The sequence below is a fragment of the Lycium ferocissimum genome, chromosome 2 (genome assembly GCF_029784015.1).
Source record: "Lycium ferocissimum isolate CSIRO_LF1 chromosome 2, AGI_CSIRO_Lferr_CH_V1, whole genome shotgun sequence".
Classification (NCBI taxonomy): Eukaryota; Viridiplantae; Streptophyta; class Magnoliopsida; order Solanales; family Solanaceae; genus Lycium; species Lycium ferocissimum.
This window is the reverse complement of record NC_081343.1, coordinates 60,464,535-60,604,253: the sequence shown is the minus strand read 5'-3', so window position 1 is coordinate 60,604,253 and position 139,719 is coordinate 60,464,535. Positions and strand designations below refer to the sequence as shown.

The window sequence follows — 139,719 nt, the reverse complement described above, 5'->3', positions numbered from 1 at the left end:
GTGCTAAACATGTAAACCCCAAAAAATGCGGGGATAGGCTCAAGGTTAAAACCCTTTACCGGAGGCAAACTAGAGTTTCTAACATTATGAGGCAATTTTTTTTTTTGAAAACCTTCGTTCCTTACTAACGTATGAACTGCCTCCGTTCCCTTAACAACACACAACCAATAAAGTAGAGGAAATGGGACTCATTAAGTTAGAAAAATGCGGCATCAGTTGTTGAACCCGACAGCAACGCATCGGTGGCTCAATAACTCCATTCAATTCAAAGAGACTCAACAAATTTTATCAACAAGCTGGTTAAAAGAAGCAGCGTAGTTTGATCAAAACACTTTCACAATGCAATATCTAATTTTTAGCGAATATGGCAACCCTTAGCGACACGCAAGAATAAGAAGTAACAATCGTAACAGCCGCAAGGAGGCATTAAGGCATCCAGGAGACAACAGTTATGTTCATCAATATGTGGTCATGAACTGACCCGATAAGAAGAAGATTGAATTTTAGAACTAAAGGCCTACTTAAAAATGCAACAAGCAGCCCTCGAACGTAACAACAAATGATAAGACACAACAGGGAATCAACCAAACGAATAGAGTAATTAAACCATATCAAATATAGCTGCCGAATGCCGCAACATTTCAAATGAAGAGCATGAACATAATTCATGAAGTAGTTGATTCGTTTAGCTAGAGATTTGTCTAAATTTTATCCAAAACTTAAGGCTGGAGCATGATTAGAAGTGAAAGTGGAATGTACTTACTAATTTAAAAGCAACGGAAGAGGGAGTTATCGAAACGAGAAATTTGAACGGAGTAACAACTCTTTGATGCTCGAAAATAAGTCTAGATCGGCATACTCGAAACAAATGAGGCATTTGGCCATATTTATAGGCCTAGGATATCCCGAGAACTTCCAAAAGAAAACCAATAATACTCTTGCCCGGTATGTAGCGGATTCTTAACAATATAAGCTGGAATCGATATGTGTTAGAGTGAAAACGGAAATTTGGACATTTTCAAGATCATTTGATACTTTAATTTGGAACCGATCCAATAATCCCGAAAGCTAACTATGTCTTGATTCTTTTCCTACTTTAGTCTAACAAGCTCATTATATAATTTTTAACATGTTTAAGGATATTAGTGATGTTAAACATATTTTAGGCGATGATGAAAACAAGAGAAAGGACACAATGGTTTAAAGACCTCTTCCTATCCAAAGTAAACGAACGGTAGATCTTTGACACCGATGTACATTCCACAAACACAAACTTATGACTTCAATTAAGATAGTAAAACAACATTCTTATTCAATTCGGAGGGCATATACGATTCTGGACAAATATATTTTAACGAAGAATCAAACGGATCTTCCGCTCTTAAGTTAGGCATACGGTCGTTCATGTTTGAACAAAGGACGACTCAAATTACTTAAACATATAAGCTACATATTTACGGTAGTAGCAATGACTCCTCAACGTACATTCTTCATCTCAACAATTCGACAATATGAGCCCGCTCCGATGCCACTTATACTAACAAACAAGGTACTGTTTGATCATATAATCAAAAAATGTTTTCATCAATTTCTTCTCTATCAACTTTAGCCTAATCGTGTTGTAATCAAAGACACTGGATTGGTATCATAAACCGAATAGCGTCGATCGTACCAAATCAAACTACTAGATACAAATCCATATTTTATATCTAAACGTCATCAACAAACAGACAACAAACATTCAAAATTCATGGAACTTAACACGTAAAAATCTGAAGAGAGTCCGACAACTCGAACACATAATAGGCGCGAATACATCGAAACTTAGATCCAAAATAAAGAGAATGCAGCGACCTTTGTTGGTGGGTGGAAGCGTCAAACCTCGAATCTACGCTCGAATACGACCCAACGATTCGAACCTCGAGGTCGAGACGAACCGAATAAAACGCAATTTTTTTTTTTGCAGAGACAATCGATATTTGTTTATCTAGTTGTAAAAAAAAATATTTAGAAGGGTTTAAGGCGGCTGAAGGAACTGTCTTTGTGGGTCAAGAAAGTGAGTATTTATAGTAGATTCTTTAGGGTTTTCTTGGCTCGAACGAGCGGGATCTTTGGTATAGGATTCAAATTTAGTCAAATATACCGTTCAAATCTGAACGTTGAAAGCGTTTTTGAGCAGATAGTCATGTGATTCGGCTTCAATATATCCGAAAATGATTCGATTCTCTGTCAAATGACAGAGCTCAGGTAAAGCAAACGTATGGACAACTTGTATATGAAAATAGGTAGACAGAAATCTGCCATGGTTGAAAGAGGGTCAAGGTTTTGCTAAAATGGGGTGAGAGAAGAGAGAGCGTAGGGAGAGAGAGAGACGAAAATAGAATAAGGGCTGCGGCTGAGAAAGAAAAATGAGGGATTAGGTTTTGTTAAATATAGTGGGCCGGGTCGGGTGAGTTTGGTTGGGTAATGGGTATGGGTTGTCACGAATTGGGCTGGTCTTGTTAATTAAAGTATGGGCTGGTTGAATTAACGAATATTGTGCTAGTATTTTGGGCCATTAATTTGGCTGAAATTCCTCTTCCATATTAATTATCTTTTGGGCTTCTAATTTAATAACTAGTATAATATATACTATGTAAAGGCGATTAATAATTAGTATGTAGAAAGTAAAGAATTTAATAAAGTAAAATTAATTTAACAAGTACACATCCTGAAATGAGATGACGACGAACCATTTTTGAAAGTTGTGATAAAGTAATGCTAATAATATTAATAGTAGAATGGTGAAAATTAATAATAGTGAAAATAAAGTGTTTAGCTCGTCAATAAATTTAGAAGTTCGAGGAAATAAATTGGAATGAAGGAGGGACAAAATTGGGTGTCAACAGTGTAGTTGTGGTTATAGTATTGTTTTGCGATGAAGTTGGCTTGGATTCAAAGCAAATATTAAAGATCTTGCGGATCTAGTGAGAATAAGGTATGAATCTCTCCTTATTAATATTAATTTCGGTTTATTTGCGGAGGTAAAGTTATTAAATAGTCGTATTACAAGTTGGCTAGTTGAGAAATTTGAAAAACATCGTGTGGGATATTTTAGGGAATATATTGGTATTGATAATGATGTTGTTGATGTTGGTATTGGTATTGTTGTTGTTGGTTATTGATATTATGATTTCGGGCTAGGCAGATAAACAGGGGAGATACTGCCCGAATTTTGGCAGATTCTAAATGAATTTAAATTGAAAGCTTAAGATAAGCACGTGACAATGAGCGTAACAATAGTATGAATGGTTTATATGTAGATTTACGAGTTTGAAAGGATAAACGTTAAGTAGTTAAGGAGACCAAAAGGTATGTAAGGCTAATCCCTTTCTTTCTAAAGGCATGATTCTCTTCTTTCGAACCCATGCATGAATTCCATAAAATCCTCATTTCCAAGAACCTTAAAAGTTTATGATTCTCCAAGTTTTTATGATGCTAAAGACGAATGTTTTCTATAATGACCATGATGATGATTATGATGATCCCATTTCTGGAGATTCCAAAGTTATGGTTTTAATGTCATTATGAGATTACTAAGCTGGTTTCAAGATTATTGATTATATTTATTGATGTTGATCTCATCTTATGATTTTGTTCTTTCAAGGTAAGATATATGCATGATGATAATTCCATAATGAACACAGGAGGCTACCGACCTTATGTCACTCCGATGTATTTATAGCTTTTATTTGGCTCTGTATGCTATATATATATATATGTATGTATATATATATATCATATATATATATATATATATATATATATATATATATATATATATATATATATATATGTAATGTATGTACCTCACACGATTGGTATACACCCGAGTCCGGAAAGGGCCGGGTACGTTACACATCGAGTCCCGAAAGGGCCGGGTACGTTACACACCGAGTCTTGAAAAGGTCGGGTACGTTATGATGATGATATTATATATATGTATGTATGAAAAAGTTTTTTTTAAAAGCTAAGCATGCATGACATCCACCTTATAAGACATCCAGATGTACAAGTTATCTCTCTTATTCCATGTTACCTTTCATATCTATATTATATTGTTATTCATGCCTTACATACTCAGTACATTACTTGTACTGACGTCCTTTTGTTATGGACGTTGCGTTCATGCCTGCAGGTTCAGGTAGTCAGGCCAACAGCCCAGCGCAGTAGGATATCCACTCAACTGCAGTCAGTGCGCTCCACTTGGTTCGGAGGTGCAGTTTCTTTTGGTATGCTATTTGATTTGTACATATGAGTATGACGAGGCCTTGTCCCGTCTCCTCTACAGTTTATGTTCCATAGAGGTCTGTAGACAGTTGTACGTAGTTAGGAAGTTATGTAGTCTTGTCGGCTCTTACTTTTGTCATACGAAGATATGTAGCGGCTAGTCGGCGTGCATTGTTATCTTTTGCACAAATATATATATATATATATATATATATATATATATATATATATATGTTGGTTATGAGTTCTTGGCGCATAGTCGATTATATTATTAGTACAGAAGTGTATAATTCAGTTAAAAGTCATATATGGGCCACCATAATGTTCAGTGAGTTTCAGGTACGAAGGTAGGAGTGCTTGATCAGAAGAGGTCGGGCACTCATCACGACTCCTCAGTTTGGGGCGTGACACTAGGCTCACCAACTTCGTGCCTGGTGCCGAAGGCCAGATATCGGGACAGAGTCGGGTTCAGATTAGTGCACTCTGCACTTATTTGGAGGGTCTGGATCCTGTTGAGGACGGCACCCGGCGGACATCGTTGATCGTCATACCCGATTTGTACTCGCTAATATATTCGGGGGCATCTTGTTCCCAAACTCATCGGGTGCCTTTGTCAGTTTACGATATTTGGTCTTCTTGGAGCATCTGGACCGCTTGGGAGACTACAGCTGGGGCGGTGTTGTTTTGGCGTACCTTTACAAATGCCTATGCCGAGCGTCAATTGGTGCTTTCAACGATGTATGTTGATTTTTTGCTCTTCTCCAGGTAATATGTTAAGTATGTGTCCCTTTAATGTAAACAAACCTCTTGAAACGACGACTAAAAAATCGTATTTTCTAATATGGCTTATAGTTATGAGCGTGGGAGAGGATGCTGCCTTTTCAGCCCGTACCTAGGTATCACCTCGATATTGACATGCCTTATGCGAGGAGGTGGACTGTGGGTTTTGACCGGGATGTGGATATACACCACAGTGTTCTTCCATTTCGGGACCAGCTCGATCACATGACGGACGATGCGGTAAAACTATTTAACTTTACGTTATTAATTTAATTAAACGTCTTTTCTACTTGGTGATCACTGATTTGTATTTATATGTTATGCAGCTATTTATATGGACATCGTATGCTACTATATTAGATGGGTTGTCGGCCTTTTGCAGGGCAGGTCAGGGGGTTTGGAGGTCGCCGTGTCCATTGATACACCTGGACATCGTTGAGGACTACATGCCCGAGCGCGCGTCTACGAGAGTTTAGGCATACACGGAGTATACCTCCTGACGTTCGTCATGAGCTCCGACACTATCAGCGAGATGATCGGGCCGCCGTTGATGGTGAATTTCTATCATTCATAACTGTCCAGCTCCATCGTTGGGAGAACAAATTGGGCACTTTAGCGGTGGTCGGCCATTTGACTCCCATTGTAGATTACATGCGCTGGTATCATTAGATCACACGTCGATTGATCGGCAACCCAGCTTTGCATCCCGCAAGGGATGTAGGATACTTAGCACTCGCGGGGCAGTACGAGGCATTGGTAAGTTTATCGTATTTAGATTTATTTAATTGTATTAATTGTTACGTTTTAAAAAAAAAACTTTTTTTTGACTGTTGAACACAAATGCAGCTGGTGGACGTTCAGCGATTACGCATGTTGGGGTTAGAGCATATGCCTTACCCCGGGCTTGCGGGGCTTGCGGCGGAGATGGTACGGTTATTCGAGGATGGTATCCGGTAGGTAGGAGAGTTTAGGCGCATAGAGAAGCCTGTTCCAGAGGCTGAATATCAGTCAGCGCCAGGAGGAGGACCTGGTGCTGCCAGAGGAGGAGGCCTTGCTGCCAGAAGACGCCGTGTTGCCAGAGGAGGCGGTGCGCGTAGAGGACGCGATGCTGCTACTAGAAGACCTGGTGGTGGAGGACACCATCTGATAGATGAGGCAGATGAGGCCGCTCCCATTCCAGAGGACGTTCCCGTTCTAGTCCATCCGTAGCCATTCAAGACGGGGGCATCTCACCAGACGTACACCCACGTTCTACGCCTGCTCCTGCCTTCCGAGATACTTGGGTCTTCAACACAGTCGAGCCAGAATGCATACATAGAGGAGCGTGATAACGTCGATTGGGCGGCGTTACGCGTTTCATTAGCTGGTGAGCGGCCTGTGAGAAATTTAGAGGGACCAGGATTCTTGACTTCGATGAATTTTTAATCCCGATTAGTATTTAAAATACTTATTTGTTCATTTAAATTACTTATTTTAAATATATATGTTACTCACTATTTAGTAATATTTTATATTTTAGGATTCGGCGCTAGCGGGTCCGCCAGAGCGACCCACTCAGGCGTTTTCTCATGGGCCTGCCGAGCCAGCGATGTTTCCCATTTGACATTCGAGCCACAAGTAAGCTTTTTATTAAAATTAACTTTGTTTAATATAAGGTTAATATTTAAAATACATATTTGATTATTTAAAGTACTTATTTTAAATATATATGTTACTTATTATTTCATTTTTTTCATATTTTAGGATTCGGCGCCAGTGGGTCCACAAGAGCGACCCATTCAGGAGCCTATCCATGAGTCTGCCGAGCCAGAGGTGTCTTCTCATGAGACTATCGAGCCACAGGTAAGCTTTTTACTTAAAATCAATTTTATTCAATATAAGGTGAATATTTATTTAATTTTTATAACCTTTATTTGGACTTCGAACAGCATCTCGTCCAGGAGACTACCTCATATTCTGCACCAGACCCATCTTAGGAGCCTACAGACCCATCTCAGGAGCCTACTCAGGCACCTGTTGATACATAAGTTTGATTATTCAACAAATGTTAATGTATTCAATATAAATAAGAAATGGTACTAATTATTATATATTTTTTAGGTTCATCCTTCGGCGCCCGCGGTGGCAACTCCTGAAGAGGAAGAGGTCGAGTTTCCAGACCCAGCTCAGCCTGAGGTTCTGAGCGTGCTAGCAAGACTAGATCCCAAAAAGAAGCACGTTTTAGTTAAGGGCGCAAGGGCTAGGGGAAGAGGAGATGATCATGACTTAGAGCGCCCGGTTATTAAGAGAAAAAAGGGGGATCGAGACGATGGCGAGGGCGGTGGGGATGGTATGAGCCTTAGGCCTAAGAATAGTCTCAGACATACTACATATGGGACCCATCCACGATAGTGTATATATAGTGTTATATGCTTTATCGTAAATATTATATATTTTTTGCATATCTATTTATATTTATAAATATTATCTTAGTCTTTATTATTGTTTATAGTGTCACATTCGAAATAAAGTTAAGCATTAATTTAAAAATAACACGAAATCCTACAACATAAATAACGTAAAGCTAATGACTACAACTCTTCAAATAAAAATGGACTTCGAGCACTTTTCAACCACTAAAACGACAATCCGAACTTTTGCGTATCCTTGATGTATTAAGCCTACCTTATTAATCGTACAAAAATAAGTAGGGTTCTACATAAAATATTGAAGTTTCGGAATCTATTAATATGCGGCTAAAGTACGTAAAAAGGTGTGAAAATGTGTTTTGGGAAAATAGGAAGTCCTATAGCGCAGCATTTTACTGCGCTATAGGGGAGAGAGAAATATTGTTTAGCGCAGTATAAAGGTACTTTTGTATCAAAAATTTTTTAGGGGGTATTTTGATTTACTTGGATTTTTATTGGGTCATTTTGATTCCGGACTCTTTTCAGAACTACTACAAATTGTTAAGATGCTATTCAAATTATTATTTTTCAACACGATACTATTCCAATTATGATAACTGTGACTAATAAAATACGGAACCTCGCCGAACCTGTGACAAGTATCTCTACCAGTACATACAATTGTTAAAATACTCATTAGGAACCCCCACCCCACACCAGTCATTCTAATTTTTGTTACATTGGAATAGTATCTAATGATATATTTGCATATCGCCAGTTGCACCTAGGATTCGTGAGACGTACTTGGATCCATAGTAGGCGTGTGACCATGGGATTTTGGACTTTTAATTTAAAATCAACGTTTCTTTATGAAATTCGTGCCAAACTTCGACTTCACTCAGACTAGGACTGTGCCCAAATCGGTTCAATTCGAATTTTCGAATCTATTCGAAACAATTCGGATAATTCAACTTAGATAATACAATTCAATTTCGATTTACAAATGCAGTTGTAAAATATTATAGTTTAACGGTTCGGATACGGTTTGCTTCAATTATCAACCGAACCGATTCGAACAAACCGAATTTATATGCCACTAGTGACTAACATGACTAATTTGGTATATGTAATGTGGTGTTGGCGGATTTGTATGCTTGCACAAGTTGTCAAGCTCTTGTTTTGCTATTTATATGCTATTATGCTGGCAAGTTTATGGTTTTTTCTTGGTTAATGTCTTGGTTATAAGGCTATAAGTTTAAGATCTCATTATTTTTTGTTATGTTTACTCTAAAACTGAAATGAAATAGTTGCTTCTTTAAATTTCGAATAAACCGAACAAATCAATTTGTGTAACCAAACCGAAATAATAAAAAACGAATCAAATTGAACCTAGAATGGATCGAGTTTGGTTGAGAATTTAGAAAGTCGATTTTCGAAATTTCAACTCGATGATGGCCAAAATCGAACCGAACCGATTCGTGCACAGGCCTAACTCAAACCTCTAAACTCCAAAAAGTAGGGTTTCAAATTTCAAAGTTGTAATTTTAATTATTTTTTTAATGTAAAACTTACCTCATAGTTTATATTTTGTAAAAAAAAAAAAAAAAAAAAAAAAAAAAAAAAACTCATCATTTTGAATTTTACAAATAAAGAGTCATGCTCGACATAAAAAAAATTGTTCATATCGTGTGGGGATTATATTAAAAAATAGCTAGTTACTATTATTGTTGATTTTTTGGACAAGTGGATCTTCATAAAAAATTGTATATTTGAAAATTTGTAATAGCATGTAATTTTAAGCATTTATTTATAAAAAGAACATGGAGATTTGTGATTTATTAATGTGGTGTCATAGGATATTTCAATAACTTATTCAAGTTTATGAGAAAAAATTCAACATAAGAAATTCAAATTGCATGTTCTAACAAATCTCAACTCCAAATCAAACTGATTTGGAGAATCTTAGTAGCTAGTTGATTGGCTATTTGAACTTTCAACTTATTGGTGAGGGTTCGATTCCCCACCTTGTAATCTCTCCTCCGTTTTCCCTTCCCTACCCCTATGTAATTTAAAAAAAAAAAAAAAAACTTATTTCAAATCACTAATTTGAAATCATGTCTGAATAGGCATATGCATATCAAGCGAGAAGCAAAAATGGTCCTGATTGTTTAAAGTGATCTCTTAAAAATGTTTTTGAGCAGTTTTGATCCATTAAGTGCATGAAAATGAGCATTTTGGACTAGGTCACATATAAAAAACAAATTTTGGTTGTGAGATTTAATAGGAATTGCGATTTTTTTTTTAACATTAACTCACTTTCGGTTATGTAATTTTACAGTTTCTTCTATATTTGGTCTATTTATGAGTTTGGGGTAGTTTTTGTTACCTTTTATCTATGTTTTTGTCTTGAGTAGATTTTGATGTTGCAGTTTAAGAGATTTCATGGGATTTTCCTGACGTTTCTGGTTAAAAAAATTCAGTGATTTTCATAAAACCTAATCTTCAGAATCTAGTTAAAATGATACTGGCTCTCTCCTGATTTATGTGGCATCAGTCTAAAAAGTATTACGGTGTGCTCAAACCATCTACATCTTAGTACCTCTTAATTTTTAGAAATTACAAGTCATTTACATAGTTCTAGTTCTAATTAATTGTGTTTTTTTGTGTATAACCATTTATCCATTTCGTTGATCCAAATAATTCAGATTTGTGTCATATATATTTTTCATAAATGGGAGAAATACTTTTAATATTAAATTTATTCATTCTTAGGCTTGAACACGAGATCTCTAATTAAAAAAAAGGGAATCTTTTGAAATCAACGTTTGGCCATAACCCCTTTGGCCATGAGAATTTTTCATTTTTTTTTAAATCAACATTTGGCCATAATTTGAAATTTGGAAACACCTAAAGCCCTATTTTCACTTTTAATACATTCAAAAAATCAAATATTTCTTTCAAAAACTATAACCAAACACAACTTCATCTTCAACTCCGACATCAAAATTCCAAAAAGTGAAAAATATTTAATTTTCATGGCGAAACATTAATATCCTTCTCTTGACTCTCATGCGCTTTCTCCAATCTTTTGTCTTTTCTTATATATTTGATTGATGATGACTTCATTGGAGTCCCTCTTTGGCTCGTCTTGTTGTGACCCATTGATATCTTGCTTCTTCCCATGTCCATTCCTCGTTTTCTTTGTCGACCATAGACTTTTCTTATTCATTCCACTAATAATATTATCAGCCTAGCTATCTAATACTCCTTCCGTTCAGTTTTACTTGTCTATTTTTAATTTTGCACGTCTTTTAAGAATTAATAAATAAAATTTATATTTTACCATAATATACATATTAATTGGTGTATTGTCTCATTGGATTTGGAGAATGATTTGGAATTGGGTAATTAATATTAAGGGTAAAATAAGAAAAAAATGTCTTTCCTTGATACGCTAAAGCGGATAAGTAAATAAGAAAATTTACTTTTAATATAGTAGAGAAGTAAAAGTAAACAGAGGGAATTGGTTGAAAATACTATGGTATGCGAAAACTTAATTGACTTGACTTTTTGAATGGTAATTAAGGATGTCGTGTAAAATAGAACTAACATGGTATTTGTTTTTTTTTAACAAGAAATGAGAATTTGTCTTAAAATGTTGGGCACCGCCCAAGTTAAACAATAATTTGGGATTATTAACTGATGATTAATGAAGACTAAAATATAATATTCTATTTTTTAAAGTTGGTTAGTATTATTTGTTTAACGAGAGTCATAACAAATACTCTTTATTTTATAATGTTTTGTCACTTTTAAATGAGAGAAAAATAATGTCAGTAGTAGTTTTAGGGTAATTTCTGAATATTTAAATTTATTTTCTTGAAAAGCAGTATATATTTGATTTAGTTTAAAAAACTGATTATATTGACCTCGATACATGAGAAATGACGACAAAAAAAAAAAAGAAAAAGGAATGGATCGGTGTAATGAACAATATATATTTCTGAGCTTATTTATATATAGGAGTAATAATTTGCAGAGTAAGATTAAAGATTTTAGCTAGACCCATCGATCATGTAATAGTTAAATGGTTTAGACGCAATTATCATGTTTACAATTTTTTGCTTAAAATTTTCAAAACGAATAAAAGGTTTAATCTATACAATTTGCTTTTTATTTAATTTATACAGTTCTCAAATAAGTGTGGACGTCTGGAATTAATTCACTCTTAGTAGCCATGTGTAAGGTAGTAGTTAGTTGCTGCATAGGAGAGAATCTAAGAGAAATTGGGTCAGCTTTTGCCATGTGATTCTCAACCCAAAGGATTCTAAGACTCGATCTTAGGTTTAGGTAAAATTATTGTTAGTGCAACTAATTGTATTAAATGATTCCGAATAAGGATATGGTTCCTTTTAATCAGTTGGGACAACTTTATATTATTTTTTTCCGTGCCTCTTTAGAAAAAATTATTGTATGGAATTTTCATGCTTGGTGCCAACTTTCAATCCTTTTAAACGATTTGGGCCCTTTCTTTATTTTCAGTAGGTCATTGTTATTTCATCCAAGCTAGAGTATTATTGGTTATCCCCAAATATAAAACAAAAGAGTAGCCTTTATAATAGATTGCTACTTGCCAACATTATACGTTAAATAGTGGGTGCGTCTGCAAATTAACTGTCAATAATAATTATAACATAATAAAGGACCGATTCTAAACAAGATCGAAAAGGAAAAAGATTTTTTTTTAAATATGGATGCAAAGGAGATGACAACGACTGTTTATTTGTACATACAATTTTCTTTTTTATAAACGTGTTGTGTGCGTATAACTATTCTATTCTTGGTAGATGATACATGACGAAACTTTTCGCCAAATAAGGTACCACTTTGAGGAAGGTTATAATGAAAAGAGACAACATTTTTTGTGGATGTAGTGTTTTAAGAGAAAAAAGAAGATCTCAACATTAAATAAAAAACTACTACTACTTCATATCTTTTGAGTTTGAGAAGTGAACGGACAATATTAGCCTTTTCTTTCCCTTAATAAGTATAGCCTTTTGGGACATAGGGGAGAACTTCCTCGTATTATTTGCGTAGGATCACTTCCATCCCCGTGTACGTATAGCATTGAACACGTTTAATCTACACTAGGAATTGGGAGGAAAGGTTTAGCCCTCCTCTTATGTAAATAATTTTCGGATGATAACACTTAAGGTAGGGGTAGATGTCAAACCTCCTAGAATCACAGGTCAATATAATTAGAGTGAATGACATTAATAACGGACAATATTATGTTGTTCAATGTAACAAACGTTTTATTCCTCACGTACTTCATTTGTCCGACTCCGGACTAACCAAATGTTTACTCTATAATGGAAACAAACAAATGGAAAAATAAATATCTAAAAAACTAGGTTCACGAGTGTAGCAACTTTTAAGGATGAATTACCGTGGCGGCGTGGAGTATGAAGAAACTTTTTTACCGTAAAGTGAACATGCTACTCAATAGGGGTCTCCATTTTAATGATAATATTTTTAACCAAAGGCTCGTGGTTTAATCTATTAAACATCAACTTCGCCATCAACCCCCCTCCTTTCTAACTTTTCGTAAACCCCCGTATTCGTATTAAAAAATTAATAAATATAGATAATATTTACTTGCGAACCCCCATACATAAGCAAGCAAACGGTTCAGTGGCCTAATTCGAACCCCGTACTCGAAATCATACGCGAACTCCGCCTCCGAACACATATCCCGTGTAATGGCACGTCTGTTAAATAATGTTGCATTAATGAACATGGGCATTTGATCAGACCGACATTAAGATGAAGTACTCGCCTCCTCCTTTCTAACTTGTTTGTGTGAGCCATAAAGATGGATTCGACGTCTGATTATGGATTCATTCATTCTCAAGAGGAAAATTTCGGATGTGACATTCTACCTTCTCACTTTTAATTTGTTAGTTTTGAACTTTAAAAAGGTAAACGGAGTAGCAGCCCCCCACCCTGCTGTGTCACATTCCTAAACAATGAACTCATTATAGTTTAAAAGTCGGTGAATTTAGACTTCGGAAATTAGTATAATTAATTCAAACCATTCTTAACTTCGAAATTTGAGAAATATATTTATAATAGGGAATACATACGCGAACCCGCCTCACTCTGCTCCATTCAAAGGCGAATTCAGAATTTAAAGCCATTGATTCAAAATTACTGCTGCACTATTTTACTTTTGTTTGTATACACTTTAAATTAACTTTTGTTGCGTTGTATATATAATTCAAATAAAATATAATGAATCATTTGAACCCAAAGAATTCGTCCTAGGTTCGTCTTTGCCTCCGACTTCATTTCCACACCACTTCGTGTATAAACCTTGGACTTGATATAATCTGAAAGTGAAACAAAAAGATTTCCAGGACCATCCTCCTCCACAAAGTCGTCCCTAAAACAATAGCCCTTTAGTCTGTAGCTATCGAAAGTTCTAAAACTCTGACTACATTTTTCTTGCCGATCTCCCAATAAAAAAGTTTGAAAGCTATAGATCTCTTAAGTTCTTGAAAGAGAAACTAATATGGTGAAGGCTCAATGCAATAAAACGTCCCATCACGAACTTTTTTTGAGGTAGTTATCAAACTTTTTAGATTTGAATTGTAACTAGAACCCACAAAACTTATTGTTCGTTACTTTTGCGCTGCTTTCTCAATCTTAGTCAATTAGAGCCACAAATCCGTGGACCATTATCAAATAAGTAGCATTGACTAAAAACAATCCAGGTTTGGAGATCGAAGGTCAAACTCCCTCAAGTCTTCTTATTGTGTGGGTATGTAAACCCTAATATATTGTCCATAAATTATTTTGTGGACCTTTTTTCCTTTGTGCGCGAAAATCAGCTATAGTGGTAAACTAGATGAATTTAGCAAATGTTACTAGCAGTGATACAGAAAAGTGATAATTTTGATAGACAAATTTGAGCAAGTAAAAGGGCTTAAACTCAACCTAATGATAGAATTTCTCTATTTTTCAGAGTTGAAAGGCAAATAACTTATACTCCCTCCGGCTAAAAAAAAGTGTTTACTTAGCTATTTACACACCCCTTAAAAAAAAATAACTTCTACAAAAAAAATAGATAATTTAATCAAACTGCTCCTAATTAAATATGTATTGAGATTTGATCAAAAGAAGACTTTTATATAGGAGGCAAATCTAAAAAAATAAGATTAATTAATCTTTTCGATTTCTGAAGTGGTGTCACTATTCTTTATCAAAAAATTAAGTGAACACTCTTTTTTATTCAAAGGAAGTAATAAAAGACGTATTTAGAATTAAATTCAAATGGATGGAACAATTATTCTATTTCTCGTAGTTAAGAAAGATTTTTTCGCTTTTCCTTAAAATAAATATCAAACAGTTAAGAAATATTTTTGACACCTTTTCTTTAAGTAAATAACTAAATATCAAACAGTATCGAGGAATAAAAATATTGATGGAGGAAAGAAAGCTGAGGCGCGAGTCCCAATAATTTGGGTACGTTTTGGTGTTTGGCATTTCTCGAGCCGTGTGCGTATTTGTTTCCTCTCGGGTTCGCAACATCTTTTCTTCTCCAGCTTGTTTCACTCTCTCCTTTTTCTTTTCACCTCATTAATGGAGTCTATTTTTTTTGTACTCTACGGTAATCCCTATTTTTTTTTGATCCATCGGAATTCAGGCTCTGAAACTATTTGGAGCAATAATCTAACTTAAGTAGTACTCTCAAATTCTGTCTCAAAATAAGTGTCATTATAACAAAAAATATGCTCAAATTAATTAATACAATATAAATTTTACTAAACTATCTTATTTATTAGATTTTTAAAAAAAAAATTAAACAATATTAAAGAGGATTAATTCTTTAATACGAAACGCATAATTAGAAATAGTTGCAAATTTTTGTCTTGAATTCCTAATATGATACTTATTTTGATATAATTCATTTTTGTAAAAGTGACACTTATTTTAAAACGGAGAGAGTACTTTTTCTTTTTTCTTTTTAATGACAGTATTACAATTAAGTAAACTTTTTCCATTGATATTTTTTAGTATTAATTGCTACGTCCTAATTTATATAGCACTCTTTTTTAGAGCCTGTTTGGATTGACTTATTTTAGGTATTTTTTTTTTAGCCAAAATAGCTTTTAAGCGCTTGTTTTTAAGCCAAAATAATAAAATAAGCCAAACGTAATAAGCTAGAATTCTCAACTTATAACTTTTGAATTATAAGTCAAAAGCCATAAGCCCATCCAAACATGCTCTTAGTCAATCCAAAAAATAATGACATATTTCTATTTAGTACTCCCTCCGTTCATTTTTACTTTTCCTATTTTTACTCACTCCGTCAATTTTTACTTATCCTGCATACTAAAAATAGTTGTCCATTTTTACTTATCTGATTTGGAAACCCAAGAGATAATTTATCATTTCATATCTATTTTACCCTTATTATTTATTATTGGATTGGAAAGTTTAAAGAATTCTTAGTGGTTGCAATGACTTAGTAATTATTAGGTGATATAGTAAAATTGTCATTCTTGTTTACCCTAAAAATGGATAACAATTAAATTTGTACGCGGTGCAAAGGATATGCGATTTGATTTAACACGATTGAGTATTATGCGATAAACAATGAAGTAAATGTGAATAAAAAAGATCTAACCATAGTAAGTTATGGCCAGCCTCGGGTTCTGGGAACCGAGATCGAGCTATAATGGTTGTGTAGTGAACAATGAACAGTAATGGAATACTTAGAAAGATGAATTAACACTTGCTAACAATTGTATTGCTTTTCGGATTTGTGCGTCTGAAAATAACTACCCAAAACAAAGTAGGAGTTCCTCATGAAATTATTTTCTTTATATAGTAGGAGTCCATAACCCTACTACAAATCTAAATAAGGCACATAATCTTTCGAAATGTTCATAGGCGGGTCAGTGCCAAAATATCCGGCTAGTGACGGATATTTCAGTCTTCCCATATGGTGATTAACTGCCTTCTCATCGTACCTCGGTCTGGTCCCAACCGAACTCAATTCCCGTGTCGAGAAACCGAGGATATCCTTATCCTCGGTTTTACTCGTATACACTTCTATTTATAGCTCCTCAAGGGGTGTGTGCCAGCTCAATACATGATAAGTAAGAATGGACAGAGGGAGTAACTTTAAACTTCCATTTACTCTTAATGAGATGATTATAACCACACAAATATTTATGGTGCATTCTCAGAGCACATATTTAAAGTCTTCCTTTTATTTTATACTTTGTGCTTGGTCAAATACATTCACATAAACTGAGACAGATGGAGTAGTATTTATCATTTAGTCTTACATAAACGTATTATTTTTAAATGGCTAAGGAATTAATCTTTGAATTAACATCAAATATTTGATTTTCACACTCATCTCGTCATTCAACTTGTGATTGAGTAATTTCTCGGCCGAATAAGGAGCATCGGTGGCAAATTCTGTTCCGTTTTCTACATGAAGTACCACATAACAGAATTCGAGTTGACAAATTTCTAGTTCCCAATAAGGCATTAGCATATGAACAGTTAAATACTGTCACATGAGACATTGCATGCCACATATGTTATATGGAAAATACTAAAAAAACAAATAGACACAGCCAAGACTAAAGAATGTTAATTATACGTTCGAGATTGAAATTCTATCACTCATTTTATTTATAGGGTTTGAATTCAATTATTTGTATTTATTTTGTGAATTTTTAACAAATCTATGAAATTCGATCCAAAATTAATAATTCAGATGAACCCATAAGTCCTTAACTACGTTCGGACGCATAGGAAAAGAAAAATCCTTGGGCTGAAGCAATTAGCCAAAGTAATTCAAGCAAAATTGTTTCTGTTGAAGGGGGTATAAGTCAGTGTCAGGCACCATTAAGAGGACTTTGATGTTGATTTGCATGTGAAAGGGGTTAAGTTAGTAAACTTAATTACGTAAGGTGGTCTCCAGGCTAGCTAAAAATAACGCATGCACATCAATCAAATTAAAGGGGCTAAAATTTCAAATTCATGGAAACTTATGATCAGATTCAATTAAAACAAAAACTAAAAATTCAATTGTGTATGTAGCTAAGTCACATGCGAGGTTCATAATGGACCCACCAAATCCTACGTTATTTTCTTAGATTTTAATAAATGTCTTAAATTATAATGTCTGCTTGCTGGCATATAGTAGTAGTGAAGTAGTACAACCTGGCATAATCATAACAAAGTGTATACTGTAGTTTTTTTTTTTTTACGTATAATAAGTAATAAAAAAAGTAGCAGCGGCAGTTTTAATTCAATTTGGTACAATATATGTTTTGGTACCACATCAACGAACTTTTCTGGCTTTACAGAGCAGATTCTTCACATCCCTTGTGGGTCTGGAACTTTTTTAACCCAAAAAAAAAAAAAAATTTGGAACCAAACTAACCCGTTAAAAAAAAAAAAAAAAGTAGGCTTCATCCACAGAATCTGTGCTTGAAAGGGCCAAAGTGTACATTTACACTTTGGTCGTTTCACGCACAGATTTTGTGCGTGAAACCCTCTTCCCCCCCGACCCCAGCCTTTATTCTTTGGAAATCAAACTCAAAATTAAGCTTTTTTCGTACTTTGACCGTAGATTAGTCACGTTTCAAAACACCGGAATATAAATATTTTATACAGAACTTTATATTTTTTTTAGTGTACAATAATATCGTCATTACATCAGGTATACATATACATTTGGATCGTCATTTTAGGGGTTGTAAAGTGCTCCGAAGTAAGTTTGAAAACTTGTTATATTTAAGTTTTTTTTCGTACATTGACCGAAGATTAGTCACGTTTCAAAACGTCGGAATACAAATAGAGTTTAATATTTTTTTTAGAGTACAATAATGTCGTTTCATTACATCATGTATACATATATGTTTGGATCATCGTTTTAGGGGTTGTAAAGTGCTCCGAAGTAAGTTTAATTGTCATATTTTATAGGGTTCTAATTAATATAGGACATTACACGAGTTATTATTAATCGACAATATATACTAAAATAACTAATTATCATTAAAAAAATAATACTCAAAAATATATATAATATTAACATAAAATGTATATTTTATTTACAAATACACAATCTCCCAAGGCCTAAGGATCCTCCTAACCCCACCACCCGCACTATTATCACGATCCTCTCTCCTTCTCTTAATGACAGGATGATTTATGCCATGATCATCCTTTCTTCCCTTCTTCAGGGTGAAAATATGCTTCCTGTGGGAGACGGCGGCGATCGAAACCTGAGTAGCCTCATTAAATGCCTCAGGAGATGACTCAATCGAAGGAGACTGGACCACAGGAGCAGAAGAATGAACCTGAAATAACATATAAACAATTTAATTTAGATTTATCATAAACTAAACATGAAATAATATACAAACAATTATTTAATAAATTATTTCATTGTAAAAAAACAAATTTGTGAGTCGACGGCCTCCTGAGATGGCCGGGTTAGGGGCTCCACCGTTCCTCAACAAGCTCCCGAGCGCTACCCGAGTCAGAATGGAGTGCGGAGACGGGTCAATCAACAAGAGGAGACGGGTCCACAAGCGCAGAAGAATGAACCTATAATACATGTAAATAATTTAGTTTAGATTAATAAAATAATTAATTAATACATTATTTTATTGTAAAAAAACAAACTTGTGTGTCGACGAGCTCTTGAGCGGCCCGCGGAGCCGGAGATGCAGATGGTGCCGTAGGCCTGGCTGTAGGATGAAGAAAGTACTTATTGAAAATAATCCCCAAGTCTAAGTCCTCATGTCCGTCTCCCATATGTAGATCACTAACTGGCACCTGTGGAAATGATGACCAATGATCATAATGTGCGAACATCTCTGGCGTATATCCAGGTCTTTGTGAAGTCGATGGCCTGGAAGAAGAAGTTGACGGGATATCTGTAGCTGACGGAGCCTGACGAGCTATATCGTCATGCTCATCTACTAACCTCTCTGGGGCCCGACCACCTCCCGCCGACCGACCGCCTCCCCATCGTCCGACCATCTCTATCAGCCCTACCACCCTCGGGAACACCCTCTGGTACCGGCTCTGGAACATCCTTATCGATACTCGATGCCACTCATGTGCCCGTGTCATACCAGTGTCGGTAAGCTGAACTATCCGTGCTGCATATGCCGCTATCCCGGGCTCAGGGGACACCGTAAGGAGAATGCTCTCATGGAGTATCATTAGAGTCATCCGTAGCTGCATATATTTGCAAATTTTAAGAATTGAATAAATTCGTAAAGTAATACATAATAAGACGATGGATTAAGTTTAACACTAATAAAACTTATCAGCCCCTCATACGCTCCTAAGAGTGATGTATATCCTCGGCCATCAGGACGATGCGTCAAGGGGTTGACAATCAAGGTGTGAGTGATCTGCATGTACCACGTCATGTACTCATGGACCGGAGTGTCATGTCCGACTGCCGCTAGAGTCGTCATCCTCGCGTTTCATGCATCGACTTACTGGTGTATGCGCTCCCGCCATGCCGCATTGTCGATCGAACGCTCGTCCCTGGTATAATGGCCGTGCTCCCAACGGGTAGCCTCGGGTATGTTCTGCACATGCCCAAACTGCCGTAACACGCGGTCGGGCGCGTGATACTCAACGATGTCCATATAGATCAATGGACACCGTGCCATCCATATGTGCTCACCAGCCCTACAAAACGCTGGCAGCGGACCCAAAATATGATCATACGATGGCTGCGGAGGCTCCACTCTATTCAATGCCTGTCCATCAATCTGTAGACCATAAATCACCTCGACATCCTGAAGGATGATGGTAGCCTCGCCAGGGCGGAGATGAAATGTATGGGTCTCCGGTCACCAGCGCTCAATCATAGCCGTCACTAGAGCCCTATCGTGCACAAGCTGACCAATCTCGATGCACCGATAGATACCGCCCCGACGTAGTATATCTATGACATAAGGATGTGGGGGAATAGTCTCTAGAATATCCCATGTTGACTCCCCCGAACAGGTAGACCACTTTACTATAGGATACCGGTGCATCCCATACATACTGGGACCTATGCTCATGTTGTAGATAAAGTACCCCTCTGTTGTCGAAGGGCCCCGGCTCCATGGAGGTGTCCTATCTATTTTAGGCATTTTAAATTAATCATTAATACATGAAGTAAGGATTAAAGTGGTATATTTTTACGCATTTTAAATTAATCATTATTTTTTTAATTAATCTATAATACGTAGTATTAGTTATGTAATCTTTTATCGAGAAATTATACAAACGATTGAATCCTAAACTAAAGATTTTCAATTTCTAATTAGCAAATAAATAAATTAACAATTAAAGATATAAAGATTAATAATTAACAAATCAAAAAATTAACAATTAGCACATAATTAATAAATAAACAATTAACTAACTAATCAAACAATTAACAAATTATTAGCATATAATTAATAAATAAACAATTAACTAACTAATCAAATAATTAACAAATAAACAATTGGCTTAAAAAAAATTAAATAAATAATTAGCTAGTCTAACAATTGAAATGACTAATCTAACAATTAACAAATACTAAATAAACAATTAACAAATTAACAACAAAATAAACAAATAAAAAAAAAATTAAACAGCCCCATTTTGCGCACTAAAAAAGTGCGTAAAAGTTTTTTTTTTTTTTTTTGTCAATATCCGCAAATAATACACAATAATAATGCTTAGGTTAATAATGTAACAGAAAAATCGTAGTAAAATACCTAGATTTAAGCTTTGATTTTGAGTTTTTGAATTGAATTATACGCCGCTTTATTGCGAAGAACTTGTTCCTAGACTTCAATATACCAAAAATATTGACTTTCGGGTTGGAAATCAACAAGAAAATGATGTTTTTGATCGTGTGGGACCTCAGAACGCACCTTCAATGACTGAGTTTCTTTTTCTTTTTTTGATCGAGGGGGACCAGGGGTGGAGAAGATGGAGCTCGGGATATTTAACGGCTTTTACGCACAAAATCTGTGCGTAAAAGAACTTAAGTGTAAATGTACACTTTGGTCCTTTTACGCACAGATTCTGTGCGTAAAGCCTATTTTGGTTCTTTTTATTTTTTATTTTTAATGGGTTATTTTGGTTTCAAAAATTTATTTTTGGGTTACAAAAGTCTTGGGCTCCATCCCCTATCAACTGTCCTGCTGAAATTCACAGCGGACAATTATATTGAATGCCATCGCAGAAACATTAATAAAACTCTGTAAGATTTATGAAGAGCCGCTTTGGAATTTTAGGTGTGGAGAGTCTTTTCACTTTTACACTACCACATTTGGCAGTAATTCCACACCATTTTATATCTGAATAAGGAAATTAAGATGAGAATGTTTAAGTAGATAGGAGAGGACTCTCTTCACTGTTTAAACGAATTGCTATATAATTGCATTGTGGTACACTGTAATAGATTAAAAAAATATATATATATAGATATTCAGTCTAAATCAACTTCAAAAGCTAATTGTGAGATGAGAATTTTTCAAGATGTTATACGAAGATAACAAAACGTTCTTCCGTTGACGTGACTTGTATTGATAAGAAGATATATACATACCGAAAGCAAAGACTATTTTATCAAATACATGGCAAGAATAAAAAGGGCTACAATCAACTATTGATTCAGTCAATGCCCGTCAGATCAAAGACGTGTTTGACCATTATATGCAAGAATCAGCACTTGGACCGGCCTTATTCGCATTGGACAAAGAGAGGTCACAACGATCTATCCTAAATTAAAGGTTCAGAGTGCCCGGACAGAAGATAACACAGAGAACAGTCAAATTTCAAGATATTCGGGATTCATTTAATGTCTTGAAACATGTGAAAATCACGAAAGCAGTTACCAATAGCTTTTCTTATAAATTCCCCCACTTTCCTAAAATTGTAATCATCTGAATTCACCTGAATGCTCATACTACGTCAACAACTATTGTGATATGAGGATTTTTCTAAGATGGTATAAGAAGAACAACATATTCCTTCTATCACTGTAGGACATTTAATATCCTCATGCGTCAAAGACCGGACGTTTTTGTATAGCTGATATGACTTAGGGGCCCAAAATTGGATGGTCCAAAAATATAAAAGGACCTAACTCTAAATAATGTAAAGAAAATCAACTTTCGGCCAAATTTTACAAAATTTGAACCTCAAAAGTTAGCTCCCAATCTGACGATTCAAAATCAGAAGAGATTTTACGCGATATAACAGTTCAAAAAAACCTACAGCAAAAAAAATCCTTAATTTTTTTTTTTTACATAGTTAAGATAATCACTATATAATCTATTTATTATTAGTGTGATATACATTATACATTTATTATTGCATTGAGCATATATTGACAAGATTAAACGGATTACGTCTAGGCGAGTAAATTTGTTTTAACTGTCCGGCAATAATATTAAAATCCCAAATCATATAAGGAGATAAGAACCCATTCGCTTATCCCAAATACAAGAAATGTAATAATAGTAATTTGTGCCTTCTTTCTACGCTTCTTTAATTTTTTCAGTTAATTTGTTTTTCTTTTTTAAGTTTCTGCGGGCAGGGGAAGGGTTGTGTCAAGAAAGATTGGGGTTGTTATCCATGACATTTTATGAGAGTGATACTTCTGTCACACATCATGTTTAGCAGTATGTTGATTTATTTTCAATCTCCACATTAAGGTGATACAGCTTTGTGCCTAATTTTCGCAACATCTCCATTAAAATGAAGTGCCTAATTAATTAATTAAATTATGAAGAGATCTGTTGTACACCGAATAATTAAATTAGGCAAGGGCCAGTACAGATTATTGTTTGTCAACTTTTAGCTATAGTAGGATATTGATAAAATCACACAAGCACATGTCACTTAACATGTAGGATTTAGTTTCGGATGGGATAGTTCGAATGGTTATGAGACTAGCCACAAATAGGTAATTTTAATTGTTTCAAAACTCTTTTAAGAGGGACTTCTGAAAATCAATTGAAACCATGCTCTGCTGCAAAAATGAATAAACGACATTTTAATGGTAATTTTGTAAATTACTTAATAAATATTAACTTGGCTAATTACTTAATAAATATTAACTTGGCTATGTTCAAAACGCAGACTTATTATTATTATTATTATTATTATTATTATTATTATTGTTGTTGTTGTTGTTGTTGTTGTTGTTTTTGTCGTTATCGTCGTATTATTATTATTATTATTATTATTATTATTGTTATTATTATTATTATTATTATTATTATTATTGTTTTGTTTTTGTATTTTGTGTCTGCTGCTATTTTTTGTAACTTGACCGTAAGAAACAATTTTGACCTCACATAAAAACAAATTATCAAAATCTCTTAGTCCCCGTGTTATTATTGGAGGGAGTAACTATCCTGCCCAAATATCATAGGACACCCATACAACAAAGAATGCTATACTAGTTTATTAAAGGAAAAAAAAAAAAAAAAGGAATCTCATTACTGTAATATTTTAGGTAGGTCAAGCAAACTGTAAAAGTTCTACCAAAATTGTGACCTATGTAATGAAAATGAAAGAAAATATAATTATGGAAACCAAAACTGTATGCACATTTCTCATGATTCTAAACCAGAAAGCAATAAATAGAAAATAAAGAGCCTACTATACTTGTGTTGTGATGTTTGATTTTGCATTAAAAACATCCCTAGTAACGAATGCAATAGGCTCTTATTTTCCTTCAAAATCAAGCTTTCGAAAGAATGTCCTTAAATAGTGAGAGAGATTTTATAAATAAATTAAATAAATTTTACTTTAAATTATGGGCCGCAGTGAAATATGATTATGCTCTGATACCTTGTACTATTATCATCTCATCTAAATACTTAAGTATTTAATTAGAAATACATTTTTGTTTACTTACTTCAACCGTCTGATACTATATGTCTGAATCAAGTTTTTAATGCTGCGTACTCATGTCAAATAAAGAAATAAATTCGTCATTAATTTATCAATCTTTAACAATTACCATTGTTGGAATAAATGTTTTCCATACATTTGAAATAATGTATTTGATGACTTATAAATGTGAAATGAATTTGAAAAACATTCATAAGTTTCATTCTACATTTACTAAATATGTTTTTGTATATCGACATATATATATATATATATCTTAATTTCAAGAATTACGAACTTATTCATAAAAAACTTATTTTTCAGAAATTATTAAGCCTATAATAGTAGTACATATTTTTATCTGAAAAGGCAAGCAACGAACAAACTATTTTCTTGAAAATATTTGAGAGACACTGATCAAAAGGTAAAATCACCGATTCAAGAATAGAAGAGCAATGTTCTTGAATGCAATTTGTTATGTGACTTAGTTGAATCTTGAAGATAGAATTGTTATTTATTCTTCTATTTGCTTGTGGGAGAAACACTAACTGTCTTCGTAAAATGTTTTGACGTGCGTCTAAGCTAAGCAAATTTTATTTTGGGTCTCTCATATTATTATCATATGTGTGCTAACAATGATAAGCTATATATTCCACAATTTTTTCCTCCTACCTTTAGCGTAATTTCCTGCCAAAAGTACAAATTAAATTAATAATCTATCATTTTTAGGTCAACATTTCATTAATGAACATCGTGTCGTTATCAAAGCAACAGACAATTCAAAGGCCCTAATTAACTTATTTCAACATTTAAAAATTGACTTTGTTAATCATAATATGACTAGATACTATGTGAATAAGGTCTTTAAAGATTTAATGGATAGATAGATTATGCTATTGCACTACAAGTCTCTCATATATATATATATATATATATATATATATATATATATATATATTTTTTTTTTTTTTTTTTTTTGCATTTTAAGTATTAATAGTAGCAACTGACTTGCTTTTAGAAGGATCATAAGATGCACACTGGCTTTATACTTTGGCTACTTGACCCTTCATAACTATCTTTTAGGCAATAATAATAATTGACTTGTTTACATGGAAAATTGGTTTAGTTGAATTTGTATACGTGGTCAAGGACACGTGGATCAATATGACCGAAATAATGAGAAAAATAACAATAGAACGTAAATATGAATTAAATGTAATCGAAAATAAGAAGTTAGAATAGCCTGAGCCTTGAAGAAGCCTTTGAGCTAGAGTCTCTGGACAAGCGAACAATCAATACTTTGCTTAATTGAACAAGAGCAGTTAGGAACTTAACAGCAAAATAAGAGCAAGGCACCTCTTCTATATATTTTCAGATGTCTTACAATAGTATGAGTACCTCTATTTATACTAGAACTATGGGGTACAAATTCCATGAATCGTGCCCCCTTAATCACCAATATTAATGTTGCAATAAAAGGTAATAATGCCTAATAAAGGCTAGAGGAAACTTGAGGTCATTTGTAACGTTTTTGTAACAGTAACATCATAAATGATGTTTGACCGATGAGTTGGCATGCTTTTCCGAGCCTCTTGTAGTTTCTGCCTCCGAAAGCGGGTTAACAAATTACTTATCCGGAGCTTCGTATGATTTCCGGAGCCCCTTGCTTGCTGACTCGAATCTGACTTGTCACTATCGCCACGTGTCATCTTTTAATACGTCTACTTGGTGTCTACAGACTGTGCCCTATACATAACTCTTTAATACATGGTAATTTTTTGAACTTCCATTAATTTTTGTTAAAGAAACACGTATTTCTTGAAGGGTATTTAAGGGTCGTTTGGTTCGAGGAACTAGATGGGTTATTCCTAGATAAATTTTGAGATTAAATTTATCACGTATTTGATTAGAGATATTAGCGAAAATCAGTATTATTTTCATACCAAAATTCCAGGATTATGATGTTGGAAACTTAGAATATTCTGATGTTGAACCAAATGACCCATCCATTTTCTATGGGATAAGTTATGAACCATCGAGATTATCGAGAGCTTGAGCAGAATAAGGTTGGAGGCTCGATATAGTTATCTTGAAGATCTAGGAATAAAAAACACAAATATAGTTCAAATAACTGTTTGTGAACTTCCTCTGCACTTGAATTAGAAATTGAATAAATACTAAGCATAAGTGGACAAATTGTTTTATACTCCACCTGTGTCTAACACTGGTCGATATCTTTTCTCTGATTTTTCAGACAAAAGTCAAAAACTAAATGATTACTTTGGTCTTGTGTCTTTTATAACATAAAAAAGTCATAACTACTCATCCTATAGAAGAAATTATCAAACTGGTAAACACTTTCGTTTCTTTTGAGCAATTGATCCACTTTTTTTTCTTTCTTTGCTGTGTGACCCATTTAGACTGTGCAGTGGGACATGTTTATGGGGTCAAATTTTAAGGAAAAAGCTGCCTAATGCAACTAAAATATGAACTACAAAACCGGAGACAATAATGTTTTCAACACAACAATGATGATGGCTTTGACGTATTTTATTAAAAGAAGAAGCTTCTATAGGATTTTAATTAAAGTCTTTATCCTATTTATACATTTTTCAGATTCGTAAGATGTTCTCACTTTCGGTCTCAAAGAAACACTTTTCAACACAATGTCCCATTACATTTTGGTTTTATCAAATTGCACTTTCGTAAGAGAATTTCGGATTGTCTATTCATAATCTTTCAATCTACATCAAACAACTGGCTATCACTCCGAAAGGGAAAAATAAAAAAAAATATGTATATAAAACAAGAAAGCGCATATATACACAGTGTCTTTACGTCAAATCTAATAATATAATTTTATGAACTAAACTAAAATAAAAATAATATCCTTCAATTAGAGTATATAATCAAGTGATAAATCACACATAGCTTATATTTATTGGTAGAAGCAAACAATAGCTACGAAATAAGTTTTTTCCCAAGCACATTCATGTTTAATTTATACTGAACATGCCCCATTTGTCTGTTGTGATAGATTTCTAATTTTAATTGAATTTGAATTATGCCTTCTTTTTATTTTTCCCATTCTTGGCCGAAAGCTCGAACTGAATCGATTGATAATTCAACGCGATACAAATCCCTAAGCATAGCATTAACATATTTGTCTTCTTTATTATGTACTGATCACACTAGTTTTAGTTCTAGGAGTAATTAACTCATTCATATAAGGAAGTTGCATCGACAAGTGATTACTGTTGGTCAAAAAATCGAAATCATGGATCTGCAAATATCTATGAGTAATTAATGTAAACATGAGAAATGATATAGGAAGCAAGTTGGTTGGAATTTGGGAGAGCAGTTAGAGACAAAGATTGATGATAAATCCTCAGCCATGTGTCTTGACAAAAAGAACCGACCACGCCATTGGATCAGATCCTTATAAAATATCATACTTCTAGCTAAATCATCATCATATATGATATATTTGCAAAAATGGGACTATGGGAGTACATATTTATTGTAGCTGTCCAAATCATATGTTAGTAAGTAATACTTTTAATTAATTAGGGACCCATGAAAATGTAACATTCTGCTGTCACCTTCTTTTTCATGTGGCGGGGCCTCCGTATTTTCTTTTGTTTGTTTGCCATTATTATTTGTTTTGTATATTTCATTTTAGAAGCCAATCAGTACTACTACTTCAAGAAGTATATATCAGAACCTCATTAGGGTTTTCCACTTTAGAAAGCTATCTCATTATTCTTCTGGTAGTTAGCTGACAGTCTTCTCATTTTGGAATTATTCACGTGAGAGCCCCCCAACCCCAAAAAAATATTGTAGAACTTTTCATCATTCCTCCTTGTTAAACCAACCATTTAATTAAACTTATATTATTGCTCTAATTTGCTTACTTTATAATGTAGTCGTCATGAGAGACAGTGGGCATTACGAACGCGCAGCACACTATTATAATTTTAATCTTTTTTCTATTTTGTATAACAGTAATCAAGTATGGGCTTTTCCAATAAACGAACAATATTTGGGTATATGTTACTTACTTATATTTACTTTGGTTAATATATTATATCATTACGAATAAATGGTGAAAGAACAAGGGTGACTACAAAAAGTATAGGTCCCGTTTGGCCATAAGAATTATTCACTTTTTTTCGGAATCAGCGTTTGGCCATGAAAATTCCAAATACAACTTGAAATTGTATGAATTTGAAAAATAAGAAAAACTTGTTTTTCAAATTTTTCACTTTTTCACAACCAAAACAACTACATTTCAATAAAAATTACAATTTCAAAAACTATGACCAAACACAACTCCGACTACAAAATTCCAAAAAAAGTAAAAAAAAATTTGGTTTCTATAGCCAAACGCCTACTAAGTTACTCCAGCAGCTAATTTCTCTTTGGAAGTGCATAAGAAAGTCAAAAAGAATTAGGCAGCTAAGAGTAATCCATATGAGTGACGCAGTGGGAAGTACTGACTGATCAGTCTCTCTCTTTTTTCATCCATCTTTTTTTCTTCTAAATGACAGGCCTGATTGGTGCATCCGTTAATCCTCAATTGACTTTAAAAGGGAATTTTTTTTTTAAATGAAGATGAAACAGAAGTGGAAGTACGTACGTGTGTTAATTTCACAGGACAGATTCTCTCTGTGTTGCTCAATTTGATGTTCAAACAAGTACAGATCAGACTTATCGAGACCAAATATATTTCAGGAATTATGGATTAGACACATTGGAGGACTGTTCAGTGCTGGGACACGGCATTGTTGGATTTTTAGGTTTTTAACTTTATGCATGTAAGTCACATGCGTTGGATTGACAGAAGAAATATCGCTACATTTTCAATGGTTTCAAGTATTAAGTCAGCAAACGAAGACTTGAATTTTTCACGAGAATTTTTAAAGACTCTTTCAAAACAAAACAAAATAGATGTTGAATAACATTACGCCACTTCTCTTTGGTGACAATAAGTGTGTGAAAATTCTAAATATTTTACACACATGTAATTCGAGCCAAACGGACGGTCCCTCATCCAATCACTCTATGGTTATGTCAAAGGTGAAACACAAGAATGATAAATGAAAAAGATAGAGAACTAGCTAATAGAGAACTTTATAAAATTTATGAAATAAAATGATATAGGACAAACAAAGATCCAGCAGATGAGCGGAATTATTGGATCTGGCCCAGTCATTTCCATCACAATAACATCTTTTTGTCTTACCATTTTTGGGCCTGTTGCTCCCACAATAAGTGAGAGAGGGACCTGCTTCAAAATAATTATAACCAGTTTGGGAAGATGATTGAACCAAAAAGATGGGCAATAAGAACAATCGATCAGAGATCTACCTTTTCTGCCATGAGAAACAGAGATCTGCTTCTTTTTTGTTCCAGATACTGTAATTATTAAAAAACAAAAGGGTAAGAGAAATAGGTTACCTTTATATTTTCCACCGAAACAAAATTTAAACCAGTCAACTCAATAAAGAAATCTCCTGTCAATGCTTTACATTGTTTTCTTCTTCTTTTTCTTATAATTTAAGTCATACAAACTACGGTGTAAAGAGTTTTTATACTATTAGCATAATTTTAACCGGTCATAACATGTTACTACTATTTTCCAGGATACTACATCATGTTTGATATGGAGAGTGGCCAGTTATTGTGGTAAACTTAAACTATAAATAAAAATCCAATTTTTTTATCTCAATCATATATTTTTTTTAAAAATACAGTAATGAATACATTAAAATTAATTAGATAATAGAAAATTATAATAAGCCAAATTGACAATACATAATTACAACAGCACGACTCAACAATCTTGGGACTGAATAATGGTGTGCTTTTAGGCCAAGCTATAGAACAGCAAATCGACAGTACCCTCATCTATTTACCATCTTAGTTTCGTCTTATTTAGGTCTTTATCTCAAGGCGATGAATTAAGGTGTTGAATGAACACTTTGTTTAACTGAACGTGTGTTTGGACCTTTTGAATTCTCTTATTTGGACGGCAATGATGGGCCACACTAGACTCTCCATTCAATTTTTTGCGCGGATTGTCCTTCAAAGGCACTAGTCTTTAATTTTTGTCCCTCAAATTGCTGGTCTTTAGTTTTTATCCTTCGCTTAAGGCATAACTAAAAGTCTACCATATTCAACAGACTTTTAGTTATGCCTTAAGGCAAAGTCTACTGCATAAGGCAGATTTTTTGCGAAGTCTTGCCTTGCAGATTTATTTTTATTTTTACGACTAAGGCGAGATTCGAACATAGAACCTCGGGATATTTTAGTCGAAGGGCAAAAACTAGAGACCAACAATTTGAGGGGCAGACTACCCCCAAAGATGGACAATCGTGCAAATTGGCCCACTCTATTTACAACCTGATCACTCACCTAACCCGACTTTCTATAAATTCTCCTTAGTTTAAATTTTATTATTACAGTTTAAAAGGTATTTGAATTTAAGTTATTACATGAAGTGAGAGTGTAAGAACTTCTTACCATAATCGTGTAATTTAACTGGTTATAACAAATTATTTTATCTTCTAAGTTATCATATCAATTTGCTATGACGAGTCACTTGTTAGTTGTTAATATCGGTCTATTTAATTTGATAGTGTAAAAATATATATGTTTTCAATCAAATTCAAATGTTTATATAATTGTTTGCTTTATCAATAGATAACAACAGAGTGTAAGAACTTCTTACTATAATTGTGTAATTTAACTGGTTATAACAACTTATTTTATCTTCTAAGTTATCATATCAATTTGCTATGACGAGTCACTTGTTAGTTGTTATTATCGGTCTATTTAATTTGACAGTGTAAAAATATATATGTTGTCAATCAAATTCAAATGTTTATATAATTGTTTTCTTTATCAATAGATAACAACAACACCACCAACAACAACAACATACCTAGTGTAATCCCATAAGTCGGGTCTAAAAAGGATAGAGTGTACGCAGACCTTACCCCTACCTTGAGAGGTAGAAGTTGTTTCCGATAGACCCTTGGCTCAAAATAAAGCAATAACAAAATAGGTTGCTTTATCAATAGATAAAAGTTAAAATTCATTTTTTTCTAGATTTTAATGAACGGGCAATTTGCAGGATTGCCCTTCGCTGGGGGTGGCCTTTAATTTTTGTCCCTCAAATTGGTGGTCTTTAACTTTTTCCCTTTGCTAAAAATCTCTTGGTTTGGGTTCGAACCCCCAATCAGTCAAAATTTTTTAAAAAGTTTCTCAAGGTCTTAAGGCAGCATTTGCATTAGCAGAATTTTGTAAAATTCTACCTTGCAATTTTTTTTTTTTTTTTTTTTTCGAAATTAATTCGAATCCACAATTTCGGGATATTAGGCGAATGGCAAAACTTAAAGACCACCAAGGAAAAAATTAAAGACCGCCCCAAATGAAGGGAATCCTCGCAAAAAAATGTTAGTGAATAAGCTTCTTTTTCATTTCGTCCTAGTTGGGCCTTCATCCGGAGTAAATGGAGCTGAACGAGCACTCTGGTCATCTGGAATTGGGCTTGGAGTTTGAGTTATTTGGATGGCAATCTTGGGCCATACTAGATCCTCCATTTACAACTCGATTGTTCACAGGCGGAAGTGCTCCGATACCCAATCCATTTTAAGCTATACTTGTAGTGAGTAAAATGAAAGTGATTGCCCTTCAAACATATTACTCTTTAATTTTTGTCCTTGCTGCTCATTTAAAGAAAATATTCAGATCTGCTTCACTCAACATAAGTTCTCAGAACATTTATCTTCGAAAACTAAATTGTTGCCTCGCTCAACACAAGCTCTATACGTATTGAGTTATGCGGCATAAGTTGTATAGTATTTTTCAGATTATTTTGAGCGTTGAAAGTTATGCCAAGCGAAATGTAAATTTTACTGAGCAAAATTCAAATTATGCCGCGCAAAAAATGTTGAATAGAAAAGATTAAAGACCACAAATTTGAGGGACAAAAATTAAAGACCACCCTGAAGCAGGGGCATTTGTGCAAATGACTCGAGAAAAATTTGGAAATCTCTCACTACGGAATAACTTCAGACATATGGTGTCTGAAGTTTCATATTACTGAAGTTCAAGCACATATGAATAAAGGTTATTTATTTTTGGATGAGCTTCAAGCACATGCGACTCAAGTTTAGCTATTTTTACCTAAACTTCAGCCATATGGCTGAATTCAGTCATTTTTGTCTACACTTCAGCCATATGAAACTTCAAACGCCACATGTTTAAAGTTGTTTCGAAGTAGGTAGACATACAAAAAAAATTTAAAAACGCGATACAAGTAAAATAGTGATGTCCAAATCGGACACCTGTCAAATTTTTACATTGTTCACGTGGCAATAGCGGTGTTAAAACAAAAAAAACCGACAGCCGGCACTAAGTCGATAAACCGAATCAAACCACAAAAAAAATCATCTAATGATTAGGTTTGATTTGGTATTGAATAAAAAAAAAAAACTCAACCATAAATGTAACTAATACCAAACCTATATGTAACTAACTCAAATATAGCCCAAATAATACCAAACCTATATGTAACTAATATGTACATTGTAGTTTAATAAGTTTGTTGAAGAATTATAATCCATAAATGTCTAGGAACTCAAATATAGCCCAAATAATATTATGTTCATTTTCATTATCTGTTAATAATTCTTGTCTTATGGGTTGGCGACACTATATTTTAGCATAATGTCATGGCTCATCTCTCATTGGATTATTTTCTTGGAAAGCACCATCTAATTGTTGGATCTTACTGGAACAAGAAAAATTTAGAAGCATTAGTTATTTGATTTGTGTTGAGACCTTAGCAGGAGAAATCGAAAAAACCAAATCAAACTGAAAAAATCGAGACCTAAAAAAAATTGAATTTTCTTGGTTTGATTTGATTTATGAATTTAAACAAACCTATATAATTGACTTCGTTTGGTAAATAAAAAAATCGAACCAAACCACGTATGTACACATTTACCTGTCAACATGCTGAGTACAACTTAAGTACAGACGTCTCCTTATTTATTCTTTTTCAATTAAAAAAGTTCCTCCCACCCCTATCCAAGGAGTTAATGAGGAATTCTTAACCAAAATAATAAGTTTTAAATAAAATTAATACAAATTTTTAAAAGTAACCAAAACAGTTTTTTTTGTCGTTGGAGCAGTAAATGAGTATAACACGTTGCTGCTGCCAACGCCGAAGAATATAATTTTGGTTGCTTTAAAAATTTGAATTAGATCTGCTAATTTGCTTAACAAATACATTATTTTGGTTAAAAGTTATTAAATGAGTGTAACACGTTGTTTCCTTTCCCTACTCTATTGGATCAATGATAATCCAAGTTGGACTATTTCTCTCTTTATATGGCTTTCATTTCCCTCCACAAAACAAACTGAATCCTCTCATCTCATTTCCCACTTCTTGCTTTCATTTCTTTTAACCAACCTCAACATAAAGTCTATTATTGCATAACCAAAGGGGCATAACCAAAGGAGCTAAAGCCACAACAATTGAATGTAATCCAAATAAACCAAAAAAAATGCCAACAACAAGAGCTCGTTTGGGCAGAAGACCATCCTCTTCTTCGTACTCATCAACTATTACTACTATCATCTTTGTTTCACTATGTGTGTTGGGAGTATGGCTTCTCACCTCCACCTCTGTTGTTCCTCCCAAATCCACCACTCGAACGTCGACCGATTCTACCTCTTCTGCATCTTCTTCTTTTGCTTCCACCATTATGAATGCCCACAAGACCATTTCTAATAGTGCTAAAACACCTCCTGTTTTCAAAGACACACAAGGAGACCTTCCTGATGATGCCCTTAAAACTGGTGATGCTAACCGGCCTCAGGATACTAACGAAATTGACAAGCTCCAAACAGATGTCTCAACAGATATTACAAAGGATTCTGGAGGTGGAGATAGTTTCAATGGGAATGGTGAAAATGGAAAACCGGAGGATGAGAAGAAAAATGGAAATCTAGCTGTGGCAGAGAACTCTCAGGGATTGCGTGGAACCGAATCAATTGAAGAGCAAGAGAAGCAGAAACAATTGGAGACACAAACTTCCGAGGAAAGTTCCATCACTCACAGGCAAGAAGCTGAGCAAATAACTGCAGGAGTCGGAAAGGCAACAACCGGAAAAGAAAAGGCTGAAGAGGATGTCTCTTTGGATTCAGGAAATGATGCCCATGGAGTTTCAACAGATAACGCCAAGAACATATTGTCAGATCACGAGCAACAAAAACGACTTGAGCAGCATCAACAACAGGAAGATGACCAAATGCAACAGCAACAGAAACAATTAGAAGAACATACTCAAGGGGTAACGAGTAAAGATCAAATCAAACATGACGAAGCACCTAATATATTAAAAGATGTTAAGGTTCAAAATGATCATAAGGCTCCTGTAAACTTAACTAATAACCTACCTGTTCCGAAGAATGAAAATCACAAGACAGAAACCATTGTACCAAAAGAGTCTAAAGAATCAAAGAAGGCCTGGTCGACACAAGCCGATCAGTCAGTGAACCAGAAAGAAAGACGAACAGTCGGAACAAATAATCAAGACAGCAGCGTTCCGGAACAGAATTGGCAGCTGTGCAAGGCGGAAGCTGGTGCAGACTACATACCATGTTTAGACAATGAAGAAGCAATAAAGAAGCTAAAAACCACAAAGCATTATGAACATCGTGAAAGACATTGTCCTCAGGAACCTCCTACCTGTCTAGTCTCCTTGCCTCAGGGATACAAGAGGCCAATTGAGTGGCCCAAAAGCAGAGATAAGGTAGTTAGTTGTCTATTTTAACTACTACTTTTTTACTTAATATGGACCAGGACAATGTTAATCTTTTGAGTATTTCTGCCTTTTATCCAGATATGGTACCATAATGTGCCTCATACATTGTTAGCAGAGGTGAAGGGGCACCAAAACTGGGTGAAGGTTTCTGGTGAATTCCTAACTTTCCCAGGTGGAGGTACTCAGTTTATCCATGGAGCATTGCATTACCTTGATTTTGTACAAGAGGTATGTTATCCATCACCAAGGACTACAAAAACAACAATACAGCTATGATGAAACACTAATATCAGGATAGTGAACAAAGATGTTCGCTATGGCCTCTACTACTCAACATCATAGGATGATCAACCAAAAAAGTAAAAGAACATTTTAAAACTAATTACTACTCCTAGAAGATACTAAATTTGACATTTCATTGATGCTGTAATTTATGTCAATCAACTGGTGGTTGTAGGCAGTTCCGGATATAGCATGGGGAAAGCGCACTAGAGTAGTGTTAGATGTTGGCTGTGGAGTAGCTAGTTTTGGTGGTTATCTTTTCGAGAGAGACGTTCTTGCAATGTCTTTCGCACCTAAAGATGAACATGAGGCACAAGTTCAATTCGCACTGGAAAGGGGAATACCTGCAATATCTGCCGTGATGGGTACTCAGAGGTTGCCATTTCCAAGTGGAGTTTTTGACCTTGTGCATTGTGCACGCTGCAGAGTCCCTTGGCATGAGGAAGGTGTTTCCTAGACAATATTATTATCTAGAGCTATTTGAACAGTCAAGTCCCCATTTGGACTTTGCCTTTGAGTTGCGCATATGAATTCCTTAATAAAGTTTAAATTTGCAATGAAGGTGGTGCTCTTCTCCTGGAATTGAATCGTGTCCTTCGCCCCGGAGGTTACTTTGCCTGGTCTGCAACTCCTGTCTACCAAACTCTTGAAGAAGATGTCGAGATATGGAAGGGTAAAATCCTAATCATCTCTTTCCCTTAATGCCATTAGAGAGTTAAATTGACGCGTTTATTTTTTCCTTCCCCTTCTTGGGCTCTCTATTACCAGAAATGTCTAGCTTGACGGTGGCCATGTGCTGGGAGCTTGTAACCATAAAGAAGGACAAACTAAACTCTGTTGGTGTTGCCATCTACCACAAACCAGACACAAATGAATGCTACGATCAAAGAAAACAAAACAAACCTCCAATGTGTAAACCAGAAGATGATCCTAATGCTGCCTGGTAAGCTCAGTGTAACAATAGACTAAGAAATTTTCTTCCGACAAAATTTTGTTTATTCGGTGAAATCTCCCTGCCAATACTATTTATGATATCTACGAAGAATTAGACTGTAATTTCCATATATATGAGAAATGCTTACCAACTTTTAATGAGATTGGATTACACATGTTTCAGGTATGTCCCCTTCCATTCATGTATGCATAAGGTGCCAAGTAAAGAAAAGGAAAGAGGATATAGGTGGCCTGTAGAGTGGCCGGAGCGACTGAAGACGCCTCCATACTGGCTAAACAAATCACAAGTTGGAATTTATGGAAAACCAGCGCCAGATGACTTTGCAGCAGATTTAGAACATTGGAAACGTTTGGTAAGCAAGGTGTATATGAACGGATTGGGAATTAGCTGGTCAAATGTGAGAAACGCCATGGACATGAGAGCAGTATACGGAGGGTAACTGACTTCTTTCTTCTTACTTTTGTCCAATATGCACGAAAAAGAGTACCGATAAAAGGCTCCTATAATTATAACAGGTTTGCTGCGGCACTTAGAGATCTGAAAATGTGGGTGTTGAATGTGGTGAATGTCAATGCTCCAGATACACTTCCAATAATATATGAGCGTGGTCTTTTTGGAATTTATCATGATTGGTGTGAATCATTTAGTACATACCCAAGGACATACGATCTTCTACATGCTGATCATCTTTTCTCCCAGTTGAAGAAGAGGTAATAGTAGTTAATGGAGTAGAAACATAGTCCTCTTCTACAGTGGACTAATGACTTTCATGTGGCATTTTGTAGGTGCAAAATTGTTGCTGTAATGGCAGAGGTTGACAGAATAGTTAGACCAGGAGGTAAATTGATTGTCCGTGACGACTCTGCCACAACTAAGGAAGTAGAAAACTTACTCAAGTCTCTGCATTGGGAAATCCGGAAGACCATCTCCCAGAACCAAGTTGGAATACTAAGTGCAGAGAAGACATTTTGGCGGCCAAACGCTTCTGCTGCACCCACCTGACTAGAGTCAGGAGAGTATCAAATCATTTAAATCTGTGGTTCGCAGTTCGCACTCTGTAGCAATCACAACAAGCAATTCCTATTTTGTAGCCTAAAGGTCTTCATATACTGCTGCGAGCAGGCAAACAGCTGCTGCCGTAGCTTTTGTTATTTATTTTTCATTTCTATTTTTTTTAGTTGTTTATTTATAGTTTGATAGATAAAGAAGGCAAAGTGCTGCAGGCCAAATGCCGTAGCTGTTGTTATTGATTAATTACAAGGTTAATGTTTACACTTAGCATACAAATACATAATTACAGTGACAAAGAACTGAAGTTCCCTATCTTTGAATCTCTTCTTCAAACATGAATCCTAACCCTTATCATTTTTCTTTTCTCTTCTTTGTCACTTTTCCTTTTTTCTGTGCGGATTGTTTGTATTTTTTTCGACTCACCAACTTCATTTTTGTCCAAGACAACTACCATCAAAAGGACAACAAAGAGAACAAACTGCTTTTTGGAGTGAGTGCTTGATCGCTGAGTTTTGATGCCTATATCTTTTGGAGCGAACTCAGAGTGAATTTGAAGCGAATGTTTTTTTGTTTTTGTTTTTGTTTTTTTTGTTTTTTCTTGGTTTTTTGAGAAAGGTAACAATTTGAAGCGCATGGATAAAAGTTATGCTTTTAACTAAGAGACAGTTCCATAAAAAAATTATAAATAATGCAACTATTAATCCCACAGAGCGTTTGATAATGCTAACAGCATGCTTAACGCATCCAAATCGGACAAACATAGGTTTCCTCAACCAATTCAGTTGGCCAGCTATAAGATTGGTTTAATAGTTTGTCATGCGTTGCTTTGACAAAGATAGATTAAAAGTCAGACAGAACAAAAAATTTCTTTAACAAGAATAGATTCAAAATCAGACAGCATTGAGTTACCTTTGACAAAGATAAATTAGAAGTCAGACAAATTTGATTTGACTTGGCATGACACCTTCAATGGATCATACAGTGTTATGAAAGGCGCTCGCCTTACGCCAAGGTCGTGGCAAGCGAGCCTGCCTCGCCATAGCCAGCTAAGGCGTGGCAGTTTCGAAAGGCAGGCAAACGAGCATGGCGAGGCGAATGCGTATGGCGAGCAAGGCGTCGCCTTTTGTTTTTTTTTTAAAAAGAGCTGTCTTTTAAATACATATATTGAGAATAAAGAGTAAATATTATTTCTAGGGTTTTATACTTTTATTTCGTCACTTTTCCATAGCAGCTGCGTCTCCTCTTCTTCTTTGGTTTCTTCTTCTTATTCCAACTTCCACCAGCTGACCAGCAGCAGCAGAGCCACCTTCAGCTTCCGCCACTTTCAGGTAAGCTGCTTCTTCTTTTTCCTTCTTCTTCTTCTTCTTTTTCCTTCTTTCTTTTATTTCTTCTTTCTTTCCGTTGGCTTTTCCGGCAGCAGATTAGCCTTTTCCAGGCAGATCTGACTTTCCGGCAGCCGGCCCACGTGACCCAATTCCGTTTTTTTTTTTTTCATTTTTCATTAATTTTTGCCTTCTATTGTTATATAAACAGATTTCAATAATGACATCCCATTCCGATGGCAGAGATATAGGGTGGAATTTTGGTAGAAAAGGTCCAACTCAACATGAAGTTATATGTAATTTTTGTGAAAAAAGTAGCAAGGGTGGAATAACCCGGCACAAACAACATTTACTTGGTGTCGGAACAAATTCTAAAGCTTGTAAAAAATGTCCGGAATCAGTTAAGACGGAAATAAGAGCTTATATGGAACAAAAGAATGTGGCAAAAACCCAAATGAATTTCGATACATGTGTGGCTGATCATATGGATGATAGTGATGATGATATGGATGAAGTTAATGAAATGATGCCTCCTCATCAAAAAAGGAAGACCGGGACGAAAGGTCCTATGAATCTTTATTATCCACAGAAGCCAAAGGAAGGGGCAGGTGACAGTTCGAGTAATGAAAGATACCGGAAGATTTTAAGGGATCGTGCTGTAGGTGCTTTTGCAAGATGGGTCTACGATGCAGGGCTCCCTTTTAATTGTGTCAATGCCAAAAGTTTTAAAAAAGTCATTGACTACATAGGAGAATATGGCCCTAATATGAAGCCTCCAACCTATCACGAAGTTAGAGTTACTTGTCTAAAAAAAGAGGTGGAGAAAGTTGACGAGATTGTGGAGGAACATAAAGTGCAATGGAGCAAGTTTGGATGTTCCATTATGATGGATAAATGGACAGCCCGGAATGGAAAAATGGTCATCAATGTTTTGGTAAACTCTCCAAAAGGTAGTTTGTTTCTTGGATCATATGATGCTAGCCACTCTTCTACGGATTCCACTAAAATGTACAGCTTGTTTGAGAGGACTATTGAGTCAATTGGAAAGGATAATGTTGTACAAGTGGTTACCGATAATGCTAGTGAGAATGTAAAAGGTTTCAAATGATGCATGGCACATTCCCACATATTTATTGGACTCCATGTGCTGCCCATTGTATCAATTTGATATTTGGTGACATTTTCAAGATCAACCCGTATGCTTCAGGTAACTTTAATATAGTTTTGACTTGTGCACTTGTGCTATAGCATCAAAGTGTTACATTTTACAATTTATACTTAATAACTATTTGGTATTTCTTTTGTAGTTTTTAGCAAGGCTACTAAGATGTATGCTTACATCAGTCAAAGGCCATTGCTATTAAACTTGATGAGAAGTTTACAAATGAAAGAAATTTGGTGAGACCGGGCAAGACTAGATTTGCAACAGCTTTCTTGACTTTGCATAGTTTTTACATGCAAAAGAAAAACTTAAAAGCCTAGTCACTTCAAATGAATGGAAACAAAGCAAACATGCAAAGGAAATTGCAGGGAAAGAGGTTGCGAGGAACATTATTTCTCCATCATTTTGGAATGATGTTTGTAAGGCACTTAAAGTTGGTGGTCCTTTGATTATCGTACTTCGTTTGGTGGATGGGGAGAAAACCACCAATGGGCTATATTTATGAAGCTATGGATCTTTGCAAAGAATCTATTGCAAAGGCATTTGGGGATGAGAGGAAGTATGAAAAAGTTTTTAAGATCATTGATAAAAGATGGTCGGATCAACTTCATCGACCTTTGCATGCGAGCGGGACATATTCTGAACCCGGGGTTATATTATAAGAAATGCAGCTGCTGAAACTTTAGATGGAGAAGTATGGGATGACTACATTTCATGTCTTGAGAAGTTGGTCCCTGATCACAATTTGAGAGATAAAATGTCGGTTGAGCTTGGTAAGTATAGACAAGCAGATGGGACATTTGGTAAGGAATCTGCCATTAGAGCTAGAGACCGTTTGTCACCAGGTAAGTTAGTTGTTTTAGTTGTTTTTATAACTTATTTGATTTCTTTATACTTAATACCTTTTGAAATATTTTTTCCGTAGTCGAATGGTGGATGCAATATGGTAACCATGTTCCAGCCTTGTAAAAGTTTGCTATCAAAGTACTAAGCAACTTGTAGTGCATCCGGATGTGAAAGAAATTGGAGCGTCTATGAACATGTGAGAGAGAAGAAGATTTATTCTATCAGTTATATTACATAATTACATTATCCTTATTTTATTAGCATTCTTTAATTACTCTCTACAACTTATACACAGATTCACTCCAAGAAGAGAATAGACTTGAGCTAAAACGTCTCAATGATCTAGTGTACATTAAGTACAATAGAACATTGAAGCGTCGTTATAAAGCTCGCGACACCATTGATCCAATTAGGTTGGAGAATATTGAGGAGGTAAATGAATGGGTAACTGGAGCACCCGAAGACCTTGCAGAGGAAGAGTTAGAAGATGATGGTCACTTGGGGTGTTGTTGCTTCGGCAAGTGGATGTGAGGAGAGTATCTATGGTCTTAGGGCGAGTTGTTCAAGTTCAATGAACAAGGATAAAAGGGTGGCTTCTTCAAGTCGAGCCCTCTTTGATGAAGACTCTGAGGAAGAAGAAGATGACAGCCAATATAATGCTAACACTCTTGTGGTTGAAGAATTTTTAGATCTTGAAGAAGAATAGATGTTGCTTCATAATAATTTGGTTAATGCTAACACTTAGGGACCTTATGACTTATTAACTATCTAGTTGGAGACTTTTAGACTTTAGTATCAACTATCAACTATCTACTTTTAGTTTTTCAATTGAAATATATGCTAGTATTTTGTTGAATATTTGAGTTTTTGGGTATTTATATATGCATATTTAATATTTTAATTTTTTGTGTTAATTCTCGCCTCGCTCCTAAAAGGCGCTCGCCACGCCACGCCTCGCCATGAGGCGTGAGGCGAGCCCTTGTCGCCACGCCTCGCCTTTCGCCATCCTAAACACTGGGATCATAGCACTTAATCTACCCTCACCAAATCATTCTATTGAAATGTGAATGGATCAGCAGAGCTCATGAAAAATGGCACTTAGCGGTACTTATCAAATTTAACTAATTAGGCCCACTGGGTATTTCTCTAGATGAATTAAAAGACGTTGAGTTAACAGGTCTCGTTATGTGCCAATCATGGCATCTCGTCGTTCTTATGTCTCTATACACAATTTGGATCTTCAAGTTTTTCATCATGCCATTTGCTCAGAAGATTATCCACTGGTTCTAGAACCTAGATGCCCATAAAATTGCATACCAAATTTTGAAATTTGAACGACATAATTGGAATAGGAGCAAAATCTGTATTAGACAATTTCTCTAGTTCCACGGTTATGTGTTATCCCATTCCGTTTTACTTTTGTTCATTTGTAAACAACCTACTAGCACTGCACGCTGAAAGTTATAGACAGTGAAGGATATAAGCTCTGGAATTAAGTTCAAATCCCTTGTCTTTTGTCCAAATACCACAAATTCAGCATAAGAAACAAAACGAACAGCATATCAACATACAAATTTCTAGCTTAGATTTGGACCTACTGAACTTAACTGAGCTCTCCAAGAGTACATTGCAGCTTCAGGACTTCAGAAAGCTTGAATCTCTCGGCTTTTAGTACTTTACTCTTTCTTAAGAAGATTTTGCAAATGCCCACTTTTGACAGCATTTTGGAGATCTATTAAGAAGCCAACAAACAAATGAAAACAATCAAAAACAAGAAGAATCAAATGTTACAAGCTGATAAATATCAGGTCAGGAGAGCAGGAATCGGACAACTGAAATCACAAAACCTACCATCTGAACCACCAATATGCTTCCCATTCACAAAAACTTGTGGGACTGTCCTGCGGCCCACCAGATCCAGAAGGACATCTTGAATACGACCGCCATCATCTGAACGGATATATCGTACGTTTGAAACAAATCCATAAATTTCCATCACAAGATGTGACAATCAATCTAGACTAATTAAAGTTCTTAGGAGGAGGAAGCACAAATAGGCAATGAATAGTCAATGAAAACTGTGTTTTCTTCCATGAATAGTTTTCAAGTATTTTACTTTATTTTCATTTCTTTTGACAGGTTTCAGGGGAGGGGTATTGACAAATTACCTCGAAGATCAAGCTCCACCACAAATGGTTGTTCTTGAAGTTCATTGAAGATTCGTTTGGCACGCTTGCAGTACCTATTTCGAAAGATAACACAAATTAAACCAATAGCATGAGAAGGAACAACCTTCAAAACATTAAAAACACTTAGAAAGCTATTTCAATTCTCAGACACAAGGTACTTTATGATTCTTCTTTCTTTTTATGGTCAAGATAAATGTGTGATCCAGCAGAGAATCAAATAAAAGAAGGCATAGCCTCAAAATGTGATGGGATACAGAGCACCACTACAGCCTATGATGCCTCAAATCCATTATCTACATTATATAAGTACATTATATCTTAGCCTTATATAATGTTTACTCCAAGCAGCACAGAGAACATCATAAATCACATGCTCAGCTATTAAATCGGTCGGTCTCTCACTAGCTTCCTTCTTTGCCAAAATGAAAGGTCTGGTTTTAAGACCCTTTAGAGCTCATAACTACAATCAAAGGAAGATGGCAATGATGTAAAAGTAAACTTATACTTGTGTAGTGTGCTCTTCATATATGCATAGCAATTATTTTCAAATTTCAATATGGAAGAGGAATAAAAGGCACTAGATGTCTAGAAAATTTGTCAACAGCTACAAACACTTGATGTGACATAACAAATGATGGCGGAAACAATATAAAATCGAACAATTGAATAAAGAAAGCAATGTTATCAGTCACCCTCTATAGGCAAAAAATAGAAATATACAGATTACCTCCTACTTAAAACCAAGATGAAACCAATGTTATCAGTCACCCTCAAGTGAAAATCAATCAAGAAGCAAGCCACAGCTAATTCAAATGCAACCGAATGGTGTCAATCCTCATAAGAGTTCCAGTAAATAACTAACAACTTACAAAGAGCTAATCCCATGTAAATGACTAATAAATCGGCCAAAGTCTAAACGTAGTAAAATCAGGTCTATCTGTGATCACAGCTATTCTTCAGAAAATTTCTCAGTGATGCTTTTAATAATTAACATGAAAGAAGATAAAACAGAGAGCAGATCAATCCAGTTAACAAGCAAAGTAGAATAGAAACCCTAGAAACAATTTTCTAATCAATCCTCAGTTTTAATCAAACAGAGAGATACTTACGGGCAATAAGATTTGGAAAAGATGGCGATCTTGTTAGAGTAGATTACATTTTGGACAAAAGCAGAAGGAGAGCTAGAAGCTAGGGCTTCAACTGGACCTTTCACTATCGCCATTACTCCAAACACAGTAAGCATCACAAGAAGATTACGCTTGAAGCAACCATTAACCGCCATTTTTTCTTTTTCTATTTCACCAACAGTTGACCCTTCAAAAAACTGTTGAGTTTTGGACAAAAATGAGAGGAAATGGGGTTTATGAGTTTTCGACAAAAAGACAGTTTTTTCCAGGCGGTTGTAAAACTGTTGTATTTTGGGAGTGGGGAACGGGAAACCGGGTTTAGTGGGAAGATTGTGATATTGTCTGAAGCACCGGTTTTCTATTTTGGTTAAATGAACCGCCGGGTTGATCTGGATCATGACGGAGGAGTTGACTACTGTAAAGACCGGAAACCCGACAATGACGGAAGGTTAGCTTTTGGGCTTTTTTGGACCTACAACGTCCAGATTTTACGCTCACCAATTTATTTCATTTTTTTGCGCGGATTGCCCTTCGTTTGGGGTGGTCTTTAAATTTTGCCCCTCAAATTTGTGGTCTTTAAATTTTTGCCTTCATTTGTGGTCTTTAAGTTTTGCCCTCTTTCTTGGAAAGGTGGAAGAATATATGAAGTTACGGTTCGAATCCCCGCTCGAGGCATAAAATAAAAAAAATAATTTCGCAGCGGGGTTGGGGGAGTGTATGCGAATCCAAAGACAATCTTTAAGGAAAAGTTAAAGTTATGCGGATCAGATCGCATAACTAAACATAACTAAAAGTCGCCCCCTCACAGACTTTTTTATTAAACACAACTAAAGTCTCATTGATCCCAAGATAACTAAACATAACTAAAAGTCTCGCCCTCCAAAGATATTCACTTGCATTTCTAAGAAAGTATCTTTCGGATCGAAACTTGCATTTTAATCTTCTTATGCGGATATTGTTCCAACTCACATGCTTAATCTCGGTTCACAAATTAACAACAATTAACATAAGTATGAATTCGAACAGACGAGTGAACCCAAGCGATATGTCCAACTTAACGGAATATAGAGTACTAGATTTTTTCGAATGCGAGCTATTAAATTTAAAGTAACCATAAAACTTTGCGTCCATGACGGTGAGTTTGTGGTAATTAAGTTATATCCCAAAGAAATTAACAAATCAATATTCTGCATTGTGGGATCCTCGTATATATACTTCAAAACCTAACAATAAATTGTTCGAATTAAGGGAATAGTAGTTAGTATCTCACGTTAATGACAATGGGTTCGTGCCTCCGTGGTGTTTAACAATTAACATACTATTTATACAATGCAACCCATAATTAGTTTGGAATGACAAATACATATATATGCTTCAAGGCAAAGTCTCACGCCCTTATAAGCGTAAGTATGCCCCATCATAAGTTTGATAATTCGTTAACAAATTTATGCCGATGGGGCATACTTTTAATGGGCAAACTTGTACGTCTTGGATCCGGCATAAATTTGTGAAGGAATTACCAAAGTTATGCGAACCCATACTTATGCCAAGTCGCCTTACGAGGCATAAGTATGCGTGTCCAAGATAACTTTGGTAATTCCTTCATAAGTGTATCTTGTAAGGGCATAGCGAAAATTTAAACTCGCATTTTGCGAATTTTTTTTAAAATTTTGACTGTGTGGGGGTTCGAACCTCGGAACTATGGGGTTTATGCGAAGGTAAAAATTTAAAGATTTCAAATATGAAAAAAAATTTAAAGACCAATTTAAAAGAAGGTAATTAATGCGAATTGCCCAATTTATTTCTTTACTTTATAGTGATTGTACCTTTCGATGAATGAGCCCATTCAGTACATTTAGTGGGTGGGATCAAGACAAAAAATTATATTGTATATATGAGGTAGTTTTTATGTACATATATTAATTTTTAAATATTTTGAACAAATGTAAAAGGCTAACTCAAACCCTTCAGAATGTTCAAAATTATCTCTAAAAGATCCTAGGTTCGATTCCTTGAAACAATATTATTTTTTATATTTAGCTTTTATTATTTTTTCTAATTTCTATACAAGTTCTGGTATCTAGTATTAGTGACTCTTTCTGAAAGTAGTAAATTATTATTTAGTAAACACCGGACATATCACGTTGTGTATAATTCGCGACAAAACATTAAATTGTTTGAATATATATAATGATAATGAATAATGATAAAGTACTGCATTTTTTGCAATAAAATGTGCACTATGAAAAAGAACAAACTAAAGAAGAGGGTCCCTTGTTAGAAAGATCCACAAAAGTAGCGTGAAACTCATCCAGGAAAAAGTAAATAAATGCAAGTAGTAGTGGTACTGAACGATGAGACCCCCAAATGTGACTAATAAGAATCTTTGACTAATATGTGCAATTTTCGAAACAAAATCTCTTAGGTGTATTAGCTTTGGGAGAATTCCAAGAATGTTTAAAATGAATAGGAGTTAATATGACTTTTAGCAATGATATTGATATATAGTAATAGAAGCTAACGCGCAGAGTAAATGGGAACCGTGAAGTGAAGATCACAATACACAAAACTTTAATGTACTTTGTAATTTCAGCAGGTTAAATGAATTGATAATGTGACTTAATCGTAGTATACACAAGATCTTTTACACTTAATCTTTGCCTTGGCTTTTGTTATACTACATCAAATTCTAATCTGTAAATTTCAAGACTATTTATAATTTCGAGTTGCTTTCATATCATGCTTACAGTATTTGCCAAAACTAGTTTTCAAACAAAGCCATAAATTCAGGAAATTAGAGTAGAAAAAGAACAACTTGGTCAAGAGTACAAAGGTGAAGTTTACAAAGTTCTCACTTCGTCTACAACATGTCCCTGCTTGTAAATAAACAATTTAATGAATACAGCAAACAACAATTCATATGAACCGAGATGAATATATATTCCCCAAACAAATCTAAGAAGGCTTAACATCTGGATTACTCTTGTAAAGCTGATTGTATTCCTCAAGTTCTTCATAATACATGTCCCACACGCATCTAACACATCCACTCCCACAACAATCCCCTGGCAACGGCTTTTCCGGCGGTGGTGGAATCGTAACCGTTGATTTCTCCTGATTCTTCTCCGTTTCCGTTTTGTTATTCGTTGTTGACTCTACGGTGCTCTTGTTATCCATCGTTGACTCTATGGTGCTTTTGTTATTTTCTTTATCGGCCATCGGGGTTTTGAGTGCAGCGAAATTAGGGCCAGATAGAGATTTAGGGTGATTGAATCGGATCAAATTGACGGTAGGGATTCGCCTAAGAGTGAGATCTGTTATAGGCATGAGAAATGTATAGGCGCGTTGGACATTTTCCGATGGCCGATGAGGAAGATTGGTTATCAAAGGTGTCGTTTTGGACAAGGAGAGGCCAAAAAGGGCCATTCCTCATATAACCAATCACCGTGCACCTTCTGAGAATTACGTGTTGACTAATGTGTAGTATGATTTTTTATTTTATTTTTGGTCCAATTTTTAAATTCAAACGTCTGGCTGCGACGGCTCTATTCGCCTACAAACGTATGTGCTCAAGTTGACAACATTATTCTCTGAGCCAAATTGCAGTGAACATGTTTATTTTTGTTTCAATAAAAGAATCTGATACCCCTTCCGTCCAAAAATTAGTGTCATCTTAGCAAAAAAAATTATCCCAAAGTAAATATCACCTTAAGAGTTTAAGACAAAAATTGACAGATGTTTTCAACTGTTGGGTGTGCGAATAAAGTACCACATTGGTAGATGAAAAGGAAAAAGAGCTACTTATAAGTGTGAGGTTTTTTGGGGAAAACCATGCAGGTTTGACCTAAAGTGGATAATATCATATCATGTTAAGAGTATCTTTGGACAATGATAATCTTATTAAAAAAAGATTGTCAATGATGCCGTTAGGACAAAAACAGGGATAAACGAGAGTCCGGAACCAAAATGCCCTCAAAAAAATCATTTTGAACCAAAATACCCCAACAAAAAAAATGTTACAAAAATACCTTTAGCGCAGTAAAACACTGCGCTAAAACAGTTCATGGAGACGAAGTCGTTAACTGATTTAGCGCTATATTTTACTGAGCCAAAGAATTTTTTTTTTTTTTTTTTGCATAGCGCGATGATTTACGCGCTATAGCTAGACTAAAAAAAATTTGGTTAACTTTTCTTTTTGCAACACTTAGTGTTTTTTTCATACTTTGACCAACGATTAGTCGTGTGTTAAGACTCCGAAACGTCAATATTTTATATAGAACCTGATATTTTTTTCTGCGTACAATAATGTAGGCTCAATACATCAAGGATACGTAGACGTTCGGATCTTCATTTTAGGGGTTGAAACGGTGCCCGAAGTAAGTTTTGTTTGAAAAAACTTAGTGTTTTTTCCGTACTTTGACCAACGATTAGTCGTGTGTCAAGACTCCAAAACGTCAATATTTTATATAGAACCTGATATTTTTTTCTACGTATAATAATGTAGGCTCAATACATCAAGGATACGTAGACGTTCGGATCGTCATTTTAGAAGTTGAAACGGTGCCCCAAGTAAATTTTGTTTGAAAAAATTTAGTATTTTTTCCGTACTTTGACCAACGATTAGTCGTGTGTCAAGACTCAAACGTCAATATTTTATATAGAACTCGATATTTTTTTTTCTCGCTTACAATAATGTAGGCCCAATACATCAAGGATACGTAAACGTTCGGATAGTCATTTTAGGGGTTGAAAAGGTGTACGAAGTAAGTTTTATTTGAAAAAACTTAGTGTTTTTTTCATACTTTGACCAACGATTAGTCGTGTGTCAGGACTCCGAAACGTCAATATTTTATATAGAGCCTGATATTTTTTCTGCGTACAATAATGTAGGCTCAATATATCAAGGATACGTAGACGTTCGGATAGTCATTTTAGGGGTTGAAAAGGTACCCGAAGTAAGTTTTGTTTGAAAACTTTAGGGTGTTTTATTTTTTAAGATTTTGATTTAAGCGTGTTATTTTTTAATCAAGACATAACTTTATTTTGAATATAAATATAATTCTAAAAAATATAGGGAGAAAAACTAGTTGTAAAGTGGTCAAACTTTAGATGGTCATAACTTTGCTCTCGGACGTCCGTTTTAAGCGTTGTTTTTTTTTAACTTGCGGACAAACCGCCGTGAGGAGGTTTGGCCGAGCCGATTTTTAAAAAAACACCTTTTATCCCATTCAATTTCAATTTTCCCCCAAGTTGACGTGAAATTTTCAATTTTATTTACTTATAATATGATGATACGCAATAGATTTCAACGTAAAAATCCCGGGGTAATGTAGCTGTAAATGTCAATTTCACTTCTGTGGTTTCAATTTTTGAAAATAAAGCTAACTAATTTTCTCGACATATAAAGTTGACTAAAATAACCTTACAGTCAAACACTAAGTTTTTTCAAACAAAACTTACTTCGAGCATCGTTTCAACCCCTAAAATGGCAATTCAAACGTCTACGTATCCTTGATGTATTGAGCCTACATTATTGTACGCAGAAAAAAATATCAGGTTCTATATAAAATATTGATGTTTTGGAGTCTTGACACATGACTAATCGTTGGTCAAAGTATGGAAAAACACACTAAGTGTTGCAAAAAAAAAAAAAAAGTTTACCAAAATTTTTTTTTTTTTAGTGCTCGCTATAGCACAGTATTTTACCGCGCTATGCAAAAAAAAAAAATTCTTTAGCGCAGTAAAATACTGCGCTAAAGTAGTTAACGGCTCCGTCTCCGTGAACTGCTTTAGCGCAGTATTTTACTGCGCTAAAGGTAGTTTTGTAACTTTTTTTTTATTGGGGTATTTTGATTTACTTGATTTTTTATTGAGTCATTTTAGTTCCGAACTTGATAAACGAGCTCCCGCATAGTTAAAGATTGTCATGGGTAAAAGCAAACTATTTGGGGGATCTTTACGTATTTATGATTAAAAAACACGGATTGTCATGTCCTTAAAATATTGAGGTGTGTTCATTAGATTGTCAAGAGACAATGAGAGCAAAACCTGTACTGCAAACCCTACAAGAGTGAAAAAGAATAAGGAAAGCTCTATAAGAATAACATCATATTGTCTTTTTACATATTAGTTTATAGCGGAATAAGAATGCTTACTTAGACAGCAGTAATCAGAAAGCGTGTGGGATCAAAACTAGCCATTACATTTTAAGTTATCACCTCTTCTCGAAACCACCACGTAATATTGATGCCTCCTCATCTTTTCATGTTTAAGTTGGACTTGTAATTTAGGTTAGGCAAGTATGTTAATTCAAAACGTGCAGGTAAGTGGCAACTTCGCTTTAACTTACTGTATTACTTTGTCTATTCTTCTATTAGAATTGAACAAAATCCTAATTCCAAATCCCCGCTAGCAGTCTGTTATCAAACATATTTCTTTTATTTTGTTTATAATAATATACTTGATAGGCAAGTAGAGAGACAGATAAAACTACTTCAGTGGATTTCTGGATACAAATGACGATTCTAAATTAGTTTCACACCCAAAACTTCCCACAGGAGCAAGGGAGTGACAACATTTAGCTTTCTTGGTGATCGGTAAGGCACTTTTGTTTGATGGATTTACCCTTATTTGACTGAGAAGAGTTCATCTTCTACTGCCTTCGATTTGTTCTGAATATTCCTCTCAACCCCAGCAAGAGCAGTACAAGACCAATGTAGTCATAGTTGTAAGCCAATCTGACAAACTCCATCTTGAAATTATTCCATGGAGGATACCTTGGTTCCAACTCAATTAAGAAGCTCCTATGTAGAACTGCTTTTTCATGACTGAACGTGTCAAAAGAGAACTTCCCATGGTAACGTCCGAAACCACTCTGACCAACGCCTCCGAATGGTAATGTGTCACATAGAAACTGAAATTGCAATATTATGACAAGTAAATCAAACATCTCCATTTCTACATATATTTTTAACTGAGGGGCTGAGGATACAATTGAAAGAGGAGGCGAAGCCTCATACCTGAATTACAGCATCATTGAAAGTCAAACTTCCGGAAGATGTTTCCTGCAAGATCTTCTCCTTCAACGAATCATTCTTGGTAAATGCATATATTGCAAGAGGTTTTTCCCTCGAGTTTATGAACTGAATGCTTTCTTCAATATTATTCAGCTGTTAAAAAAACCACTTTCCGGTCAGACATTCACTTGAAGAGATCTTTTATAAAGTGAATCGAGAGTAAAGTCCTTTTACTCTAGTTGAAAGCAGAGATTAACATTTCATTAAGTAATACATAGAACAGTATTGCTTGAGAATCTGTTCGGGCTTACTGTGATGATTGGAAGCAATGGGCCAAATATTTCTTCAGTCATGATATCAGTGTCAAGAGGCGGATTCAACAAGATTGTTGGCTCAATAACCCTGAAAAATTCATCAAGTAAAATGAGGAACAGTGTATGTGAACAATAGTAGAAGGGGATACAGACTACAGAGGGTTACATGTTTTCCTCATCTACTGAGCCTCCATAAACAACGGATGCTGCAACTTTCGGATCTTTGAGAAGATTGTGTACTCTATCAAAGTGGTGCTTGTTCACGATTCTGGCGAGATTTTCCAAAGTTTTCAGGTTTTCACCATAAAATTTCTTGATGAACTTCTTCAATAGTTCGATCTGGAAAACGAGAAACTACAATAATAAACAGGTGGCTACACTATCTGCCTCAAAAAGACAATAACATATAAAACTTTTAATGAGAAAGAGATAGGAAGGACAGATAAATATAACAGCTCATGCTGCCATTAATACCAGAACTGAAGCAAATTGTGTTTCCACGAGCACATAGTCGATTCCTATGCATGCTTGTCCATTGCATGCTCCCCACTTTCCACCTGCTATCCTCTTGACAGCCACCTTAAAACCAACCTTATACTGTGAGCAAAATATGACTACAGTATGAACAAATTATACACTCTACTTCCCACCATAACGCAACCCAAAATTTTGGTGCAATGACCTATCACAAAAATATCCAATTGCACTCCAAATTTATGTCAGTTTCCTTTCATTTGCAACAAAAAAAGTTGTCCCGTATGGGAGATGCTTTGATCCCTAAAAATTTGTAGCTTAACTTTCTCTTTAGATGAAACATGAGGTAACCATTAGTACTTTAGGGATATTTAACCATTGGGAACCTGTAAATCAGAGGAATTAGATAGTGTGTCAAAGATGGCAGGACATTTTCCACCCAGCTCTAGAGTTACAGGTGTTAAGTGCTTCGCAGCTGCTGACATTATAATGCGCCCAACTTGTGGACTACCTGCAAAACAGGAAACCATAATTACATTATCAACAACTAACAAATCTTTCTTCTAGGTCACTTCTTAATTATTCTTAAATGCTGAATGTCCTTCTGCAAAACGTTCCTCCCAAACATGAGAAAGATCACAGGAAATTAGATGGGTAAGGCTATACCTGTAAAAAATATCTTATCCCATTTGAGCTGCAATAGTTGTTCTGCTACGACTTTTCCCCCTTCAACAACTCTAATAGCTTCTGGATCCATGTAAAGAGGTATTGTATTGGCTAGAAAAGAGGAGCATTTTGGTGCTAGTTCTGAAGGTTTGAGGACAATTGCGTTTCCAGCAGAAATTGCTCCAATCACCGGATCTAAAGCCAGGGCTGCAGATAAAATAATAGACTAATAAATACAAGGCAACGGTTGGGGGAAAACCAGCTAATAGACCATATTAGATGTCAATTGAATAATGGAAGAGTATAAAATCCATATTATTTTGGTTCCTAAGTCATATTGATACAGAGTTCAAGGAATTTGTTTGATTGTACAATGGCAAATGTTTCTCCGCGTCAAGCAAAAAAAAAAAAAGCAGGATAGTTACAGTAGTAGTCAAAAAGATTTTACTCACAGATGGGAAAATTCCAGGATGCAAATATGAGCACCACTCCCAGTGGCTCTGATACTACTGCCCCTCTTGCAGGAAAGAAAGCTAATGGTATTCGGCCCTGCTCATATAATATCATCAGTGTCTGCTCAACATCTTAGTTTATAGATTATAGATAATACAAATAGTTTCCAAATGACTCAGCAACATGGATAAAAGAACAATCTTAACATTCACTTGCTGGTTAGTGACCAAGAAGCAAGTAAACATAAGAGATAATTGACAGCTTCCACGCACAAAGAGTAATGGCATCCTGCAGTAAGAGCACTTTGACGTCTCATGTCTCAATAAGCTCATAGTATCACAAGGATTACTTCATTGTTACTTCTGGATTGATTGTTTCTTCACAATTCATTTGAAACTGCAGATTGTTCATTATACTAGTATGTTATTGCAACACTTTTTGGACTATGTGATGCAGCTCCTGTTGCTGCTACTTCACAGACTAATTAGTAACAGTGTAACACAACAGAACAATTGTATATCTGTTTCGTGCGAGGTCTTTTTTGTACTTTTCGAAGTTTTTCTGGCCTGCTTGTATCTGTAGATTGTTTTGAACAGCAAAACCACTTAGACTATTCTCCACTAAGATAAGTGCCTAAGGGCATATCGGTTGAAGTAGATTCTTCTTTTGATCAATCAAAACCCCTTCCCAAATTGTACAAGCTTCTTCCAAAGCATACGGCTTTCTGGATGTAGATGATGATATCTATACAGATGGATCTATATTTAGAATAATAAAGAGAATCTATTCAAATTCATATTCGAAAATGGGAAACTCAACTATACTTGACTGGGGCTGGGTCAACTATTCAATCAAATGATATTGAGCATGTTTCCCATCTCTTCTCGAGAAACAAGTGGGCTATTTCATTTAGTAATCTACGCAAGGGCGGTTGTAAAAATGTCCGTACCTGTTTCTAGAACAGCTAACATACTTATTCAAGACAGAAAGGAAGAGGAGTTGTTACAGCCAACATTAGGAACCTGTTACTCCATTAAGGACAATTTCTTCGAAGATGTTTGTCAAAAATTGATCTAACAGTTAAGGATAATTTTATTTGTTTAGCAGGGGGAAACAGAGGAGGGGCTGAATTACAAACCTTTTGAGGGGCCATCCACTTCTCAAAACAGCGCAAAGCAAGGGTAGCTGATTTCTTCGCCACACCAACCTGAAATGAGTGGAAAACAAAACTTTAGTCATGCGATGAATCCCTAAATATACCAATTTTTATTGTTTAATTCTCTTTGATCATATATGAATTTCAAGTGTATGTCATTTCTCTGGCATGATAGGTTGACTGCTGTAGTGGTAAATGTTTGTCCTACTCCTGAGGTGGGATGAGCCAGCTCAACATGTGCAAATCGGAAGACAGACAAAGTCCAGGGATGCCTGACCTGCGTGTCTTCCATTTATCAGGCACTTCCCGCCTAATTACACTTGTCTGCTCCACATCTTCCACTTTTGATTAACTCCAACACAGCCGTTACTGCTCCACATTTCTCAATGGATTTTGAGATTCTTGCAACCATCCCCCACAAATCAAGACGTCATTTCCTACTGATCAGAGACCCTTTTTAAACCCTAGCTAGCTAGCTATTACACCCTCCGACTCCTCTAACAAAAGGGCACTCCGTCAACATCTGGACTCATCAGATTCTTACCCAGCTACACCTATACTGAACTCTACCACTCACTTACACTTTTTCTCTTAGCTCAGCTCTTGCTGCCACTTTTATCAACGCCTCCAGGCTCAACTTGTTTGGAAGCTTACAAAACGATCATCACTAAGATCCTTCCAGCTTTCATCCTCTACGTTATCTATATTTTTTCAGATCAACTTTCTATTCGAGCTGCTAGTGTTCCTGTTTCTTCGTGGTTGTTGGATTTTTAGCATCCACATATAACATCCAACAAATACAACTTCCCGTTTCAGGAAACAGTGGATCATACAGATGTTAACTTCAGTGAAGCAAAAATTTGCATTACTAATATGGTTATGAGCTCATGAACTAAAGCACCAGGTGCATAAACCAGTTGAAAAGGAAAAAAAAAAAAAGAGAGAGAGAGAAACCAGGTACCCACTTCATCACGATAAGCTTCAACAGGGTGTTTTCCAACATCTTGTTTAAGTGCTTCAAAGATCTCATCTTCTTTTTCAGTAAGGAGCTTAAGAAGGGCTTGAAGTTGTGCTTTTCTCCATGCAACACCTCTTGTTCTTCCACTCCTGAATGTTTTTCTCACTTCACCTAACATATCTTCATGAACTCCATTCATTGCTTCAATTTTACTCTAACAAGACTCTTCTTCCCCAATTCAATTTTAAATAGTATTAACCCCTTACACATGCAGCATGTGTCCTTTCTCTCACTAATTTTGCTTTGCTGTTGCATTCAAGTGTTTTGCAAGCATTAAATGTTGCCCAACAGATTAATCCACGTGGCGATTGATCAATCCTTTGCTTTTATGGATTAAGTGTGCGACTCCTTTGAGGTATATTTCACCCTGCTTTAGGATCAGAGACGGATCTAGAATTTAAAGGTGATGGATGTCATAATTTTTTTTAATGTATATTTTATTAAGAATGTGTATCTGGATCGAATCCATCTCTTTTTAGTTTATTCGAGTTAACTTAATAAGCTTTTTGTTTTTAAGGAATAACTAACTAGATTAGCAGCTCATATTTGTATTAAACTGAAAATAGCCGTATTCCTTTTTGACTACTCACTTTAACCAATTAACATCCCTACTTTATTAATTTTAGCCAACCCTAAATCGGAGAGCAACTTTTGAAGAGCCGCCACACCTCTCTTATTTTTAGACTCCTATTTTTGAAGTTTTGGGTTGACTTTCGGTTTTATGATTTCATAATAAGTTTTCTTCCAAACTTGAATTTGTGGAAATTTTGTACTTGAAGACTCTGGATCTTTTTGAAATTTTATGTATTTCTAAAAAAAAAAAACCACTACCATATTTATTCAATCTGCCCAATTTTTCATACAAAGTCGAAGCATTTTCTTTCTCAAAACTGACTGTTGTTTCGTGAGCGAATAGAAAAAGTTGAAAAAAAATGGAAAATAATATCCAATCGGAAGTGATGAGAGGATAGATACGGAGATGATGACACTTTTTGAGCTATCAACAAAAAAGCACGCGGACATCAAATACTTAGTCTCGTATAATTACTGCATGCCCGATGTAAAATTGATGTATACCTGATGTATAATCGTTGTATATGCAATGCATAAATGATGGATAATGAGTGTTAAATGTTTATACATTCGATATACATCAATTATACATCGATTATAAAGAGTATACATTGTGTTTTATCTTAGGTATGCACTGTAAATCCAATGTATAATCATTGTTACACCAATTATACATGAAACTCAGTATATATCTCTTTTTTAATTATTTTTGATTTTTGTTGGAGGAGGGTAGATATGGATTTCAGCGGGGAACTTTGAATAAATTGGAAAGATTTGTAGAAAATATTATCCATATAAAATTCTTCCCCTGTTAGATCTGAAATCATTTTTGATAGGTCGCTTTCCTTTTTGGAAAGAAATTTTATGGAGATGTAAAGGAATCACATTTTTTTTTGCTGGGTTCAACTCATAGCTATTAGTTTTGCCAGGTTAAAAACTTTATGGCTAATTTTAGTTTAAGGCTAGCGGAAGAAATTTGATGGTTATCACCGGCCGTTTGTGTTTTTATCCCATTTAATTTGCAAATATGAAAATTACATCTCAAAAATTAAGAAACGAACATAATTAGCATCTTAAATAAGGAATCACACTCATTAACACCCATTAACAACAAAAGTAAAATTAACATTTTCACCAAGGGACTTGCATCTCTTATGCATATTAAAAAAATTAATTTGCACAAGTAAAATAACATCTTTAATAAGGGAATTACACCAATCAAAAGAAGAAAAATAATAGAAAAACTCTTCAATAGGTAAATACACCCCATAAATAAATGTAGAATTAGATAAACTACAAGTTCTCAAAAATAAATCATAAATTTCATGTTTTTTCTAAGCGGTTTTGAAATTTCCATTACAATTTAAGTAGTAAAGTAATTTAAATTGAATTTAACAATTATAGAATAGCACAAATTTTTATAATACACTCCCTCCGTCCATTTTTATTTGTCTATTATACTAAAAATATATGTCCACTTTTACTTGTAAGTTATAAAGTTTGAAAAACAAAGACATAATTTACCATTTTACAGCTATTTTACCCTTATTATTAAGTACTCCAATTCACTTCTCATTTTATTGCTTGCTTATTAAGAGTGTACAAGTCAAATATAGATAAGTAAACATGGACGGAGGAATTTTGAAGTTTCTATTTGTGCGTTCTCGCTAGAGATTACAGATAAAATAATAGAAAAGAGAAAAGGCAATATGAATAATAAAAAGATAAATAGAAAAGTGGGAGAACCGAAAAGGGAATTACTGGTACAAAGGAAGTAAAAAGCACAAAGAATAACGGGAGTCGGAAAATGTTCAAGATAGATTCAACTTGTGTCTACCAAATTGGCACCTTTGTCTAATTTACGACTGGGGGTGGTAGGATTAAATATTTAACCTAATTTAAGCAAAGTACAACATAAGTATATAAAAAAATTATTAATCGAGGGGGTGCCATGCCACCCCCACCCTAAAGGGTGGATCCGCCCCTGTTTAGGATGATGTAGGATGCTAGTGTATGAAGACGGAGTATAAACGACAAGTTTTCGAAAATTTATGACACAACTATATTGTGGATACGCTTGTGGAAAATAGCGACAAAGTTGAAGATATTGTATTGTTTTCTATTACTCCACCACTTTTACTTGTCTTTTTATACGTTTCTTTGAGAAAACATCAACTAAATGAGTAATTGGGCTAAATTATTCTTATTTATTCTTTGATCTCAATTAATACAACTTTCTTTTTCACCATATTAATCTCTTACCACATTTTATTGAGTAAGGATAAAGATGTAAACTAATGATTAATTATATCTTGATTTTATAAAATGATAATTATTTTGAACCATTTATTTCTAGTAAAGACAACAAGTAAAGCGGACCTAACACAGGAGGGGGTAACAAGACACTACAGCTAAGAACCCCCAACAAAAGAAAAGATACTTCAATTGCCAATAGCCGACGAATTTTATTTTTCTTTTTTCCCTTAGTACTGGTACTTAACTAGATGATTGCATTCGTTCCAATTATTTTATATGCATTTATTTGATTGTATACTAAATTTTTTAAATTTATGATCTTAAATATATCATAATTATTTTCAGATTTAGAAAGAAACGGAGTATTATTTTTAATAAGTTTTAAAAAGATAGAATAACTAAAATTGAGACAGAAAATATAGTAAGTCGAAAAGCTTATAATTTGGCGTGATTTTAATTTAGACGTTTTGATTTGATGACACCTCCCACAGAAACTTAGAAATAAAGAAATAGTTAAGTCTTTATTTTGACTATTTAAGACTACAGAACTTGATGGACCACTTCAACCCGTATCAAACTTGACAAGCGACTCACTAGCCATGGTAGTCAAAAATGAGTAAAGTATAAGGAGAATATGAAGAGAATTGGATTTTAGTTGTGCACTTTTTTTACAGTTTCAGTAGGATGGTGTTTTAGAGTAAGGTACATTTTTAGGGACTAGGGTCAAATATACCCGGACGTTAACAAAGTTTTCAAAATTTAACCCAAAACCTAACAGATTCTCCCAATTCTTAATTTAATTGCCCGATTTTACTTCATTAACTCATACCTAGTAAACCATTTAACCCAATTCTAAATTAATTACTTCATTTCACTTCATTAAGCCACGACCTATAATCCATTTATCACAGTTCTCAATTCAGTTATCCGATTTCACTCCACTTTATATTTGGTAGATTTCATTTTCTCCTTTAAAGTAAACTGAACAAAAAACCTGAATATGTTTTATGTATAAGTTTTCAGTCTGGAATTATAAACATCCACAAACAAAAAGATCTCCAAAATATATTTGATATAGTTAATGAATTAGACAAGGTTACGCAGAGAGCGGGTAAGCATTAATAGCAAGACGCATCAACTGACGACAACGTAACTTCGACGCTTCTTCTCAATCTCACAGGGGCCCTCCGTCAATAAATATTTAGGAATTCAAGACAAAAAATAATACTCCTTCCGTTTCAAAATAAGTGTCGTATTAGCTCATTTTACGCTATTAAAAGAAATGCAAAATATAGTTTATCAAGTTATCTCTATTTATTAGATGATTCTTAAGAATTGAACAATATTAATAAGAAATAGTTCTTTAATATAAGAATATAATTGGAAACAATTACTATTTTATCTATATTTCTAAAGCAAAAGTTATTCTAGGATAACTTTTTTCCGTTAAAGCAACACTTATTTTGAAAATTTAGCAGTAAAATATACCTTATATTTTTTTTTTAAATTTTTTGAAATAAGCTAAACTACACTTATTTTGAGACGAAGGAAGTAGATTAATTTATCCACTTTGATTCAAGAGTGAATCAAATGTCTTAAACTAACTTGTTTTGTCGAATTTATAGCTCTCATAGCTGTAATTAATACTACAGCTGAAGAAAGTAACTTTTGGTCGAATTTAAAACTCTCACATTGAATGTTCTTTTTGCTTTTTACTAGTAAATTTTTTAGAGGATATAGGTCATGTTTGTTTTTATTGAAATTCAAATGTTTGTATTTGAAATATATATTTAATTATGTGTTTTACTAATTTAATTGAGCACGAAATGTAAGAATAAATAAAGATTCTTTTTAAAATTTTACTGTCTTGAGCTAAATATATATACTCCCTTCGTTCCTTTTTACTTGTCTCTTATTGACTTGTCACTCCTCTTAATAAACTGCTCTTTCCGGTTCAAATTATTTAATGTTTTAGGTTTGAACACATGAATTAAGAAATTCACTCACTCCTAAAAATTAAGAGAGATTTTGACAAAATTACCTTTAATTATGATTTACTTTTTCTTTTTAGCTAGGTTGACATAATTAGGAATATGTCAAGGATAAATTTGAAGAAAAAAAATTAAAGAGCTTCTTAATTTTGTGAGACATCGATTATTTTGGACGGAAGGAAATATTTATTAGGGATTTGTTATTACCTTTTATTAATTATTTTTCGGAAATCTAAATTTGACTACTATTACTTTGTGTGATTCTTAATGATAAGAGTAGTATTGGAAGTAAATAACAAATTTTTCTTGATGTGCTAAAATGGACAATTAAAAGAAAATTTTATTTTTAATATAGAAGACACGTAAAAAGGAGCTGAAGGATCAAAATACTCCCTCTGGTCCATTCTAAGTGTCTTTTTACCCTTTTTAAGTTTGCTCCATAAAAAATTTCAATTTAAGAAATCAAGATAGCATTAAAAAATGACCCTTGTTGTCTTAAATATGCCAGGCATTTTTATAGGGGGTGTCACTAAGTAGGCATTTGACCATGCGATTTGGAATCATGATTCCATATTTTTCAAATAAGCGATTATTTATGAAATTTGTACAAAATTTCAACTTCAACTTCATATCATGATTTTAAATCCCAAATACTCCAAAAAGTAGAATTTGGGTTCCAAATCATGATTTCAATTTTTTAAAATGTAAAACTTGACCCATAAATTTATATTTTGTAAAAAGGATCCATCATTTAAATTTTGCAAAAAGAAAGACCCATATTCGATGTGAAAAATTTGTCCACACCATGTGGAAGGATTATACTAAAGAATAGCTAGTTGCTATTATTGTTGCTTTTTTTAATCAATGAATCTTTGTCAAATTATGTGTATTCAAAAATTTGTAATAGCATGTAATTGCAAGAATTTATTTATAAGAGGAATGGAGATATGAGATTTAGTAATGCGACGCAGCGCCTTAGGATATTCCGATACGTTGTTAATGAACTATGATTTGCTCATTTGGTAAGATTATATAAAAGTTGGAGAAGTTTTGATAATTTTCATAAATTGTTGGGTTTTCATGTTACGATTATGAGAAAAATTACAATAAAAAAAATTCCAAATTACATGTCCAAACAAATTTTCAACTTCAAATTAGCATAATTTCAGGTCATGAAATCATGTCCAAACGGGCATTAGAGAGTAAAATGGAAGTATTGAATTTAAGGATGTATACTAAATGCATATATAAAATGTTTTTTTTTTATTTAAAACAGACCAAAAAGGAGAGTAAGACTTGCAAATTAAGACCAACGGTGATTAATCAAAATGTTATATCAATGAAATATTACAGATCGAAAATCTTAATTTATATGGTATTATAAAAAATATTTGTTCAATGAAGAACACTCGAAAAGCTAGCGAGCAGTTTGAAACTGAGAGGGGCACTGGTGGCACGTAATTGTGGTTAGTGGAGGTGTCTAGTAACGGTGATTGTGCAATGATAGCTAAGGCCTGACGAAAGTGGTGGCTGCATCCGATAGGGGTGATCGTATTTATTCGTTGGTGACTCTGATTGTGCTCTGAAGTTAGAGACTGATTGTAGTGGTATAAAATAGTGGGTAAGAAGTTACCTTTACATGAATGTTTAATTAAACAACGCCTTAATAATATTAAGATATGATAGAAGATCTAAATGATTCGGACCTATTAATGATAAATACGAGTAATTATAAAAAATATATATACTCGATAAGTTGAAATCTGAATAATTCAATTTCGGACCTGCAATAAATGGAAACAAATCGGACATACTGAATATTTCCACTGTGCACGTTTTCCATGCTATAACTTATTCATATGTGCCTGACAATCTGAGTTGTAGACGTAGTGACTAGTGAGTTTGCATGTCATTGTTGTGGTTGTGAAGTGTGAACTGATCGAATTGTGTCAATTAAGTGGCATTATTTCTTGTATTGAAGATTGATATGTCTTGAATTAACTACACAACTGCAAATGGGTCTCTCTCTTAAATATAGCTGTCCTTCTTTAGGATAGCAAAAAAAAAAATGTTCATAGTTGAAATGTGAGTCCATCTTTCGCTTTCCAGTAATTAACTTTGTGGTTCGTTGTTGAGGACTTGAAGTACCTGCCTTGGCTGCCTAGCCACTGTTGTAATGACCACTATACAGTATTGAAGCACAAGATCAAGTAGGCGTTTGGACATTCATGAGTTGAAATCAGCGTTTAGACATGAGATTTCATCTTTGATTTCATCTCATGCTATGAAATTTCAAATCATTCAAAAAGGCATGATTTGGGATTTAAATTCATAATTTCAAAAAATATAAATGTAAAATTTGACCCATACGTTTATATTTTGTAAAAAAAGACCCATAATGATATTGACCAACAACCGACTCAAAGTAACAATGTTTGTTCGTCTTCTAGGTCATCTGATCGGGAAATGCATGCTCTGCGTGAAGAGATTGTTCGTACCATGTGGGAGGATTATATTAAAGAGTAATTACATTACTATTTATGTTAAATTTTCCTTTTTATTGAACTAAAGTTTGATCAATTGATGTTGTATTTTTTAGAAAGGCCTTTTAGTAGCGTATTAATTTTATTATGAACTATTATTTACTCATTTGGTAAGATTGTATAAGAATTGGGAAAATTTTGATGGTTTTATAACTTGTGGGATTTTTATGTTTTAAAAAAAAACTGCAACTTAAGAAATTCAAACTGCATGTCCAAACATGATTTCATCTCATGAGATGAAATCATTTCCAAGCGGCTCCCTAGATATGTGCAGAAAGTTGTCAAGAGCTCACCTTCATTCACAAGAGTAATAATTTCCTTTTGAAGAATGCAAAAAATTGAGGAAGTAAATAGAAGAATTAACACAGAAAAAGAAATTGCAAATAATGTGTGAGTTTACAGTAGTGAGCTGCTACCACAACAAAACAACAACATACTGGCGTCATTTCACTAGTGAGGCTTAAACCAAACTGGACCAAATCGACAACAACCAAACCGGTGGATATGTATTATATTTGGTTTAGTTTGGTTTTAATAATTAAAAAATCAATTAAATTGATTTGGTCTTATCCAAAAACCGACCTATGAACACCCTAGTTGGTGCACATGAACCATGGTCTCTATGCAAAAATAGGTATTTTATGTACATATTTTTTAAAATTAGTATAATATTAGCTGCTGACACCCCTACTACAAGAAGATTGAATGGTGCACTTCGTTAAATTTTGTGTTATTTACCTAGAGAAATAAAGATCAATTCCCACTTTACTTAATACATTCTTTCCTCTTCTTTTAGTGATGCACCCATATTCTAGAAATTCTGAATCCGTCTTTGTTCACAAATATCACAAGTGCCTCCATCAACAAATACGATGTCACTAAACAATTTAATTGTATCATTATTTCATTCGCAAATTATCTAAGTATTACCTTTTTGTTAGTATTTTATCTACAGATTTACGTTGGTAATGGTGGTTTCCTTTTCACTAGTGACCCAGACCCAAAAATCACGAAATCTATATGGGAACCGGTACATACCGTCACTTTGTAAGAATTGCGTGCTGCAGGGCGATAAATCAACAAGGCATGAAGTTTATGTAATTCAAGAGTTCAAGGCTAGCGGTTATAATATTCTGCTGTTATGTATTGCGCAAGACTTCAACTAATTTTATAGGTTTTTTTTTTACTTTCTACTGACAGAAATACCTAATAATTCTGTCCATCAAAATTTTGAATCATCATGAGAAGAAATCAATCACCTACTAGTATTTTTACCAATGCTGGTTAATCATGACTTTACTGTGATTGTGGGCTAATTCGTTGAATTAAAAGCAACATTCATGGTTCTGTAGCACTTCTAAAGCATCAAGTACTAAATATTGGAGTACGTGTCTACTGAAGGTAAACCTGTAACTAGTAGTACTCCAGCGACAAAAAAAATTACTTAATATTTCAAATCTTCCGGTGTTGATGGTTCGCATGAAGCATTTGATCAGCGAATCTTGCTAATTACATAAGGATTAAGTAAAATCTGTCGTTAAATTAAGATTATTTGATTTCCTCTCTAATTAGAGCATTTAGAATGATTGAAAGATCTGAAAAAAGAAGTTCGAAAATACTAAGAAAAAGTTGGCTCGTTTTTTTTTTTTTCCGTTTCTAAACAGATTCAAATAAACACCTTTTTATAAAAATTATAATTTAGAAAACCGAATTTACAGCCTTAAATTGTTTTTAAACTTGAAACCAAACGCCTTAGGTAATGCTGAAACAGTGACTTGTCATGGTCAAAGAACCCGACATCACACGTTAAACAGTAATGATCATGAGAGCCAGAAAGACTTTCACAAAATTGGCAAAAGCTTGAAGTAGTGCAGTTACTAAACTTTAACCTTCTTTTTCCCGATATAGTTTCTCTACTAACTCCCTCTCTTCACTTTTTCCCTTTAACTACATCACTTGACAGTACACATGATGCTGCTTTCATCATCAGCTCCATTACAGATTCCTCCATGTTTCATTAAAAAGAAGACAAGAGAGAGATCTCTAGTACTACGTACGAAGAAGAAGAATGGGTCGTGGAAAAATTGAGATCAAGAAGATTGAAAACTCGACAAACAGACAGGTCACTTACTCCAAGAGAAGAAATGGTATTTTCAAGAAAGCTAAAGAACTTACTGTTCTTTGTGATGCAAAGATCTCTCTCATTATGCTCTCTAGCACCAGGAAATTCCATGAGTACACCAGCCCTAACACTACGTATGTCTTAATTAAACGTAATTTTTTTATAAAAAAAAAAGCTCTGATTTTATTTTATTTTAGTTTCTTTCCAACTTCTTGCGTGTGATAATCATCAGGACAAAAAAGATGATAGATCAATATCAGAGTACACTTGGAGTTGATATTTGGAGCACTCACTACGAGGTAATTTCTTAAACTTTCCCTGTTGTGGTTTAACGTTAGTATACTCTTACCTAGAAATTAAAATCAGTTTGTACTTTCAATGTGTGTGCAGAAAATGCAAGAGAACTTGAAGAGATTGAAAGAGATCAATAACAAGCTAAGAAGAGAGATAAGGTAATAGCAGTATCATTAACACCGGTTATGTACAGTTTGGATTAGCATGTTCGATCTTTTTTTATTGTTTTATTATTTTTATTTTATTTTCGTGTAATTAAGCAATGGTAATGAAATGGTTGATGTTGGTGTCTGTTGATAGGCAGAGAACAGGGGAAGACATGAGCGGGCTCAATTTGCAGGAACTTTGCCACTTGCAGGAGAGCATCACTGAATCTGTAGCTGAGATACGTGAAAGAAAGGTAATACTTACCTTACTCTTACATTTTGGGGGTTGTGCCATTAATCTTATGTTCATCAAGAATAAAGTTGATCTATTTCTGTAGCTAAATGGACCTAAATTAAACTTTAGATACTCAGGAATAGGATATCTCCTAAATTTAGGCAAAGCTCAATTTATTTTGAGTCTAGAGAAGAGAAAAGCGTTCAAAATCTGTTTGAAGTAAAGGCAACGAGTCTTTTCAGCTTGAACCAATTTAATTTAAACATTAGTGAATAGAACATTTGCCCCATTTTAATGGATCTTGAAGCTGGTATTGAGTCTCTTTGGTCTAATTGCGAAAAATGCCAAACATTTTGGGACAGGTGCAGATTTGAGCATTCAACTACAGAAAACAAAATAATCAAACCACTTAAAGAATATATTAATTATGGGTTGACAATCCAAATAGCTGGTGAATAACTAATAGTATAAGTAATATAATAATATTTTACACCGTCATCTTTACTTGTTGTAGCATGTAGTATATCTTACTTTTAATATTTCAACTCTCACATTTTAATGAGACTTACCTGTAGATATCACAATTATATTATACTTTAGACATTTTATATGAAATTAGACTTTTCCAAATCTAACTTCAGACGTAGTATATCTTACTTTTATATCAACCCCTTGATCGGCAGCAGCAGTAGTGTCCACAACAATTTTTGGAACCTCTCCAACATCATAATCACAACATTCTTCAAACACCTTTTCCATATCTTCCCATGTAGCTGGTTTATGCCACGCACTGGATCTTTCAAACTTAGTCCACTGCTCAACCCTCAATCTCCACAAGCCCAAATCATTGGGCTTACACTCAACAATAACAACTCATGCACCAAAACATTCACCAAGCTTAACAAGCCTTTTAAACCGGGCCCAACGAGAGAGTGGGGACACAACAACTACATTGAGGCCCAATTCGAGATGTGTGGAGGCAGCATGCCACATTGCATCATAAGAAAGTTCATTTAGAAGGTTAATGGCTGTGTTAGGCGATGATACCATTAGGGCCTGTTGAAGAGACTTAGTGCAATCTCGAAAATGGTCTTTGTCTATAAGTGGGCATTTGAGGATTTTAGCTATAGAGTGAGCTAATGTGCTTTTTCCTGTACCTGGATGGCCTTTCATTGCTATAATTGTTTGTCTTGCTACAAAATTTTGCTCCCCCATTTTGAATCACTTGGTAGAGAAATCAGTATTGCTACAATTTAATACTAGTGAATACTAGTCAAAAAGTTCTAGTGAATACTAATGACATGTGTTTTCTGGATAAGACTAAAAGCATGTGACGAGTAGCATTGTGTTGGCAGTTGCAGTTGAATGCCAGCACCACTATTTTCCTATGATATTGATGTGATCGACAGGATAAAATTGCACCTTACGCAGAGGATCCTTACGTGCTTCTCTTTTCACGGTCCAATTAATAGAGTAATTAAATGTTTGATCGGTTTTATCAATTTTGGATTGCGGATTGGGTAATTTGTCTTTTCGGTTACATAGAAAAATATTATATAGAAAAAATTACACTCATATAGGTACATCAACTCAAGCTTATAAGCATAATTGCTACTATAACATAATTATTTTTTTTAATTAGCGTGAACCAAGACTAAGCATACCCTTTTCTTTTTACATTTTGTTAAACCATTTAAATAAAATAAAATAGCTTGTAAAATTAAATAAGAAACTATGACGGAAGATTTTAGTAAAAATTGACAAAAAGAGATGAGAAGATAGAAAGAGTTTTTATGGAAGAAGAAAACTAGAAAACTATTTACTGTCTTGAAAACAAGGAAGAGAAATTAAAGATAGATAAAAACTTGTTCATTTGTTAAGTATATTACCATATTCAAAAAGAAAAAAGGAAGAAAAAGAAGTTTAGTGTTGGAACAAATTAACGGTGGAAAATCAAGCGCCTAACCATTGGCACCATAGCCTTCATTCTTATTCCGGGTGGCACTAGGATCTTTTATAAATTATCTTACACATATACAGATACATATACATAGTATCAACTGAGGCGTGGGGGTGGCGTGGCACTCCCACGCCACTACATAGATCCGCCCCTGAGTCCTTACGTGCTTCTCTTTTTCTCCCTGTTGAAGTGCCAAGTAGACCTTATCCTTTTTATACTCCCATCGTTTCAATTTAACTGCATGTCCTAACTTGATTAGCCACAAAACTACCTAAAATAAATTCCTTGTTTAAATCTTGTGATTCTGATTTAGAAATGTATTCAGAAGTCTAAAAATATCTGAAATTAAAAAGTTATTGGATATAAAAAAAATTGTTTGTGTTGGAACAAATTAACGAGGAAAGTAAAATACGTAAATTGAAATGGAAATTTACCCGCAAGAGTGGCTCTCAGTTGGTTGAGCATGGGACTTTCATAATAGAGGTCTCGTTAAAACCCGCCGCCTACGACGATTTGCCCAGGTCGGGTCGTCGCGCGGCTTCACACACGACTGGTTATCTCTCCTATGTGGTTTGCTGGCTACTACACAAGAACGGGATTTATCTCTCCTGTGTGGCTGCGAGTTCCCTTGTCATAAAAAAAATGGTAATTTTTTTGTGACTCATTCGCGTATCCAAATGATATGAGTCAACCAAATTACATTTTAGTGTTTTTTTCCTTTTCCTTTGTCAGCAAATAAATTTAGAATTGTTTCCACATGTATTATTTACATATGGCGGATCCAGAAATTTTATATCACGGGTGTTCAACCATTTTTAGTTTGGATTGCTACATAAAGTGGGTGCTCAGTTAATATATTTAAATTAATTACTAAATTTTATATATAAATAATAGTGTTCGTCACAAAAAGCAATGGGTGCATAAGCACCGATGATAAAATAACATGGGTCCGCCATTTAACGTATCTATGAATTACATACAGTACCACGTGATCAAGAATCAAACAGACACCTGCAAGAAGAGGGTTAGTTTTCCTTTTAACTCTACTTGTTAATCTTTAATGTGAATTCCTTTTGATTTCGCCTGGAACATATTAACAAAGTTCAATGGGTTCTTCTATATGAAAAAAATAGGTGAGGAACTTCGAAGAGCGACATGGAAACCTCGTACTTGACTTGGTAGGTATCTTTTTAATTCAGAGATGTGCTGATTTTTGTGGGTTGATTTATGGGATTATTTATTAACACAAAAAGTTACTCTATTGCTTTATCAAAGGAAGCAAAATGTGAAGATCCAAAGTATGGTGTAGTGGAGAATGAGGAACACTACAACTCTGCTGTGGCATTTGCCAATGGTGTACACAACCTTTATGCGTTTCGCCTACAATCGGTTCACCCCAATCTTCAAAATGATGGTGGATTTGGTTCTCGTGATCTAAGTCTCTCTTGAAGGCAGCAATTACTAATTGGAACCAACTTCTCAAATTATATGTTATTAATGGAAAAAAAAAAAAAAGTTTAACTACTGCAAGCTGGATACACTACTATATCCAATTAGGTTTTGCGCTGAGTCATGGATCTGATTCCTCTCCTAAAGCACTATATTATTCTAAGAGTTTCGACTCCTATATATGAATGATGCCAAGGAAGATTTATGTTCAATTATGCGTAGACATTATTTATTGCAAGTCTAATTCTTAGTAATATTTTGTTGATGGATATCAATTAGGAGTTGTAAACTTAATTTAAGATCTATATCACTTCTTATATCATTCTACTTTATCTAAAATGTTTGGGTCAATTCACTACTTTACGGTGTTAAAGTCAGGTATTTGATAGTCTCGTCCAACTGTAACGATGCACTTATAAGCTTTCTTCGTATATTATCAAGAGTTATTCTATAATTATATAACGGAAATGTGCTTTGGGCTGATAAAAATGGCGGCAGTCTTTGTGTAGCCTGCTTGTGGCATATATTTTTTCCATGGGTTATGGCTGATGGCTGAAGTTTGAGCGTCATCCACATTTTTCGTAAGGGAAAAATCTAAGGAGGATTTTGTAGTGATGAAGGTATCAACAGTGCAGCTTTCATAGTAAAATAATTCCCCGAATATGCTTTTGCTTAGATCCGTTGGACATGGATGCTATTAGCTAATACTCTAGTTATAGAGACATAATTTTCGCCACGGGATTTATCATCTATTAAATGGAGTATATATAACGAACATTTTTAATTTTACATATTTAACTATAATCTTCCGATCAAACGTATTCAAATGAACTCTTTCTGCCCCGCTGGCTCCCCGCCCTTGTTAGGAAATTGGCAAATAATCAGGAAATTGCGTTCTTTGAATTTTGTTATAGAAGAATTAATTTCAGAAAACAATTATGTTCGAAAGTTGTTTGCTTTTTAAAATTTATGAGTTGTAATTTAAAGGTGCAAATATATCCCTCAACTTTGCGATATAGAGTAAATATAACCCCATTATAAAAGTGGTTTAAATATACCCCTGCTGTTACAAAATGGTGCAAATATACTCTTTTTGCTGACGATTTTTTTTTAATCATTTAGTTTATTTTTTAATTAAAAAAATACCACGTGGCTTTAATTTTTTATTTTTTTTAGTAGATATATTTTTCTAAAGCCACATGATAATTTTTTTTCCTGGTGTTTTTTTTCCTGGTGGGTCGGGTCTGGTTCATTTTAAAAATGGGTAGTCTTATTTTTTTTAAAGCCACAGAGATATTTTTTAAACGAAGCACACCCGACTCACCAGAAAAAATTTATCATGTGGCTTTAGAAAAATATGTCTACACATTTTTTTAAAGCCACATGGCATTTTCTTAAATTAAAAAATTTGCTAAATGATTTAAAAAAAATTACGTTAATGAAAAGGGTATATTTGCATTATTTGTGTAAGGACAGAGATATATTTGCACCATTTTTAACGTCAAAGGTATATATATACTACTTTTTTAACGGAAGGTTTATCTACTCTAAATAGCAAAATTAAGGGATATATTTGCATCTTTGCCGTTTTAAAAAATTTAAGTGCTTTTATCCCATTAAGAAAATAGTAACATATTGATGGGAAGTCTTTATTTTGGGAAATTCAAGCTAAACGTCGATGGACTGATGGTTTTTGGAAAACCCAGGCCTGGGAGGGTTGGGTACAGAAGCGAATTTAAGTATGTTCATATAGTTTGAAGATGTTTAAGATGGAGAAAGTCAAATTAACTTTGAATCCTGTTGAAGAGAAACTGAAGCTGATCAAAGATGGCACCCGCAAATTTATCGATGCTACATATGTCAGGAAATTGTTCTCGAGTCTAAGGGAGTTGACTTCTACAAGATATGATATTGTTGATGGCACGCTCAAGTTTAAAAATCTTGATTTAAGGGAGACTATATTGAAATTAAATTAAGATTAGTAATCCAAAGTTATTTAGAATTTGATATTTTGTATTTATTTAATTCATAAATCTAAGGAGGATTTTGTAGTGATAAAGGTATCAACAGTGGAGCTTTCGTTTGAACTGGCATAGTGAAATAATTCCCCGAATATGCTTTTGCTTAGATCCGTTGGACATCGATGCTATTATCTAATACTCTTAGGGGCCCTTTGGTAGAAGGTATAAGCTGGGATATCCCAGCACTAATTTTTATATCATATTTAGTAGAAAGTATAAATTTATTTTGGGATAAATTTATACCTTATACTAAATATATTTAGTAGAAAGTATAAATTTATTTTGGGATAAATTTATACCTTATACTAAATATGGTACAAAAATTAGTGTTGGGATATCCCAGCTTATACCTTCTTATCCCACTTATGTTGGGATTATTTTATACCATCTAAAAGATGATAAAATAATCTCAAGATAAGTGGGATAAGAAGAGACATCCCATCTCTTGGGATGGGATGCGTTTATACCTTTGTTTGGTAAAGTATAAATTTATTCGGGATAAATTTATGTCTTCTACTAAACATGGTACAAAAAATTAGTGCTGGGATATCCCAACTTATACCATGCACCAAACATGGTATAAGGGGTCGTTTGGTGCATGGTATAAGTTGCGATATCCCAACACTAATTTTTTGTACCATGTTTGGTAGAAGGCATAAATTTATCCCGGGATAAATTTATACCTTGTACCAAACAAGGTATAAAATGCATCCCATCCCAAGAGATGGGATATCCCTTCTTATCCCACTTATACTGGGATTATTTTATACCATCTAAAAGATGGTATAAAATAATCCCAATAAATAAATTAATTAAAATTATAATCCCAAGATAATTTTGACTACCTACCAAACGACCCCTAAGTTATGGAGACATAATTTTCGCCACGGGATTTATCATCTATTAAATGGAGTATATAAAAAGAACAATTTTAATTTTACATATTTAACCATAATCTTCAGATCAAACGCATTCAAATGAACTCCTTCTGCCTCGCTCTCTCCGCGCCCTTGTTAGGAAGTTGATAAATAATCCGGAAATTGCGTTTTCTGAATTTTTTTTAGAAGAATTAATTTCAGAAAATAATTATGTTCGAAAGTTGTTTACTTTTTAAAATTTATGAGTTGTAATTTTCATTCATTTATATATATATATATATATTAGTACTATATATAAACAAAGATCCTAAAAATTTGTCGTCCTCACAAAGCATTGAAATACTATCATGATGCTACACGTGGCTGGCTTTTCTTTGCCTATGATTTCCTGATGCTACACGTTGCTGCATCTTTCTTTCCCTAATTTTATTTTGGCACTCATTTTTTGTTCAAAGTTCATTTCTATGTGGACCTCTATAAATGGTGTATATTCCATTTTTTTGCGCGGAGTGCCCTTCTTTTGGGGTGGTGTTTTAAATTTTTCATATTTCATATTGTAGTCTTTAAATTATGTCCTCATATTTGGTCTCTTAATTTTGCCCTTCGTATTTGCAACTTTGAGCTTTCGCGCGAAATAATGAGGTTCGAGTTCGAACCCTCGCTCAAGCATAAATTAAAAAAAAAATCGCAAGACAAGGTTTGGGTCGCGTGTATGCGGACCCGCATACTTTTGTTAAGGAATTACACATTTTATGCCGACCGATACTACGCCTTATTGGCAGATTAGGCTGGTATCTGGTCCGATAACTTTGATAATTCCTTCACAAAGTTATGCTTAGGTGGGGGCATACTTTTAATGGGCAAACTTTTATGCCGGATCCGCATAAACTTTTGAATGAATTATCAAAGTTATGGACGGACAACGCATACTTATGCCAAGTTCGCCCGTTGATAATAAGTACGTATGCCGGTCCGCATAACTTTGATAATTCCTTCACAAGTGTATGTCGTTGGGGGCATAGCGAAATTTAAACTTGCCTTGTGAATTTTTTTTTTAAAATTTTGACTCGCGCGTGGGTTCGAACCCGGAACCTACGGGTTTTAGCCCAAGGAGCAAAATTTAAAGATTTCAAATATGTGGGGCAAAATTTAAAGACCACCCCAAACGAAGGGCCCTGTATATTCCGTCTCAAATTATTTATTGTGATTAGTAAAAATAACTGTCTCAAATTATTTATCGTTTTCAAATTTCAAGCATAATTAATTATATTTTCTCTCTCATTTTATCCTTAGTAAAATTTTGTCATTAATGAGTTAGACACATGAATAGCGTAAATATTTAATGGAGAGAGATTGTATCTTAGACATAAATAAGGGTAAAATAGTCAAATACTCTTTATAATTAATATTTCTTAAGAAGCGTGTAAAACAAAAACAAAAAAATGACAAATAATTTGAGACGGTCTTAAGGAGTGTGCCCAAGCTAAAAACACCATATAATATGAATTTGATGGAGTATTAGATTACTCTTTACATTATTTGTCATTAAACATTTTGGTAAAAAAAAAAAAAAATGGGGTTTCCCACCCGGTGCTCGGTACCTGCATTGGAGCCTGATTATATTCGGATTCGCGCCGCGTAGGGCCCCATTCAGGAGGAAGCGCTCCCTACCAAGGTTATTTCCACACCCAGGGCTCGAATCCGAGACCTCTGGTTAAGGGATGAGCAGCCCCATCCACTGCACCACATCTTTTGGTGGTATTTTGGTAAAATTTAGGCAACTTTGGAGCCATATTTTTGTTTTGAATAGGACATTTATTAGATCTTACTAATTACTCCCCTCTGTTTTAAATTATGTGCCACTTTTCATTTTTTAAAGTTATTTTGACTAAACTTTGAAGCTATATTAAATAAGATTAACTTAGTAATTTAAATTAAAATGTAAATACTTAAAAGTTATGCAAAAAATATTGGACATTGTAATTTTAACTGAGAATATTTTTAATTATTACCATATATAAAAAACTAAATTGATTTTTGAGGTTCATGTAATGAATTTATTTTTTTCTTAATTTTGTCTAAAACAAAGCTTAAATTGCCACAGTTGACTAGCATGTACTCTTGCCACATAAAATATCCTAATGAATTAAAACTTAACATATTACAAAATGATCTGTTTATTTATGAATAAGGAAATGTTATGCTAACAAATTCATAACGCCAATATTTTGCAATTTATTATTTTCACCGAAGTTGTTATTTTATACTATAATTTACTTTACATAATGTCAAATCACTTGTATCCCTTTGGTATTTGCTAATTCTCCAGCAAATCTTTTTCCTCATAAATAAAAAAAAATATTTAATAATTATAAAAAGTTACCAACAATAGATGTTTAATGTGCCACTAAATTATATTAATTATAAGGAAAGGAAATATGACACAAATAATACTTTTTAATTAAAATATTACGATTTTTATATATTAAATTTGGGCCGGGCTTAGCACGGGCCTCATGTACTAGTATATATATATACACACCAAAGTTTTAAAAAATTTAGATGCTTTCATCCCATTAAGAGAATAGTAACATATTGATGGGACGTCTTTATTTGGGAGATTCAAGCTAAACGTGGATGCACTGATGGTTTCTGAAAAACCGAGGCCTGGTAGGCTTGGGTAGAGCTAGAGGTGTGAAAATGGGCTGGTTCAGTCTAATCCAATCCTGCCTTAAAGGGTCAAAGAATTAAATCGGCTAAGACGGGTTGACCCTTTTAGTTGAAGGGTCTGCAAAATGGCAGCTCAACCCAGCCCTAAGCGGGCTACAGGCTAGGAAGGGTCAGCCCTTTAAGTTTTTTCGTCTTTCGAAATAACAATTTTTAAGTGATTTTTGATACAATTTGAACATGAAACTTTTGCAATATGAAATAGAATCTTCTACTACCTATTCTTGCGCAAATTCATATCATAGAAGCAAAAAATTCAAGAGAACAAATATAAATTATTATTTTTGATCACTAATTCAGATCACGTTCAAAAGAAATTTAACATAATATAAATTCTAAGACTAAAAAGTATTACTCTAGTTTCTAATTTACTACTTAGTAGCAAGTACATTTTTTTTTTCAATACTTTTTATCTTTTTGTTTAATTTACTTATACTTTTTAAAAATTAATTAATTTATTATTCTTTTCTGGCCTCAAGGGATTGCCATCACTCAAATTAACTCTTGATATGCGGCGGCCAAGAAAAATTCTTCTGGACTTTTGGAAATTTACTTCTATATGGGCCAAAAAAATTCTAACCTAACTCTATTTAAATAAAGGATTGGATTGGACTAATCTTGCGGGCTAAACTCATATTGACAGCTCCAGCTCTAGGTAGAGTCAATGAATCCCTCGTACAGCTAACAATCTTGCCGAATTGTTATCATTTTTGTAGAGACCGCAAATTATTAATGATTACAACCAATGCTGCTAGAATAGCAATTGATTCAATTGAGATAGTAAATATGATTGCACGTGGACATCTATCTTATAACTCAATTATCTGCAGGTCACTAATGTAGAAGTTGACAGAGCTAGAGCTAAGGAAGGGGCTAGGATTCAGCTTTTTGAAAAGAAAAGAAAAAAAAAAGGGAAAATGGCTATTTTGGTCCCGTATTACTGTATTATTCCTGTTTTAATCCTTATGATATCTGACAAAACACATTTGACCTTCAATTAAGTAATGCGTGTGTTTTTAGTCCTTTTACTAACGGAACCAAAATAGAATAACGGATTGTTAACTCTATGAAGGGCAATTCGGTATTTTCAAGCTAAAAACTTCCAAGACCTACCGTTTTGATTAGATTATCCGCCATACAATGAATCCCTTTTTCTTCCTTTGCCGCAGAGTTCTTCTATTGAAGACCAAATTTTTTTTGAGGTTCACTAGTAACTTATCATTGTGATTGTGTTCCATTTACTTTACAATTGGATACGAACTTAAATCTTCTTTTTCTCGTTAAGTGCCACCATAGCCTTCTTAATCATCTGCACTTTCTCCATTCCAATTTTAGATACACTAAAATTGCAAGTTACAAAATCTAGCTACAGTGAAGTTGGAAGCATTTGCAGCGGCTGCTCGAGGTTATGGTTCTCGACTTCTGCGACATCTTCTATATTTTCACAATCCTCACAAATTACCATCAAATCGTAACTGACTTATAACTTGTTTTGATTATTACGAATCTGACACAATTATATTTAAGGAATGAACAGGTTTCACATTAATGAAGAAGTATCAAAAGATAAATCCAAGAAAAAATATGTTGGACTCAAAAAAAGGCTTAAATTGAATAAAAAAAATTGAGAATAGACTTCGAATATACAGAAAATCGGAGCAAAATACACCCAATCTAGCCATGAACTGCGTCGTGATTTTATATTATGAAAATATGCATGATTTGATCATATATAAGCTTCGACAATAACAAATTCAAGACGAACGAATCTTCTGTTTTGTCTTGGAAGGTTTTAGCTTGAAAATACCGAATTGCCCTTCGTAGATTTAAACAGTCTGTTATTCTAGTTTGGTTCCGTTAGTAAAAGGACTACAACCACACGCATTACTTAATTGAAGGTTAAATGTGCTTAGTCAGATATCACAGGAACTAAAATAGGACTAGCACAAGGACTAAAATAGCCATTTCCAAAAAAAAAAAATAGAATTTTAATAGCTCCCCTAGTTTTTGCATATGAGATTGTTTGGGCAGATACTTTAGGAACAATTTTTACTAAGGAGCCGTTTGGATATAATTTAAAATATTGAGATAAAATCATGATGATTTGAAGTTGAAGTCTGGTTTGGACATGCAATTTGGATTTCTTAAGTTGTATTTTTTTATAGACATAAAAACCTCACAAGTTGTGAAAATCATCAAAACTTTCCTAATTCGTATACAGTCTTACCAAATGAACAAGTCATAGTCCATAACAAAATTAATACGTTACTAAAAGGCCTTTATAAAAAAATACAACATCAATTGATCAAACTTTAGTTCAATAAAATGAAAAATTGAACATGAATTGTAGTGTAACCACTCTTTAATAGAATCCTCTCACATGGTTGGTAAGAATAAATTTGTTATAAATATATTACCAACTTGTAGATCTTTTAATATTTGATATTAATGGTTGGTAAATATGATTGGTAAATATATATACACACACCAACTTATGGATCTATTTTTACAAAATATAAAATTATGCGTCAGCTTTTACATTTGAAATCATGATTTGGAATCCCAAATCATATTTTTTTGAATGATTTGGGATGAGATCGCATGTCCAAACGCTGATTTCTTCTCATGAGATGAAATCGCATCTCCAAACGCCTACTAAGACTATCCCAAATAGTGGGCAATTACACCCACAAACAACATATTTTGTTAATATTATACTCCCATATGTTTCAATTTATGTGAATCTATTTGACTGGGCACGGAGTTTAAGAAAGAAAGTAGACTTTTAAACTTGTGGTGTTGAATGAGTCACATATATTTTGCGTGGCTATAAATCATTGCATAAAGGAAAATTGTTTCCAAATCTAGAAAGAGATCATTCTTTTTGGCACGAACTAATAAGAAAATAGGTTCACATAAATTGAAACGGAGGGATTATAATGTTACATGCAATTAACGAAATAAAAAATAAAAAAAATTCAATCAACTGACTTACTTAACCATCAAAGGAATGTGCTGCAGCGGATGAGGTTGCTCCTCCCTTAACTAGAAGTCTCGGGTTTGAGCCTTGGATATGAAAAAATCTTGGTAGGGAGCGCTTCCCACAATGGGCCCTATGCTGCATGAAATCCGGATTAGTCACGCTTCAATGCGGGCACCGAACACCGGATAGGAAACCAAAAAAGAAAAAAAAACTGAGCAGAATGGATTCCCTTGCTTTCTCGGGGTTACTTTGGACCCGACCACTCTTTTAATTTACTATCGATAAATTAAATGGCAAAATACATCAAAACCCCCCTGAACTATACACGAAAAGTCGATATCACACCTAAACTATACGGACGACCTATTACACACCTGAAATATAAAAAAGTGATATTATTTACCCCCTACGACATTTAACCGAAAATCATGTGAAAAGGTGTTTCAAGATACACGCGCGCGACACGTCGACAACACGTTATTTGCTTTTTTCTCTTTACTTATTTATTTGTGGGCCCCACGTTTTAAAAAACTTTTTCCCTTTTCATTGTGTCTTCTTCATTGCCTTCCCTGTTTGTTTCTTCACTTCATCTCCCCATGGAGATGAAGTTTTTTAAAAAGTTTTCCCTTTTCACTTCATCTCCATTAGCACGACCCCCCCCCTTCTTTTCATCTTCATTTCCTCCACTCCCATTCCACCACCACCACCACGACTTCTTCTCCTCTAACGCCACTCCACAGCCCTAAAATCCTTCATCTTCTTTTTTCTCCATTTCACCTTGACCAATTGAACAAATCCGAAGTATTTTCGTCCCACTTACACTCAAATTTATCCAAGATTAAGAAACAATGCGTAACTACAATGAAGAAATTGCACGAATTGCCCTTCAAATGAACTTTTAACAACAATGAAGATATTGCACTGACGCCCTTCAAATGGGAAATTTTCATTGCACGCTTTCTTCAAATGGAAAATTTTCTTCATTGTTTATTTTTTTGTGACAACAATGAAGAAATTTCCAATTTTGACGAATCGCCTTCAAATGGGTGAAGAAGGGTTGCACGAACTACCCTTCCAAGAATTTCGAAAAAAAAAAAAACACCACAATAGGGCGGCGGCGTGGTGGCATGAACGGAGGAGAGAGAATAAAAAAAAAAAAAAAAACAGGGGATGAAGAGAAGGGGGAGGGGCATGAAGATGGAGTGGGGGTTGGCGGGTTGGGTTGGGGGATGAAGAAGAGAGGGTGGCATAGGTTGGGGATGAAGAAGAAGAGGGTTGGGTCGGGTGGAAGGGTGGGGATAGGGTGGGTGGGGATTATAAAAATATATATTTTGTAATTAAAAAAGAAAATAATAAATAAATTTTAATTAAAACGCGCTTATTTTTCAATTATTTTTATAATTTGTGCCACGTGACTGTCGGGTGGTATTAATATCACTTTTTAAATGTTCGGTGTGTAATAGGTCGCCGTATAGTTTAGGTGTGATATCGACTTTTCGGGTATAGTTCAGGGGGGTTTTGATGTATTTTGCCTAAATTAAATACACCAGTTGTTCCAAAGGATTAAAACGGCCAGTTATTAATGGAAGTCCTTGTCGGTTGTTGTAGACCAAATATGAGAGCTCAACCCAAAAGACTAGTCTGATAGGTGGGAGAGTCCATTTAACCTATAAACCAATTAATATTTCTTTCTTTAACCGATGAGAGATAACTGGCAAATAACAATCGCCCGCTTGACAAGTAACGACCTTATTGGTCACGACTGACACTCCTCTTAACTCCAGGTCACCAATCCCGACACACAGGCTAGCACTCTGAATCGCGGCCCTATGTGTGAATCGATTATCTCTGATACCAATGATACGATCTCAAGAAATTAAAGAAAAAGAATCGAAACATCCTAAGGAAAAGGGTTTTTCCTGAACATATATCCGTGAGAGAAAATACAGAAGAAGAAAGAGATTTCCTTTACTGCATAATAATTCAAAGACGATTACAAATGATTCAGTTCGATCCCTCCTAAGGGATTTTTGGGGGAAAATCGGTTACTAACTAACTTTCGAAAAATTCAGAGACTTGACATGTGACTTCTAACAACTTCGTAACCAACTTTAACTAACTTCCGGAAAATTCAGAGACTTGACACGTGACTTCTAACAACTTCGTAACCGACTTTAACTAATTAATACTTAACTAATCAGCTCAATTAAACGGCTAATAACAACTGTAACTTGAATAAATTAAAACAAGGAAACGATTCAAATAAAATCTAACTTGTAACATCGACTCTCTGTAAAAAAAAAAAAAAAAAACTTGTTTGGCCGAGAATTTTTAAAGATAATACTAGTTTTTTCTCTCAAGTGTCTTGATATTAGATCCGCTCTTTTATTAACATAAAATCTGAGCATTACAATATGAGGCCTAATGGAAAAGATATCATAATTGGAGTAATAACATCAAGTTGAAATTACAATGATCTTATTAGATCTTTCTTATGATCCCTAAGTCCATATTATCTTATTTTCACAAGGAAACAACGAAAATCATACCGTACAAGTAAAGATTTAAATGTTTCAAAAATCGAGTAAAGAAAAAGGGATGTTAAAGTAAAATACGGTAACGGAGAAAGTTAAAAAATCAGGATTCCGTGACGAACGTTACCCGCGTCGTGACAACGCTCTCCAGGCAAAAAGCTATAAAAACATTTCCCGAATCTCTCTGTCACTCTCTCACCCAAAGTACCAATTCCACACCATCACCGTGAAGTACTTCAATATTCCACAATCCACTTCCGAAAATCAGTTTTATCGCTCCATCGAATCAGAATTGAGAATGATATAGCTTTTATAGTACTGGAATCAACCTGAATTCTAGGGTTTACAAAGTGGAGATGGAAACTGCTGTTCCAGTTCCCGTTTCATGGATTCCCGAAGATGACCTCTTGTTGAAGAACGCTGTCGAGGTAACAATTTATATTTGCAAGTGGACGTTATTTGTTTCGCATAATTTTTTTTTTTTCCGCTCGTTGTATTTCCAGCCTATTGTTTTTCATTTTGCATGTGTGCTCTAATTTTTCTTAAAAATTGCAGAGCTTAAATCTAACACTTGAAATTAACTTGATAGTGATGATATAGAAATGCTAAGGGATGACGAGTGTTTAAGGTAGCTAATTCGCCGGAAATGCAAGCCACACTTAAAAAATTGTTGTAGGCTTAAAGAGGAGAATACTGGGTATAGTATGCTAGAAATTCCGTGAATTTTAGGTGTTTGTTGTTCTAGTAGTGGCTTATAACATGATGGGAAGTTTTTGCTCCGAGCAGATTGGGAGTGTGAGATGTGCTTAGAATAAGATGATCTAGAGGCGAAGCTAGGATTTGACGTTTGTGGGTTCGGAATTTTAGTTTTTTAAAGTTAATGGGTTCTAAAAATAATTTGTATATATTCAATGAATTTTTAATACAATATGAGGTTTGGACCAAAGCTACCGGGTTCGACCGAACCCGCACCCGATGAGCTAGGTCCACCCTTGGATCTAGTTATCATGTGATTCTCGACACTTTTATGTCATTATTGTTTAAAAAATGTCCCCATTCGGTGACTTTCGCGGTCGCCCTCACTAAACCAACTTGAATCTGAATAACGATTCAGATCAAGTCTTACTGAAATAGGATTTCCTTTTCGTGCCACATGCGCTTAGACTTTACTTTTTCCGAAGACACTTACGCGTCATTTGTTGCTAATAGCTAAACAGTGATTGCTGTTTTTCGAGACAAGGTCTATCAAAAGCAGCCTCTCTATCCACAAAGGTCGGGGTAAGGTCTGCGTACATCCTACCCTCACCACTTACACTGGGTATGTCGCTGTTGTTGTTGAGGAAGACCGTACTCCTACCCTCCCCACTTGTGGGATTACACTGGGTATGTCGCTGTTGTTGAGGTTACAGTTTATTTACCTTCGCGTAAATTTGTGATCAATCCGTGTTTTTCGCTTTATTGTATTTCCGGCCCAATTGTTTTTCATTTTGCATGTGTGCGCTAATTAATCAGCTCTCTATCTTAACATATGAAATTAACTTGATAGTGATGATATAGAAATGCTAAGGGATGAAGAGCGTTTAAGGTAGCTAATTTGCCGGAAATGCAAGGCACATAAGACTGATAAAAAACTCACTCTCTTTAAAAAAAGGTTGTAAATTGGGGTTAAAGAGGAGAAGACCGAGTTTTAACAAAATGATGTTAGAGATTCCGTGAATTTTAGGTGTTTATTGTTCTAGTAATTGCTTATTACGTGATGGGACGTTTTAGCTCCGAGTAGAGGCGGATCCAGGATTTAAACTCTATGGGTTTAATCTTAAGATGCATTGCGTTGAACCAATTATATTTTTAAAGTTACGGGTTCATCTACTACTTATTATAATTTTAGTAAGTTTTTACACATAAATTTATGCTCCTTGTCGAAACTTATGTAAGTTATGTGTTCAATTGAGCCCGTACGGTCGTACCTATAATGCTAGCTACACCTCTGGCTCCGAGCAGATTGGGAGTGTGAGATGTGTTTAGAATAAGATAATCTATTTTTTGTATATTTATGGATCATGTCATTGTAGACACTTTTATGCCATTATTGTTTAAAGAATGTCCCAAAAGACGCTTATGCGTCCAATTCCAATGAACAAGAACTGATAATTGGTAACGTAAGTAAATATATATTACACGTAATCCCACAGAAGGATTTCTTTTTATGAATTGTTCTGTTTAAATAAGTTGTATCTTGCTCGGAGCAATAATGTAGATGTGAATATTTGTCCTCTAAAAAAGGAAATGTTGAATGAATTGATCGTAAATTATGAGATTTGAAAATCTTTTTGCCTTCGAAAGAAGATATTAATTTGTTGCTAATAGCTTAACAGTGATTGCTTTAGCTACTGGTACTCCAGTTCTTCTATTTGACGATTATCTCTGAGCCTCATTGTGCCTCTTTACTGTTTTACTTGGAACTAGCAGTTTTTCAATTTGTCCGCTAAGGCTAGCTGTGGAATTTAGTTGTCTCTCCGTGAACCGGATCTGCTTTCTATATTTTTTTATTTCCATCTAGCCATAATTAATATGTTTCTATCTTTACCTTGGCTCACATATAAAAAAAAGAAAAAGAAAATGGCTGTCTGCTGGTTGGCTAGTTGATAGAAATACTTAAGTTATTTAATTTGAAGTAACGTCTGTCTCTATCTTTTCACCGACTACTGTTGTCTTGGAGATGATTACTCCACATCTAATTTCTTTATCAGCACTCTAAGTGTAATTGTTACTCATAGCCTAGTCTTATCAGCAAGACTGAATAAATACACTGCCAGTTTAGTTAACATAAGAAGAGTGAAATAGAGGTGAGATTAGACGGGATTGGAGTGCCCAAGGCCTCATTTGTTTGCACTTAATGAGGGTCTGAATCTGAATGATTAAGAGCCCAGCCCATTAATTGCATTTGCTTTTATTAAGATTTACCCACTTAATACATCTGAATAGAGCTGATTCGTTCAGATCTGGGACAAAGTCTGAAAATCATTCAGACCCTTTCCTTGCTCTTTTATTTTTTAAATGTTATTTTCTCAATTATTACGGAATAAACTTCTCGTCTTCTCCGTTGTTATCTCCCTGTAGATTTATATCATCCATGGCTAACAATACCTTCATCTCTCCTCTCTCCTCCATTGTCGAACAATCATCTAAAACATAGGAAGCTAGAAACTATTTATCGGACAAATGAAAATGGCTACAACGATCCGTCCCCAATTTCTACTATTAACTTATCTTTATTCCTAAAGAACTCAATTACAAATCTCTTCTGCCAGCAATCATCTCAAAGATTGAAACTTACAACCTCTAAAACATAACCTGAAGAACAAAGGAATAAAACATGAAGCGTAACCAGAAGAACAAAGAAAAAACATGAACCCTAATCACTAAAGGTCTTCTCTGCAGCAAAATTCTAAAGAATCACTTTCTTCTTTGAAAGTTTTGGAGGTTAGAAAAGGATTTCACTGGAGATTTGAAAGTTCAAATATGATGGTGGGTGTCAAGGGTTATGGAAGTGGTGGATATCACTGTGTTTGAGCCTAGGGGTCAAAGTTGAAATTCTTTTTTTTTTTCCGCTTTGATTAATTTTGAGATAAAAGATTATTCTCGTTCAGGGTTACTAGAGAACAAAATGTTTTTTTTTTTCCAAATAATAATTTTATTTTATTAAATTTATATCTTTTTAATATTTACTTACTTTTTATTTAAATTGTATATTTATTGTGTTTAACAAATAAATAAATAAATTGTGCACATTAAGATGTTGAAAAACAAACAGTCTTAATCATTCAGTGTTCAGATCTAGAATCAACATATTAATGATTCAGATGTGCATTCAGATTCAGACTTCTTAATTTTAAACAAATGAGGCCTAAGTGCAAACAGTTTAGTATTCAGGTCGTCGTTCCAAGAAAATGAAATGATGACTAATATGTTACACATAGAATCAAAATCGGAAGGTTCGGCCTAGGTGTTACACGATAGAGGATGCCTACCAAAGTGAAAAATAGGTTCTATAGAACAGTTATAAGACCAACAATGTTATATGGGAGGGAATGTTGAGCTGTTGGAAGTCCAGAAAGTCCAATAAAATGGCGCAGAGATGCAGATGCTAAGATGGATGTGTGATTATACAAGCCGAGACAATATTTGAAATGACCACATTTGTGAGAAAATAGCAGCACACATCGAGTAAATTATAAAATGAGAGGTCACTAGAGATGGTTTGGTCATGCCTTGCGTCGACCTGAAGAGGTACCATTCCATTAGGTGTGAAACCATGGTGTGTGAAGGTGTTAAAAGGGGAAAAGATAGATTTAAAATCACCGGGAAGGAAGTTGTCAATCTCTTGAGATTTATGCACATTTAGCGAAATATATGGCACAATGGAAGAAAAAAATCTATATAGGCAATACCTATTAGTTGAGAATATGTTTTAGTCATGTTAGCACTTTACTTTACGCCCTATGCTTTTCTAGGAGTTATTTAGTAGTCCAAACATTTATACGTCAAGAAAAATATAACGAACTTCTAGTACTTTTTATCTTATTATTTTGTATAATATTTGCCTGAGATGAGTTTATATGGAGTAACATGGTGTGAGGATTTATACAGTCGACCCAGCTTGCTTGGGATTGAGGCATAATTGTTGTTGTTATTGTTTTTCAAAATAAACTTTCTTGGTTTTCCTTGTTTGCTTGCAGGCTGGTGCATCTTTAGAAGCACTTGCCAAAGGAGCAGTACGATTTTCCCGCAGATTCACGTTGCAAGAACTAAAGGATCGTTGGGATTCTCTTCTGTATGACTCTGATGTTGCAGCTTTAGCTTCTGCTCGCATGGTTGAGCTTGAACATTCAGGGATCAATCCAGTGTCAAAGTTTAACAAATCTGAAAATCTTAAAGGAAGCAAAGATGTTGTTCGAAAGAGGAAAGTGGACAGCATTCGTAGACAATACTATACGATGCGGAAGAAATTTCGAAGTGAATTTTTCAACTCCACTGATATAGGCTTTCTAGATGAGCCAAATCTACATGATTGCAATGGACATGGAACTGATTTTAGGCAGCATGTCAGAATTGATGCTCAGGCTCGTGATGGGAATTGTATCTCAGATGACCTTGGGCTTCAAGAATCAGATCTGGATATCTTGCGCAATGCTTTCCCAGAAGCACTTGCAGATATGCCTGTCACCTCTGCCATGGCTGATTCTCATATAGCCTATAATAATAGGTGTTCAATTTCAGTAGACGATAATAGTTCAGATGCAATTCTAAGAGACAGAAGGTTTGCGGAGGACCTTTCCAATTCATTAAGAGAAGAGGGGAGGAATTTTTTTCAGCCTGATATGGAAGACAGAGAAATTCCTGATGTTTTTAAAGACAACTCCATTGACTATGAAAGTTGCTCAGCTGTTAAGAGGCCTCGCTTATCACAGTTATCTCCTGAGAGAAAGATCTTCAGTATTCCTGAAGGAAAACAGTTGTCCACTTTTCATTCAAGGAGTGACAACCGTCAAAATATATGTAGTGGTCCTTGTGGATTTAGAAGTGGACAGCATTCTCACTCCCCAAAGTCAGGTGAGAACTCTTCATTTCATACAGTGGAATTTCCATCTGTTCAGTCTATTCTCCCTCTTTGGAATACAATGGAAAATGTAGCAGTATGTGTCTTGGAGATATGAAATAAGCCATTAACAAGGTCATATACTAATGATAGCAATAGTAATGATAAGCGTTCATGTGTGTATGATGTTGTCATTGCAGGAGCTATGTTGGGAGCCAGGACTGGTAGCACTGATTTTATTGATTCATCAGCTACCTCAGATGGTGAATTCATGGATCTCCCAGATTCCCTCTTAAACCTTTCAAATGAGGATGATATCCTTTTGGAGGTGGATGCGAAGGATTCAGCGGACAACTTGTGTAAAGCGAATCTTAAGCTCCTCCCAGATTCTCCTAGTGATATTCCAGAAGGAGTTTCAGACGACCATGAATCTGAAGTAGTCAAAGAATCAAACACAAATATTACAGTTCCTGATGATTTGCATCCTTTGGGATCAGAAGCGGAAAATTCTTCTCTACATGGTCAAGGTGTCAGATCTAATTGTGAAGTTAATGTGCCATCCACATCAGCATCAAGTACTGATATAAAACAGCCTGTTGATGGGAGTATGCTCTGTACCCTTAACACCGAGGACACAGAGATTCCTTGTAACGATGATATCTTCTTGCTTATCCACCCTTCCACATCATTTGCTTCTACCGCGACTCAACCAGTTGGTCAAAGTTCCATGGACCTGTCATCGGCTTGTAATAAAAGTGAACAAAGAGTTAGCTCCTTCACTCGTGAAAAAGATTCTGGCAAGTCTTTTGCATGGACTAATAAGGTTGGACCAAACATCCTTGGAGAAACACGGCCAGTGCAGCCAGCCGCTGGTAGTACAGCCCATTTAAAGGTGTCTGGTACTATTGTTTTACCGGTCCTTCCTGGTGCTGCTAACAAGGGTGTTGGAGTCGCAGGTCAAAGCAAATCATTGCCTGTAAACCCAGAAGTATATAAAAATGATGTGCGAGAGGAGAATATTGCTAGAGTTAGAGGGGTAACAAAACATGAAATATTATATATACTTTCTTCCGTGAGTTACTTACCTTCTTTGTATGAAACATTCAAATCTGCTTATTGGTTGACGGCAGGTGGGGGACACCCCAGCTACTTTCATCGAGGCACAACAATGTGGTGAATCAACTTCTGTCAGGGTAGCTATTACAGAGCCAACAATTAACCCTTCAACATCAGAAGTGGAAGATCCTCAGAGCGATGATGACGTACCTTATTTTTCTGATGTTGAAGCTATGGTAATTCTTGAAGCTTTTTCTTTAAGCTAATCTCATCTGTAGGGTTACCGAAGTAGAGATAATATTCTTTTGATTTTGCGATTTCGCTTGTCAGATACTAGAGATGGACTTAGATCCACATGATCAAGACTCATATGCAACTAGGCAAGGTAAATTCTTTGAAATTGAATGGAGTTTATTCATTTATAGCTTTTAGTGGAGATAAATCATGTACAGTACCAAGTGTGTAAAACTTGATGTTCCTTCTCTGTGGTATCACTCTCACATCTGTTTGCTCTTCTTCTCATGATTGATGTGCCAATCTTGTACAAAGATTACATCCATATTTAGTCATCCATACATTTACAGGGGTGTGACTCTCTAATGTTGTAATTGACATAGCAAAAAAAATCCTGATTACTTAAGTAGCCATGGGTGTGTTATATGGTGAAGCTACTTAAAGTGAAAAAGAAAATGCATATTATTATGCTACATGGAGTAGATTTTGTAAGCTTGAACTGTTGGTTATGTGGTATTCAGAGTCAAAGTATCAGTCTGAAGACTTTAGAAGGACAACCATAAGGTTGGAACAGTGTGTTCGTTCTGGTTTGCGAAGAGACATGACGCCTCGAGGAGCCTTTGCCATCCTATATGGCCGTCATCTGAGGCATTACATCCGGAAGACTGAGGTAAATATCGCAGATTGTGACCTGCATCTTTTGTTATTCAATTGATTGATTATATTGAAGCTTTCTCCTTCAGCGTAGCTCCTCCCCTCCTCCCCCTATCTATTTATTTGTCTTCTTTCTGCTGGGGAATTGCTCTTCCACACTATGATTTCTATTTTCCACGTCGCTGTTCCTTTGAGGTTTTAGTTTTAATAGTGTAGTTGATTTTCCGATATTTTCATGTGGCTATGTAATTGCTCCCTCTTGGGACAATCTTCTTGCTCCTTTTAATACAATGAGCACGAAAAAGTCCTCCCCCCCCCCCCCGGTCGCATATGCACCAAAGAAGCTACATAAGCTTCATTGAGAGATCAAATTTTTTCCACCATTAAGCTGAAAGATACATATAATTTATATGGATGAATCTCTTCTTCCTATGAAGGTACCTCGTGTAACTTGACCTCAAAGACTATTAGGAAACTTGGCTGGAGAGTTTGCTGACTGGATTTCGGGGAAAAATTATTACAAAATAGAAAATTGCTAAAATACCTTATACTGAATTCAGAACTAGGTGAAGTCCTTCTATGAGAAACTTTTGGTTAGGGAGGAGTTTGACTTCCCATGTAATTCGTGGTGGAGTTCAACACTATATGGTTTTGCAGATTTTGTAGGGGAAATCAGGCCCTGATAATTGCAATTCTTATCCATTTTGCCTGTGTATTTGTAGGTCATACTTGGAAGATCCACTGATGATGTTGAGGTTGACATTGATTTACGAAAAGAAGGCCGTGCTAACAAAATATCTCGGCGTCAGGTAGAATATTTTGTTATCATCTTCTATGTTATGCTATTATGACTTTTTTAAGAACGATGTTAGAGTACTTGAAACATAGTTCTGTGTGAATGTACTCTATGTAAAGGAGGCATGTCAAACAATATGTGGCATTGTGTTGTGACTTTGTTTTAAGTGCCTTTTGACGCTACAACTTGATGTTAACACTCAAGTGAAGGATTTTCTTCGGGCTTTTTCATTCTTTCAATGTAATAATGTACGAGCATAGAAGTGATGTCGCTAAAAACACACAAAGGCTATTCAGGTTTCTTACTTAATAACTTATGCTGTGTTATTAAGCACAGGAAGTCACAGTGTTTGGCTGATGATGTCTTAAACAAAATTGTGGTTACGCTTAAGGATAAACCAGGTAATAGCACTTGGTGGTGAAAAGACACGGTGATGAAATTAATCCTATGTGGCATAGTCTCTTAGACATATTATGAAACAGTCAGTTCTAAACAATATCTCTTTTTCATTGAAATCATTTTGGTGGAGTTAGATATTTCAAAGCTCCTTTAGATAAGAATGCCTTCTATGCCAGCTTATGAATTTCCTTGGAAAATACAGTTATATGTTATGCCATCTTATAGTTTTGCATTTGATGGAAGGCCTTTTTTTGGTCATTTCTCCATGTTTTCGTACTTAGGCAAGCATCAAGATGGAATCGGATGGATCCTTCAGTCTGAAGAATCTTGGGAGGTGCGCAATAGCAGTGAATGGCAAATCTGTTGATAGTGGGCAGTATCTGACCCTTAGCTGTAGTTGTGTGATAGAGGTATGTTCACTCTCCTTACCTTAAAGGGACAAATTTTCTTGCATATTACCTACATTTAGGTCTTGGAAGTTCTGCTTTGCGGTTAATAACACTTTCTTCCTATGATCTTGTTCCTTATTATTTAATTGCCTGAGATCTTCTGTATAAGCAAATATTACACATTGCTTTTCATGTCAATGAAATAAGGATGTTCAAACTATCCAAGGTATTTCCAGACTATGAGTTGAGGTATGATAAATTAAAATTACAAAGCATTTGCTGAAAGTTAATGTATAAAACACATTCTTGATCACATTACGACAATAAAGAATGGTAAATTAAATGGTTTTTGCACATCCTACATGATAGACTGAGATAACGAACTGAATAATTGGTTGTTAGCTAGTAGGATTTTTGAATCCAACATTTGGCTAGTAGTATTATAGATCTTTTATTTCCAACGTGACCTTGGGCAGAGCTTATCTTTTATCCACTGCCTTAATATGATAAGAGAAGTCTCTTTGGAAACAACAAAACCTTAAAATTGTTATATTTACTGTTGACAACAAACTGGGCAACTGGAAAGATGTTTTTTGAAAGGGCAACTGAAAAGAAATCGAACTCTTAGACCTTCTCTTCAGAGCAGACTAAACAAAATTTCCTGTTAGTTTGATAAATATTTGGGACCTCTAGCCGTACTAGGGTGGTGTTTCAATCAATCAATCAACAACCGTTAATCCCCAAATTAAGTGTCGTTAGTTATATCAATTCTATGCATCAATCTTTTTCTTAGATGGTGTTTATTTGTATAGTAAGTTGACCAACACGCTCCTCACTCCTTTGCTTTGACCAACAACCACGACTCCATGCATTGGGATCTCCGTTTCGCTATCACAAAGACAAAGGAGGTCTATCTTATGGATAAAGTATTAGGTGTTTATAAATAAGTAAATTTAATTAGTTTTAGTTCGATAACCCCAATTAATTGAAATATATACTTTTTGTTTGTTGTAATATACATTTATCGGTTGTACGCGAGCACCCGTATCCGCACGTGGATCCATACCTTGGAATCCTAAGATTTATCTGATGAAGAATCCGACATCTAGATCTGCACCCCTATCGGATGCCCCCACCTGAGTCCGAGCAACAGTCTATGGGGCGAGGAAGGGATACCTAATAACAAAATGACACCTCAATCACTGGAGTCGGCTAAAAAAGTTGCCTAACACTGGATAAATTTTATTTGGACTAACCTGGTCGCGAATTTTATCCCAAACAATAAATAAAAGATACACTTTTGTAGATTTCCTGTCATGCAATGATCTTTCCTTTTATTTCAGTTTCTTCTTACGTCTATGACTTGTTCCCCCTCCCTGATCGGGGGAGGGGGGGATATTGGGGGTGGTCAAGAGTATAATTGGTGAGTGCATTATATAGTCAAGACAATGAAGAGAAAATCCATCTAAGCTACTTGCATATATCTAAGATGGTCTGTAGCATCTTCGTTTCATATTACCCCTCTGTAATATATTGGAAATGGTCAAAATCTTGAAATGTTCTCTATTATGACATTCCTTGGCTGGAGAGGTCTTATAATTTATTAATTTATGGAACATACTGAACTTTTACAGATACGGGAAATGAGTTTTGTGTTCGAGATGAACCCTAAGTATGTCAAGCAGTACATATACAGCATTGCCCAGAATAAAGGAACACATAGCAAATTTGAATGGTCACCTGAAAGGAAACCATGATGGAACACCTTTAAGGTACCTTTGTTATCCTTGTTCTGTTTTGTAAATTAACCTTATGTTGAATGAATATCCTTGGTTTGAGGATCAGTTCCCTCTGTTCATTAATGGATGTGTAAGGCGTAAATATCTCTTTATGTTCCCGTTTAAAGGTCATCTAAGCTGCCCAAGATCCCCTTACTACCTTGTTTCTTTGCTACATCTCTACTTGTGTAGTTTCACTGGGACTTTTATTTTTTCTCTTCTGGAATTATTTTAGTAAATACTTTTGGGAGAGAATTTATGACTGCGTTGCTTTTTTTTTTTTTTTAAAATTAAATGGAAAAGAAAAGTTGTGCATTTCATTTACAAATATTTTCTTCCAGAGTAAACGACTCAAATGTAAATGCTGCGAGTAGAAGTTCGATAAAAATGTCAAAACTTATTGTAGATAATTTTGTAACATCTAAGTCTTTTAATCTTGGATTTCAGAGGTTGGGTTATATATGCAGATTGCCTCCTTTCTTTCTTCTTTCTGAAGGGAGATATACGGATAATTGCCCACGTATTCTATAATTTATATCATTAGATTCCTTCTCGCCTCTTCATTCTCTCCCCGGGAGATCTTAAATTTTTTCTCAATTTCCTCTATCTTATACCGCTTAGAATTATGTATTAAAGCACCAGTAACTTGTTCATATCCATTGAAGTGAGTTGAGAATCATGAGGTCACATGTTCAAGTACAAATGGAGAAAAAAATACTGGGTTATTTCTTCTCCTCTGTCTAAGCCTAGGTGGACAGAGCTACCTGGTACTTGTGTTGGTGGGAGGTAGCAGGTACCTCGTGGAATTAGTCAAGGTGCGCGCAACTGGCCGGACACCGCGCTAATCAATCTTTTTTTTTTTTTGTTCATATCCATATCTGTTAGGGTTTGTACATTCTCTAAAACTACTATTAAAGATCCTATCAATTAGTGTTTTTGAGCTTTGACTTCTGATGCACTGTCTCATCTTGTCGTTGATGCTGCATCATAACTAGTCCTAAATCCGGGTGTCTACCAATAGTGTCTTTGTCATTTAAATTTTAAAGTGCTACCAAGCTTCTTTCGATTGTTGAAGTTCAGATTGTTCATCTGTTATTCCCTTCTGCTTCTTTTGTCAAAGCGGGTTAAGAGACTATTCCTCAATCTTCTATACAAACTGGAACATCGTGGTACAATCCTAAATAAATAATGGATGAGAGATTATTCCCCAAATTACAAAATTGTTCCCTGTCCTTCAAAAGCTTTCTTTCTTCTCTTTTTATACAATTCCCATGAGTGCTAGTGGAACATCCCACACCTTTCTTCGCCTCCTCTGTCTTATAAAGGTCCAATTGGATAGCGCCTCTTACATGGTGCATGACATCAATCGTTGTTGCCCGAAACAACTAAAAGTTTCCCATCACAAGCAAGATGTCTCCTGACAAGGTAAAATAAGACCATTCACCTCTTTTTGGATTGCTCGTATTTGACTCTTTAATTATATAGAAGTTCATTTAACAATTTCATAGATTGCTTGAAGGCAATGCAAACATGAGGATCTATGCAATAATTTAGATAATAAAAAGTGGATATAGTAGCAATGCATGTAACTAGAGCAAGGCTATGTTACTAAGAGCTTGTAGTAAGAAGCTAAAAATGATATTTATGCATATTTCAATAGTTTACTTGCTTTTAAGCCAGACCACGCGAAAAGCCCACTCCGTCCTTGGGACAATCTCTAAACGAGACTAGCTTGACCAAGAAGCAGGTGTTGTTGTAAGAGTAAAAACTCTTGCTCTTGAGTTATAACTTTAGAAGTTTGTTCTGGAGAAAAAAGAACTCTTGACTCTATTTTTTAACTCCATTAGATACAAAAAGTTTGTGATGATTTTGGTGTCTCTTCTCCTGAACAAGGAAGTCATTAGGTACCTAAAATGAGCGATGAGACGGCACCGCGCATGCTTTCATACTTTAGCGCGGAGTACACTAATCTGCCGCATAGCGGATGGGAGTACTGAACGTTGAGTTTAAGTGTTCGACATGAGGCTGACAAAAATTGCAATCATGAGACGTCATATAATGCACGCAGATTTGGCAATCTGAGGGACTAGAATACCAACTTGGCAGCTGTAATGACGTCTAATAACGAACATCATAGCGAGCAATTCTCCTATGTTTAATCAGATAAGACATTAATACTGACAATAGTGAATCATGACGCATTTTTCTCCGATTTGGTAGAGAGATGAGCTAGCGACTGTGATTTGGTAGAGAGAGCCTTTATTTTATTGTTCCACCTGTTTTATAAAACAAAAAACATGCATTTAAGAGGTTTGGGACCCTAACGTCTCCCTGTGTGATTTGGTAGAGAGTTCCCTTATTTTATTGTTTCACTTCTTTTATATGTGGTCTTTAATAATGCACTTAAGATGTTTGGGACCCTAACGTCTCTTTGAAGATGCCATGCCAGACCAATGAGGCTTATAACAGATGAATAAGAATTTCTAAACAGCACATCGATATTCTTCCATCGTGACCAACCAAATATTCGTTAAACATTTTCTAGTTGTAAGTAATCCTTGATATACTCTAAAAAAACAAAACAGAAAGTATCCAAAGAGCATTGATGCTAATTATACGTTTTCCTTTTTGTGAGTTGAACAACTTGAACTTATAAATTATAATGTCTTATATTTGGAAGTATTAGTGGTATCAAATGGATAAGCTTGGTCAAATTTGAACGAGTTAAAATAGGTTAAGTCAATAAACAGGTCATTCACAACATGGCCGAGGGATTGGCCGCCCATAAAACATAGAACCCGTATTTTTTTTTTTTTTCCAAATTTAAAATTTAGCCTCACATTGCATCCAATTCAGGTTTGACCTGTTAAAATGGAGTCATACATTATTAGTCTACGGGACAAGCTTTTAGGAGATTAAAGTGCTTATCTTTTAATTTTGTTAAAAAAGTGCTTATTTAAGGAAAAATAAGTACTTTGAAATAGGCGAAGGCCTTTTTTTTTTTTTTTTGTTGTCAGGAAAGAAGAAGAAGAAAGTAATTTTTTCTTAGAGGCAAAAGCTGGAATTGTTTTTAATTTCTGTGGGATAGAAGTTTCCTATAAAAAAAATTATATTTACCAAACTATTAGGGGACAATATAACCTCATGCATTATCGACAATACATTTATGATCAAAATCTCATAAACATTCTCTCTCCATATTTTGTGATTTTATTTTTTCATTTTAATTAAATAAAATTGAAAAACTTAATTACAGTCTCTAATAATAGATATCTCAGATCATTTATCTGTTTAAATAAACCAACTGTATAGTTTATTTTTGTATATCTTTTTTATGCTTTAAGGTACTTTTGGAAAGATTAGCCAAAGCAAACAACTTTAGTACCTACAAAAGCATTTATCGAATCATTTTGCTCCTCAGTGCAGCATGATAATTATTCGTCTTAAGAAGTTTTGCCCAAAATCAGTTGGCTGAAAATAGGTTTAACCACGGGTAATTATTCCACCTTTCTAACTCATGTTTGGACACATTAGTCTTAAGTCTTAACATTTGTTGGTCGAAATAGAATTTTCCTGCAGATTAATTTCTAGTCTCAGTAGCTTAGGTTGGCCGCTTTACAAATAATTTTACTTTTTTAAAAAATTGGACAACTTAATCTGGACAATATCTCGAAGCAAAATTGGTCCAACGAATCGGAAAATTCAAACTATGTTCAGTAGAATAACACCTTCCTAATTTCGAAAATACAGAGAGAAACAATTAGCAATCAACCAATTGAAATGACACCTATAGTGAAACGCAAAGGCAAATATTGGTACTAACTTTTTCGAGAGTATCAGAAGGTGGCTCTCTTTAACAGGTCGAAGCAAAGTGGTTAATACTCAATTAAAAGTAGGTGCCTCTCAATCAGTGCAAACGCAATTTGCTGCTGAAATAAGGTACTAGTATTCATCATTTCCTCTACTTGCCCCCTTTGTTTAGTAATTTTGATACTTAATTTTGTTAGTTATAAAGATCAATATTGAAAGAACAGACTATCAATTGGCTGGAGAACATTGGAATTTAGAAAAAGATATCGTGAAAGAAGAAAATAGGAACCAAAGATGAATGTTGTGGACTGAGCTACTAACCAACCACAAATTGGGACCCTTGTCCCTAGCCTATAAAACATTTAATTAATGGGAGTGTCACAGAGAGCTATCATTTTCCCTTTACTTCAATAAGCAAATACATGCAAATTTAGATGAACAGTAGACTCCACTGACATTTTACCCGTGACCCCACTCACCAAAAGATATATATATATATATATATGTGTGTGCCAAATTTACCGTACTTTTTGTCTTGAATTGTATGTCTTGTTTCCTATCTAAATTGTTCCAAATTATATCTACCTTCTAAAATAATTTCTTAAAATATTTTCCAGTATCTTATAATTGTAGATATTTTTTTATTTTATTAAACTTTACTTTTTATTTACACATAATAAATTTCACATTTTTTCTTCTTTACAGTACTGTTGAGATAGCAGTGTAATGGAAAAAAGACAAATACTCCTTTAAACTCCTCCTTGACAAGTGTTCTATTCTGCCTTTCTCGCCTTTTTATTACCCTTCTTTGTTTGCTCCCTTCATTAGCCACATCGAATATATGCTGATGAAACCCATTTAAAAACCAATCTTGAAGGTGCTTCTTCTTCAATTCTCATTACGAAAAAAAAAAAAAATTACCAAAGAAAATGGGTCGTTTTTCAACTTCAACTATCCTGTTCCTTACAGTTCTGCATGTTCTATTCTTACATGCACATTCAACTACACACTGGCAAGATATTGAAGTCTTGAAACAGCTCAAAAACAGCGTCGACCCAAACTCAATGACACCTGGTTCATGCCTCATTTCTTGGGATTTCTCTGTAGACCCTTGTGATAATCTCTTAGGTGAAAAATTCACTTGTGGTCTTCGTTGTGACATAGTTATTTCCAATGTTAGCCGAGTCACTGAACTCGCTCTTGACCAAGCAAATTACTCTGGCACACTCACTTCTGTTTCTTGGAATTTACCTTATCTCCAAAGCTTAGACTTAACAAATAATGTCTTCACTGGATCAGTACCTGAGTCACTATCAAATCTAACCCGTGTACAAAGACTAGGGTTATCAGGTAACTCTCTATCCGGGTCAATTCCTAGTTCACTTGGTTCACTTTCAAATCTTGAAGAACTTTACCTTGACAACAATTTCCTCGAGGGAACAATTCCGTTAAGTTTCAACGGTCTCAAGAGTTTAAAAAGACTCGAACTTCAAAACAACAAGCTTAATGGTGAGTTTCCTGAGTTGGGTCAGTTAAATAACTTGACTTTCATTGATGCTAGTGATAATTCCATCTCCGGTCAACTTCCGGCGAGTTTTCCGGCATCTCTTATTGAGATTGTTATGAGAAATAACACTATAGAAGGTAACATTCCGGTGAGTTTAACGGGACTTAATTACCTACAAGTTATTGATCTGAGTTATAATAAACTCAGTGGGTGGATCCCAGCGAGTTTGTTCACTCACACTTCACTCGAACAGGTCACATTTTCGGGTAACCAATTCGGGTCGGTTCAAGAACCGGGTAGCTCATTTCAGAGCAGTCAGTTGATTGCATTAGACTTGAGTAATAATGAGATCCATGGATTATTACCCGGGTTTCTTGGTTTAATGCCTAGATTATCATCATTATCATTAGAGAATAACAAGTTATCAGGTATGATACCAACCCAATATGCATTGAAAATGGTGTTTCCTGATCAAGGGGTGTCACAATTTGAGAGGTTATTGTTAGGTGGAAATTATTTATTCGGACCTATACCGGGTCCATTGTTGGATCTGAAACCGGGTTCGGTAACAGTGAGATTAGGAGATAATTGTTTGTATCGGTGTCCGTTGAGATTATTTTTATGTGAAGGTGGGGAACAGAAATCATTATCGGAGTGTCAGGCTTTTGGTCCCATCATTCCTTGAGTAGTGTGACAATGTCGTAACTTCGAGGTCTTCATTTTTTTTCTTTTGTATTAAGTATTTTTATTGTTTATTGTATAAATATATTTTTGTATTTTTCTCTCTGGATTTTTCTCCAACCTTACCCCTTCACATGGGGTTTTAGATATGGTCTATAGATGGATCTATGGTATTTCTCTAGGTTGTAGCTTATGGATGTTCTTATTTTTGTGAAGAGTGACTGAGTGAGAAAGAAATAAAGATTTCGTGCATGAGAAATATGTTCTGTAGTGACTCGTGAAGTAGTAATAGTGGGACAACTGAGGAAATTCTATTTGCCAATAAAGGCAGATTCTGAATTTAAGTTATGGTTGTTAAGTTCACTGCTATTACTATATTGCTGAGGTTGTCAAGTTACTGCAATTATTGTTGAAATTTATATATTAGAAATTTATTTCATTCAGTCACCACATCACACTAATATGTTATAGTTAAGTCCCAAATTAATGGGAGAATGTGTATTGAATAATTATTGTTCAGTGATAAACGTATATTTCAAGACATATGCCAATTGTCACGTAGTTATTGAGTTGATTAAGCGTAGTGCAAGTAAATGTTACCATGAAGGAATTTGCGTGTCTTGACTCTTGAGCATGGAAAGAAGCAAGAGATAAAGATAATAGGATGGACTATAAAACAATATCTCTAGGGTCAGTCGAATCTTTTCAATTTCAATTACTTAATGACGCTAGGGAAATTGTTTTGGCTTGTACTGTATGGATACGAAAAGGAGGAAGACTAGATTTCCTAGTCCAAAGATGACGAAATGTGACATTCAAGACTTCACATGTTTGTCATGAATGATAATGCTCCTTTTACCCACAATTTACTCATATGTACCAGCCATAGCTACATCATTCATTGTACGCGCTCTAACTTTCCATTTAACCTATGGCTCTTTTAACGGAAGGAGAACTATCTTTTTTTTGGTGGGTGGTAAGACTGGAAACAAAAAGAGAGAGTAGAACCTAGGGAAGTGGTACTGTGGTTGCATCAGCAAGGAGCAGAAGCTGCATTAGCTGTTCCGCTGCTTGACCTCTCTAAAATATCTGCTTCCCTTGACACCCACATAGTGATGATCAATAAAGGAGTTACAAACATTGAAATTCACATTTTAAATTTCAAAGAAACAGAAAGTATTGTTTGACGAAATCTTTTTTCTTGAAAGATATTTTTGGTAAACATCCTAGTTCTTTATCTACCTAGACTTTAGTAGACAAATTATCAAGTATTTGTATTTGTGAAAGATAGTATATACTACCTGATAGTACTATTTATCTAAAAGTTTAAATACGTGGAAAACAAAGGAACCGAAAAAACAAGAGGTGCAAATGCTGAATTGATATTTACAAATTTTGAGATTTAGTAAAATGACGACATTTTGGTGCACAAACCATTATATTCACGCAGGAAACACCAAGGAGGTTTATGTAAGAAGTGTCAAGGAGGGGTGATGTAGGTAGCTACTTTGATGCAAATATCAATGTCTAATTCCACGAATTGAATACATTTAGGGCTTGTTTGGCCATGAATAGTTTTCACTTTTTTGGAATATTATTTCAGAAAACTGTTTGGAGATAGCATTTTTACAATAGAATTTTTACAATTTTCCGAGATACAACTTGAAGTTGAATTCCAGAATTTTTCAGAATTCGGAAAACTCCAAAAAACTGTTTTCACAATTTTCACTCAAATCACTAACAAAAATAACTCCAATTTGTATTTTCGTCCATACACAACTCTAATTTCCAAATACCAATTTTCAACTTGAAAAATAAATACTGCTTTTTTTCAAATTTCTCATTTCTTTTGTTCAAACGCCCACTTATAGACGCATGTACGTACATAAAGTATTTCTGTTGAAACTCAAAACTTCATATGACCATCGACGAAAGCGACTGTGGCAAATAATGACTTTATATCCGAAATATTAAAACATTGTTTGATGGGCATAACAAGAACAAAGGTTATAGAATAATGACATAGCTGCAAGTTTGCAACCTACATGTGCCTACAACCTACAAGTCTACAACTTACAAGTGTTTGGCTTATTATTTGGCATTAATTTTTTATTGAAAAAAAGTGTACGGGTCCCACTTTTATGACCCTCCCTCGTTACTAGTGCTATTTCTCTCTTCAACCTCACCTTTCATTCATCATCAGCCCTATAACTCTCATTTTCTAAATTAGTTTTCTAGTCATTTTTTTTTACCCAATCCATGCTTGGTACGTGTAAATATATCTGAGTTATTCGGGTTTTTTATTTATTAAATCAAATCAATTGTGTCGATTTTTTTATATCTATAAAATAAAATTAAATCTATAAAATCGAGTTTTCATTGGTCTTGATTTTTTTTGAATTATTTGATTTTTTTTTCTTGGTTCGATGTGAAACATTTTATAACAAAATTAATTTGCTTTTTGTTGTCAAGGCCAAATATGGTGTTAAAATGTTAAGAAACAAAAACTATGACAAAGTTAAGAACAAATATTTACAAAGGGATTATAATTTTAAGAAATTGAATATATATAATGTTTATTTTCCTCAAAATCATAATATTTTTTTCCTCTAAATCATTTTTTTCTTTCATTCTAATTTATCATAGGTTACGATTTCCTTTATATACCCCTACTTAGTATAATGACATTTTTTTGCGCACAAAATAACGGAAAATTACTTTATATACCGTCTACTTTGCCAGGTGAAAGATGCTTTTTTATTATTTGGTCTTTTAGTATGAGCAATAACAACACATCCACACACTGTCCACCCAAAGGAAAGATAGCTAGGATCTTAGCACCAATATAAATATATTCCAAGGCCAGTTCAGTTGATTAAGTTATTCAAAAATTGAATTTAAGACACTGAAAAACAAAAAGAATTAAAATATGTTTATCCATGTTAGGAAGCATGAGATGATTTAATAAAATCGAATTATACATTTTTTCTAAAAAGTAACTTTTATGTATGTATAAATCTATATAGCAAAGAAAAAATGCAAACAAAATGAAAATAAATAATTTAGTGTTTTTTTCTTTGCGATTCTGAAATATTAGCAAAAAGGAAATTGTGAGATAGGGTTTGGTTAGTATATGGTGGAACACGGCTGGGGTTTTTGCTGCGTAGGGGGTGGTTTTTAGGTGAAGGAATAGCTACAGAGAAAGAGAGAATAATAGTTCAGGTGGGTCATGGGTGAATAATTTTTGGCCACTTTTGGGGCCCACACTTCACATATTAGTCCTCACACAGGTATTACGTGGCATACCTCACGCATAATAAAATTTCTCTGTTTGGCTTTGGATTTTAGTTGGGCAAGTATAAACCAAAAGTCCACAATGTAGGAATGATGGGCCTTGATGAATTTGGTCAATGAGTTGGCCCTGCAAATAAGTTTATTAATGAAAGCCATTACATTGTTTATTTTCCTCAACCATAATATTTAGCACTATCATTCTAGTGTCATAGGTAACACCATAAGGTGAAAGATGCTTAACCAAGTATGAGCAATAACAACACATCCAAGGCTTGTCCACCCAAAGGAAAGATAGGGGATCAAATTTATATGGCCAGTTCAGTTGATTAGTCACTTTATAGCCTATTTTAGCTGCTTTCTTAAATTAAGCCTTATTTTAAAAAGTATTTTTGGTGAAAAGCCAGTTTGCTTATTAATTTTAAGACTTTGGAAAAGACTTTTGAGCTTTATCAACAAACTTTTAAAAAGTGCTTCTAAACACCTTTTTCTCAAAAGTACTTTTAAAAAGTTTAAGCCTATTTTTTAGAAAAAATAAGACTTATTTTCTCCTGAAACTTGGCCAAAAACTTTTTTTAAAAATAAAAAAATAGAAGATGCGCGCGAAAAATAATGTTTCTGCCAAACAGACTATTAGTCTGTATTTAGAAGTAGAGAAAGTAGAGAGGCATGTAACATAGAGTGCAAAGTGAAAGCCAATAGGCACATGCTCTGTCCAGTGTCTTACTCTGAATCTGCAAAATTTCAAGAGTCCTTTTATGAGATCTTAGATTGTGGATTTCTTAAAATCCCCCGTGGGCTGTCTTTTTGTTATTATGGTCGCAGTTGCGGTCATATGGATCATCTCCATACCCTTGAAACAAAACAGATTCAAATGATTGTATGTCTACACAGCCGGCTAGCTTGTGCACGCCCCAGTTATAACTTGTAAGATATTATAAGGTTCATATATAAAGAATATCGGACATTTATCATTAATTTCGTACAAGATGTAGGTCTCACGTCCTTTACAGAACTTCTCAAAAACAACGTCTATGATGGGTGGGGTTGCAATTGATTAGAAAACATTCTCTATTTCTCAGTCTCAAAAAGTAATTTTTTTTAATCATTCCAAAAAATGGTACTATTCACTTTCATTAAAAGCAAAGTGCGGATGTACATTTTTCTTATCTTACTTTATGAGACTAATCCTTCTTTACCCAATGCCATTTTCCCCTTTATTTTGTACCCCAAAAGCACAAAGTCAACATTGTGCTCTGCTCCCACATGTTCTTCGAACAAATTAGTACTCTATTTAAACTTGTATTGATCAACTATTCTATTAACAAGCGAGTCCAAAAAGATTATATATTAGGAATTAATGGAGTAATGAGTACAACGTTCCTTAGGAATTAATTAATGTTTGCTTTTTATTGCTCTATGGGAGGGAGCTAAATCTATTTAGTTTTCAGGACAGAAATTGGGATCTTCTTAAGTGAAAACGTAGGACTTAAGCTAAACATACTAGAGTAGCTTTCTTGTAATGGACTACTTTGAATTTTCACCCTTATGAAACTTACTACTATTAGTTTATATCACGGGTTCGAACTGTCAAGCCTCCGATCTTGAATAGTTGAATAGATACAGAAGACAAAACTATGCATTTCCACACCGTCAACATTTATTATCAAAGGCAACTGCAATTCTAATATAGTACTACAAAACTCTTTAAATCCTTCACGAGAAGTAACGTTTGCTTATTAATTATTGCACTACGGGAGAGAACTAAATCTATTTCCAGAACAGAAACAGGGAATCTTTTAAAACGAAAACGTAGAATCTAAGCTCATAATCTTGTAATGGGACTAGTTGAATATTTCATACTTCAAATAAAACTTTCTTGTTTATATCATGGGTTCGAACAGTCAAGCCTCCAATCTTGAAATTACGCTGCGTTATATAATACTCCTACAAAACAATACATTATTACACCGTTGACATTTATTTTCAAATGCAACTGCATTTCTTGTAATGGAAAACTCTTAACAGCCTTCTCGAGAAGAGGTCCTTGAATCAAGGAGTGATTTTCCAGTCACCTCTTTCTGTCAAGTTGCTAAATTCAAGCTAAGGCAACTACTCCACTATAACCAATTATAATCATATAACCTGAAATGTTCTAGTTCCAGTCAATAACATTATCTAGATGGGAGTAATAATCACTCATTATAATCATGGATGCCCTTTTTTTCCGCAACTGGTGGTCCATGCTATCTGTTCCCTTAATTAAAATGATAGTTTTCTTTTAGCATATGCTTTGCAAATCATATGGTAACATTGAATTGATTTAGTAGTTGAAGAGTGTAAGTACATATCGGAGTAATTAGCAGTGGAGACACTTTTCTGCAAGGGGTGTCATTTGACATTGCTTCACTAAAAAAATTCACGAATATATACATGGATAGACAATGAAAATAATGCAAAGTAAATATCAATCTAGGACAAGAATTAAAGCCTTAGAACCTCTGCATCCTCACATCCAAAAACTAAATATAAGCATAAGTTGTAGTAATAGGCCGATACCATTTAAGCAAAAGTCTGCTTATATCACGGGTTGAAAGCTCATGATTTGCACCATTTTCCATGCCCCCACCCCAATCTTACAAGCATCTTGATAAATCATTTCGGGCAAAATGAGTCATCTCCCACTTGTTTCAAGACCCAATAACGCTCCCATACATTACTTATGTAGATGAGTTACATAACAAGTAGAAGATCTAATCCATCGTTGCACACACGAGTAAACGCTAAAAGTATATTATTAACATTTGTGATTTTCAAGATTTGCTATAGGCTGGTCTTGTTTGTAATTTGGACTTTTGTAAGGAGAAGCATTTGTTTTAACTGGATTCTTTTTCCATTGGCTAGTTAACAGACTCGTCTAGTTGGAGGATACTACTCGTACTTAGATTCCACTAGAAGCACCGGACAAAATGCAGGAAAAGAACAGAAAAAAAAAAAAGGTGGATGGGGCAGGAAAGAAGATCTCAAAGTAAACTTCTCTACTGTTTCATTGTCTAGCCAGTAATTTCGGATTAATTTCACGTATAGTCGCAACCACTTATTTTAATGTGACCAAGAATAGTTCTATAAATTTATTGGTATAATTGATTGATTCCGTGACCAATCATGAAATTAATCTAATAGTTCCGAGCGGTACAACAAATGTAACAACTAAGCCTAAGTCCTAAACAAGTTGAGATCAGTTATATGAATCTCCACCGATCATGTCCTCATTTAAAGTCATCTCATGCCAACTAAGCGGGAGAAAAATCAATTGAACAATAGGAGCAACATGCTCTTATAGTCTTATTAAGTGCATGACCTATCTAATATATTCTACCAGTGTAATCTACTTAAACCGCATGAGGCAACTGTTTACAGCTACCCTGTATTCAATACACCTCCAACTTCCTAATCTCAATCATTTCTACATTATTTTCATATCCACTAATCTACACTATGGGAATATGCGGTAGGAAAAAATCTTCATTGATCATCTTCTTTTACATCCTCATCTCTGTCTTTGTTCCATGGCCAATAGAATCTTGTCATCCAGTAGATAAAACAGCACTGTTAGACTTCAAGAAGAGAGTTACTTCTGATCCTTCAAACTTATTGCAAACATGGACACTTACAACTGATTGCTGCAAATCTTGGGAAGGTATTGCTTGTGAATCCAATGGCAGAGTTGTCAATGTCTCTCGTCCTGGCCTCTCTTCAGGGGACGATTTCATTATCGATACTTCAATTTCTGGGACTCTTTCTCCTTCTCTTTCTAAACTCTCTTTTCTTGAATTGCTTGATCTTAGTAATCTAAAGGACTTAACAGGACCAATTCCACCTGAATTTGGCAATTTATCACGTTTGATTTACCTAATTCTTGATACTAACAAGCTCTCCGGATCTATACCTGTTACATTTAAAAATCTTGACCAGCTGAAGAAGCTTTATCTCAGTGATAATACTCTTTCTGGTACTATTCCTTCAAGTATTTTTGAAAATTCCTTTTCACTATCAGAACTTGGTCTTTCAGCAAATCAGTTTTCAGGGCCAATACCATCTTCAATTGGGAGTATATTATCATTGACCAAGCTTGATATGAGTCAAAATAAGTTCTCTGGAAGCATTCCAGAGAGTATAGGAAGACTCAAAAATCTTACATATGTTGATTTGTCTGAAAATAAGTTATCTGGAAAGCTTCCAAACTCAATTGGAAACCTTTCCCAAGTGGTTCTAATGTATCTGAATCAAAACCAACTGAAAGGAAAAATTCCTTCATCAATATCTGGTCTTAGCTCATTGGTATTCCTCCGTTTATCGGAGAACAAGCTGAGTGGCAGTTTGCCACCTTCTATTGGCAATCTTCCGAAAATCCAACGGCTAATATTTGAGAACAACAAGCTTAGTGGAAAACTACCTGCAACACTTGGACACCTTGTAACTCTCACTGACATGTTTTTCGCTAATAACCTTTTTACAGGCAAAATCCCATCAAGTTTTGGCGATCTACAGAACCTACAGACACTAGATTTGTCAAAAAATAAGCTCAGTGGTGAAATTCCTCATCAGCTTGTAAAACTAGTGATGTTACAAACATTGGATCTGTCATTTAATCCTCTGGGGCTTTCAAAAATACCAAGTTGGTTCAAGAAACTAAAAGTGTTTCATCTCATATTAGCGAAGACTGGGATTAAAGGGAAGCTCCCAAGTTGGTTGGCTTCGTCATCATTATCAACACTAGATTTATCCAACAATGGTTTGACAGGAAAATTACCTAAATGGATTGGAAATATGACCAGCCTTTCATTCTTGAATTTGTCAAACAACGCCTTCCATTCATCGATCCCTGATGAATTCAGGAACCTGTCACTGCTGATGGATCTTGATCTTCAATCCAACAAATTTTCAGGCAACTTGAAAGCAATTTTTTCCAAGAATTTTCAAGACCCCCTTGGCCGCTACAATTCAATTAATCTTGCATACAACATGTTCAATGGACCATTAGATGAAAACAGTGGAAATGAACCTGTCATGACATCTATTGTGTCACTAAGTTTGTCCCACAATCCATTGACAGGGCACATACCGAAATCACTTGGAAATTTGACAAGCTTGCAGGAAATTAAACTAGCCGAGAATGGGTTAACAGGTGAGATTCCAACAGAATTTGGGAATTGCAAGGAACTAAAAACAATTTTACTATCAAATAACAAATTGGGAGGTGCCATACCAGCAGAAGTTCTGAATTTGAAAGACCTTCAAGAATTTGATGTGTCGGGAAATCGACTAACTGGTAGAATCCCTCCCCATAAAGCCAATATCCCAAAGTCTGCATTTTTGGGAAATCATGGCTTGTGTGGAGCTCCACTTCCTCCTTGTAAGCACACATAGTATCTGCCAAGAGGAAACCTTCAAACACAATATTTCCTTTTTCTTTATTTATTTTTCATTTTCGACATAATTGTTCGCATTGTATTTGTACTCACTCAAATACATGAAAATCAAAAGTTATTCTGACCACCCCAGGTTTTCTTTTTTCTATTAAGGACAGATTCTAAGAGGGCATTAGGAGCCTGTAAAACAAATGGAAAGATGCTATTGTCCTTTCCCAGTAGGTTCTTTTGTTAACAAGAGTATTGTATGAAACATGAAACTGTGCTGTCACTCTCTTTTGTCACCAAATTCAATTTACTGTTTTTCTTTATTACTTTTCAGATTCTTTCAGTTCTTTTAAAGCTTTTCTTTTTCCTAGAGCAAACATGCTAGAATGTACAGACAGAAAATGGAAGTCAGTTTTTCACTTTCTGTGGAAACAGCACAACTATTCAACAGGATCAGAATTTAATGTAACCATAACTTTACGCTGGTCTTCAATATACCAACTTTTTCCTAGATAATAAGATTTTTCTAAATATCAGTTGGTAAATCATCTACAGCAGATCCCCCTGAATATGCCAAGGGAACTAAAACAACTGATAAATTATCAGTGCTGCCATCTAAATATGCCTTCTGAATAAGCTGTTGAGCCAATACTGATGGATCTGAATGTTGGCCCTCTGCCTCATTTAGAAAGTCACAGACTTTTTGGGGACTTAAGCTGTCAAATATTCCATCAGATGCCACTACCAAAAACTCATCTTTTGAAGTTAATTGTAGCCAATCAGTCACCTCTGGAGTAGCTATAATGCCATATTGTTTCAACGGAACATCGCCGATAGCTCGAGTCATGGGGAAGTGACCCATGAGGAGATCAGGAGCATTATAAATAGGGGTGAATTCTCCTCCAGAAGCTTCAACCCTAGCCCTCTCATCCGACCTATCTGCATTATGATCTCTCGTCAACTCCTTAGCCAAAGAAGCAGAGCAAATAAACGCCTTTGAGTCTCCAACATTTGCCACTAAAACTTTGCTATTATTATACACGAGGGCAACAACTGCAGTAGATCCCGAATAAAGGTGATATTCAAAAGCAGCCTTGGAGAATGCTACATCAATATCCTCAATGGTATCAACTAATGAGGATTTTAGAAATTCCGTAAAGTTAGAAGATTGTTCACCGTAATTCTTAAGGAGAAACTTATCGAGAAAGATCCTCGAGGCCATGTCACTAGCAGCCGATCCAATATGTCCATCAAATACTGCCACAGCCCCAACCTTCACCGCTTCAATGCCACCGCTATTAGGCCCGAAGAAAGGAATATTAAGATCAAGGTCGCATGTTACTCGATCCTCTTGGTATGACCTTCTTCCTTGGATAGAGGCAAAGTGACAATTTTGAGTTGGATTTGACAATGTTGTTGTTTTTTTATTAAGAGACGAAAGGAGTGCGTGTGCAATCTTCTCTGCTTCAGGGTCAAGTTCAGGTTCAGGATCAGGTTCAGGCTTAGGATTAGTTACGTAACTAACGTTAGGGTTGGTTAAAATTCCAACTAGGCCGGAAATAATTAATCCACATATGATAACACTCTTAATCTTCCAATTAGCTCTTACTTGTTTAATATCTAAAGAGTGAACAGCATCGCGACGTCGGGCCATCTCTACGAAAGACAATACGGAGAGAACAGAGCAGCACTAGCGATGGAAGATGATCAACTCTTAGCGGCTGTTGCCTTTTTCGGCGATACGATGTTTGCCTAACATGCATACAAGTCCAATTAGTATTACTTATAAAAGAAGATGATCCAAGCAGTTACCGAATTTCTTACCGTAAAAGGCTCAAGGAATCAAACACGCACCAGTGGTCTAGTGGTAGAATAGTACCCTGCCACGGTACAGACCCGGGTTCGATTCCCGGCTGGTGCACAAACTTTTCTTTTTTGAACAAAACAGAACAAACTTTTAATAGCATACCAATGTAGGTGCTTTTTAGGAGTATTGTTTTTGTTTGTAGGTAATGTTTACATGGTTATCAAAAAAAAAAAAAAAACGTACAGCTTACCTCTACCTTCCGGGGTAGAGAAGTTGTTTCCGCGAGAACTAACTTTGGAAAAAGCAAAGATGGGGGTGGGGTGTTGCGAGAATCGAACTCACGACCTCTCGCACCCGAAGCGAGAATCATACCACTAGACCAAACACCCTCTCGATGCTGTGTCATCTTATTGTGGTTACTTATTATAATATTTTAAACTAACACATAACATCCAAGGTTCTTTTCTTCAAACTAGACGATGAAATCTGAGGGTTCAAAGGTTGAGGAAGAGCTGGAATACCTTAAGTTTCAGCTATTAAGCACTCCCTTCTACGACTAAGTTATGAAAGTAGATTTACTTGATGCTAAAATGAAGCATTTTTTTATGCTTATTTTATCCAAGGAGTTATTTAGTTGAATGTAATAATCAGTATGAGATTTCTGCTGATTTGGCTAAGTTGTATTGGGAGGTCAGTTCACTGATTTCCTAAGACTCTACCTTGGGCCTATATTTTTTAAACCCTATGCTACTATACTTGAGAAGGCCTTCAATTGGGCTCTTAATTAGCCCAAGATGTTGAAAATATATACTCCAGTTTCTAGAAGTGTACTGGATTCTTCTCTGTGAAAAGGAAACAATATGATGGAGTTTTTCTAGTCATTAGTTACAATTTTATCTGGTGGGGGTATTTTTCTAGGCATTACTTACATAGAAGTTGGGCAACATTAAAGAGCTATGTTACATTTGAAACGTTGAGGTTATGAGTTTAGACGGTAATTTAACAAAAAACAGCTTCTGTTTTATACGCTTTAAGAACAGAAAAATAAATAACGGAATGGAACATAAATTTGGTCCACAAATTATATCAATCAATCATCTCCATGCCGAAGCCGAGCCACAACGGCACGGGGAGAAGACTCTCTTCTCATCTCTTTAAGAGCTAGAATCAGTGGCAGAGCCAAGATTTTCACTAAAGTGTTTTAAAATACGAAGAAAAAAAGGCCGAAGGGGGTTCAACATCTACTATATATATACATAAAAAATAATTTTAATCATGTATAAACAGTATAATTTTCTGCCAAAGAGATGAACCCCCTAAGCTTTACCTGGCTCCGCCCTGGTTAGAAGATGTGCTTCTATATAGACAGTGGCGAAGCCAGAATTTTCACTAAGGGGTGTCAAAATATAAAGAAGTAAATTCACGAAGAAGCCAAGGGGTGTCAATATGTAATATATATACATAAAAATAAAATTTTTACCAAGCTACACAGTGTAATTTTCCGATGAAGGGACCCCTCAACTACATGTGGCTCCGCCACTATATATAGAAACACAGAAGTTGCTTTTCCTCACCATTGAGAGACAAAGTTCATTTTTAAAAAGTAATTTTGTTCAAATTTCATTTCCTCCCATTTCTCAATTCACACTACATCTCATCTTGTAACTCAATCTTTAAATCCAACGAATTATTGGCTAGGCAAACATGAGAGAGGACACAGTACTCACACACATAAATTCACCTATTTTTGAGAATTACTTTGGTTTTCACAATTTAATTTCTAGAGAACTAGTAATGTTTTTTTTCAAAAGTTTTTTAATTATTTCAATTCAAACTGCCTTGCTTGATATTTGAATTTTCAGACGTAAGATGGGTCCACATTGAGACTTGAGAGGCAGGATGCTGGTGAAAATCGCTACATAACTGCCAGTATACCATGTGAGCTTCTTCTCATTTCAATTAAATAAGTGAATGTTTATATATTTTCATGCTCAAACGTTTATCATCTCAAATTAACTAATTCAGATTGTCTCTTTAATTTTCATAAATGGAGTAGAATTAATGCGTTTACGCAAGTAAGGTCTTAACCGCTTAAAAAAACTTGTGTATAGTCCCACTAGGTGTGCGGTTGAGTGTAAGAAGTAGTTATCTTGCTCTGTATTAAAAACTCAGAATAGTGTATAATATCCCTCTTGAAGTATGAGGGGACTAGCAAGAGTTTGTTTACCTAATGTCTTTATGTTATACACTTTTCACTATCAATACAATGAATAGAGCTGTGAATATAACATGTTATTCCATTTTTCAAGTTAGTATATGAATTTGCTAGGAAAAATTTGCTTGTTACTGCAAGTTAACTTAATCAGGATAGAAACATTCCAGACTCATTGCTACAGGTGTACAAAGCAAACCGACAAATCGCATCAAACCGATAAACCGAGTCAAACCGAGAAAAAAACCCAACTAGTGGTTTGGTTTGACTTGGTTTGGTGTTGAAAAAAAAATCGACCATAATTGGTTTGGTTTTAGCTAAAAAAAGTCAAACCAAACCAAACCGACCCGACATTACGTGTATCCGATTTTTAAAAATATTTATTTGTAATGTAATTTTTAAATATTTCTTAAAATTTTTCATAGTATTTTGTCTTTTATTATATTATTTTAAGCTTGTATATCCCATAGATGTTAGTGACTCAAATAAAGTCCAAATCAAAACCAACTCAACACTAATGCTAACAAAAGAAATTCAATTCTAACACTAGGAATGACAGTAATGTTGGATATCTATTCTTTAGTTTTGCACAATTGTTTTAGAGCGTAAAAATACATAGCTTAATTTTTTTCTTTGTCATGTAATTAATACTTATTAGCCGTACTTATTTTACCATAACTTAGTATTTAGATTAAAGTCATTTTCTTTATGGCTTATTAATTAGCAATACTTATTTTAACCGATTTTATTATCTTTTTTGTTGAATATTTTAATACGATGTCATCACCAATCTCACATTTTGTGTTATTTTCTTAAGAAACACCTTATTTATATAGTTGTTTCTTACTAGGACTAAAGAAATATTTGAAGTAAACGTCATATGTTTTGTATGAAGATTTTTTTAGAAAAAAATCCGAAAACCCCGAAAAAATCGAATAACCCGAGAAAACCTGAAATTGAAAAACTCGAATTTTATTGGTTTGGTTTGGTTTGGTTTATAAATTTAAAGACCCGATGCAATTGGTTTGGTTTGTTATTCGAAAAATCCGAACCAACCCGGTCCATGTACACCCCTACTCATTGCATAAATTATAACCTCTTGTCTTTTTGCACTCGGTTCAATACTCGCATTGAGGCTCCGATTAATTAATCCGTATTCGCGCAGTATAAGGTTTAATATTTAAAGGGAAAGCGCTCTCTAATACAATTTTTCCCTTAGTCGGTGATCTCAGATTTAGGACATTCGATTACAACCCCCTTGCTGGTATTATAACCTCTTGTCTAATAGGGTGACCACACGAGAAGATATATATAGGAGACAACTTTGAGAAAGGACGCAGAATGGGAGTCAGTGTATGGACTAGTAATGGTAGTCAATTCAATCATCAATGTCTTACTACACCTTACATGTGAATGTTGATAGGAGTGTCCTCCATAATTTCCACGTGATCAGAAATTTGGAATTTCACGTTAATCACACTACTTGGAGCTGAATATGAGTGAAAGCCTAGGTCCAAAATTCAAATCTGCATTGGTACTCATTACTCAAAATTATACTCCATCTGTCCCATTTTAACTGTCGTTTTAGCTTTTCTTACGCTCATTTAAAAAAAAAAATGCAAGATATAGTTTACTAAGTTATCCCTATATATTTAAATAAAGGTAGACTAATTTATCCTCTTAAATATTTTGCATCCTCTTTTAATATTAAAGATATAGTTGAAAATAATTATCAACTTTAATCCTGAATTTCAAAAATGACAATTATTTTGAGACAAATTTTTTGAGCTAAAAAATGATAGCTAAAATGGGACAGAGGAGTATATTATTAAGTCATAGTTAGAATGATTTCATCATGAAGAGTGTTTATATGAACATTTCATTTTGACTTGACTTTTTTCTTTTTTTTAAATGAAAAGGGATTCTAATACCTAAAACTTTTTTTAAAATGAAAAGGGATTCTAATACCTAAAACACGGAGACCACTACATTAATATTAGCCTTCAAAAATATTTGAGCTTGAAAAATTGGAATGTAAATTTAGCAAAAGCACATTCTTTTTGGGTACCGCAGCATTGACTCACCGAAAAGGTGAAGGCACATAAGACTGATAAGAGGTTATTAGATGGAGATTTCTGGAGTTAATTCCCTAGATGGTCACTCAAGTTTTGAAAATTGCCTTTAAATGTCATTTTTTACTTTTTTTAGAACAACAAAGTCACTCAATTATTACTATTCTTCGCAAAATATACTTAACACCTCAAAAACTTTCTTCTTTCCTAGTTGGCATGCCATGTCATTAAAACCAATTTTTTTACTAATATACCTATTTAACTCATCAAACTTATTTAACCAAACTTATATTTTATACCCAATCAAATAAGATCCGGTTAAAAATCGGCACAGGTATTAAACCATACTTTTTATTTAGCCACTTTTTCAAACCTAAGATTCTTTTATCTCAATTCAAATATATTATTTTTTAATTTAAATTTAAATTTAAGTAGTTTTATCTTTCTGTTCAAATTCAATTATTTTAATTATATTTTTTGTCATATTAAACAACGTATTCTTTCCACATTAAAATGAAATTTCACATATAACACAAAAATCACTTTCGTATAATTTTAACTTTTAAAACATTGATGAGCCGTGAAATTACGGCACATTAGATACTGATTCCTTAGGCTTTTGTGACTCTTCAAGCACTTTTGGTTTTACTTTTAGTATGTTTTTGTCATTTTGTAGGAAAAGATATTCGGAAAGCATAACGGAGCAAAATGAAGCAAAATAGGCCAAGGACACACTTTGCACAACATGCGAGCCGCATGTCATGTCTGCGGATCCACAATTCCACCGCATAGCATGACAGGCCACTGAAGAATAGAGAATGAAAGGTTGCGCAATTTGCGAGATCAACATGCGACTCGCATGTTAAACTTGCGAGGCAACAGTGTTAACGCAAACCTTGTTCGAAATCTGGGAAGCCTGAAGTCAAGAGCATAACATGCGGCTGCTGAGCATGCTTCGCGTCTCGCATGTTTGTCATGCGACACAACATGCGAGACGCATGTTGCGTCCGGTGGTTATTTTTGTCTAAAGTTTATGCACATTTTTGGTGGATATAAATACGCTCCTAGGATTCTGAAAAAGACATTCTCTGCACTTTTTGTTGTCTTTTTGTGAAGGAAACATTTATTATTAGTTGTTGGAGCTTTAAAGAGGAATCTTCCACTTTATTTTGTTGTCTTCTTCCATAAAAACTTTGTAAGCATTATGACTACATTATTTACCTTTGTCTTTTACTTAATGGAAATGTGTAGCTAAACCCATTAGCTAAGGTTGTGGGACCAAATGTGTTAGTTATGTGATTGGATTTCATATTTATACTATATTTATATGTTAATGATGCATTCTAACTCTTCATGCTTTAATTTCTCTTAATGGTTGCAAACATTATTTGTGCCTAAGTACTTTCGCTTTGCTTGAGAAAGAAAGTGGAAGTTAGGAAAAGAGTTAGATAGCAAGGATTTGGGGCATTAAACCCATCTAATAGCTTGAGCTAGAGATAGGATAGCTAACTTGTAGCATAATGGGTGTTTACATTCTCCACATTCTAAGGCTTGAGAAAGCTTAATAATGATATTTATCAATTTGGTTGAAAGACTTTTGATAAAATTACGTAATCATCGTTAATCGCATCTAGACATTTAAAGAGGTTGAATTGATACCCACTTTCATTACTTTCCATTGGAACCGCAACCTTAGTCCCTTTTTCCAATAGTTTACATCTTATAACAACACCCCTTAGTCATTACTGAACAAACATCAAATCAGTTACTATTATATTCCCCTCTCCTTTGAAATATAGACTAACATTCGAGCGTTACACTCAACAAGTATATTTCTTCACTGTATTCTCTGTGGGATTCGACCCCAACCTGGTTGGGTTCTATATTTGACAACAACCTCTTACTCCTAATATTAAAGGTGTAATTTGGGCGTATCAAACATTTAATTAAATATTATATTTTATGAAACAAAACTGTTTGATGAATTCTCATGTCAACTTAAAACCAAGAATTTCTTGGGCGTATTCCACTAGTCGGAGAGTGCTAAACAAGTAGAAATAAGTGAAAACTGAAAAATGAAGAATAACAACTGAACAAGGTATTGTAATTAAGGTACAAGACGACCAATAATAAAAGTATCTTGGTCTCAGGTGGCAAAAAATTGTGGTGGAAAATGAACTTGAATGAGAAATTTAGATTAAATGACAAATAAAGTGGAAAAGATATTTATGAAGTAATAATTGTAGAAAAGGAAGGAAGTAAACTGAAATTGATGTGAAAGAGAAATTAAGTTAGTGTAAAGTTTTTTCTTTGTATTCCGAGTTAAATTTTTTCTTTTGGAAATATCAAAAAATTATACACTACATATTTAAAAATAAATAACTCAAAATTTAAAGGATAAATTTACACAAACTTTATTTCTTAAAATATAAGATTCAGTTAGAATATTTTGAAAGTTCAAAGTTCACTTATACATGTAATTTATGTGTTATCTGTGTAATTGCATTTTAATGGGAAAGAATGTGTCGTTTCATGTTGAAAAAAATGTGATATTTAAATATATTTGAATTTGAATAGAATGATAAAACTACTTAATTTTAATTTAAATTAAGATAACAAAATCTTAGAGTTGAAAACGTGGCTTGATAGAAAGTATGTTTGATTCCTTTGCCGCTTTTTTACCAGGTCATATTTGATTGGGTATAACATATGAGTGTTAAATGGGTTTTGATGAGTTAAATAGGTTTTTAAATAGGTTTATTATTAAAGGATTGAGATTTAATGACATATCAACTGAGAGAGAAGGAGGTTTTTAAGATGTTTAGTATATTTTAAGAAAAATCGTAATGGTTGAGTGATTTTGTTGTCCTAAAAGAAACAACAAATGATATTTAGAGGTAATTTTTCAAACTTGAGTGATCATCCAGGGAATTAACTCATATTTTTGTGGAATAGGATTTAGTTGAGATTTTAAACTTTTGTGCTTATTAAATTAAATAAAAACTTAAAAATGTGGTTGAGACAAAATCAATAAGCTGTAGAGTACTATGACTAGCGCTGCTACTTTTTTGGCATGAAAAAGAAATAATCATGGTATGGTTTTTGGGTAAGGGAGGTGGGAATTTATCGGTGGCTAATTGCTTCTTTATTTATTCTTTCCGTTTTAATTTTAATGTTTTGTTAATTAATTATATTTAAAATATAGGTTATGCCAATGTAAATTTCTGAATAAAAAATTTCTCACTTGACATGTACATGTACAGTACCATATGATGATGTGGCTATATATGACATGCCATTTTCGATGCCGGAAATTTGATATTCCGGTGATTTTTATGTTTGGACAATTAACACATAGTTTAGCGATTTTATTGTTACAAAAAGTACAGTTTGATGACTATATATGGTATTACAAATAGTTAGTTTGGTGATATTACTGTTACAAAATGAAATTTTGTGACTTTAATATTAGAAGGACTAAGTTTAGTGAGCATCAGTGAAATTAACCCGTGTCAAATGTCGATATAAGGATAAGTATGAGGTAAACAATTTTCAGTTATAGGGAGTTCATAATATGCATTAGAAGGCAAATACCTATATGTAAAGTAGCCTGAATTATACTGAACACCCAAATAAAATGGAATGGTGACAATAACTTATATTGTCAACCTCGACACATTTGAAATTGAAGCGTTATTCTTTAGTGGATTGAATTTACAATAAAATAATTGTTATATATGAATATGAAGTGTATTTCACTTTTGTAGTGGTAAAATATTGATGCAAAAAGTATTTCACCTTTTTCATGCGCCAGCATTTGAAGAATTCTACTCCAATAATACACAACAAACTTTTGGCAAAGCATGGGAAGTAGTGGTCCAAATTTTGAGCAATGTGCTTTCCCTCTAGTTCCTGAAATAAAACTGTTAGGCATTCTTACCGCCGTTACTAATTATGTGTTCCTTGTTTGGCAAAGAACATTTCACCATATGAGTAACTTTCGCAAAGAATATTTCACCATATGAGTAACTTTTTCTTATTGCAAGTTGCAAGTATGTATGAGTGTCAATTTAGATGGGTTGAGTCATTTATGCATTAAATTAGGTATTAAACTGGCTGAAACTAAAAGCAATACATTCTAAAAGTAGATAACTTTCGATACATTACTAGCCCAAACTAAGTGACTAACCCGTAGGAGAACTATAGAAGTTGCTTCAATGTGTTTGTTTAAAACACAAATTTGAAAAAGAAAGAAAAATGAACATATAATTAATAGTACTACTAGAGAAGTTGCTGTTCAATTGTTGAAACTTCAAGAAGAAGAGAAGTAGTAGTAGTACTTTGTCAAATCTTCTAAAACATACTAACAAATTTATAATCTCCTACAAGTACAAATTTGCAAACTTCATAAAGATTTCAATTTCAGTTTAAACTTGGAAAGAGTCGTGGGACCAATTAAAGCAATTGGAAATAAGCAAAGTTGGGATTCCAACTTCCAAGTAATGTAATGAAGCAAAAATGGTACGTTGTACTACACATGAGGACGTCTTAGGAAAGTGGAAACCTCCTTCCTTCTCACAGAACTCCGTAGTCCGTACCTTTTCTGTTTGTCTCTCTTGCTTCTCTTCTCTCTGCACGTTACCTTTCTTTTCAAAGGAATAGATATTTACCCATTGCAAAACTATGCCAAAAAATATTCTGTGCTCATAAAAGTTTACCTTGTCATAATTTCAAATGATATATAAGAAAAGCTACTGCTAACTTAAATTTTTCATGAAAATAAATTGAGAAGTGTAATTATAGTCTCCTGAGGACCAGGGGCGGCTCAATATAATTAGAGGTCTAAAGCGAAACTTTAATTAGAGGCCTAAAACCTAAACAAACTTCACATATTATATTATTTGAAATCTATATTTCTAACTATTTTTAGATGAAAAATTATTAATTAATAATTTTTTTTTGTAATTGATTTCTTCGCATTTTTTTTTATTGTTGATTTTAGGTCAGATTTTATCAATTGCAATGTTGAAAAACATCTTTCCACTAAGGCAATTATTAAGGAACTTTTAACATGATTTTATAAGTAATATGTTGACAAATTTTAGATAAAAATAATAGAGTTAGAACGATTGAATCTGATTCAAGAAGTTGTTATACTTAGTATACCCCACTTTAATATGCTTGTTAGCTTGAAAACCTAGAAAGAAACAAAAAATAAGTTGCAATTTACTTTGTTCAACACTTTTTGACTATTGAATCTTATTTTTGACAAAGTATTACTCTAACTTATAAGATATTTGAAGAAAAAGAGTACAAAAAAAAAATTAAAAAGAATAAAATAATATAAATTTATAAGAAAACCATTGTACTTTCAATAATAAATAATCACTTTTCTTTAAAAAAATTTACTAACATATAATTTATTCTTGGTAAAATTTGCGGGCCCAAAATTGGGGGCCTAAGGCATATGCCTCACCTTGCCATAGAGCCGGCCGCGATGAGGGCAGATAGAAATACCCGAAATTATTTATTTATATAGTATAATCATGGCACTTCATGAATTAAGAATAAGCTAGATTTAGATGAATTGACCTTTTATGCACGATAATGTTAATTTTGCACTACTAACTAGGCTACTTAAGATTCAATTATGCAAGGAATTGTCTATCGTAAAGGTAATTTACTAACTTAAAAAATATGATAGCACTATATTATAATTGATTAAATTACATTGATAGTGTGTAAAATTACTGCAAGTTTAATTTAATCCATTCAATATAGATGAGTTTTGAGTTCGAATTTATAAAACGTGGAGCTAGAGTTGAAGTGCATGTAATGGGCAATAAGGTAATTATGGCACAAAACAGCTTATCCAGATATGGATATTCTGAATTTTGGTAGGCTGCACATTGCGAGGAGACTGCATTTTGGAACGCCGAGGATAATGAAAGTGGGCGCCAATAATGTCAATAACCTTTTTTTTTTCCTTTGGTTATTCTATTCAATTCGTTCAAAATTTTGAAGTAGTCAAGGATACTATACTCCAAAGTCTACATATGATAAAAACTTAACCTCGAAAATGTAGAAACGATTTTTGATGGCAGTCAACTGGCAGATTTTTTTTATCCAATCATAAACTTACACGTGTTAACGGCCTGCCTATGAACAACCTTGAGCCGGCAGTTTAAATGTTGTACAGTGTAAATTTGGTATATCTGGCCTTGTTCTAAAAATAGGAAGACAAAAATTGAAAAAGAAAAGGCTTTAACGTGATAGCACTGTACTTAAAGAGATACCGCGCATATATTTTTTAGGGATTATAAGCAATTTTCTTCAGGATTCAACAAATTGTCTTAATATCATAGATTTTTTTTATGCTACTTCAAGAGTGTCCTTATATTTATAAAATTTGAAAAATGACTTTAATTTTCAGAATAGTCATATCCTTTCACAAACAGATGTATCTGTTCAGTTTAAGACCTCTATATATTACAAATATCTAACATATCTTTCTTATAAAATATTGATGACTTTAAATGAGGAGGATTAATATCTCTAAAACTTTAGTTTTAATCCGATTAAATGTAGCAATTTCTTTCCCCGCTCGCTGTGATAAGTGCCAACATTGGCGCAGAGGGGGAGTTAGGAGTTTAATTTATGAGTTAGGAATTTCTAGTATTTTTGGGGACAATTCAGAAATTGGTCTTTATGGAAGATTTTTCTTGCTTTCAAGTATTAGTACTATATGTTTTTGTTCGTACAATCATAAAAAGAAAGATAAAATGATTGTCTAATATCAATAATAGGGCCACCCATAACCCTAAGAAAAATTGGAAAATTTTAAACACATTTCAAACTTTAAAAAGAAAAAGAAAGAAAGAAAATCAGAAAGGGATAGAGTACAAGAGTGAAAACAAAGTAACTGAGCTAAGGGATAATACATTAAAAAAATTCTCGAAACTTGTTCGATTTGTAATTTTCACACCTAAATTATGTTATATTTATATTATCGGATTAAACTTCTTATCTCAGTCTCTATAAACAACATCATAGTTCAGGTATGCAAGTTGCAACTCGAGTCAAATTTAATAGTAGAACTTTTTATGTATTATCCCAAAAGAACAGAACTATCCATGCAGGTACTAAAATGCCCTCCTCCTTAGTTGTTATTAGTCCTATATATAGAGTCTCTAAAATAGATGAGAGGTGACAGACGCAAAGGAATAATTCGAGTTGGTGAAGAAGGAGACAAATGCGGGTCGGAATCAAATTGCTCTGCTTTCATCTACTTTTAGCACTCTTTGCTTCCAAGGGATTATGCCATCTTCCTTATCATTACATGCACTACATTCTCATCATTCTTTATTATCACTCTAAACTATACTATACTAAATAAACAATAATTGTCCGTATGTTTTCCTTAATTATATTACTCCCTACACTGTATACTATACGAGACATAAAATTAGTTTCCATTTTATTATACCTTGCCATAGTCATGCTATATAATATCAGCAGTGCTCTTTCTAAATAAGAAGTGGAACTAAATTGAACTAAATAAAAATATTATTTGTCCTTCAATTTTAGTGATTTTTACTGTTCTTTTTGCTACGAGACTTCGAATGTGCTCGCATCTGGTCTTATAATGATGGAAGGAATGTAAAGAGAATGAGATTGAGAAATAAAAAGGCATTTGTAGAAAAAGCCCAAATTAAAGTAATGTACACTAATATTTATTAAGTGAGCTACTTTCATAAAAAGGAGCACATAGAGTTAGACTGTTTATAATAATATAACTAATACTCCAATAGCACAAGATCAAATCATTAGACTGTTTATAATAATATAACCAATACTCCAATAGCACAAGATCAAATCATACTACAACAATATTTCTATATGAGACAAATATGATATATCATAGCTGTGGACTGTGGTTCAGAACCAAATGAAATATATATGAAAGGGCGTCCTGGCCTTCACTCTATCCAACAAAATGTATTTTTTTTCCCCTTCTATATTAAGGTTTTAGATAAACAATGAGAAGCAAATTATACTTTTCGGACCCGTTTGGCATAAGAATTATTCACTTTTTTCCGGATTTTTTTTCCACTTTTTTCAAATATTAGCGTTTGGCCATGAAAATTCCAAATACAACTTCAAGTTGTATTTGGAATTTGAAAAACAAGAAAAACTCAAATTTTTCACTTTTTTCACAACCAAAATAAGTATATTTCAACAAAAAAAATACAATTTGCAAAAACTACCGCCAAACATAACTTCAACTCCAACTCTAAAATTTCAAAAAAAGTGAAAAAGTTTTTGGTTTCTATGTCCAAACGCCTACTTCGTTTTCGGTGTTTCCTGATCATCCTTTTTCTTTTTTACTTTGGTGGTATTTGCTGCTTAGATTCTCATTAGGACTCACTAACATTTAAAAAACACTCATATTTTAATTTTAAAGCTTTATGCATAATTGAATAGTTAAAGGAAATTGTAACAGTACTAGTTATAATACATATAAATAAAATGGATCAGGACATATTTAAAAAATTTAAATTCCACATAAAATCCAATGAAGCTTGAGGTTTTGAAAAAATAAAACAAAAAAAAAAAATAAAGAAAAAAAGAGAGGTATGAAACTTTGATTTCTATAGTATGCAACTACATAAAATTTAATCATTGAGGAAAATACTTCTTATAATCCATCATATTTGAAGGTCATTATTGACCTTTAAAAAACGCATGCCATAATCGGCTCTCTTTTTTTTTTAAAAAACGCATGCCATGAATGAGGTTCTTTCACAAACGCAAAATGGTAAGGAATTAAGTGAAATATCTTTTTAATAAGTTCGAAAAACATGCTATATCAGGTGCAAAGAAATTGATGTTCAATCGAGAATTGCATCATCTATAGATCGCCATGGTGATGATTTACCACGATTATTGCACATGACTGAATATAAAAGTTCGCTTAGCACCTAATATAAAAAATAAAAATAAAAAGGAAAGAAAAAGAAAAAGAAAAAAGGAAATCCACAATATTCAATGTAGGTCACATTATTTGGATTTATTGTAACTTTAATTTCCCATTATGCAATGAACATCATCAAGTGAATTCTTGCATTACACGAGCCACCCAAAGTCGCTGATTAGGTCAGTGGTATACTTTACGTGCAGATCACAACCATCCTTCACGGGCAATACATGCGCATGCGAAGTGATTTCACTCATCTTCCTCCTCTCCAACTCAAAGTTGTCCATTAGAATGGCTTTTTCTTGTAAAATTGCAAGATAAAGAAATACTAAAATTACGATCTAATTTTACGTCTCAACAGGCATTAATTAACAATTACTACTCCCTCCCACTTTATATGAGACAATTTGGTGCACGAGAGTCCACTATCTAATTTTCGTTTTGAATTCGGACATAGTACTAGAACCTTCAAGTTTTCTGAAACAAAATTCAAATTTAGAATCTATATAAAAAGCATTATAAATCAGTAAGCACAATTATTAATAATATATAAGTAGTATTTAAAAAGCATATGGAAATATCGTAATCAAAGAAAAGCTCTTTTGACTCTCCAAATAGTTATTGTATGGTGGACAAAAGGAGTATTAATTAATCATAAAATAGCCACGACCTTTTTTGAAAATTTTCAGCAAAACGAAAAGATCAAAAAGCACGCTAGATTGTGGTAATAACCAGTTTAACTGATTTTAGTTTGAAATCATATATTTATGTATAGTGAATCTATAGTGATTTTGCTAAGTTGCAAGAAGATGGGAAGGTAATTATTGAGCAATTTCCACATATGATGGAAACAAATATATGAGATTTTCGGTAGGAAATTAGAAAAGTGCAAAGAGCGGGAAAGCAAATTGAATGGTAAATTGCCATCAAGAGCGCCGAATAAAGCGGTAGCTAAGATAAGCATACGTAATTAGTCAAAAGAGATGGGACCAATCTTCCAAAAGAAGAAAAGTTTCACCCCCTAAAAGAAAATAAGTGACAATTTCTTTGGCAGTTTCGTTTCTTTCATGGCCTTCTTAGGTCTTTGGCTCCATAACGCTTCATTCATTTAGCCATTTTAGAAATAATAAGGGTTTATGATATTGTTAATTACGACGTTTAGTAAAACTGAATCTTTTTTCGTGTGAAGTAAAGAGTATTTTAACATCGTAAGACCCATTTTGATAAAAAAAGAGAAAACGTTACGAGATATGATTTTGAATTTGGACTTAAATGAGATAGGAAGAAAACTTTCTCTTGGTGTTCGGTCGCTTTTGTCATTTCCATAAACTTGAGTACTTCAAGTGAGAAATAAAAAAGCAAATTATTTTTAATTTTGAATTTCCCACCAACAAAAAGTGTAAATCTTGTAGTAGCACCAATTTACATTAGAATATTCTGGGAATTGGAATAATTCAGTTGTTACTTGTTAGAATGTAATCTGTGTAATATTACAAAAATAAAGTCAATCTATTAAGTAAATCTTTGCCAGTCAAAAGATCATTTATAAATACTCATTACTATTCAAATGAAAACCCCCATAGAAAAGTACAAAGAACAGAGAAAATAAAAAGACAAAAGGGGGGTGTTTTTGAAGGAAGAAAAAAAAAAAAAAAATTTAGGAGTAAGTTTTAAGGAAGAAAGCAATAATATTTGTGTGTTTTCTTTACCCCCATCTGTCTCTCATTCAATGCTTAACCAAACACAACACCACTCTTTTTTCTCTCCTTTCAACCCTTTTCCCATTTCTTCCCTATCTCCTCATCCACCTTCTTCCTCCTCTCTTTCTATCCAGGTACTTTAATTTCTTCTTCTTTTAAACCCCCAAAGTTTTAATCTTTTTCTCTTTTTGTGTTGTCAATTAACGGTTTTTCTTAATGTTGTTGAAAAACAGGGAATGGACTGTGTGGAGGGAGCGTTGAAAAGCAGTTTTATGCCTGAGACACCGTTGAAAATGACCCAAAACCAGGCCTATGGGGATGACTTGTTGACCACCGGTAACGGTCAAAGCGAAGACTTCTTTGTTGACGACCTTCTTGACTTTAATGGCTTTGTTGAAGGTGAAGGAGACCAAGTACAGGAAGAAGAAAATCAACAGGGAGAAGAAGATAACTCCGTTCACAAACCATTCCCTGTTTCAATTTCTGTTTTGCCTCTGGAAAAAACAGAGGGTAAAGAAGTTGAGGTTGAAAAGGACATAGTCACCATTTCCGTTCCTATTAAAGAAGATTTTGCTTCTCTTCCTGTTAGTGAACTCACTGTTCCGGTAAGTTTTTGCTATAAAGTTTGGTTTTTTATGAAAAGAAACGTTTTTTTTTTAAAGTAGTTCTTAAACTGAAGAAAAAAAAACGGTTTTTTTAAATTTTTTTTTCTACAGGCGGATGACTTGGATAGCCTTGAATGGTTGTCTCATTTTGTTGAAGACTCGTTTACTGGATACTCACATGCTTATCCAGCCGGAAAATTACCGGTTAAACCAGTTGAGAACCAGTCAAGCCATGGAGAAAGTCCGGTTCAAGAGAAGTCATCCTGTTTTGCAACACCGGTTCAAACCAAAGCCAGAACCAAGCGTGGAAGGACAAGCATTCGAGTTTGGCCATCCGGTTCAGGTTCATTAACCGAGTCATCTTCTTCTTCATCTTTATCTTCATCTTCATCCACCACAACTATGTCTTCATCTCCTACTACACCTTGGGTCCTTTACCCAACTCCGGTTCATACTGCCGAGTCACCAGGCAAGCCGCTTGCAAAAAAACCAAAGAAAAAACAGGCTGTTCAGGGTGGAAATGGGCCACAGCAACCACGGCGGTGCAGTCATTGTGGGGTTCAGAAAACCCCACAGTGGAGAGCCGGTCCAATGGGTGCAAAAACTCTTTGTAACGCTTGTGGGGTCCGCTACAAATCGGGTCGGCTGTTACCCGAATACCGACCCGCATGCAGCCCGACGTTTTCCAGTGAGTTGCATTCGAACAATCACAGGAAAGTTTTGGAGATGCGGAGAAAGAAGGAATCAGAAGAAAGCGGTTTAGCTCACCCGGTTCAGAGTTTTTGAAGATGCTTTAATCATTTTAAAAAAAAAATAGAGGTGCTTGCAGTGTAGGGAATTTTAATTTTAGTTAGGAAAAAAGAAAAAAGAGAACCGGAGTGAAGGTAGTAGAAGGTAAAAAAACAGAGCAGGCTTAGTAAGAGAGTTAGACCCGGTTTAGATTGTACATTCCTAACATGGACCCATGATTTGGTGAGGTAGGTTTCGAAGTTTAGTGTAACGGATGAGAAGTCTTTGATGTACTTTCCCTGATAAAATTCCCAGAAAAAAAGAAGGAAAAGAAACGCTTTTTTCAGAAAAAAAAAAAAAAAAAGTCTTCTTATTGCATAGTCATGTTTTTATTCTTTGTTATTGGTATTTGTATTATTGTGCAAAAAATAGGAGGGAAAAAGCAAGATGACAAGTGCATTTGGAACGTTTCAACTTTTAGTAAGCAGGCCGTTGAAGAGTGAGGATTATGTGAGCCTTTTAGGGTTAGCACTGGACATCATCCCAATTCCGAAATATTCATGGCTTGAGCCATAAGCATTCGCCTAATCCTAACCAATTGATTTTGCACTACCGGTACTAGAGAATCTTATATTTCTAAGTTTTTCACTATTTCGTTTTGTTCTTTTCTTTAGTTTACAATTTGTTTCGTTATAAACAAACGGAAAAATGAAATCAAAGAGATTAGTGATATTTTGGGTGGCAATCGCATATTGTTGAGGTGGTCCACACTATTTGGTTAGACAATTCAAAGACACATGGTTAAAATCCATACCAAAATTTCGATGTGACCGATAAATATGTATCTTACTTTTTAGGAACCTCTTTTGGTAGAGGAGAGGAATCACAAGCTTTTCGTGTAGAAAGTTGAAGAGCAGAGTCTTACAAAGAGAAAAGTGTGAAAAAAAAAAAAAAAAAAAGGTCTTACAAAGAGAAGACAGTCTGCAGGGACTGTGGCTGCTAATAGGGGCGCGCTTTTCTAGTTTAATTTTGTTATGGTTTCACTTCATACTCTAGCATTAACAGTCTTTGACATGGACATATCCTTCTCCCATTCTTTCCTTCAATATTAGTTTCTTGCTAATATGATCATTGGAGCGGAAAATACTTCTGGGGATAATGCTTACTTTGAACCCATTGACTGTCAATTGCAATTAAATGATGGAATTTTCTATATCATTAGTGAATGAATTCTGATCCATAGACACAGCAAAACTAGATAAGAAACTTCATCTAAATTTGAGACATTGACGGCTCAATTTATAATAATTTTATAGTAGTAAGTAGTACTAGGCAACCTTATATCTATTCGATTCTCTACATTTTCATATGCATTACTACAATTTAGCATATGGTGACACTCCCATATATCTACTCGTACAATTCTAGGCAAGTTCTTGCACGCGATCGCCTAACTTATCACGTGATCATACATACACTATTAAATAGTATTAGTGGCATGTGGGATTGTTCACAATATTTTGAGCAACTCAAGAAGAGAGGGCATTAGAATTTCCCAAAACTAGAAAGTAACACTAAATTTAATTAGTCAAAAATTGGATTTAGAATGCTAATTTGCTTGAGATTAATCAATTCACAATCCACAGTTGATTAAAGAACGCATGCAATTTGTCAGTGATTGTGCTCTGACTTTCACAATATCTATGTCATTAGTATTTAAATTTAAAAGCTCTAATCAATGATTGATTAGGTGGTATCCAAAGTAATTAGTGGAGGTGATGTGTGCTACAGTACATTTCAGACATGTTTTCTAAATAGGTGTTCCCATTAAATTGATTGGTGTTAAAAGAATGGATACTGAGTCTAACTTAACTCAAAAAGCTAGTCCATGGATAAAGTATTGTCCGAGAACATATAAAGAGACCAGCACCCATTAACCGCCGATGTGAGACTTCATCACACCCCAAGCCTCACACCTAGGGACAATCTGGAGCAACAATTTAATGTTGGGGCCCATTATTGGGGTGGGACGGGTCCTGCTTTGATACCATGTTAAATGAATTTTGAGTCTAACTCAACTCCAAAAATTAGCTTACGAGATGAGGATTGTCCAAGATCATATAACAAGATCTAGACCACCCATTTCATTAACCACCAACGTGAGACTTCTTCACAATAAGCTCAAGAAGAGTAGGTTAAATAACACTTTTCCCTCCGTCTTATTTTATTTGGCCATAATAACTTGACACTTATCTTAAGAAAGCATGTATTACAATTTTATTTTACTAAATTAATCTTATTGATTATATTTTGAAAATCTAAATTTGACTACTCCCTCAGGTTCATAATAAATGTCCACTTAGCCTTTTTGTTTTTGTTCAAAACAAGTGGCTACTTACATAATCAAGGAGGAATATTAATTATTTTCTTCACAATTCACCTCTACTTAGATAAGTGAGTTTTTATTTAATAAAGAAACTATATTAATTAGGCAGTATTTAATTAAGGATAGTTTAGTTATATACCTATTTTTTAGGGTGGGTACTTATTAAGGGTGTTGACACCCAATTTTGTCCGGCTTTCCCTAGATATTTATTTACTTTTCTAGTATTTTTGGCATTTTTTTTTTAAAATTAATTATTTATATTTACTATAATTATTAACTCTTATTAATACCGGCATTTCATTATCCTGTCATGGCCACTACGGTCATCATCTTTATTTTGTTACTGTTAGTACTAATTTATCATTATTATTATTATCATTATTATTCTGTCATTGTTATCATTACCGGTATTATGATAATTCGCATTTTTATCATTTCAGCATTTTTACCATCCTATGCACACGCATCGCATTTATTTTCGCAAAATTAAATAATAGCATTTATTTACTGTTGACTTTCAAAATATTATTGTACGGCTATTACGACGTCGTATAATTTTGTTTTATCTGGGCACTAATAAATACATACTTTGATATTAGTAACATTTAGCACACGTTAATATATAATTAATTGAAAAGGGCTTTTATTTAATTTAGACCCAAATCCGAGCCCAATTAGCCAAATATTTCGGACCAACCCATATAAAATTGACCTAGCCCACACCCATTACCCGTCCGACCCGGCCCACACCACTATCACTCATTTTTTCTAAACCTAATGAATTACACTCATCGTACCGCCCACCCCATCTTCTCTCTCTTTCCCTTCCTCTCTCCTCCTCTTTCTCTTTCACTCTTCAACGACCAAAGCAGCAAAATCTCAGTCGACTTTCACCTTCCCCATACCGTGCATGGTCGATTTGGGGAAGGGAAATCAATGCTTCGTACCCCCCCCCCCCACCCAGAGTCAACCGTGAAGCAGGTCATTTTTTTTGTTTTCTTCTTCTTTTTTCTGCTTGCGTTCTGAAAGTCTTTAATAGATTTCGTCATTTTGTGAAATTTGAAATCTTTTTTACGATTAGCTTCTTTATCTTCGGGTACGAAATTTTGATGGGTTTTGTCTGCTTCTTGATTTTTCTGATCGAGATCTGAAATCTGAACGTTGTATCCGAAGCAGAGCATTGTTGACCAAGAAAACCCCGCCCAAAATTTCAAAGCCCTAGCAAACCCTGATCTTTTCCTATAAATAATCATTTTCCAGGCATTGAAAAGGGGTGGCGGAAATTCTCCTAAAAAATTTTCTAAGTTCTTTTGGTCGCTTAAAATTCCCTGGAAAATTGCTAAGTCTTCATCAGTTTTAATATTGCATTGATATTCATTTGAAATAGAAAATTATTCTGTTTCTCTTTGGTTCCCGCAACTGTTTCGGGTCCGAATAAATCCGAGATCGGAGTTTGTAGTGTTCGAGTGGACGTCGAAACCCCGCACCCACTTCGCTGCACCCGAAGCAGGTGATTCTCCTTTCCATTCCGCGTTTTTTTTTTCGTTTTATTTTAAGCTTGTTTGTTCTGTGTTGTTTGTTCTGGTGTTTGTTGATGGTAATGAGTGATTGTACTAGTGTCTGCTCAGATTTGTCTTGTCTAGGTGCATATATGTTTAATGTATAAATTTAGTTAGTTAGCTTAGCCTCAATGTGTGTCGATATATGTTTACTTGATTATCAGATTTAAAGTGATGATTCGTTGGTATGAACATGACCATGTTTGAGCATCGCCTAGCCGATATTTGAATCGTTGTTTAGCTATCTACCCCTTTAGTACAATGATATTCAGTTGTAAAAACTTCGCAATAATAGCTTGAATACTCTCGAATGATATTACTTAGTTTTGTTTAAACAGCAGTGCGTAGGTAATAATCTAATAATGTCTAATCTTAAAAGATATATCAGCTTATTAGTCGAAGCATGAAGTCAACTATTAGGTTAACTTAAGCTCATCCCATCTAAAACATAGACTTATATTTAGCATGTTTTAGGTGGTTAATAATTTCAAATGATGAAAGATGTCCAAACTGGTTTAATATGGTATTGTAATGTTTCTTTGCTAAACCAATTGTTGCCTGATTTAACCTTGGAGGATATGCCTTATATTAGTAGTGTATTCGGTTCTCAGGGCCTAATTGAAACAAGTTGTTCTTTTGCATATTGTCGGAATTTATGTGAAACTTTCAAACAATAGGTGGAGCAAGATTTTTTTTAGCTCGTAGCCTATCATGGATAGTAGTATATATTCAACTAGCCATATTTCATGTCTATCTTATCCTTTACCTCATTTCGTGTTGTTTACTTTGGTAGTATATGTGTAGTATACAAGGTGTGTACAACCAACATACACCTCGGCGTATATAAGAAAGAATGTGTCATTAAGTTGAGTATGTACTTCGGGTCTGTTTCTTCGACTCCTGTCCTTTGGGGTTTACGTCCAGTTTTGTTCATAGTTCACATAATGCAGTATATATGTTTGGCTTATAAATAGGAATACATAACTTATGTGGTTTCATTTAGTTGAAAAGAGCTATTGCAAGAATGGTATTGTTGTCCCCTTTACGCGGAAGTCAGTTGTGTGATTAGCCTCATGTTCGGTTCTCCGTGTGTTTTTGCTTTCGACTAGCTATAATAATCAAATCCTGTGCCACTAATTTGAGAACTGGCGCGGTATAGTCTATGGGAATTATAGTTTACCGACTGATATAGTAATATTATGGTATGGCGAGGCAACCTTGCCCTGTTGCATACGTTAGTCCGCTGGTAGTGTAAAACCCATCAAATGCTGTATTCATTTTTTTATTTTGGCATACTCTGATGTTTTAATGAATTAGGGAGATTCATTCAGTCGTGGTATCGTTAGAATTTGATAACTGTTTTCCTCCTTCAGTTCATTTCAATTTAACTATATTCATTTCCGAATTCGTACGGATTAGTTCTATTACAATGTTGCTCAGTTCCCATGTATGATCCCTCTGTTCTCGCTATTTATTTCATTCATTTCTTATCCCGCCCGAGTCAAACAAAATTTAATCGGTTAAGGGCGTATGGGCCTTGGTTTAAAGATCTGTTCCTTCGGGTTCAAATAGGAATAGGAGTATAATCAGTATGCTTTGTTATATGCAGTAATTGTTCTTATATAAGAAGTATATACGCGGGATATGCTTAAATATACACAGCATAAATGTGACCTATCAATCTGCTTCGAGTTTATGTTTGTATGTTTAACCTTATTGATCGTATACTAATCTCTTTTTCTTTCATTTTTTTTTTTTTTGCATGAACTTCGCATACGAGTTCAAGGGACTCGTCACCCTCCGCATTCGGTGTTGGGCTAAAGCCCAACGTGATATTCTCTCTCGAGTCAATCTATGTCCGCAACAAATAAAAGATATGCTGGGCCGAAGCCCAATAGCGGGCAGATCCGCAACAGCCCATTTAATTTATTTTATGCCTCTATTTTATTTCTTGTGTAGTTAACTTGCATTATTTGATTAACCCTTTTACTTTGTTTGTTTTTTTAGCTTAGTTGAATTATAGGGAATTAGTATGACTGGTCTTAGAATGATGGGTAGTTAATCTAAGGAAACTAATAGGTAATGCCACAAGTTTCGTTCTCTTCTATTTATATTAAAACTATTTATAGCACTTACAATATTTATTTTCATTAGAATAATTGATTTTCAAAAAATAGCATGACTATATGTTTGAGCTAAAGTAATCATGATTTATGCTTATAATCTTAAAGAATTCAAACATAATGGATAGGCCAATACGAACCCAAATATATGTTTGTAAACCATTTTTAAAGATTTACCCCAAATCGTGTATATTTTTAATTAAGCATAGTTATTTTCGTATTATGTTCATGCTCCTAAATCGCAAAATCAATTAATACCTCATCGTCTGGTTTATTTCAAATATTTATTAAACATTGCACAACCTCGCATTTTCTTCTACTTATATGTAGATTATCACATTTTGCCAATTTTATTATTATACTTTCATTTAAGACGTTAGCAACGTTTATAAGCCTTATTTTAAAATAACATTTTAAAATCTCCTTTATGCAAGTTATTAGTCTTATTTTAAAATAGCATTTAAAGTCTCTTTTACAAGTCTTGTTTAAATAGCATTTTTATTTAATGCCTAAGCATATTTCTAAGTCTTATGTTAAACAGCATTATTATATTTTCCTTTAAAACCTTAGCAATATCATAAGCCGTTTTCTTAAAATTTAAGCACTATATTTAACATTAATTAATTAACCTAAGTTTGGCCGGATAACCGTAGTTACGGATTTTAGAGGATGCCTAACCCCTTCCCTTTAGGATAATTAGAACCCTTACCTAGAATTGAAATTAAGCAGACCATTAACGGAGGTATAGTTAGGTTTTACCTTAGTTAATAAAATAGGTGTCCTAATTCACCATTAAATTAATTAGGTGGCGACTCCTTAAAATAAGCAATTTAGGAATCTCCAATATATTGTACCTAATTTAGCCTGTCTAAATGGGGTATAACAAAGGGGTGTGCTAAAGGCTAAGTGGGCGCTTATTTTGAACCGAAGGAGTAGTATTTTATATAGTTATTTAGTGATAACTGCATATAAAGAGGTGCAAAGAGGAGGTGCGAGGATGCGCCAGTAAAGAGGTGTGAGAGGTTGGCTGTAGTAGGGTTTAGGAGAGTTAGGGGTAGGCCGAAGAAGAATTGGGGGGAAGTGATTAGCAGGACATGGAAAAGCTTCAGCTGACTGAGGACATGACCTTATATAGGAAGGTATGGAGGTCAAGGATTAGGGTAGAAGTTTAGTGGATAACTAAGTAGTGTCGCACTTTGTGTGGGAGAGGATGTGAGCTAGCCTACTCCTCTCCTCTTACCTTTTTATTTTTTATTTTTTTTTATTAATATTATTTAGTTATAGTGTAGTTCTTATGTTTTACAGTACTATTTAGCTAATTGCGTGGTTGCTTACTCTTCAATCTGTATTATCATCTGTTGCTGCATTTGTTCTGTATCTTTTATTTTGAGCCAAGGGTTTCGGAAACAACTTCTCTATTCCACAAAGATAAAGGTAAGGTCTGTGTACATACTACCCTCCCCAAGCCCCACCTATGAGAATACACTGGGTATGTTGTTGTTGTTTAATGATAAGGGTAATATTGGTAGAATATAATAAATTTTTCTAGATTTGTTTAAATGGACAAATAAAATTAATATCTTTTTAGTATAAGGACCAAGTAAAATGAAACGGAGTACTGCCTCCATCACAAATTATTTGTCATCCTCACTAAACATACTTGTCACTTTAAAAAATCAAGATAAAATTAAGTTGCTTTTTCCATTTTACCGTTTGTGTTAGTTATAGCATTTAAGAGGGAGTACATCAACGATGAAGTTGACATACATATATAATAATTATTTATTTAGGAAAGATAACATAGTGAAATATTTTAAGAGGGAAAATAGTCAAAACGTTACCATGGTTAATATTTTTTTGGAGGGCTTTTAAATGAAAAAACATGATAACGATTTTGAAACGGAGGTACTATCTGTAATTGTTTTTCATACATAGGATAAGCTCAAGAGGATTTGCTCCAACAAAAAACCGAGTTAGGCTGCATTTGTTTTCATTTAGATTAAGACGTACGAATGCGAATGCGCGTACGAATGATTAAGATGTTATCACTACATCTAAATATTACATAATTAAGATCGTTTGTTTTTAACATCCGAATGAACTTAATGTTATTTTATTTTCAAATTATTACTCCCTTTGTCCCAATTTATATGGTACAGTTCAAATTTTGAGAGCCCGATTTCTAAATTTTGATCATAAATTCGAGCACAGAATCTCTAGCTTTCTTTAAAAAAAAAATTACATACTATTTAGAAACTACGTAAAAAGTACTATATATCACAATAATTCACAATTCAAAAGATTTAATATGCATATTGAAAAAATTGCAGTAAAAAAAAACTTGTTTAACTCTCGAAATTCGAAATGTAACATATAAATTGGGATTGATGGAGTAATAAACTTAATTAAAAAAAAAAAAAAGAGCTCTGAACTATCTTCAACACCAATAATTGTCGTAACCCTCGAGTAATCCACCATCAAATGTGAACCTTCAGATTCCACTAAAATCCTTGTCTAAACTCAAATTTCAAAAACGAAAGAGAAGAAATTGATACAATTTCTATTGTTTATTTTCTCAATTTCCAAAATGCATTCAACAGACCCTCCATTAACAGACCCATCATTTTTTTCGTCCACTGTCAAGGCGGTGGTGTGTGGGTTTTCTAAATCTTTTTTATGATTGTTTTCCATGTACCGATATTTGGTTATATGTTATTGGTAATTTTTCTGGCAATGAATCTCAATTATATTTTCGTAGGCCAGTGGAGGAGTGATGAGTGGGAAGAAGCAATTTTAACAATGGAGATTATTTCTTGCTTCATTTGTTTTGGAGGTTGAATGGTAGTTTAGTTTATTGTTTCCACTGCTCCGATAACAGAGGAGAGGAATGAGATGAAGAGGCAGGTCCAGAAATCCTTATCCATGGTTTCTACAGGGAGATAAAATTGGAGAAGGAAAAGTTTAATAGTATAATTTAATAATATAAAATTACACGAGCAAGAGAAGTGTCTGAATAATTTTCAGACTTAGTTGAGGGTCTGACCGAATAAGATGTGTCCAGATGGATTAAGTGGCTAGATTTCAATTAAAACAAATGCACTTAATGGATTGAGGTCTGAACCATTTAGATTCAGACCTTCATTAAATGCAAACAAATGAGGCCTTAGTAAACAATAGCAAGTTGAAGTGCTTAACTGAGCGACTAATACATATCCATTTAGAAAATAGAACGCATGATCAAAGGAAACTAAAAATGGCTTCTTTAGGTAAAAGCAATATAAAATTTCTGACATCATCATTAATAAACTAATCTAACCATGCAGACCAAGTTATGAAAGATGACTATAGGGGAAATAAGGTGATCTATTTACCATTATGTTTACCCACAGAATTATAAGGGTTGGGTGGAAAATTCTCGCGGTGGCGCTGTCCCAACCACTTTCTCCAGACGGTCTTATGTATTATGACTTCTTTATCAACAAGCAAATCTAACCCACCTAGCTAAACGTGAAAGGATTAAGGAGTGATAAGTCGGTAAGGTTAGTAATTGATCAAATATTGACGTTTTGTTACTTTCAAAACTCGTTTCATGACCGAAAAAATAGAGAGAGAGAAAATATTGTCCAAATTTTGTTAATTTTAAGGTGAAAAGTGTATAGAAATCCTCGATTAGTGAAGAAAATTGAAGGCATGTCCTCTTTCTGTCAAGTTATATTTTTCTTGACTATTTGGTCTAATCCCACTCTATGTGTCATTTTTTTGCAGTTTATTAACAAAAAATCAGTAAGCCGACTTCATTTGTTTGTGATTGAGACATATCTGTTTTCGTATTAATAAAACTAACCACCTCCCGTTTGGTGACGGCCTATGTGATTTACGCCTTTGATTAAATGTTTTTTTTTCTGGTAATGGTAGTATCCCTGGCGCATTGTTATTTGGTGGTTTTACCCGTACAAATTTCATCATCTTCAATTAATTAGAAATTTATAGGAGTTCAAAGTATTATAGTAATAGTAGTAATAGTTTTCTCACCACAAACATTGTTGTTATCGCAATGATATCGACATGTCAAAGTCAAAAACCAGTGGACGCCATGCGACGTGCCATTTAAATTTCAAATTCAACTTGCGAAACATTACATACAATTTTGAATATTCATGTTTTTCATGTTCAGATAAATATTGATCAGTTAATTAATCTAAGAATAGAGTCCACACTTTCCATTTTGTTCTCTCTCGGTTTGCTCCTGTTGTTTTAAAGCGACTTTACTTCACTACCTGTTGCGAAAGGCTCAATCATTTCGAGCTGAAATTGGAGTGGGGATAAAAAAGAAATTTGTTGCCAAGTTTGTTTAGGGTTGGGACCAATTGACAAGTCTCTGATATTTATTAATCCAATTGCTTCTATTTCTTGGGTCAATATATATTTGGGTGGAATCTAGTAATTAAATTGACCTAGTGGCTTTATTAGAGAATTATTTAATCGACTACAAGAACAATCGGGGGAGGTATACAAGTGAGATTGTAGGTATACAAGTGTAAGATTCTGAAGCAAAATTTATCCGCACCGAATGATTACACCAAATCAATGAATTAGCCTTAATAGTTTTAAAAAGAGTGAATTGTATACGATAAAAATCGGATATAAGCAGGGGACCGGAGATAAGAAGAGACAGGCATGGTCATAGTCTTCCCATTAGGCGGTGATATTGCAGCCATGGTTGACACGAGAAAAGTGAAGCAAATTTGTTTGGTCGGTTTCGGCATAACCGAATTGATCGTGGCGTTGGTCGGTTCGACGTAATAGTTGATCGTGGGCATTTAGTCGGTTAATCGGTTATAAAATCGCCACGCGTCAACATCGTTCGTCACATTATGCCCGACGACCGTACGGGTGTCGGGCGTACGACGAACCTTATCCTTTAAGGGTTTACTTTATTCTGAAAAAGGCTTTATGTTGTATGCAAGGCCCATAAGGCAAAACTATAAATAAGAAGCATTTCCCTACTTTTAAGGGTTAGCTTTTTCAAGATCAAGAACATTGTAATAGAAATTATACATTAAAGCTCTCTCTCCTTTGGTCCGGATCAGTGGCATTTTATGCTTATTCTTCTAATATAGTTGGCTTAATCATAAACATTTGTATCTTGATTCGAATCACTAACGCATATGTTCACATACACATGCTATAACACGCAAATCTATAATTATTTCCTATAAACCCAAAATAGATTAAAGTTCATCCACGTATCCTATACCTCGACTTACAAATTCAATTGATTACCTAAATTCGGGGTAAACGGTTTGGCGCCAGTGGGGCTAGGATAATAGTGGTCTTTGATCTTGGTTTCTATCTCTTACCCATTAAGATTGAAACAATCTTTTGTTCGTCTACGAAAACGGACCAAATGGCGGCGATGGACAATCGAGGTCACGTCGAACAACAACGAGATTATGGCGAAAATGAGAACGGTAGGCTACGGGGCTTACCAACGAACCCGTTGACCCAAACTCCGTTAATTCGAGGGAGGGCCTCGGCCAGACGGAACACGGTGAACCGGGAGAATGCCGCCTCGTCGACCCCACCGATCCATAAATTCTCGCAATTCAATTACTTTGTCCGGGCCAAGGGCGGAAAGTGCGAATACCCCCGAATGATATTAACTTACGTTTAATTTTTGAAATATTGCGGGAGACGAGAGGGCGACTATTGCCGGAACAAGGAGTCGCGAGCCCGGTTACTGTAAAGCAAAAATGATGAAATAGCCCCGAGAGGACGAAAGGTGTTGCGAACCCGAAGGATGAAACACGGATGGTCGAGAGTAATGGGTCCGGAGCTGGTTCATCCACCGAAGTTCTGAGAATACTCGAAATATTGGCGAAGCGGGTAGACTCGACTGAGAAGAGGGTGGAAACAATAACTCTCGGGTGGACCAGATCCCGGGGGCTTCGCCTATTCTGAAAGGACCGAATTCGAAGAGGTACATTCAGACGCCTTTTCCTCCGAGTACGGCTTCGAAATTGATCCCGAAGAGGTTCAAAATGCCGGATATCCAGAAATATGACGGCACAACGGACCCTCAGGAACACGTGACTTCATACACTGTGCCATAAAAGGCAATGATGTTGAAGAGGATGAAATTGAATCCGTGTTGTTGAAAAAGTTTGGGAAACTCTATCGAAGGAGCATTGACTTGAGTACGACCATACGCACGAGCATTCAATCACTTTTTTCGAAATGCTCGCGGATGCGTTCATAAAAGCTCATGCGGTGCCAAAAAGGTGCGGGCCGTAAAGGCGGATATTTTAAAATATAGCCCAAAGGGATGATGAGTTCTTGCGTGAATTTGTCAACCGGTTCCAAAGGGAACGGATGGAGCTCCCTCCGGTTACGGAGGAATGGGCTGCACAAGCTTTTGCCAAAGGGCTTAATCCTCAGAGCGACGACCTCGTTTAAACTAAAGGAAAACTTGCTGGAATACGAGGCTGTGACCTGGGTGGATGTCTATAACAGATATGAATCAAATATTCGGGTAGAGGATGACCAACTCGAACTTCCCCCGGGGCCCGTAAATATGAATAAAAGCTCTGAGAGATCGAGGAAAAATTACGATCCGGAGTCAAGACTATTGAGGGAAAGATATCGGCCATACTCTCATTCGAAAAAGCCAAGCTTCAGGTCGAAAAAATCTAGGGTTGGCCCTAGCCAATCCTCTAGTCGGGGTGATAAACGGACCGAGCGCCCATCAAATAGTCGAGCTCTCTCATTTAGGAGTGATGTCAAAAGCTCGGCCAACAACAAAGACTTGCCAAGGATATCGGAATACAACTTCAACGTCAACACTTCGGACCTCGTCTCGGCTATTGGCCGTATCGCAGAAGCAAGATGGCGAAACCACTAAGAGCCGGACCGGGCCAACGGGACCGGCGTGATGTGTGAATATCATGGAACCCGTGGCACAAAGGCGGGGCCCCTGTCGCCAACTAAGAGAGGAGGTGGCTCGGTTACTGAAGAATGGCCATTTTCGAGAATTGCTATGTGAACGAGCTAAAGGCTACTACAAGGAAAGGGAATCTCATAAACGGGCCAAACCAGTATAACCTCAGCATATAATCAACATGATAATCGGGGGTACCTGTTACATTCCGTATTTTGTACCCTCGGGTAAGTCAAGGCGAGTGACACAAGTTGCTTATGGAAAATGTTAAAGTTGGAATATTGAGAAAGGCCAGGGGTAAAAAGGTAAATTTGCAAAACGACTCATGGAAATATTGAGAAAGGCTAGGGGAAAATTTGGAACTAAGGGAAATATTTTTCATGAATTAGAGGAAATTGCTAGAATTTTCAAGAAAGGGGGCGACTTGGCCATGGGCCCCACTTTCAATACTTGGCCAAATGAATTCAAGCCAAGCTAGGGGCAAATATGTTCAATTGCCATTGGAAGGGACTAAATATATATATAAGGGAAAGATGACTTAGTCATCTTATTTTCTCTAGAGTTTTCAAGGAATAAGGAACAAAAGAAAGAAGGAGAAAAACACTATGGCCATTCGGCCTTGAAAGAAAAACAAAAACCGAAGGGAAAAAAAAAAAGAAAGAGAAAGAGAGAGGTTCCAACTTGTTTCTTCATAGCCAAACAATCCCTTGAAGAGTCTTTAGTAAGGTGAAGTGATTTGTGGAACAAGAAGAACTTGTACTCATACAAGTTGCCAACTTAAGTCAAGTGAAGAAGTGAGGAAAAAGGTAAGGTTTAATTCCTCTTTTGTATGTTATGAGTGTTTATGCATGTTGTGGAGTATGAAAAATGGATGAAATTCATGTGTATGGAAGTGTGTGTGTGGCCGTGACCTACAAGGACAATCCGTGTGCATGAGCTATGTTGTGTTATGTTGTGTTGTGTTGTATGTTGGTTGTTGTAATGTGTAGAAAATATGGAAATCCATGAAAAGCATGTATATGGAGTGTTGGCCGAATGGTAGGTAGTAGTAGTATGTGATGAATCGACTTTACTTAGAATGGAAATTGTTGTTATGGTAGGTTCTATGGTGTTAGAATAAAGATTTAATGGTTTGGAGGAATGAAAATTGGGTGGTTGTGATTGAATTTGAAAGAAGGAAAAAATGTTGTTGTTGTTTCATAAATTGGAAGATGTGGGTAAGTAGTATGTTGATGGTATTGTTGGAATATTATGTGAATTATATTGTATTGAGTTATATTGAATTGTATGGAAAAGAATTGAATTGAGTTGAATTAAATATAAGTGGCTTGTTGGTATTGTTGGTTGTCGAATTATGTTGATAGTTTGGCCGGGTTTGAATTCCCGGATTGTTGTTGAGTAAAAATTGGCCAAGTTGGACTTGGAGGAATGGAATATTTACGGAAGTCTTCGCCCGAAATTTGGTAGCCAAGTATTATTTTAAGAATTCAATTAAAAGGCACTAATCATGTTTGGTAAACATGACCAATTTGTAGATTTTGGCGAACTTGGAGCTTGAGTTTGGAGACGTGAACAAAGCGTAAAAAGGTATGTGAAGCCTACCTCTCCTTCATTTGGCATGTCCTAGTTAGTATAAGTTGAAATCCGACCCTCGAAAAGTCCTACCCCTCGGAAACGACACCTAAATTTATTCACTATTCATTCGGTAGAATTGAATCCTGACTTGTGCTTTAAGGAAAGAGATGTTCAAACGTCCGAAACCCTTGGAAATGAAATCGAAATGTCTTGAAATCTTCGTGGATGACCCAATGGGATATAATGACCGTGTTTTATGTTTGTCACTTGAGTCTCGATATACGTGTATATCGGTTCCCATTACTTCTTTCATAGAAACTTTATAATCTTATTTTATGTTTTCTTATGGTGTTGCTATTCATTGATGGTCTCGCCTTATAGTGATTGTTCCTTCAAGGTGAGACGAAACGACCGTGGTTATTCCATAAGGTAGTCGGGGGCTACCGAACCTTCTACGTCACCCCGATAGACACGTGACTTTCTTTGGGTTCATGCGTACGTCGCTTATATGATATGTATATGACATGTATATGATATGTATATGAAAATGGGGAATTTTGGGGAATGGATACATGTTGCGCTATAGACGCGTTGCCACCGGTCGGTGGTGGCGTAATTCCATCCGGACGCGGGACACGTGTGCGAGCCGACGTATTTCGGCGACATGACTTGTTATTTTCACATGTATATGACACGAAATGTTTTGAACAAAAGTATATAATAAGCAAGCATGACATCCGCCTGAAAGGCACTTACAGGTACAGATTATCCTTTTATCTCGTTATATGATCTTTGGACCCACATGTTGTTATTGCTCATATGTTACCTGCTTCATTATATTATTTTTCATGGCTTACATACTCGGTACACTGCTCGTACTGACCCCTTTTCTTGGGGGCTGCGTCTCATGCCACGCGAGCGAACGGGTTGACGGGCTCGACTCTAGGAGCTTTTCCACTGTGCATTGAAAAGGCGCTCCGGTTGTTCCGGAGCTACTGTTCTGGGTACTACTTTTGTGTATATATACGAACTCGGCAAGTCGATCACTTGTAATTACGTGTATTTTGTTTAGAGGCTCGTGAACGAGATATGTACGGTCGGATGTTTCACGGCCTAGTTGTCTTTGTCGCCGTGTGATATGTCAGTACAGTTGATTGCTACTACTCGTGTATATGTATGCTATTATCGGCGATGTTATGGGAAGAAAAATGCTAGTGTTCATACGGCCCACTTAGTAACGAGAACAAGACATATGACAGGGGGTGCTCGGTACAAGTATCGGGTACTCGTCGCGGCCCCTGGTTTGGGTCGTGGCGCGATGCCGATACCACTCGAGGCGGTGATGAAAAGGACAAAGGTTTCCATTGTGTGCGTGAAAACGGCCCAGAGATTACGTGCCGAGGGTTCCGTCTCTTTCAACAACGAGGATACGAAGGCATCGTTATACCGATGATGCATTGGTAATCTCATTCTTATTTTTAAATTGCAAGTTAAAC

At 34.7% G+C, this 139,719-nt stretch overlaps 10 protein-coding genes and 2 non-coding genes across 16 annotated transcripts; 7 read left to right on the top strand and 5 right to left on the bottom strand.

Annotated features, from left to right (window-relative positions):
- Window positions 1-33,694: 33,694 nt before the first annotated feature.
- Window positions 33,695-37,833, top strand: LOC132046490 (probable methyltransferase PMT27). The gene is made up of 8 exons (XM_059437133.1): window positions 33,695-35,212; window positions 35,303-35,452; window positions 35,682-35,952; window positions 36,069-36,179; window positions 36,275-36,449; window positions 36,624-36,896; window positions 36,977-37,171; window positions 37,247-37,833. The coding sequence occupies exons 1-8, from the start codon at window positions 33,962-33,964 to the stop codon at window positions 37,461-37,463; spliced, it is 2,643 nt and encodes an 880-aa protein (XP_059293116.1). The 5' UTR covers window positions 33,695-33,961; the 3' UTR covers window positions 37,464-37,833.
- Window positions 37,834-42,263: 4,430 nt separating this feature from the next.
- LOC132046489 (glutaredoxin-C3-like) lies at window positions 42,264-44,605 on the bottom strand. The gene is made up of 4 exons (XM_059437132.1): window positions 44,101-44,605; window positions 42,971-43,044; window positions 42,654-42,752; window positions 42,264-42,534 (listed from the first exon to the last, which is right to left on the bottom strand). Exons 1-4 carry the CDS (start codon window positions 44,514-44,516, stop codon window positions 42,479-42,481), a joined length of 645 nt encoding a protein of 214 aa, XP_059293115.1. The 5' UTR covers window positions 44,517-44,605; the 3' UTR covers window positions 42,264-42,478.
- Window positions 44,606-46,883: 2,278 nt separating this feature from the next.
- LOC132046488 (uncharacterized) lies at window positions 46,884-47,604 on the bottom strand. Its single transcript, XM_059437131.1, has one exon. The coding sequence runs from the start codon at window positions 47,542-47,544 to the stop codon at window positions 47,074-47,076; it is 471 nt and encodes a 156-aa protein (XP_059293114.1). The 5' UTR covers window positions 47,545-47,604; the 3' UTR covers window positions 46,884-47,073.
- Window positions 47,605-50,441: 2,837 nt separating this feature from the next.
- LOC132046491 (aldehyde dehydrogenase family 3 member F1-like) lies at window positions 50,442-55,597 on the bottom strand. 2 transcript variants are annotated; one of them, XM_059437134.1, is made up of 10 exons: window positions 55,163-55,597; window positions 54,180-54,248; window positions 53,041-53,137; window positions 52,589-52,795; window positions 52,309-52,433; window positions 51,923-52,027; window positions 51,615-51,787; window positions 51,446-51,536; window positions 51,138-51,287; window positions 50,442-51,031 (listed from the first exon to the last, which is right to left on the bottom strand). In XM_059437134.1, exons 1-10 carry the CDS (start codon window positions 55,352-55,354, stop codon window positions 50,771-50,773), a joined length of 1,470 nt encoding a protein of 489 aa, XP_059293117.1. In that variant the 5' UTR covers window positions 55,355-55,597; the 3' UTR covers window positions 50,442-50,770. The 2 variants fall into 2 exon arrangements, with proteins under 2 accessions (XP_059293117.1, XP_059293118.1); XM_059437135.1 differs by lacking the exon at window positions 55,163-55,597 and adding an exon at window positions 54,475-55,131.
- An 8,887-nt stretch (window positions 55,598-64,484) lies between these two features.
- LOC132046487 (agamous-like MADS-box protein TM6) lies at window positions 64,485-69,142 on the top strand. Its single transcript, XM_059437130.1, has 7 exons — window positions 64,485-64,834; window positions 64,933-64,999; window positions 65,091-65,152; window positions 65,295-65,394; window positions 68,318-68,359; window positions 68,469-68,513; window positions 68,611-69,142. The coding sequence occupies exons 1-7, from the start codon at window positions 64,647-64,649 to the stop codon at window positions 68,782-68,784; spliced, it is 678 nt and encodes a 225-aa protein (XP_059293113.1). The 5' UTR covers window positions 64,485-64,646; the 3' UTR covers window positions 68,785-69,142.
- A 10,960-nt stretch (window positions 69,143-80,102) lies between these two features.
- LOC132046486 (uncharacterized) lies at window positions 80,103-93,271 on the top strand. Of its 4 annotated transcripts, none has more exons than XM_059437126.1 (10): window positions 80,103-80,355; window positions 84,667-85,540; window positions 85,727-86,562; window positions 86,657-86,818; window positions 86,913-86,967; window positions 87,338-87,486; window positions 88,193-88,279; window positions 88,947-89,075; window positions 90,689-90,826; window positions 92,726-93,271. In XM_059437126.1, the coding sequence occupies exons 1-9, from the start codon at window positions 80,284-80,286 to the stop codon at window positions 90,809-90,811; spliced, it is 2,487 nt and encodes an 828-aa protein (XP_059293109.1). In that variant the 5' UTR covers window positions 80,103-80,283; the 3' UTR covers window positions 90,812-90,826; window positions 92,726-93,271. The 4 variants fall into 4 exon arrangements, with proteins under 4 accessions (XP_059293109.1, XP_059293111.1, XP_059293112.1 ...); XM_059437128.1 differs by having other exon boundaries at window positions 92,730-93,270; XM_059437129.1 differs by lacking the exon at window positions 92,726-93,271 and adding an exon at window positions 91,498-91,743.
- A 2,108-nt stretch (window positions 93,272-95,379) lies between these two features.
- On the top strand, window positions 95,380-97,188 carry LOC132046485 (MDIS1-interacting receptor like kinase 1). Its single transcript, XM_059437124.1, has one exon. It carries the CDS (start codon window positions 95,572-95,574, stop codon window positions 96,832-96,834), a length of 1,263 nt encoding a protein of 420 aa, XP_059293107.1. The 5' UTR covers window positions 95,380-95,571; the 3' UTR covers window positions 96,835-97,188.
- A 6,288-nt stretch (window positions 97,189-103,476) lies between these two features.
- Window positions 103,477-105,813, top strand: LOC132046484 (LRR receptor-like serine/threonine-protein kinase FLS2). The gene has a single exon (XM_059437123.1). The coding sequence runs from the start codon at window positions 103,620-103,622 to the stop codon at window positions 105,549-105,551; it is 1,932 nt and encodes a 643-aa protein (XP_059293106.1). The 5' UTR covers window positions 103,477-103,619; the 3' UTR covers window positions 105,552-105,813.
- A 254-nt stretch (window positions 105,814-106,067) lies between these two features.
- Window positions 106,068-107,195, bottom strand: LOC132047825 (probable protein phosphatase 2C 51). The gene has a single exon (XM_059438807.1). The coding sequence runs from the start codon at window positions 107,193-107,195 to the stop codon at window positions 106,068-106,070; it is 1,128 nt and encodes a 375-aa protein (XP_059294790.1).
- A 196-nt stretch (window positions 107,196-107,391) lies between these two features.
- On the top strand, window positions 107,392-107,462 carry TRNAG-GCC (transfer RNA glycine (anticodon GCC)). Its single transcript has one exon. It is a non-coding gene; the product is annotated as a tRNA-Gly (tRNA).
- Window positions 107,463-107,665: 203 nt separating this feature from the next.
- Window positions 107,666-107,737, bottom strand: TRNAP-CGG (transfer RNA proline (anticodon CGG)). The gene has a single exon. It is a non-coding gene; the product is annotated as a tRNA-Pro (tRNA).
- A 14,542-nt stretch (window positions 107,738-122,279) lies between these two features.
- Window positions 122,280-124,109, top strand: LOC132046483 (GATA transcription factor 5-like). The gene is made up of 3 exons (XM_059437122.1): window positions 122,280-122,443; window positions 122,543-122,914; window positions 123,026-124,109. Exons 1-3 carry the CDS (start codon window positions 122,339-122,341, stop codon window positions 123,698-123,700), a joined length of 1,152 nt encoding a protein of 383 aa, XP_059293105.1. The 5' UTR covers window positions 122,280-122,338; the 3' UTR covers window positions 123,701-124,109.
- The last annotated feature ends 15,610 nt before the right edge of the window (window positions 124,110-139,719 follow it).

What these genes read in the sequence shown, in the direction of transcription:
- LOC132046490 (XM_059437133.1), top strand. Translation starts at nt 33,962, where the DNA reads ATGCCAACAACAAGAGCTCGTTTGGGCAGAAGACCATCCTCTTCTTCG. An exon ending in GGCCCAAAAGCAGAGATAAG is followed by an intron (nt 35,213 to 35,302) that starts GTAGTTAGTTGT and finishes CCTTTTATCCAG; the next exon opens with ATATGGTACCATAATGTGCC. An exon ending in ACCTTGATTTTGTACAAGAG is followed by an intron (nt 35,453 to 35,681) that starts GTATGTTATCCA and finishes TGGTGGTTGTAG; the next exon opens with GCAGTTCCGGATATAGCATG.
- LOC132046489 (XM_059437132.1), bottom strand. Translation starts at nt 44,516, where the DNA reads ATGATCCAGATCAACCCGGCGGTTCATTTAACCAAAATAGAAAACCGG. An exon ending in TTTTCCAAATCTTATTGCCC is followed by an intron (nt 43,045 to 44,100) that starts GTAAGTATCTCT and finishes CTTTCGAAATAG; the next exon opens with GTACTGCAAGCGTGCCAAAC. An exon ending in GGTGGAGCTTGATCTTCGAG is followed by an intron (nt 42,753 to 42,970) that starts GTAATTTGTCAA and finishes ATATCCGTTCAG; the next exon opens with ATGATGGCGGTCGTATTCAA.
- LOC132046488 (XM_059437131.1), bottom strand. Translation starts at nt 47,544, where the DNA reads ATGGCCCTTTTTGGCCTCTCCTTGTCCAAAACGACACCTTTGATAACC.
- LOC132046491 (XM_059437134.1), bottom strand. Translation starts at nt 55,354, where the DNA reads ATGAATGGAGTTCATGAAGATATGTTAGGTGAAGTGAGAAAAACATTC. An exon ending in AGTGGATGGCCCCTCAAAAG is followed by an intron (nt 53,138 to 54,179) that starts GTTTGTAATTCA and finishes TTATATGAGCAG; the next exon opens with GGCCGAATACCATTAGCTTT. An exon ending in CTAATTCCTCTGATTTACAG is followed by an intron (nt 52,028 to 52,308) that starts GTTCCCAATGGT and finishes GTTGGTTTTAAG; the next exon opens with GTGGCTGTCAAGAGGATAGC.
- LOC132046487 (XM_059437130.1), top strand. Translation starts at nt 64,647, where the DNA reads ATGGGTCGTGGAAAAATTGAGATCAAGAAGATTGAAAACTCGACAAAC. An exon ending in TACACCAGCCCTAACACTAC is followed by an intron (nt 64,835 to 64,932) that starts GTATGTCTTAAT and finishes GATAATCATCAG; the next exon opens with GACAAAAAAGATGATAGATC. An exon ending in TTTGGAGCACTCACTACGAG is followed by an intron (nt 65,000 to 65,090) that starts GTAATTTCTTAA and finishes ATGTGTGTGCAG; the next exon opens with AAAATGCAAGAGAACTTGAA.
- LOC132046486 (XM_059437126.1), top strand. Translation starts at nt 80,284, where the DNA reads ATGGAAACTGCTGTTCCAGTTCCCGTTTCATGGATTCCCGAAGATGAC. An exon ending in TGTTGAAGAACGCTGTCGAG is followed by an intron (nt 80,356 to 84,666) that starts GTAACAATTTAT and finishes GTTTGCTTGCAG; the next exon opens with GCTGGTGCATCTTTAGAAGC. An exon ending in ATATTGCTAGAGTTAGAGGG is followed by an intron (nt 86,563 to 86,656) that starts GTAACAAAACAT and finishes GGTTGACGGCAG; the next exon opens with GTGGGGGACACCCCAGCTAC.
- LOC132046485 (XM_059437124.1), top strand. Translation starts at nt 95,572, where the DNA reads ATGGGTCGTTTTTCAACTTCAACTATCCTGTTCCTTACAGTTCTGCAT.
- LOC132046484 (XM_059437123.1), top strand. Translation starts at nt 103,620, where the DNA reads ATGGGAATATGCGGTAGGAAAAAATCTTCATTGATCATCTTCTTTTAC.
- LOC132047825 (XM_059438807.1), bottom strand. Translation starts at nt 107,195, where the DNA reads ATGGCCCGACGTCGCGATGCTGTTCACTCTTTAGATATTAAACAAGTA.
- LOC132046483 (XM_059437122.1), top strand. Translation starts at nt 122,339, where the DNA reads ATGCTTAACCAAACACAACACCACTCTTTTTTCTCTCCTTTCAACCCT. An exon ending in CCTCCTCTCTTTCTATCCAG is followed by an intron (nt 122,444 to 122,542) that starts GTACTTTAATTT and finishes GTTGAAAAACAG; the next exon opens with GGAATGGACTGTGTGGAGGG. An exon ending in TTAGTGAACTCACTGTTCCG is followed by an intron (nt 122,915 to 123,025) that starts GTAAGTTTTTGC and finishes TTTTTTCTACAG; the next exon opens with GCGGATGACTTGGATAGCCT.